This window comes from Schistocerca piceifrons, chromosome 5 (genome assembly GCF_021461385.2).
Source record: "Schistocerca piceifrons isolate TAMUIC-IGC-003096 chromosome 5, iqSchPice1.1, whole genome shotgun sequence".
Classification (NCBI taxonomy): domain Eukaryota; kingdom Metazoa; phylum Arthropoda; class Insecta; order Orthoptera; family Acrididae; genus Schistocerca; species Schistocerca piceifrons.
Window position 1 is genome coordinate 672,519,365 of NC_060142.1, and position 132,983 is coordinate 672,652,347.

The 132,983-nt window shown below is 40.3% G+C and overlaps 2 protein-coding genes across 2 annotated transcripts; both read right to left on the reverse strand.

Annotated features, from left to right (window-relative positions):
- Positions 1–750: 750 nt before the first annotated feature.
- LOC124797991 (28S ribosomal protein S11, mitochondrial) lies at positions 751–70,793 on the reverse strand. Its single transcript, XM_047261172.1, has 5 exons — positions 70,289–70,793; positions 41,998–42,131; positions 41,816–41,916; positions 39,287–39,352; positions 751–1,013 (listed from the first exon to the last, which is right to left on the reverse strand). Exons 1-5 carry the CDS (start codon positions 70,570–70,572, stop codon positions 906–908), a joined length of 693 nt encoding a protein of 230 aa, XP_047117128.1. The 5' UTR covers positions 70,573–70,793; the 3' UTR covers positions 751–905.
- A 27,296-nt stretch (positions 70,794–98,089) lies between these two features.
- Positions 98,090–114,399, reverse strand: LOC124799194 (elastin-like). Its single transcript, XM_047262728.1, has 3 exons — positions 114,360–114,399; positions 98,378–99,077; positions 98,090–98,333 (listed from the first exon to the last, which is right to left on the reverse strand). The coding sequence occupies exons 1-3, from the start codon at positions 114,397–114,399 to the stop codon at positions 98,090–98,092; spliced, it is 984 nt and encodes a 327-aa protein (XP_047118684.1).
- Between the last annotated feature and the right edge of the window lie 18,584 nt (positions 114,400–132,983).

Here is a 132,983-nt window from a genome sequence, read left to right on the forward strand (position 1 = left end):
AATGTAATTTACATTACTAAATTCGCACCGAAGAGGCTAATGCGCGAAATAAACAACTAAATTAACCGCAAGCGTGCTGGTATCTTCGTGCGAATTCGTCAAAGTAAATTTGCTGCCATCTTGAAAGGCAGTATATCGTGTCCACTGGGGAAAATCGTACCTCGTCTCCAGCACGACGTATAATTCCACAAAGAAATTTAATAAAAATATAGAACGTTGAAATTACAATATAATGGGTCTTCAACAACATATAGCAGCTTGAATCGACAGCCAAGTTAATACGCACAGGTTTATTCAACACCTATCCCCGATGTAGCACTGGCAGCCATGTTGCCTTCTTCACAGGAACTGTACCCAGAGTTCCAAGCGCGCGTTACGTGCCAGACTTGAACTGAGTTCTCCCTAAAATCGTCCGTGCCGAGAAAATGCAGCCTCTGACAAGTGCGGGACATTTGAATTTCGTTCCTGTGACGATAAATAGCAAAGCTAACCTCTTCTCGCGTGTTTAAACTGAATAATTAACTGGGGGCAGCCAGATATTGCTGATCGACGAGAAAACAGCATTTTCTCGCTATATTCCAATAAAATCGTCGTGATAAACAGATATTTCAGGTCCCTTGAATAAAAGAGCCAGAGTTTAATTCATGAAATTAATGACAAACCACTTCTCACTGCGTATAAGCGGTACAAAAAGGGCCCCTTTGTACTGAGATAAGACTGTTTTTTTTAAAAAAATAATGTCACAACAACTGTCATGAGGCACTATTCTGTTATTACAAAGTATTCTCTGCTTTTACACATTTAATTTCCTTTATCACCGTCAAAAAAATAGCATAGATAAACCATGAAAGTAAATCACAACACAAACATTTTCTGGAGTCTTTTACTATGACACAAACATGCAATCACAGTTTCTTTTGCTTCCGTGGTCGAGGTGGATTCCATGAGACTGGGGTGCTGTCTGTTATGGAGACGATATCCATTCCACCCATTTGCAGTCCTTTGATTGCTGCCTGAAATTAGAAGAAAATGTATTAATATCTTCTTTGAGCTGAAACTAACAGTCTAGTTAGAATAAAAAATACTGTTTTTGTAAAAAGTTGCTGATATAAACACAGACTATGGAAGACGGAAACATATCTGATTAAATTAACATGCTAGCTGACCTTTAAAATTCTGCAAAGGTTGAATGTTATGCTTTATTATGAACAGTTAGAGACCAAGTGAAGCAGACACTAAGCCCGGAGGTTTGTCCAAGATTCGAATTTCGATACAAAAAATGGTCCCAAGAAATGGCATGCTTTTCCTCACCGAGTCCAGTGACTAGTTCATGAAGTGGAGGTGACCTAAAGTTTAATGTGGAATCTGAACAACAGCTCAAGATGATATTCTCACATACACAATGACTTGAAAAAGTCATATACATGACAACAGATTAGCTTTAATTTCCCAATATGTTTCAATAAATGAATACTTTTCACAATTTTTACCAACATTCAGCCACAGAAAACGCAACAAAGTATTTCACAAATAGTTCAAGACAATCACAGAACACTAACCAGTTTGGACTTATATTTACTAATGACAACGAGAGAAAAATTTTAAAAAAGAATTTTCTATTAGGGAATAAAAAATTGGCCAAGATGACAAAAGGATTATTAAAATTAATCTGTTCAAAAAGGCAACCAAAACATACTTCATAAGCAATGTATACTATCAAAGATTACTTCAAGTAGGGGTTAATAACAAAAGAGACCAATTGCAACATCCTGTCACATTACAATACATGACCACAATGTAAAGCTTTTACCAAGAAAATCATGTGGATGGCAGTACTATCTTCCCATTTTCTGAGATCAACATTCCTCATCATGGAGGGATGCTGACTCATTTTCCCCACACAGAATGAAGAGACGACACAGAAACACGCATGGGACCGGAAGTCAGCTTTCTGAACAGACTGGAGCGAGTGGAAGGGCCACAGCAGCACGTTTGTTGTTGACGTGTCATCATCGGAGGGTGTCCAAAGCGTGTGCAGTACAGCAGTGCAAAATTGAGTTTTATAACATAAGTTGTTTTGGGCAAATTGTGTATGATCAAAAGAACACTTTGCAACAAGGATTGACTGAAAGACACAGAACACTCACTCAAGATGTTGGAGTTTGCTTTGTTTAGCCATCCTGATCAATTTTTTTTTAAATTTTTAAATAATTTCCAGAGAATGCTGGAATGGTTCCTCCAGCAAGGGCACGACTGAAGAAAATTTATTTACTCACATTTCCACATGCATAAATTCTCAAATACACAAGGGACTGTTTTTGTATGGACTGTTTTTGTATCAACCTGAGTAGGTAGCTCATTTGCATGAATAGCGATAACCAAGTATTTAAGTAGGAGACAAAAGTTATTGATTACATCTGATCTGACAAGATTCCAAGTATAAAACGGTTGTTCGTTCTCTTCCTCATTACTAAAACTGCAGCATTATTACAAAGGTGTGTGTGTGTGTGTGTGTGTGTGTGTGTGTGTGTGTGTGTGTGTGTGTGTTTTACATAATGCTTCTATTCTGCACATATATTCAACAAAATAAAAATAAAAAAGGACAATGCACCGAGATCACTGTAAGGATAGGTAGACAATAATCTTCCCAATAAATTTAATATAACTAAATTTTCTCATGCTGAGAAATTACAAACGATCCGTTTTACTTGGTAAAAGCTTTCTAAATCCAAGATCACACAAATGTATCTTTATTTACGAACAAACAATTGGTTTTGCAGACTTTACTATCATCTCCAAATCTATAACATAATGCTTTTATACGGGATATATCTCATACCATGAGTTGCGAAATGTATTCATTTTGAGTTAGACCTCACGCCAAATTGTCATGTAGATAAAATGTAGTACATTACATAAAGGTTTTTCATAAATAAAACATTTTAAGTCAAAAAGCACCTTGTGCACAGGGCCATGTCCATAAATGCAGTGCTCACAGAGGGTTGACGACTCAAAAACACAGTACACAATAAAATGCACAGTAGCACCATCTGTTAAAATTAGCCGGATAATTGAAGAAAGACCTTAGTGTGTATACGGTGCAACTAGTACTGCAAAGATGAACACATACAGTATGTTACAGCCACTATATGGCTCTTACAGCAGTACCATAAGATCAGAGTGTAAATTATTCTCTTCTTAGCATTTAAGATTAGGTACTTATGTGAGTGGCCTTTAAAAATAGTAATGACTATAAAACTATACTACACTTGCAACTGGAACATTTTTTTTTTTTTTTTTTTAATTCTCACAATCCCCTCACTCATTCTTATTACTGCCAGCACAACTGGTAAGTTTAGGTATTTAATACAGTATCTAGATAGTTACATGTGTCAAAACTGTAATTTCCAGACATGGGTTATACTGGCCCACGTATCTTATTTATCATTTATGAATATCTGCAATGTATAAAATAAAATAAAGGATATCAAATTTTCATGCAATTAGCTTGAAAAAAATTGGTCTACTGTAAACCACTGTCACATGATTCTTCACTTCACAATATCTTTAAATAGATAAAAGTAAGTTATGCAGATAAACTGAGTGCTTTTACAGACAGATTAGGAAATCTGCCACCTCACTTGGAAAAAGTGGAATACAAACTTTGCTTCAGTGTGGAGCTGACACTACCCTCGTCACTGTGGCTACTACATGCAATCATTTCTAAGCAATATTTTGCATCTGAAGCCACCAATGAAACTTGCAATAAATATGTTATGATAGGTAAAACAAATTTTTGACTGGGATAAATGTCAAAATTTTCTGCTTTTGGCAATCAATCCATCTATTCCTTATAAATTAATCGCATTATTGGAGGGAGGGGGGTGTTTTGCATGAGGAGACCAGACAGCGAGGTCATCGGTCTCATCAGATTAGGGAAGGATGGGGAAGGAAGTTGGCCATGCCCTTTGAAAGGAACCATCCTGGCATTTGCCTGGAGCGATTTAGGGAAATCACGGAAAACTTAAATCAGGATGGCTGGACGCAGGATTGAACCGTCGTCTTCCCGAATGCAATCGCATTATGGGCTTAGCATTCCTTAACAGTTTACACTAACGTCATTTCACGTCACTGCAATACCCATTAATTTCATTTCAGCAAATCTAACTAAACTACACACTGAAAGATTCCTGTTCTCTCTTCACTGCCAATTTTGATGGACACCAATATGAGAAGTGTCCACCCCTTGCCTTTATCGTGGCTTGGACTCTACTAGGGACATTTTCCAAGAAGAATGTGAATGTCAAAGAAGGACTAGCAGCCAATTCTTCCTCAAGAGCCAAAACCAGAGAAGATTGGATGCCGAAGTCAAGGGAGAAGTCGACATTCTAACTCGGCCCTAAGGAGTTCAGACTGGGAATCTGAGCAAGCCATTCGATTTCAGGAATTCTGTTGTCTAACAACCATTGCCTCACAGACGCTGCTTTATGACAGGGCACATTTTCAAGCTGATACAAATAATCTAGTCTCTGATATGTTCCCTTCTATATGCAGTATACAATACTGTAAAATGTGCTCATACCCTCCCACATTTACTGTTTTCTCAAGTGCAATAAGGAAACCATACCCTAACCATGAAAAACACCCACATTCTGTAACACCGCCTCCTTCGTACTGCAATGTTGCCACCACACATGTTGGCAAGTACTGTTCCATTGGCATTAGCCACACCAAAATCATTCCACTGGAAAGCCACAGGTCTAGCATGATTTGTCACTTCCAAACACTCATTTCCACTCAACTACTGTCCCATGGTGTGTCTCTACACCACTCAGAAATGATTACAGAAATGTGTGGCTTATGAAAAGCTGCTGGGCCGCTGTACCTTATTCTTTTTAAGCTTGACCATTGTACCCTATTCTTTCTAATTGTTTGATGGATCGTATCAGCCAGTACCTGAGGTCTCCCAGTCTTGATGTAACTGTGGTTGTTCCTTCACCTTTCCACTTCAACCATCAAATTATCAACGATCAACTTGGGCAGCTTTCAAAGAGTTGAAGTATCAATAATGGATCGGTTACCCAATGACTGCTCCACATTCAAACTTTCTAAGATCTCCTGACTGATCCATTCTGCTGCTATTGTTTCTCTATTGACTACCTAATACTCAATGTCTCCTTTTATACTGGTTTTCCACCTCCTGTGGCATCTAGTGGTCATCACTGGGGGGTGTCTGCATACTTATGATCAGCTAATGACCAGATCATACAACAAACATTTTCACGACTGGTTTTTTTAGCTGCTGTTAAATATTTTGTGTTGTATGGTCATGGTCAAAGAAACTTTTCCACAAAAGTTTCATGGACATGACCCGGAAGATTTCCCAGCAAGTAACAGTGTACTGTTTAACAGGAAATCCCAACTATGGTTATAGTGTTTCACATTTGGAAAGTATGGGCAGACAAGTCACACGAATGGGTAGAAAATTCTCAGAATGTAATGGGCATCAAAACCTGATCTCCGTATTTACAATATGATATCTATGAGTGTAGCCACCAAGCCAAAATCAAATTAATATTATATAAGAATCAAATATATCACCAGACATATTAATCTTACATGATTAAGGTTTCCAAGTTGTATTGGTCAATAAAATTTTGCAACCAAATGAGCAATTATACCTTATACACACACCAGTAAACCACCTGATTCTTTAAAAGAACCTGACTATGCGCTGCATTACTGGTTCCATCAAATCAACCTCATGGCACTGGTTACCTGTATTGAGTAAGATCCCACCACCTCACTTAAGGCAAAAATAAGCTCTACTGAGGGAGGCCAAGAAAATCTCTGCATCACCTTCTCCACCACCACACCAGGAATTCTGTCATCCGCCACAACAATGATTGCGATCAAGAAGACCAGCAAGTGTTACTGCAGGACAACTCATCGCGGATGGTTTTGATCTAAATGAAAGCTGGAAGCATGAATGGTCAATGAAAACATTGGGAACAGGAGCCCATCACCTTGATCCCACAAAGCAGCCAAACAGTTCTGACCTACCAAGGAACCTCTGGTGCCACCTCAACAGGTTAAGGACTGGATATGGTTGTTGTAGCTACTTCAGGTACAAATGGGACTAGATCAGTTCACCAATGTGTGAATCTAACCAAGAAGAGCAGACAATTGAACATCTAGTCCAACACTGTCCACTTCATTCATACCCTGGAATTCCCAATGACTTGTTAACTCTCACACCCAGCTTAAGTAATTGGTTGAAAAACACAGACTTCCAAGGTTTAATCTTGTCTTACACCATATGATTAAATAAATAAAATAAAATGTTTACATCATATCTCCTAAACTGTGTGTCATACAATGATATAATTTTACTCACAAATCCAAAGATACATGTGGTACTGTCTGCAAACTGTTTTGCGGAAAGTAAAGAAGTAATAAATTAAAACTTCGTGGCTGGTGCTGAAGTTCTGTTGAATGAACAGCAAAAATCTAGTGATCCGTCAACATTCATCCATGTTCTTGTGTGGAGTGTCGCAAGAACAATTTCATAATGGTTTGAAATTGCATGTCAAGTTTGTTGCAAGTTGCTAAGTGCTCTTGTTCTCGAATACTGGACGAATCAAGTCATGGTATTTGCACACCATCAGTTACACAGACTCAAAACAGTTACTGCGTCAAACTTTTAACCTAACCTATACCTCTTAATGAGAGATTGAGACAGCATTTTAAATTTTCAAATTTGGTCAATAATTACAAAAAATACTGAAAAACAATTTTTTGCTGCCCTGGAAGCCATTAGATAGGCAACCTGCAACTGGTTCCAATTTCAGGTGCTGCATAATGCACTGGAATATACTACATAGCCGGCCACGGTGGCCGAGTCGTTCTAGGTGCTCAGTCTGGAACCGCGCGACTGCTACGGTCGCAGGTTCGAATCCTGCCTCGGGCATGGATGTGTGTGATGTCCTTAGGTTGGTTAGGTTTAAGTCTAGGGGACTGATGACCTCTGATGTTAAGTCCCATAGTGCTTGGAGCCATTTGAACCATTTATACTAGATACTCTGCAATCTTGCCTTTGTGAGCCAGATATACAGTCATGCGCTCTGTACTACTGGAATAGAAAAAACAAACATGGTCACTCAACTAATATACTGCTTTGGACTTGGACGATTCAGATTTAATGAGATTGAGGCATTCATTAGGAACATCTTGTCCCTCCTCAAGGGCAGCAATCTATAAGCCTGGGAAAATCTCTGGGAGCACTGTGTTCTTGGCAGTTGGTTCAGAAATTTTCAATGGGATTCATACTCTGAAGAGATTGTTAACCATGGCATTTGAGTGATTCTATCGCTCGGTGCTCTCTCACCTGAGCTTTACAAGGATGTGTATGGGTGCCCAACAAATGAAGGAAGAACTTTTAAGTTAAACGTCCTCAAGAAGAAAATTTAGAATGTAATAACTCTTTTATACAGATATTACTATTTATATGAATGGTAAAAACACAGATTTACAGAATACATTTACTATGAGAGAGGGAAAACAAAGTGTGATTTGAAGGGAGTGAATAGGAGAATTAGAGGAATAAGGCATTCATGAAAGCTTTTGTGTAATTCAGGCCAAGAGGAAAGGAAGGGAAACTGTTGTGCCAACTTAGGGGAGTGTACCACTGGCTGAATGCAGAAAGAAGAAACATCTATAATGCTATAAGATAGACAACCATAACAGAACAGTACATTATTAGACTGGTTTTTTAGAATTAAATTAAATGAAATGGATAAGAATACGAAATGAAAACGATTGATTTATGCACTTGCATACCACATTAAGTATGAATAACTGAAAACTGATATCTGCAAATCATTGATTTTAAGAGAGGCTCAGTGACAAGGAAAATTTGTCAAAATAGTTTTTTTAAGTGATACAGAAAAAGAGCAGTGAATCAAGAACGTTTCAACAGGGCACCAAAAAAGCAATAAAATGCTAAAAGAAATAAAAGAGCATTTCTGAAAGTTTCTAGTTAAAACCCTCCAAATGAAAGTCATTAGTCCACAAGAGATAATAGGAAAGTTTATCATCTCATCTGAGGGGAAATGTTTGTATGAACAAAATTCTAAGGAATTTTGCAAAGATACAATTCGGTATCTTATAGGCTGTTCTGCAATAAATCCCATGCAATTAGACTATCATGAATCTTATGAATCTTAAAACTGATACAGACACTATCTGCAACAAGACTGCACTGCACTGCCAACTAATGAATACACATTACAGATAGAACTTTATCTCTCAAACACACCAATCTAAGAGAACAGTTCTTGTACAGAATTTGGTGGCTTTCAACCAATGGCATTAATATCACCGTCTAGGACTGTACTGACCAAACAATCTGTTTCTTTGTGACAAAGGCTTGGAAGCAAGAGGAACAAAAGATTAGAATCTTGTTATTTCAATACATGACACAGGAACTGAAAACTGAAGTAAAGGCTGTAGTCATGCCCTCGGAGACATGTGCTGGGCAAACCAAGAACACTCATTTTGCTGGTATTTTGATGGTGGCATTGCAGACCTTGTCATTAGAAATAATAGACCACGAACTTCTACTTTCAATGAAGCTGCATATGAATTATCCGAAAGAAACAAAAGTTGGACTTCCTTGTTCTCTTGGAATTCACTGCACCAGCATTTCACAAATTCTACCATGATCTAAGGAAAGCTGCTAACATCAGGGAAGTCTACTTTGATACTGTATTTACAAAAACAAACATGATAAAGAAGCACGACAATTTTGTTCTCAATGGCAAAAACCCTGTGTTCTGGTGCATCATTAATTTTAATTAGCTATTTCTTAGTAAATTCAGCGCCATTACACACAATATTTTCTCAGTAATTGCTGATGTTAAGCATCCTTCTTAAGGTTTATATTTTTTCTGTAATGTACATGTTAAGAAAAATAATACAGACCATGAAATTTATAAAGTGTGGTCTATAAATTGATCAAATAGTTTCCAACTACTTTTCCCTGGATGTTACAGTAATACATAACTTCTTTCCTTTGAATTGTTAAATAAAACAATTTTAAGTCTACAATGGCAATTTTGGCCTTTGGCAATTTTCAAAGGGACACTGCAGAAATGTTGCACCTTAGCACATAGCCTTATTTAAGAATGAGACACTTTCATCACGTAACACCTTCACAACTCTCATACTGCCGTCTCCACATGCATGTCTACTACTGTTTATGCTGTAGTCATATACATGCCATTTCATCCCCGACAACTTGAGTTGCAGTCCGTCAGTAAAAATATGCACCACTCCATTAGTTTGGACAAGGAGGAACAATGAGCAACAACTATTTCTTTGGTCAGAGGGATAAAATGTGCTACAATGACTTTCAGCACAATAACAGGACAGAGCAACAGTGTTTTGGAAGTGGCCCAAAGGAAGTCGGGCACGAAGAGGGACCAGCCAGCCCATCAACTTTCACCATGGTCCCAGAACATTTGGCAAGCTCAAGTGAGAATTTTAGAAGCTAGCTACAATTGAAGTGGTAGTGTCACCTTTGGAAATCAGTCACGGTCATGCATATCAAACCATTTCAGGGTGGTGGGTAAGACAGCTTACGGAAGAACTCAATGTCAAACACGGTGACATCTGCCAAAACTCGCTTGACTTAATTTCATCAGAGGTGGAGGTTCACTTTTGACACAGTTAGTCATCGGTGATGAAACTAGAGTGTCAGTGTGTGGAATGGACACAACCTGGATCACTGAAGCCTAACAAGATCCAGGACTTTGCCTTTGATGTCAAAGGTTATGCAACCTTTTTTTTGGGACACAGAGAGCATAAACGATAAGGAAACATCATCAAACGAAATTTCCAGGGTGTATTGTTTGGGAACAAGTTAATGGCAGCAATTCATAGCAAACAATGAGGTCTGTTGTTGCACCAAGTGTTGCTGCTGCATTGCGATGGCTGCCCACACACAGCTCACTATACCATTAAAACCATCAAGAAGGTGAGTTCTGAGGTGCTGAACTCCCTCCTTACCACCCAGAGTTCAATCCCTCCAACTTTCACTTGTTTGGGGCACTCAAGAATGCTTTGTGAAGTCACTAAGTTTCCTCACATGTGAAAGTGCAGAAAACAGTGCAAAAACGTTTTAGTGATCAAGTGTAAATCACCTTCTTGGTAGAAATACATAAGCTTGTGGACTGCTGGATTAAGAGCATTGAAGAGAAGACTGTGCTGAAAAATCACTTATAGGTTGAGACAATTTTATTTATATACACTGTATAATGAAAGGTGTACATATTTTTTTTACTCTCCCTTGTATTAAACAATATGTAAAGTCATTGCAACACGGTCAGCCTGCAAAGGTTGTGTAGATATTTGAGAGAACACTATATATCAAACGGGAAAGCGCTAGTAGATAGACACAATAAAAAACACAAACACACACACAAATTTCAAGCTTTCGCAACCCGAGGTTGCTTCATCAGGAAAGAGGGCAGGAGAGGGAAGGACGAAAGGATGTGGGTTTTAAGAAGGGAGAGGGTAAGGAGTCATTCTAATCCCGGGAGTGGAAAGACGTACCTTATGGGGGGGAAAAAGGACAGGTACACACACACACACACACACACACACACACACACACACACACACACACACACACACACATCCATCCGCACACAGACCACAGGCCTGTGTGTGCAAGTGTATACCTGTCCTTCCCCCCCCGCCCCCCCCCAATGAACCATGGACCTTGCCGTTGGTGGGGAGGCTTGCGTGCCTCAACAATACAGATAGCCGTACTGTAGGTGCAATCACAACGGAGGGGTATCTGTTGAGAGGCCAGACAAATGTGTGGTTCCTGAAGAGGGGCAGCAGCCTTTTCAGTAGTTGCAGGGGCAACAGTCCGGATGATTGACTGATCTGGCCTTGTAATAATAACCAAAACGGCCTTGCTGTGCTGGTACTGCGAACGGCTGAAAGCAAGGGGAAACTACAGCCGTAATTTTTCCCGAGGGCATGCAGCTTTACTGTATGATTAAATGATGATGGCGTCCTCTTGGGTAAAATATTCCAGAGGTAAAATAGTCCCCCATTCGGATCTCCGGGCGGGGACTACTCAAGAGGATGTCATTATCAGGAGAAAGAAAACTGGCATTCTACGGATCGGAGCGTGGAATGTCAGATCCCTTAATCGGGCAGGTAGGTTAGAAAATTTAAAAAGGGAAATGGATAGGTTAAAGTTAGATATAGTGGGAATAAGTGAAGTTCGGTGGCAGGAAGGACAAGACTTTTGGTCAGGTGACTACAAGGTTATAAACACAAAATCAAATAGGGGTAATGCAGGAGTAGGTTTAATAATGAATAGGAAAGTAGGAATGCGGGTAAGCTACTACAAACAGCACAGCGAACGCATTGTTGTGGTCAAGATAGATACGAAGCCCACACCTACTACAGTAGTACAAGTTTATATGCCAACTAGCTCTGCAGATGACGAAGAAACTGAAGAAATGTATGATGAAATAAAAGAAATTATTCAGATAGTGAAGGGAAACGAAAATTTAATAGTTATGGGTGACTGGAATTCATCAGTAGGAAAAGGGAGAGAAGGAAACGTAGTAGGTGAATATGGATTGGGGCTAACAAATGAAAGAGGAAGCCGCCTGGTAGAATTTTGTACAGAGCACAACATAATCATAGCTAACACTTGGTTTAAGAATCATGAAAGAAGGTTGTATACATGGAAGAACCGTGGAGATACTAAAAGGTATCAGATAGATTATATAATGGTAAGAGATTTAGGAACCAGGTTTTAAATTGTAAGACATTTCCAGGGGCAGATGTGGACTCTGACCACAATCTATTGGTTACGAGCTGTAGATTAAAACTGAAGAAACTGCAAAAAGGTGGGAATTTAAGGCAATGGGACCTGGATAAGCTGAAAGAACCAGAGGTTGTACAGAGTTTCAGGGAGAGCATAAGGGAACAATTGACAGGAATGGGGGAAAGAAATACAGTAGAAGAAGAATGGGTAGCTTTGAGGGATGAAGTAGTGAAGGCAGCAGAGGATCAAGTAGGTAAAAAGACGAGGGTTAGTAGAAATCCTTGGGTAACAGAAGAAATGTTGAATTTAATTGATGAAAGGAGAAAATATAAAAATGCAGTAAATGAAGCAGGCAAAAAGGAATACAAACGTCTCAAAAATGAGATCGACAGGAAATGCAAAATGGCTAAGCAGGGATGGCTAGAGGACAAATGTAAGGATGTAGATGCTTATCCCACTAGGGGTAAGATAGATACTGCCTACAGGAAAATTAAAGAGTCCTTTGGAGATAAGAGAACCACTTGTATGAATATCAAGAGCTCAGATGGAAACCCAGTTCTAAGCAAAGAAGGGAAAGCAGAAAGGTGGAATGAGTATATAGAGGGTCTATACAAGGGCGATGTACTTGAGGACAATATTATGAAAATGGGAGAGGTTGTAGATGAAGATGAAATGGGAGATACGATACTGCGTGAAGAGTTTGACAGAGCACTGAAAGACCTGTGTCGGAACTAGCCCCCGGAGTAGACAACATTCCATTGGAACTACTGACGACCTTGGGAGAGCCAGTCCTGTCAAAACTCTACCATCTGGTGAGTAAGATGTATGAAACAGGCGACATACCCTCAGACTTCAAGAAGAATATAATAATTCCAATCCCAAAGAAAGCAGGTGTTGACAGATGTGAAAATTACCGAACAATCAGTTTAATAAGCCACAGCTGCAAAATACTAACACGAATTCTTTACAGACGAATGGAAAAAAAACTAATAGAAGCTGACCTCGGGGAAGATCAGTTTGGATTCCGTAGAAACACTGGAACACGTGAGGCAATACTGACCTTACGACTTATCTTAGAAGAAAGATTAAGGAAAGGCAAACCTACGTTTCTAGCATTTGTAGACTTAGAGAAAGCTTTTGACAATGTTGACTGGAATACTCTCTTTCAAATTCTAAAGGTGGCAGGGGTAAAATACAGGGAGCGAAAGGCTATTTACAATTTGTACAGAAACCAGATGGCAGTTATAAAGAGTCGAGGGGCATGAAAGGGAAGCAGTGGTTGGGAAAGGAGTAAGACAGGGTTGTAGCCTCTCCCCGATGTTATTCAATCTGTATATTGAGCTAGCAGTAAAGGAAACAAAAGAAAAATTCGGAGTAGGTATTAAAATCCATGGAGAAGAAATAAAAACTTTGAGGTTCGCCAATGACATTGTAATTCTGTCAGAGACAGCAAAGGACTTGGAAGAGCAGTTGAATGGAATGGACAGTGTCTTGAAAGGAAAATATAAGATGAACATCAACAAAAGCAAAACGAGGATAATGGAATGTAGTCGAATTAAGTCGGGTGATGCTGAGAATATTAGACTAGGAAATGAGACACGTAAAGTAGTAAAGGAGTTTTGCTATTTGGGGAGCAAAATAACTGATGATGGTCGAAGTAGAGAGGATATAAAATGTAGACTGGCAATGGCAAGGAAAGCGTTTCTGAAGAAGACAAATTAGTTAACATCGAGTATAGATTTAAGTGTCAGCAAGTCATTTCTGAAAGTATTTGTATGGAGTGTAGCCACGTATGGAAGTGAAACATGGACGATAAATAGTTTGGACAAGACTAGAATAGAAGCTTTCGAAATGTGGTGCTACAGAAGAATGCTGAAGATTAGATGGGTAGATCACATAACTAATGAGGAAGTATTGAATAGGATTGGGGAGAAGAGAAATTTGTGGCACAACTTGACCAGAAGAAGGGATCGGTTGGTAGCACATGTTCTGAGGCATCAAGGGGTCACCAGTTTAGTATTGGAGGGCAGCGTGGAAGGTAAAAATCGTAGAGGGAGACCAAGAGATGAATACACTAAGCGGATTCAGAAGGATGTAGGTTGCAGTAGGTACTGGGAGATGATGAGGCTTGCACAGGATAGAGTAGCATGGAGAGCTGCATCAAACCAGTCTCAGGACTGAAGACCACCACCACAACAACAACAACAACAACAACAACAACAACAACAACAACAACAACAACAACGACGACGACGACGACGACGACGACGACGACGACGACGACGACGACGACGACGACGACGACGACGACGACGACGACGACGACGACGACGACGACGACGACGACGACGACGACGACGACGACGACGACGACGACGACGACGACGACGACGACGACGACGACGACGACGACGACGACGACGACGACGACGACGACGACGACGACGACGACGACGACGACGACGACGACGACGACGACGACGACGACGACGACGACGACGACGACGACGACGACGACGACGACGACGACGACGACGACGACGACGACGACGACGACGACGACGACGACGACGACGACAACAACAACAACAACAACAACAACAACAACAAGGTAAGTCTTTCTGCTCCCGGGATTGGAATGACTGCTTACCCTCTCCCTTAAAACCCACATCCTTTCGTCACTCCTTCTCCTTCCCTCTTTCCTAATGAAGCAACCTCAGGTTGCGAAAGCTTGAAATTTGTGTGTGTGTGTGTTTTTTATTGTGGCTATCTACCAGCGCTTTCCCGTTTGGTAAGTCAAAGCATCTTTGTTTTTTATATATACTTTCCCACGTGGAATTTTTCCCAGTGAAGCACAAAATTTTCACTATGTTCTACTAGAAAATTTCCAAAGGACAAAATTGTAATTTTGGACTTAATTAATTATTTTAACAGCTGAAAACAACAAGTGAGTTTATATCAGTTATATCAAAAATAATTTTTAAAGAAATTAAAACCACAATAATGCTTGTCATATTTGAAAGATCCCAAACAGCGTTCTTTGCAAATGAAATATTAGCACTTGAATTCAGAAGAAAAACATTGCAGAATTACAAAAGAAACAGCACACAGGGGTAAAAAGGTGATGCAATTACTTTTAAATCTGGACTGGACTGTACCCATATCCTGCTTCAGTTACACGATTTGCAAACGTTCAGAAAACTCTTGCCGACTTTCACATTAATAACACTATACACAAATAGTTAGAGGTATACATATTCCACCCCAGGTGACAACTCTCTCTCTCTCTCTCTCTCTCTCTCTCTCTCTCCCCCCCCCCCCCCCTCGTGTGTGTGTGTGTGTTAGAGAGAGAGAGAGAGAGAGAGAGAGAGAGAGAGAGAGAGAGAGAGAGAGAGAGAGAGAGAGAGTGGGGGGGGGGGGGGGGGGGGGGTTTGGTGGGTTACAGTAAGGGTATCTGGCCACCCCTTCAACTGTTCATGCCAAACAATGTTGAACCTGTAGAGATGGGGGACAAAGGCACAAGAAAAAGAAGGAGAAAAAGATGTAGTGTACCACATAAATGCAGGACACACACTCAAGTGTAAAAGATTAAATGAATGTCCAAAAAACCCTGCACAGATGAAGACCGTACGAGAAATAATACTACAATCAGGAACAATTTTAGAATCTCAACAGTTGGAGTGGAGGAACTATTAAAGGTTAGCATATTCATTAGTTCAACATAAAGTAGTGTACCATAAATTTCATGCAATATTTGTGTGTAAGGAACTACTAACTGTTACCAATGCCTTGGAATCCAGAGAGTAGCTGGCAAAATTTGGGTTAGAAATATCTGTCATCCTCCGTGAGCAAGTTATTCAACAAATAGTAATCTTCTAGGTGCTAATGCTGTTTTGGGATATGAAGGGAATGATCCTGTCATAATTTGACACATGTGCTGCAACGGTAAATAGTACAAGCTGCAGTGACATCTTGCGAGAAAAACTGAAATTTGATGTCTCAAAAATGACAAAAAGTTTTGCAATTTAAACTGAGAGTTCATACTCTACAATAATGTCCAGCCTCTCACAGCAAGTGCAACATTACACTGCTTCATCACTGCCAAAAAGGCTTTGATCTGGAATCTGTGGATTACCATATCTTCTGCTTTAGAAGCTGCTGTGTTATTGACAGTTTAGGTCAATCAGATGTCTAAGTCTAACAAGCAGAGCAAATGTGGCTTCCTAAGCAACTGGAAACCTTTGTGGATGGGATACACAAGCTGATTGAACAATACCAAAGCTACATCGCTGAGCAGTGAGCATAAGTGGAAACGTGATAGGTTGGCAGTTATATATTATATTCACCTCTCTGTGACACTAACTTGATAAGAAGTTGTCCAGCTGTATGGATGTGTAAGTAGCAGAGGGAGACTTTAGTGTAATTGTTGGAAATGTAAGGAAAGGAGTGCGGATAGAATATCGCAACACTATATAAGTGCTAAGTGGCCACTGTACGGCCACTATTTCTTTGCACCTACAAAAACATCCCTCCTATGCTACACTTCTCATGTCTCTCCCCTCCCCAGTCATTTGTTGTTTTACCACTCATCAACAATCAATACTGCCGTGGAAGAGAGTGCCTCGACCTTTCTGTAAGAAATGCCTGAAAGTTTGGTTCTCAACACCTGCAACAGCACAATAATGATATATTTAATACGCTGTGAAAACAGCAGATCAAAACAGGTTCTTTACGTCACGATAACATGACAATTCTCTAATACAGACTGTGCTGACCATCAATATTATGCAGCTGCTCTGAATGAATATATTTTAGTGCCTTACCAAATATCTAATCTATTTTTAAAGATACATTCTATTATGCAAAGCGAGAACACATTCGCACAGACATGGTGACAAGCTATAAAGCTTTCTTAGTAGGTGGTTCAGTGGTTAAGATACTGGACAAGTATTTGGGAGGAAGACAGTTCAAATCCCCATGGGCCCATATGGACTTAGTTTTTGTTTTTCCCACGTTGCTGTTGCTGTTGTGGTATTCAGTCCAGAGACTGGTTTGATGCAGCTCTCCATGCTACTCTATCCTGTGCAAGCTTCATCATCTCCCAGTACCTACTACAACTTTACATCCTTCTGAATCTGCTAAGTGTATTCATCTATTGGTCTCCCTCTACGATTTTTACCCTCCATGTAGCCCTCCAATACTAAATTGGTGATCCCATGATTCCTCAGAACATGACCTACCAACCGATCCCTTCTTCTAGTCAAGTTGTGCCACAAACTCCTCTTCCCCCCAATTCTATTCAATACCTCCTCATTAGTTATGTGATCTACCCATCTAATCTTCAGCATTCTTCTGTAGCACCACATCTCGAAAGCTTCTATTCTCTTCTTGTCCAAACTATTTATCGTCCATTTCTCACTTCCATACATGGCTACACTCCATACAAATACTTTCAGAAATGACTTCCTGACACTTAAATCTATACTCGATGTTAACAAATTTCTCTTCTTCATAAACACTTTCCTTGTCATTGCCAGTCTACATTTTATATCCTCATTTATACGTATTTTCCCATAAATATCTTATAATTAAAGCTGAAATGGTTATTTTTATGGGGTGTAGCCATCTCCCTTCCCCAATGCGAGCTTGTGCTCCATCTCTAATGATAGGACAAACCTTAAAATGTTCCCTCCTATTTTTTTGAACTTTTCTTTTTTAATTTATTTCTGAATGTAAATGTTATACGTCTAAGTGAACTGGTCACTGCTGCAACTAAAACATTATTTATTTAAATCTTTTGCTGTAAACTGCAAACCTCTGAAATACATGACAAACTGTACTGTATATTACTTTCCCCTCATTCAACTGATCTATGGGTGTATGGGAAGAATGACTGTAATTATAATTAGTCAAATCTTGTCTTCATGGCCACTATGTGGGTGATATATTGATACTTGTAGTATAGTCCTATGTTCTTAACTTAATACTGGTTGTTGAAGCATTTTGCAGGACAGTTGACGCCTATCTTCAAGTTTTCACTTTTTCCTCGACGCAGTCTTTTGAGTCAAACCAACTTATGACCATTCATGCTGCTCTCCAGGTGGGGACAAAAGCTACATGTAGGAGAATTTTAACCTGCTGGGGGAAAGGAACTGTTGATTCAGACATACAAATGATTAATTCTAGAACTAACTCCACATCTCCACTTCCTTGAGAGCTTAGAAGGATACGCCATCCCAAACATCTAGTACAAGTAAACATAGTGAGATGCAGTTCCTCAAAATTATAGTGGATAATGTGACAAATTTTCAGACATACTCAAGTCATCAGTGTTCGCAGCTGCTGAATTACATCACTGACATAAAAAAACTACACACTTTTCTTCTGTAATATTGGGAACTGCCATCTAAGAGCTTCGGGAAGATAATGCATGGAACTTGAGCAAATAAGGTAACAGCATTGCAAACTATAGTCTCACAGTTGGGAGAAGTAATACTACAAACACCTGTCCTAGTGTATAGGTGTAAGCAAACCTGTAACTTGGGTGCACTTCATGTGTGTACCTATGTATTTTGGGACTACAGTCTATATTTTTCTGCTGTAGCAATCTGACAATTTGTTCCTGAAGCTATTCAGACTTTAATACTGTCTGAGATCTACCCAGAAACTAACAGACGTTTCGGTCTATTGTGGTGGTGGGCAGGACTACTGCCGCCATCTTGGTGCCACAATGTTCCTACATTCAACAAGCATCCAGTGGTGGTAGCATGTGCTCTGTCTCTCCGCTACTTTCCTTTCTGTGATGCGTTAAAATGTGCACTGGTGTTGCTAATTGTGAGGCATGTTTGCGGTTATATTTTGTTGGCAAAAAACCGCACACTAGCTGAAATTTTTTCGCAAACTTTGTGATGTACACTGGACAGGAATAATGAGTGAAAGCCAAGTGAGGCAATGGGGCACCGATTATAAAAATGGCCCACACGTATGTTCACAATGAGGACCACAGTGATTAGGCCAAGCCTTGTGGCTAACTGGTGGCGAAAATCTAACACAAATTGCGTGAAAACTGTTCTTTCATGATTATGGAAATTTTGCATTACTATCTCTTCCCAGCAAGGAACACATGGATCATTACATAATGCTTCGATACTGATGCCAAATTGCATGCTGGTATAAACCAGTGGTTGCAATCATAGGCGGCAGATTTCTTCAGAGATGGTATTGAAAAACTTCTGCCAAGGTATAATACCATCTTGGAGTACTGTGGTAGGGAGGAGATGGTACAGGAGAAGACACCAGAGTAACAATAAAACCATAATGGATACAAAAAAAGATTAAGAAATGCAAGCAGCAGAAACAACAGCATGGCTATATATTGGTAACTTAAAGAGAACCACCACAACTGATACAGTAGTAAAATACCTCAACAAGAACAGAATACTGTGACAACTAGAATGTGAAGAACTGTGCACACTGGACGACAAAAAAGCTTTCAAAGTAGGCATTCCGTTTGAAGATCTACAAATCACAGAAGAACTAAAATTGTTGTCTGAAAACTTAAAAGTATGTCAATTTCGTTTTCCAAGAAGATCAATGGAAAAGGGAGCAGCAGAGCTAAACTAAACTAAGAAGAAAACCAGAAGAATAAGGGATAAAAGCAGTCTTGCAGAATACAGAGGGAATAAAAAGTGCTCTTAATCTAACACTAACAGACATTCCGCAAACCTCTGATTTTGCAATTCTAACAGATACCTTCCTAATAGACAAGTGGCAACAAAGATTTCTACAATTTTCACTTAATGGCAAAGAAGGGAGAAAGGGGACGACCCATGGGAGGAATCTCTATCCTACTGAAATCCTGGATGAACCCCGGCAAAAAAAAAATCATACTGCAAGAAAATAGTATGCTAGAAGAAGCATCAAACAAATATAATTGCAGCCTACTTCCAACCGCACACAAATGCAGTAGAAATAATTGACGAGATAATCACACTCACCAAACATGGCGACAGCAAACCCACCATTAATGCACGTGATCTCAACTGCAGAATAGACACGTATAGCTATAAAACAAGACCAGTCACTGAAACCTTAGAAGAAGATGGTTTCATTCTACTGAACAATAGACAAATACCTACATATATATGTCACAATGGTAAAAGCACCATTGATTTTGCATTAAAAAAGAGGAGAAATAAAAGGAAATATTCAACCAATATGGCAAGACTCCATCACTCCTATACGAAAGCACATTCCAATGAAGATAAAAATAATGTCACCGCACCACCAGCAAGAAAGACCCACCAAATCACACAAAGAAAAATAGATAACGAAAAAATAACAAACCAACAATAACACAAATAGAAACTTTAACAGAGGAAGGAAACCTTGTAAAAGCAACAGACCCTAAAAAATTCAATGATACAAACCAAACAACAAGGACAGCAAAAAGATGGTTCGATGCTGAATGCTATAGCAAAAGGAACACTGTTCTAAGAACACTCCACAGATTAAGAAACCAGCATGATGATGAAACATGCAAACTATATGCAGAAGAGAGGAAAATCTACAAAAAAACTAATAGAAGAGAAGGAAAAAGAATACATAGAGAGGCAAAAAGAGAAGTGGATGAAGCAGTTAAAGACCCATACATAGCAGCAAGACCATGAAGACTGGCTCATACACCAAATATAGACAGGAAGGAATGGAAAGACCACTTCAGTAAGATACTGAACAAACGAGGAATCCAAACACCCCCAAAGAAAGAGAAACAACATCAAGCAAAGGAAAGAGACAATGTATGGGAACCTCTAAATGAAGTAAATGTAAAAGAAGTAATAAAAACACTGAAGAAGAAGAAAGCAGCAGGACCAATTATATATATAATGAATAATGAACATACACAAGATGCGAGAGAGGCTCTCCAACACATATGGATCAAACTATTCAACAAATGCCTGGAACTTTGAAGAATTCCGACCCCACAGACACACTCGATAAAAGTTCTCTACAAAGGTAGAGGAAGCCCAATGGACACAAACAAGTACAGAGGCATAGCCCTAGTAAATAATCAGTTCAAGATGTTTTCAAAGATAATTACACAAAAAATCAAAGCCTGTGTGGACAGTCACCTCCCAGAACCACAAATGGGCTGCAGATATCTGGAAGACCAACACTTACGGCAGTCAGGCTGCTTCTAAACAACATCGACTACAAAAGAAACAAATGTTCTACACAGTGTTCATAGACTTTACCAAAGCCTTTGACCTACTGGAAACAGATCTCTTAGTCCGAAAACTGGACAACACAATGGGAGAAGATAGCGTATGGGCAAGAATAATCAAGTCAATCCTCAAATACAACTTAATCACAATATCAAACAAACTCTCTTTTTCGAACCTTATTTTGCAATCAAACTGAGTATTACAGGGCGACCCAATGAGCCCTTTGCTGTACATTCTTGCTACTGAAGAAGTACTGCGAATTGGAGAAAACGAAGATGATGTATACATATATGCATACACTGACGACATAACAGGAAAGAAGCTAAAATCATTGCGAAAATAGATAAATGGTGCAGAGAACACATACCCAAGAATGCAGAAATCAACATCAGAACACAAAAATAAAAAATCTCAAACTTTAAATACCTAGGGGTGACATTGCAAGCAACAGCCAAATGCTTCACAAAACATACAACAGAATGTGCAGCCCAAGCAATAATAGCAATACAGGACATCAAAAACATCCGCCTACTCAGTCTAGAAACGGCCTTGAAATTATTCAACGCAAAAATTTTGCCAATCCTGGCCTACGGGATGGACGTTATATGGGACCACCCGACAAAAAAAATCCAGAAACACTAGAAAAGGTAAAATCGACTTATCTAAAAAGAGCACTAGGACTCTCAAAGGCAATAAGATGTAGACTAGTGTATTGGCTAGAGAGAGAGATATTCCTAATCGAAGACTTCTAACTTCGATATACGATGCCACGTACCAAGGCTTCCAGAAATCAACTGAAGATCATGGAGGATAAACGAGAAAATTATGGCCAGAGTTCTATGGCAGTGAAGCAATGACGAACCGCTCATGGACAGCACCAAACTTCGAACTGCGACATGTCTTAACTAGATTATCTATTCACGGCTTTCATCACCTAATTTGCAAAAAGAAAAAATATCATGCCCCAACCACAACGTGTGTGTGAACTGTGCAGTAAAAGAGTGAAATCTAAAAATGAATATGCAAAAATGTAAAATGTTAAGCACAGTAACTGTATATGGTTATTTGGCTGCAGTTTTATTAAATAAATAGTGTTCTTCAGCAATGATTAAGTCCTGGTACAAAAGGACAAAATTTTTCGCTCTAGAACAGATGTACCGGGTGCTGGTTTGTATTGTTGCTGGTCCTGTTGGAAGAGATGAAGTCGAACGAAGTAATGTGAAAGAAGAGACCCCCAGCTTGAACCCAAACTCTTGGATGTTCTTGCATACTCAATGGTGTTCTTATTTTTCAAGTTTGATTTTTTCTTTGCGCTATGCTCTAGTTTGGGTTCATTAAAAAAAAATGAAATGTGTGTGTAATTTGGACTTTTTAAAGCTATTAAAGATGGCTGGTTAAGCAATTACTTTCAAACTGTTAAATTTGTTCTATTAACTTTAGTAATTCAATTTACAACAGCACTACGAACAAATTGTGTGTGGCAAGGAAGATGAGAAAAATATTTTCTTTTATATAAATATGCATTCTTTGATAGTCAAATATACTACGAAAACTTTCCACATTATTCTTAAAAACCTAAGTATGCACTGCTTTTGTTTCACGTTTTTTCTAAATAATTATTGAACTCATCCATAAGCTGATTGCCTCCTTTTGTAGGATAATTTTCAATTATTATTCATAGCCATTATTCACTAATTCTAGACTGTTGATGAAATCATTTTTATACCAATGCAAAGTATCTGTCTTAAAGAACCCTTCACACAAGTCCTGTCTTGTAAAGATAGAATAGTCTGGTTTTATTTGAAATAAATAATTTAAACCCACTACTGAATTTCTGGAATTTGATTACTACTTGAACCCCTTTAATCTTGTCATCTGCTGGTTTCACCTCATGATTCAGTGCAGCGCCCAATTTAACTTTTGAATCAGAAGACAAATTAGGATCAAAGACGACAAACAGATGCAGGAGGGATGCCATAAATGATTTTTCAAGTTTGTACAAAGCCACACGAAATATCACAATCGACAACTTGACGTTTATAAAACTTCGAAAGAATGTTTAAATCCCTGTATGGTGCTTCGGCTGCAGAAGGGGCAGACAAATATGTGTATTCCTGGAGCTACTTCCAAATCAAGTCACTATCATTCAACATTCCTGGAACTTGATGTCTCAAATGTGGCAAGTTTGTCCAACACAAAAAGATCCCTGTGGTGAAACTGATTTTTTGAAATCATCTATAGCAGGGATGATCCAAGTTCTATGTGACACTCACAGACTGAGTTCTATGTGACACTCAGTAGCGTTAAAAGAGATTTATGTTCATTGGTTACGTGGTGCAATGTCTACAGTAAGACCTCCACGGGCTGAAGGTTCTGGGTTCTAATCCCATTAAGTGCCTTGTTTATTAAATCTTTATAAAAAAGACCAATTATTTTTTAATCAATTAATTGGCTTAGATGTAATTTTTTATTTCTATTCCTACGTCAAATTTTAATATCATGCGAATTTTTTCACATGCTTCCATTTTTTCTTTATACCATTCTTTTTCCACTTGGAATTTTTGAGAACGTGAATTTAATTATATTTATCTATTATAATATTCAAATATTTAAAAATCTCTATTGGTTAAATAACAAATGACAAAATAATCTATTTATATTGACTGTGCTATAGTGTCAAAAATGTATTTTTCATTACAAGATTTACTTTTTTTCGGATGGTAATTTTCACACAAATGTTTAAAAACATTGCACTACGGACAAAATAAGAGAGATGGAGATTTAAATGAAAGAAGGAAAAATAAGAGTAAATGAAGAATCTGCTGTGATGATTAAAATGATGTGACAAAGGAGTAGAAATATAAAATTACATTTAAACCAATTAATTGAATGAAATTAATGCTCAAAGTAATTTCAATAAAAATTTTAGTGCCTGACAAGATTTGAACCCATGACATTTTCCACATCAAAGCTTTACCCTATCCATTACCCTACACAACCTGTCAATATGATGCTACTATTTAAATGTTATTGAGCGTCAAGCAAGATTCCAAAATATTTTTCATTGATCAACTAAAAAAGAGGGCCTACCAGAGAGAATGGCTGCAGGGGGTCCAGCTGGGACATTAGCCTACATCACAGTATAGACAGTTTCAAAAAGACAGTCCCACCACTGGGGATCTCTCCTTGTGTGAAAAAATAAGAGAGATCTGAACAGTAGCAAGTTAAATGACTGAAATATGAGTAAAATTAACACTACTGAATGAGTGAGTGAGTGAAATTTTCCTATTTTCTTTTCAAATGTATTTATGTGTAACATTTACAATTTCAAAAATACACCACCTGCTAAGTGAAGCACTTAGAAGATATGGCTTGTTGTCAATTACTTTCATATACATACACGAGATCAGCAGGTGCGCAAATAATTGGAGTTCTGTTTCTCTGTGGCAAGTAGACTGGCCACTAGAGTGTTTTAGTGATGGTTATGTTTAGTGTTGTTACTACAAAGCAGTGGGATATATAAATGGGCATGAACTGTATCAGATTTTGGAGAACCTCTGAGAAGGACACACATCTGGTAAAATCGTGTAATATCCAGACTTATGGGGCATTCATATGTGACAGTTGCCCTATGTTGGACTGGATGGGAACATGAAGGCAGGCATACATACCATCAAAGTCTCAATCGATCACATCTAACTACCACATGGGTAAATCACCATATTGTGTACCGAACACACCACAAATCCTTCTCATCTATGCCTGCCATCCTTGAACGAGTAATGGACGCCCTGCAACATTCCAGACCTTTAAATATGTCTGCTTGTGTCTGTATATGTGTGGATGGATGGATGTGTGTGTGTGTGTGTGTGTGTGTGTGTGTGTGTGTGTGTGTGTGTGTGTGTGTGTGTGCGTGCGCGCGCGCGCGTATATACCCGTCCTTTTTTCCCCCTAAGGTAAGTCTTTCCGCTCCCGGGATTGGAATGACTCCTTACCCTCTCCCTTAAAACCCACTTCCTTTCGTCTTTCCCTCTCCTTCCCTCTTTCCTGATGAGGCAACAGTTTGTTGCGAAAGCTTGAATTTTGTGTGTATGTATGTGTCTGTGTTTCTATCGACCTGCCAGCGCTTTCGTATGGTAAGTCACATCATCTTTGTTTTTAAATATATAGCATATTAATTAATTACAGATGTAGCTCAGACACGATTAAATAAATAAAAATGGTATGGGGAGACACTGGGGTGCGATTTCAGGGCATAACGGTGATTGAAGGAATTCTGAAGAAAGAGTAAGTCAAGGACATCTTGCTTCCTCATGTTGCCTCTCACACGACATCATAGTGCCTTTTTCAACAGGACACTGCTCCTCCATAGATGGCATGTGTGTCTATGAACTGTCTGTATGATAAGTGTGCTGTGGACAGCAAGATCTCAGCATCTGTCCCAATAAATCATGTGGGACCAGTTCAGATGTCAACACACATCTCAGTGCCATTCCTCAAGATATCAATGACCAGTTACAACAGTTTAACAACTTGCCTCTGAAGAGGATACAATGGCTCTTAAGTCCTACTCAACTGAACTGGTGCACGCATCCAGGCCAGAGAGCAGGTGCAATGTTATATGGGTAAATAGTCAATGAATGAATGAGGTACAGTTTAAGAACTGAGTACAATGTGTGGCTTTGGATACGATATGTGGTTATTTACAAGTATATCCAGCTTTGGTTTCAGAATACAGCTGTCTGACAGTTGGAAACAATGCAGAAAAAGGACATAAATCAATTAATTACGAATATTTAGAAGATTTACTCATTGTAATGTAGTTGTAGAGTTTTCTGAGTGCAAGAGAGATTCTTACTTGCAAAGGCTGCAAATGCAATAGGGGAAGTAGTGGGGTGAGAGATCTTTCACAGACAAAATACACCTGCCCTACAAAGATATTTGGTAATTTTAACACTAAGGTTCCGCTAAGCAAGAACTGTTTTAAACATCAACCATATTTACAAGATTAGGCATCCTCCGACTGCCACATATTCTTGTACCTAAAGGACTTTGTGGTTGCATAAACACTTACCAGAGCTTGATAAAGATTTCCAACTGGTGCAAAGATTGGCAATTTGCTTTAAATGTTCAGAAATTTAGAACTGTGCACTTCGCAAAACCCAAAAAACATCGTACATTATGACTACAATATCAATGGGCCACAATAGAAATCAGTCAACACACAGTATAATAAAACACTGACATCATGTGAAAGTCCATTAATAAAAGTCTTAAGACTCAGTATTAACTGTGAAATCTAACAATATCCTACCTCCTTGCATATAAACATTTAAGCAGTCATTCTTCTCACATCCCATACACAAATGGAAACTACAGAATACCTATAGGTGGTACAATGGGAAGAACCTTTGAGTAATGTAGTTCACAATGGTTTGCCGAGTATGAATATATTGTGTTCAGACTACAACTAGCATACTTGGCATCTGTCTGCAATAGCACATAATATGGGTTGCCAGATCATGGTCACAGTGGTAGTATGGAATACATACATAGTCACCATCATAGGATAGCTTGGATGGGCTATTATATAATAATAATAATAATAATAATAATAATAATAATAATAATAATACCCAATTTACCTGTCAGAAATCTGATAATAGAATAACATGCCAGTTGTAGCCTGCAAGATTTGATGATGATAGGCAAAGAAAGATAACACTACAGTGTATGTGCCATGAAAACAGTCCACATCAGACTATGTACAACACTGTAACGTCTAACACAATCAAAGGAGATAAAGATGACAGTTGTCCAGCACTGTAGATACCCTGTTCAGCATAGCAAATGACCCTTTTGTATCAATTCATTCCCTTATACATCACTGTGGCCGGTTAACATGTACTTATGTACTACAGCAAACTGTAAATATCACACTAAAATTAGGCCATTTCTCTGAATGGGAGCTGGAAATCACACAAATTGAGTCATCTCTCTTTGAAAGTGAACCAAAATTGCACTCAAATTATGCCACTTCTCTTTGGATGTGTGCTGGTATGCTAATAAAGCGGACAGGTTTTGTACCACGTTCTCCAATGATAACTAGAAAACATTGTAGAGGGCTGAAATGATGGTCAGCCGCATTATGATCAACTCTGGAAAGGGACACACGTGTGTTTTTGAGAGTGCTATGTACCTCACAGCACGAGGTCAGTATTTTTCTTTGAAACTGCATTTAAAGTATTGTTCAAGTGTAGAGCATGAGGAATTTCTTAGTCGCAAATGATTCAATGGCTCTGTGGGTGTGTGGTATGCAATACTGACTGGTAATTTAGGGGCCTGTGTTTGAATTCCGTTGCTACTTATACTTTTCTACTTCATTTTATTATATTCCTCGAATCACTAACAATTAATTATAAAATCTGATTACATTAAACAGTTCATAAATTCAACACAGTTAAGAATACTGTCTGTGCAAGTCAAAAGGAGGTAAAATGATAGTAAAAAAAAAGTGAGTACACAAGGAAATTTAGTACGAAAGTTTTTTTTTTTCATAGCAGGTACCAAAACAATGAAGGTGGCATTTTCCATTTTTGTTGAATTAATTTTATTTGTTCACGTCAAGTTCAGCCTTCTAGGCAATTCTAAAGCGATTGTGCGTTTCTGCAAGAGAAAATTATGCCTTACATATAGAAATGCCAGCCTCTCTCTAAATTTGTGTTTTTTTTATTCATTTTGGCTAAAAGTGCTGGTTTGACAGCTTGACATTTACGAAGCTAACAAGACAGCATTTGTGAACCAAAACGAAAAGGAAACAAATCTAAAGATGCTGACATTTAATTATGTAAGTCATATTGCAGAACTATATCATCACTTGGAGTGGCCTAGAAGGTCCAAACTAGCCGTGAACAAATTAAATCAATACAGCAAAAGTGGAAAATGACACATTTTAGTACGAAAGTGTTTCCAGTAGATGATTGGCTAAAGAGGCTCTTTACAAGTAGATCTTAGGAGGAAAAAGTATGATTTAAAGAGTCAGTCAGATCTTGTACAAATGTAAATCTAAAAACAAGTGTGGGTGGGACAAGGCTCACTGATTTGGAACAAACAGTGTTTAATAGTAGAAGGTAAAGGTCACTTTCAAGTTCCTGTAATATTTTGCCTGATGGTTATAGGAAAATGTAAATTACCCTAAAAATGTTTTCGCATAGATTACGAGGAAAATTTGAGATACAGACACAGGACATGAGCAGTTGCCTTACGATTACGAGCATGGACTCAAACTCAGGATTTGGTTGCCTGAGTTTAATTACCACTGGTTTCATAACTGTTTTCTTCTTTTCCTGTATTTCTCAGAATGTTAAACGCGTAATTATAATGTTTAGTTATACTTAAAACAGTTCAATAAATATATGCAAAATTAATATATTCAATATAGTTATAGTTATAATTACTACAGGCCCCAAAATGTCACAAAGCAATGGCAATGGTGAAATTCTGCAAGAGCCACCACTGAAAACCGTATTCCCGTAGGAACCAACTGTCACAATATGATAAACACATTTGTCAGACCCTGACCACTCTTCCCAGATGCTAATATTGTAACCTTTTATGTTGGCGAGGCATAACAACACTTCCTCTGAAAGGTCTTTGCCAACTGAACTTCATATAACACTGACCATAACACCGACCTTGCCAATTGCTCAAGAGTGTGCTACAATTTTTATCACTTATTTCTGGTACTGTTCAATACATCTTTCATCTAGTAGAATCACTGTTGCTAACTTCAGAAACATTTAATGTACATACTGTCATTAAAAATAGTTTTGTCTAACCTCTCTGAGGAACATCCAGTGCTACTTTCACTTCAGAAGACGTCTCCTAACAGCTGGTCTAATATTCTGTTAGCAGTGCATTTTACCAATTATGTACCAATGGAGAACTGTACCGAAGGCTTCCTTGAAAAGTGAAGAAATAAGCTATCAACACTGGTTCCCTGTTAATAATAAATAGAGGGAGCTCTAACACACAACCAGAAGATTTCTATACAGATGTTTGTCAGCTGATAATGAAGCAGTGTTATGTGAGTAAAACACATCTTACATAATCCTAAGACAGCAGTAGTAAAATTCCATGCATAATTTATGATTTTTCTTAAATTCTGGAAAATGTACCTTTTTTCACTTACACCACTGTAGCTCCAAATTCATACAGTAACTTCTGCTATATGGTGGGCCACCACTACTGTACAGTATAGCATATAATATGTTCTCCTTTAGGTACAGTCATCTTCACTATCAAGTGACATTAGTTGCTTTTCCGTTTTCAAGTATCTTTATATCTGCTACTTTTGTGTGAGTATAAAAAATGAATGGAGGTAGCAGAAAAGGAGAGAAGTAAAAAGACTGAGTGTGTTTGTGGAACAGAGGGATGTGTAGTGCTGGAATGGGAACATGGAAGGAGCTAGACAGGTGAGACAATGACTAATGAAGGTTGAGGCCAGGAGTAGGATATACTGCAGGAAGCATTCCAACCAATGCAATTCAGATAAGCTGGTGTTGGTGTGAAGGATTCAAATGGCATAGGCTGTGAAACAATCATTGAAATGACGACTCATGTTGGGCAGCAGTGGCCATTCGTGCGGACAGACAGATTGTTGGTTGTCATGCCCACGTAGAATGCAGTACAGTGGTTGCAGCTTAGCTTGTAGATCACACTACTTGACTGGTTTCACAAGTAGCCCTGCCTTTGATGGGATAAGTGATGTTTATGACTGGACTGGAGTAGGTGGTCCAGTCCGGTCACAATCACCACCTAGCCTATCAAAGGCAGGGCTCCCTGTGAAACCTGTCGTGTGATCTACAAGCTAAGCTGCAACCACTGTGCTGCATTCTACGTGGGCATTACAACCAACAACCTATCTGTCCGCACGAATAAACACTGATGAACTGTGGCAAAAATACAAGTGGACCACCCTGTTGCTGAGCACACCACCCAACACGACGTTCTTCATTTCAATGACTGCTTTACAGCCTATGCCGTCTGTATTCTCCTCACCAACAGCAGCTTTTCTAAATTGCACAGATGGGAATTCTCCCTGTAATATATCCTATGTTCCCATAACCCTCCTGGCCTCAACCTTCATTAGCCACTGTCCCATCTAGCTCCTTCCCTGTTCTCATTCCAGAACTACACAGCTCTGTTCCACCTACACATGCAGTCTTTTTACTTCTTTCCTTTTCCATTACGATCTCCCCCCACCCTCACTCTCCATCTAACGTCCTGGTTGCACCTAGCTGCTAGCTGTCCTAACATCTCCCCACCCATCCCTGCATGATCCCGCAGCAGCAATTTATTGCTCCTCATCCTTACCCTCCTACCCCTCTCCCTTCCCACCTCAGCCTCTTCCTTACCCGCACCCAATACAAAGTGGAACATGTACTCACTGTGTTTAAAAAATAAAACCAAGGAAATAGTTAAAATTAGAAGAAGACTAAATGACTAGCAAGTGCAACTTCAAGATAGGAAATGCAATTCCAAGATTTTGGAACTTTTATCTTCCCCCCTCAAAGAAGAAAGTGGGATTGGTTAAGAAAGGATGAAAAGGAGGGTCAGATCACTAAGATCGTAAGTTAGTGGGGATCTAACTGTTGTGAGGGCATGGAGAAACACAGAAGTGAAGAAGAGGATGTCAAAGAGTGGAAGTCCATGGGGTCAACTTCAGTTCACAGACAAACTTTTGCCAGAATACCCCTTCTAAAACAGGTTTGAGGTGATGTCCTCCACTGACTTTGAGAAAAAATCCACTGTGCTTTGCCCCTCTGACTGAAGCAATCCCCTCGCCTTTGTCAAGTTCTGGGCAGCCACGGAGCAGGGAAGTGCTAATAGTTATAAGTTGCTAAAAACCTTAAAATTCGCTGAAGTAGTGTGGCACAGCTTGCATAAAAGACATGATCTATTAAAATAACAACATCAAAGTGTCATTTTTATAATTTTATTACTCTGCACCTAGTTTCAAACTAACCATCATCTGGTGGAACTTTAATGTTGACATGAGCATTAAATTTGATGTTAACTTTATATTCCAGACATTTCTTGGTAAAAAGTATGCTCTCAATGTATTTTTCCGATTTCAGTCTAAGCCCTTGGTACGTCAATATTGCACTTCTACCTCGGTCAAGCATAGCCCATAAAATCTTTTTAAAATTGTACAGCATAAATGACATTTCCTTTTTAACTCTAAATGCTTAGAATATCAACCTATAAAAGATTACATTTGTTTCAACATAAAAGTTCTGAGAGACTGACAGGTTAGTTTCAAATTAGTCACACAGTAATGAAATAAAAACTTTTAACATGATGGTATGTGTATTTTATGTGGAAATGTAGCTAAAAACATTAGGCATATGATGACCCCTTTAACTGTGAAAGAAATGAGTCAAAGCAAATCCCCCTAGAAAGGACGAGACCAACGCAGAAGCAATGAACTTGTTTCTGGAAACTAGTGGCTTGCTAAATTTCATTTATAGATTATCTGCACTTGCAGCATTGTGCCGGAGACTGACTATACTAGGGAGCAGCAAAAAGCAGCTGCTGGAAGGGATAGATCAGTTCTCCCAAACTTCGTCTTCCCCCATTTGTGACCAACAATGAGAAACCTTTGACAAAGTCTGGCATAGTCTCTAACTGTAAGATCACATTGCTGCCAACATCACTTCTGCCACAAGTACCATCAACTTAGCACAGAGTACTAAATGGACACCTATCGTTAATAGGATATATGTGGCAATACTGCACTTCATTCATACTGCTGCTGGCACAGCTTTGCACCTTTGTTGCTCCCACTCTCCAGCATTCGTTTTGCATTGCGTGGAAGTGTACACAGCAGTAACTTCAATTGGGCAGTACTGCTTATTTTGTTTGCATAAAATGTCTTCAAGATCCTAAAGACAATGCCAGAAGAGATGAAATCCTATCAGCACTACAAATCGCAACAGCAAAGTTGTGTGCTGTTTCACTATGACCCGTACAGAGAATAGTTGCAGAAGCATGGACAATGGAAATTTGTGATCAAGAAATGGTGTTTCAATCACCAAGAAAGGATATTAGAGGAAGAAGAACTTTACTGCATCAGAATTTTACGACTGTGGCAAATACCCAACAAGGAAAATGGTAGCATATCTTTTAAATGACAAGACTGCTTTCACAGAGGTCACCACTCCAGTGGAAGAATTCTAAAAGTCTTAGGGATTCAGGTACAGAAAGTGCACCAGTGGAAGACACAGTCTGATGGAAGGATCTGATATTGTAGCATCTAGGGCTATTTTTCTGGGAAAAATGTACATCATGAAATAAAATCATCACCCTTATCACACTTGTTCTGATGAGACTTGGCTCAATCAAAAACATGCCAGAAAGCTCATCTGGCAGTTTTTTTGAAAGGCAATGGTTGGTTAAAAGTACTGGCTGGCAAAGGAAAAAGGCTTATTGTCTGTCATGCAGGATCTTTCTGAATATGATTTAATTGTAAGTGCAAAGCTAATACAAGGTGTGATCAAAGAGTCACGAGAATCTTTTAATGTCACGGGCTCTGTGCATCTGATTTTCAAAACTTTTTTTTATCTTATTGGTACAAATGGTCTTGATGTATGTTTACATTTTAAGCCATTTTGAATATTTAGTTTATTGTTTATAGTCAGAAAGGTTATAAGTGTGAGTACTCAGCAAATTTTTTACTTACAGAAATTTTGCTTGAAAAATGGAATAAAGTGCAGCAGTGCATATGAAATTTTGACTGTGGTATCTGGCAAATCTACTTTGAGTATGACACAGAGTTTATGAGCAGTATAAACATTTCGAAGAGGATCAAAGAAGACAAAGGCGAAGACGATGAGCATCCTGGACTATCTAGCACATCAATTACTGACAAAAATGTGGTAGGAGTAAAGAAAATGGTTCTGAAAGAACGCAGAATCTCAATCAGAGGGGTTGCTATGATGTAAAGTTTGTACCAAAATTGTTGAATTTTGACCAAAAACAATGATGCGTAGACATCACTCAGAAACTGCTGAATGAAGTTTACTAAGATTGAGAACTTCTAGGGAAGTGAAACATGGTACATGGGTATGACACTGAAACCAAGGCCCAATCAAACCCTACGGTAACTGCCTGAATAGCCAAGAACGAAAAAAAAATTTAACAAGTTTGCTCACCAGTGAAGATTCCTCTCACTGTTTGCTTTCGATTACAATCTCACAGTGCATCATAAGTTCCTGCCTTAATGTCATTTAGTTAATAATTAATACAATCTGAAAGTTGTGCACTGTTTGTGTGAAGCAATTTGATGAAAATGACCAGAATTGTGGCCAAACTACACATGGAAATTGCATCACGATAATGCTCCTGCTCGCACCTCACCTCTTATCTCTGAGACTGTGAGAACCATGAAAGCGCACAGTTTTGCCAGTATTGATGATGTAAAAAACAGAAAATCCAATGATCATCAAGAAGCGTAGAATAATTATTTGTTTAAACGATGGGTTTTAAGTTTATTACGTGGTTCAGAAGAGGATTGCATGATCATCATGGATAGCAGCAGTTATCATTCAAGACAAAAAAGTTCACTGAAAGCATTGTCATTGCTACAAACTATTTTTAGACAAGTGAGTTTCAGAACAAGACAATTAAACAACAATAATTTGCATTACACGTTACACTTTTTGTTCCTCACACATTCCAAACCTGTGAACACCTCTCTCTCTCTCTCTCTCTCTCTCTCTCTCTCTCTCTCTCTCTCTCTCACACACACACACACACACACACACACACACACACGCACACACACACCCTCCCCCAAATTTATCAATACAAGGCACAACAGTCACCAAACACTACGACCTGTGCTGGCACATTTGTTGATGTTACTTGCGGAATTCGTAAGTCCCATTTTTTCTGCTTTGTGCCCATGTTAAAGATAACTTGTGAAGTTAAGGAATGCTTGAATATCCACATAAACAAAACAGAAATACCTTTACAATTTAAGAGATGAGCAGTAATAATGTATTTGGCTGTAATGAACCTTCTAAATCACGAGACATTAATATGACGAGTCTGCTCTTACACTAAAGTATTATTTGAACATTTTCTTGACATCTGCTTATAAATAAAAGAGAAATTAATAATTAACACTTTATGTAAAGATGTGTGGTATTAAAATATTGCTAGTTAACTGTCAATGAATTTAAAACAAAACCCAAGTCCTCACATCTCCTAGAATGCAGTCTCACTTACATTTTTGGAACTGAGATGGTTGAAACTAAGTGGAAAGTAGGAAAATTTTCCAAAATGTGTGGAATGTATAGATATATTTCACTCCTCAGCAGTTGGAGTGTTTATAGCAACAAGGTGTAAGACTATGTCTCCTGAGATACAAAATGAATAAAATTGTCAACTCTTACAGAAAAAGAGAAGCTCAGGGGAGACTTACTGCACAACATGAGAAGGTAAGTCTTTTCCTCCCATCCCATGTGGTAAGTCTCCCATGAACTGCAGTTCTGTTGACTTTCCTGTAGTCTACTCCTTTTCCTAGACTTCTCCAGTCCTTTTCGTTCACCCCTCTTCCTTCCCCTTCAACAATTTTGCAGAACGAGCCACTGGCTCCGAAAGCTTGCCAATTACAACCGTCTTGTGTGTGTGTGTGTGTTTTTTTTGCCACTGCTTGGTGAGTAGATGTTTTTATCTTTTCAATTTAATTATTTTGTCAATTACAGTTTATATTGAATGCACTTTCCCTAGATCGCAGTTGTGGAGAATCTCTTTTACAGCACATAGTACCTTACAGGAAATACCACCCTTATAGAGAGAAAATCTAGCCCCACACAGCTTTTTGCATACAGGTGAATAATAGATTTCACTTTCCTAGATACTATACCTAGTCTTATTCATGGTTCACAATGCAGAATAGAACTACCGCAAGTGAGAATGCTAAGGGTTTGGTTGAATAAAAGCTCAGGACTCAGTTCATTCCTTCAAATGATCAAAAGTTGTGATCTGTGAACAGGCAACACATTTCTGCATTTGTGATAATTTGGTCTCGCAACTACCCATCGCAGCTGCCAGAGGAATTGGGTTAAGAAAAAAAAAAAAAAAAACCATTTTCCTGTCACACGCCAGTACCTGGCTGCAAGTCTTCAACTATATCTCTTGCTTCTTTTCACTATACCTTTGAGGACTGTAGATGGATGCAACCTCCTCTTCGTTCCGAAGTACGTAACTGTTGCTCCTATCTGTTTATCTTTAGTCAACTGCAGTACCCTTAGCTGGTGATTGGACAACCCGCTGTTGCTGGCACTGATATACAGCCAACTTGTTCCATAGCTCATCACTTCCTCCCATCTCCCACAAAACTCAAAGAGGCCTTCAGCTGTGGGCTTTCTTTTCAGCAGACATAGCTGTACTCGAGGACACAACAAATCAGAATTCTGTCTGTTAGATGTAGAGTCTCCCACGAATCTAAAGATAGTGTCCACAGCAAAGAGAAAGAATCCGTACAGTCAAAGAATAGTGGTAAGCTTTTGGAGCTCCTCAGGTTTAGATATTTGAAAGTAATGTAAGATGAACATGTAAATCAGTGGCAAGGAAGCCAATGGAAAATTATTCCTTCAGGATTTTGGAATACTTATCAAGTAGCATGACACCAGAAATCAATTAAATTCAGCGACATGCAACACAGCCTATTTGAAAGCTTAACAGTGACGCTCAGGAATGTGAAATGGGAATGTCATAGATATTTATTCAAACACCATGATCTTACCTTCAAATACTGTTTAGGTCTACATAGCAGCTCATTTCAAATATGACTACACTCCATCACATTATCATTAATTTGCATCTGTAGTTATGTTATGTTTCCTTGAGGTCTTCATAACGAAAACGTATTTGGGAGGAGAGGTGAAGGGTTGGATGGCAGGGTTCACTTCTATCAGTGGTGCTAATTTATTATGGTATTTCACTTTTATTGTTATTAATTGCTTTAATCATTCTGATATAAACTTGAAGATGATACAGATGACAGGTGCACCCCATCTTTTTCACTGTTGAAACAACTTAAAGGCCGAATTTGAACACCCATAACCACATTCATCATCACTGACATTCAAGTACCCATAATTTCACTTCTAAATGAAGTTTGCAGATGAACACAGAAGAAGCAGATTTGGCCAGTGGTACATTTACTCTATAAAATTTCAACCAGCAAATTTGATGAAATTTCCTACACCATTAATTCCAGACTCAGTACTACATAAGAACTAAAACAGAATTTATTTGGAAACAATTTGCATGTAGCATGCACCCGCACAATAATACACTGCACCTGACAAGAGAAATATGGTCCAAACCCATACTAACCACACTTGTTTATATGACTGCATCATCTTCACAAACTTAGTTCACTTTTGGTTTCCTGCAAGGAGGATCACTTTTAATACTACAGAGTGCGAAAGTGGCAACTGAGATGGGTAGGCCAGTTCTCCCACCACTTATCTTTCCTCAGTTCCTGAGTGCCAATGAGAAGCTTATGGCTTAGTCCTGCTCCATCCACAACTCACACTACCGCCTCAGTGTCATTTTTGCCACTGGTGTCACGCAGGTGATGTCATAAGAAGCAACAGCTATCAAACAAACACTTACTGCTAACAGTGTTTATGTGACAATAATGTGCTCTGTTCATGCTGTAGCGAGGCTTTGCAACTTCCTTGCTACCCACTCTCCAGCATTTGCTGTTATCTGAGCTGCATGAAATTTATGTATGCAAAGAGGGCAGTGATTTTCATTGGGTAGTACTGCTGCTTATGCTTGCAAGTTAAAAAGATGACAATTCAAAGCCACACAGAGACAAAAATGATATAAAAATTTCTTCATGGTCCTAAAGACAATGCCAAAAGGGACGAAATCTTATCGGCACCACAGACCGCAACAGCAAAGGCATGTGCTGTTTCACTACAAACTGTACAGAGAATAGTTGCAGAAGCACGGACAAAGAAAACCTGTGGTCAAGAAATGAAGTTTCAATCTCTGAGAAAAGATATTAGTGGAAGAAAAATTGTCACTGATTCGGGGCGATTTCTGGAAAGATGTTCTTTGTCGTTCTGCATCAGAATTTTATCACTGTGGTGAGTAGCTTAAAAGACAAATGGTAACATATGTTTTAAATGACAAGACTGCTTTCACAGGGGCCACCATTTCAATGGAAGAATTCTGAAATCTTTGGGATTTAGATACAGAAAATGAAATGATGGAAGATCCCGAGGGAGATATCCAGTATTTTAGCACCTAGGGCTACTTTTCCAAGAAAACTGTGCATCAGACAGGGGAAGGCAGGGGGGAATCGTTAGTCTATTATATATCTTTGGGAAACCTGACTCAATCAAAATTGCACCAGGAAGCACATCTGGTAGGATTTGAAAGGCAATGGTAGGTTGAAAGCACCGACTGGCAAAGGAAGTAGGCTTATTCTGTCTCATGCAGGATTGTCCAAGTATGGTTTTATCAAAAGCACAAAACTAATATTGACATCCCATAAATCCACTGATCATGAAAAAATGAATAGTGATGTACGTAAAACACTGTTTTTAGAGTCATTACTTACTTTAGAAGAGGGTTGTGCGAGTGTCATGATTAAAGTATTTTCATTCAACAAAAAGGAGAAAATTCCTAATTCAAGTACAAATAAGGAAGAACTGCATATTGGCTAGAAGAGAAAAGTATTTCTGGCTGCACCAAAAGTGGAGATGTTGCAGGAATTTGGGCACTAGAAGCATCCTTATAATCAATATTATTGAGAGCGCTTAGCAGCATAAAAGGGACTCATAGTTGTGTCTGCTCCCTTGCCACTGTTAATTAAATCCCATAGAAAATGTGACAGCCCTAGTGAACAGAGAGGTAGTGCAAAGGGAATGCACATTAAGACTGAAAGATGTGCAGGAGTTATTTCAGGAAGCAATCGATTTTGCAATGGAAGACAGAATTACGTGTGTACACCATGCTGAAGATCTGCAAGAAAATGACTTTCTAAAGGAAGGCATCCAAGAAAGTTCAGTGAATGCATTGCCACTGCTCCAGATGAGTCATCAAACAGTTAAGTCTTCAGAACAAAATCTTCAAATAGCTCTAACTGCAGTAAATGTTGTAATTGTTTGTCCTTCCCCTCCCTAAAGCTGTGACTACTGTTCCCCCTCTCCACTCAATTTTGTAGTCTTCCCTTTTCTCCTTGCCCCAAAGTCATAAATATGAAATGGAACAACTGCCAAGCATACACTGCCTGAGCTAGCACGTTTGCCGGTTTTACTTGCAGGAACAGAAGATTCACATTTTCTGCTTCGTACTGCGGTTAAAACTTAAATGCAAAGTTAAGTAATGATCAAATGTTTACATACTCAAAACAAAGATAACTGTATAATTTAACAGCAATAATGTATTTGTCTGTAACATACCTTCTAAAACACGCAAGAATACATTAATATGGAGAGGCCGCTGTTTCTTTACAGCATTTTCAAATGCATGGTTTCACAGCTATAATAAATTATTTAAAGTTAAGACACTGACCATGTCCGATTCTAAAATCATTATTGCAATGTGCTACCTACCAATCTCAGGTGTATCATATCATTTACAAGGTAGTGCCATGTAATGAAGTGATCATAGACAGCATTGTCTGATGGCACAGTTTGCTGAAATCTGCTTGACACATATGGGACGGAGGCTTTTAACTTGTGCCGACTGAGGTGTGCAATGAGAACACAAATGGGGGCAGCAGGCAGAAAAGGTGGAGAATTGGCCTTCTACAACTTACCCCTTCAGCTGCCACTTTTGTAGCTTCCTACTATAATAACCAAACACTCAAGTGTAAGAAAGAGGGCAGCCTACTTACTATATGCTGAAACGATACCAGAGCATGAACACACAAGTTAGCATGATCTACTCATCATATTGTGTATGAATGTGGGGAGTGAGGCTATTGCTAGAAACAGGAAGTAGAAGAAGAAGGAAAGAGGGGGGGGGGGGGGGGGTGTTCCAAACCAGAGATCTGGGACACAAAGAAAGGTGCAGCAAATGATTAAGGCATTCTAAGTTGACAAACAGGACACGCACGCACGCACGCACGCACGCACAACACACTGAAGCAGTTGTATAAAACGGTACTCACCATTCTACCAGGACCCAGCCCTCGAACTCTAACACGAACTGTCTTATATCCATATTCCAAAGCTTTCTGAAAAATAAGAAACAAACATTAATAATTACCAACGAACTACCTACTGTAGTAAAATAAGTTACGCATAGAGAATGTATGTGTGTGTGTGTGTGTGTGTGTGTGTGTGTGTGTGTGTGTGTGTGTGTGTGTGTGGAGAGGGGGGGGGGGGGGGGGGGGAGACAACCAACTGCATTCCTCATTCCTGTATTAGCTGTTACATGAACTACCACCCACAGGATAAGCGCGAGCATGGAAATTACCTGCTTGGAGGGTGAAAAACTGTCTCAACTGAATTTTCCATTTGATGTAATTGTGCATGTTGTGGTTGCCAAGAGCCATAAAACATAGATCTGATCAAGAGAGCAGGGGCAATATCATGGTGTAATTATGTAAGCAAAGATTTTCTGATACTTCCTGGTACAGTTTTCAATCTGATGCAACTACTCAGGGTCTTATTAGATTTAAAAATCTGAATTTTTTAAATACAGGGTAGTGTAGTTAAAAGCAGCCCGGCTCTCCTATGATTCCGAATGCAATATTACCTACAACAAGGGACAGTTTTATGCAATAATCAATTGTTAGCATTCTTCTGTCAGCATTTCAATTTATTTCATTAGTGAAGTTAGACATTTCTCTTTGCGGTCTGCAAAATGACTCTCTCAATACAAGAAAGAGTTGAAATTGTGGCCGCATATATGGAAACAAGTTTCATTACGGAAACTCGCAAAATTTTCGGGGTCAAGTATCCAGATCGACCAGCAGCAAAGAGAGCCATAGAGAGGATGTACAGAAATTGGTGCACCTGTGGATCTGTGCAAAACTTAAAACAAAGAATTCCTTCAGTTCATACATCAAAAGTTACTGCAAACGTTTGCCAAAGAATTATTCAGAGCCCAAAGAAATCTACATGTAAATTGGCCCAACATGCACAAAGTCTTAATTTGGAGCCTTATCGTGTGGCAGTTGTGTAGCAATTACAAAGGATGACAGTCAAACTAGTACATTACTGCATAAAGCGTTTGAATAACATCATCAACAATGATTTACTACGTCCTTTGAATTACATTATGAGTGACGAAGCAAGGTTTCATCTTTCCAGTCAGTACTGGGCAGTGGAGGACACCAGTTGACACTGTGTGCCAGCAACCACTCCATGATGAAAACAACTGCATTTGGTGGGGTGTAACAAGAACACGCCTCATTGGACAGATATTTTTTTGACTCTACCCTCAACACGCTTGCATATATGGAAGTTTCAGAAACATTTTGTGCTCAACTCAATATGAAAGACAATATTGCTTCTTTCAGCACGAAGGGGACAACATGTCACATGTCGAAGGAATCCCTGGAACACATTCACAGTGTCTTCACTGAGGAACGAACTGTCAGCAATTATTTGTGGTCACCACATTTGCCAGAAATAACAAGCGATTTTTTCCTGTGAGAGCACATTATGAGCAAAGTCTATGAAAAAAATCTATACCCCATACAGAAAACTGAAAGACAACATCAGCCATGAAGTTACAGCCATCAATATCCAAACTTTACACCAGGTGTGCCTGAATATGCTTAGCCGTGCACATCTGCGTATTGATGCTGCAGGGGGCTACTTTCAGCATCTTCTACAAATGTATTTTAAACTGTAAATAAATGGTAAGTCCATTCCAGCTCTTCATTTCTGTAATTTCACTGCATTTACTTTATACTTACATGGGCTACTTTTAACTGCACCATAGTGTAACTTGTGTGCTGAATTGAACTAAATGTAATTTTCCCCCTGCAATTAACAGTAAATACAGAGAAACTCAAAGCAGCCATGAACAGCTAACTAAATTTCTACACAACAACACGGAGCATCACAAATACTATTTTAAGTTTCAGTAAGGGAGAGTGGAAGGTTGGTTGGGTTGACTTGGGTGAGGGGACCAAATAGCGATGTCATTGGTACTATTGGATTAGGAAAGGATAGGGAAGAAGTCGGCGATACCCTTTGAAGGAACCATTCTGGTATTTGTCTCAAGAGATTTCGGAAATCCCAGGAAATCTAAATCAGGATGGACAGACACAGGTTTGAGCCATTGTCCTCCCAAATGTGAATCCAGTGTGCTTATCATTTCACCAACTTGCTTGATGCAGCATCAAATCATCAGCAAGGACTGTAGAGTCTTCTGAGTAAAGTTCTTCTGGGCAGCAGCAGTAAGGTTTATTAGAATACAAGGTCCTATGACAGATTTATGGAAACAATTTATCTAAACTGCTTTTTGAGCTGCAGCTGATATCTCTTCTGAATTGCAGAGTCAGAATTTTCACCTGCCTTCAAATGTAGTGGGAGTGGATGCACATTAAGTAATTTACTTACTAGAGAACTTCGTAAATTCTTTTTTCCCATTCACAATTAAAAAACAAAGGGTTTTGGGGTACGTAATATCCATCTTCTTTGTCACGTAAGTAGTTGATGCACCAAATAATGACAATGCTTACCATGCTTAAACTGATAGCTGTGGCCTGAGCAGCTACATTAGTCCCTTTGCGTGTATTCTTGAAGCCTTCAACTCCACAAGACCGCATCAGCTTAACCACACCTGAAAGTTATTTCAAAACAGTGCATTTAAGTTAAGCAATATGACTTCAAATCAGAAGACAAAATTATGAAATTAATTTACCTTTATGATCAGTTACACTTATTATTGTATTATTTGGGGAGACTTTTATGTTAAATATAGGTAGTTCCTCAAAGGGGGTACCATTAAATAACTGTTTTGATGTAGTCTCATCTGGGAACAGTCCGTCTCCAGCTCTGCAACACACAGAATTTTGCATTTCTACAATATAGTTACAAACCTTACAAGTTAATAACAGCAATGGAGATAAAAAAAAAATAAAATAAAATAAAAATAAAAATAAAAAAAATCAGGAAATGGAAGTCCAGGCTGGAGTAGAAATAAAATGAAAGTGATGGATTGTTATTCACCACATTTAAGAGGCTTTGTGTGACATAAGCACAATAAAAGGATTCAAAAATATTTGAGCTTTCGGACAATGCCCCTCCTTCCAAGTAGAAACATGTGAGCGCGCGCACGCACACGCGCGCGCGCGGCACACACACACGCGCGCACGCACACGCGCGCGCGCGCCACACACACACACACACACACACACACACACACACACACGCACACACACACACACACACACACACACACACACACACACACAGAGAGAGAGAGAGAGAGAGAGAGAGAGAGAGAGAGAGAGAGAGAGAGAGTGAGAGAGAGAGAGAGAGGGGGGGGGGCAGAACTCCAAAAAATATGGCCACTGTCTTCTAACACTAAGGCCTGACTCCCAACTCTGTCTCATTCCAAATCCAATCATGCTGGGCTTATCTAAGACCTTCTCTCCTTCTCCCAGATCCTACAAGTAGAACCAACTCAGATTACTCCCTCACCCAACAGTAATCCTCCGCTACTATCCCCAAATCACTCCATTAACTTTCCAGAATTTTCTAATTTTGAATGTTGCCTCACTACCATTTGCCAATTCCCTCAACATGGAAACCAACCTTACATCTGCAGAAAGAACTGCAATCCAGCAATTTAAAGACAAAACTGTTGGGCATAAGCAACCAGATGCAGTGGCCACATATGTGGGAGTTGTGGTTCTGTGTGTGTTTACTGCCCTGGAAGAACTAACTGAAAGCTTACGGTCTGCGATTCAATACTGCCCTCTGTGTTTTAAGTAGCAATTTATCATTTCAGTACTGTTGCAAGGTATCTAGTAGTAAGTTTACAAATGAAAACATCACAAAGCAATAGTACCTTACAAGTATATTTCAACACTCAAAATAGGCAGTCCAGTCCTCATAAGGGTCGAGTTGATTTACTGTAGATGTTAGGTAAATTACATATGTCTGTGAAACTGACAACCAAGTCTTACAGAGACCTGAAGCAGGAGTAAAAAAATGAAAGTAAGAAAACTTTGGCTTTATCACAGCAGTCAGGACTCTTAATGGCTTGAGACATCAGATGATGATCTGTTGCTTAGGGCACAATAACAGGGTCCTTAGCACCATGTAGAATTATCAGGCTTTTATAATGTGGTAACTAATGCTTCAAATGTTTGAGGAAAAGATGCAATATTTATGTCCCTGCCACCTAGTGAAAAGTTGAATCTTGAACATGTATGAGCACTTTCACAATAAGCAAACATAATTTCTACTTTGGTAGCTTTATCTTTTAACTGTTCAACAATATTTTTACGTATCAAATAACTCATCAACTCATTTCATTATGTTCTCCCATGTTTCCAATCTCATCAAATTGCTTTTGTGCTGGGGTATGAACTGAAGAAACTAATTTTCAACAGGTGATCATCGTTCTGGAAGTCTCTCTACAGCTGGTTCTAATGTCAGTTGTCGCACAAAATGATGACCCAGAAATTTCAAATTCGATTGTCCTTAATCAAAACTTTCCCAGTGTGGTGCATGGCTACAAAAAAGAATATAGAGGAACAAGATCATGTCTGAAGCATTTTCACCTGATTCTTGTAACCCTTTTTTGAAAGAATTATGGATGATGTGTATGTTACACGAATCAGCTCTTTTCTTCCTAAAAGGACTGGAGACTCATTCATCTGACAATTTGTGGTTTGTTAACACTGGGCCCATCACAAACTATCATCGCTAGCTTTCAACAAGAAAGCTGGGAATTATCTGACATTTAATTTAATTTTGAGAGTATCACTAGCAGTGGCTCTACCAATGAAGAAAGTTTGGAATCAACCAGGAATTAACTACAGTTTGAAACTCTTCTTCTTCTTCAAAAAAAAAAAAAAAAAAAAAAAAAAAAAAAAAAATTTGCTGCATTCACAATTTCATCAAAACGAAGAGAGGAATGTGCCCCTACAATATCATCCACAAACTGTTTTTACAGCATGGAGCTAAAGCATCAAATACTAAGTATCTTACCTTTGTCCCTGAAAGGGTGAACTCAGAGGGAAGACTTCCAAGAAACATTGCTTCAAAGGTTTCTTTGCAGTCTTCACAAGCTGGCTGAACAGCAAAGTTCCCTCCACCCACCATTTTCAATCACCAGATTAACTCTGCCCTTAAAAGTTGGTCTAACAGAATAAGGTTAATTTATGATGTAGCTCAAAGTGATGAAATTACATCACCACTGTTATATCCAGCACTGGCTGGAGATAAGTGTAATTGTGAAGAACTCAGTTTCACTTTACACAGTTCTTTGTGCTTCCAGGTAAAAACATGCTACTCTAAAGCACTAAAGCTGGTAGTAACTACTGTCTACTTCATAAAAAAAGTATATGACAACTGGCAGACAAGCTTTATTTACAGTTTTAGACAAATTTGGAAAAACGAGGTAGCTCTTAAAACAAACCCTGCCAGACACCATATGAAAAGCAAAGTTTTTCTTTTTCCCCTTTTTTTTTAGAAATCTCTGAATCCTATGCAATAAAGACATGAGTCAGGAAAAGAGGAGGATTATCCCTAATCCTCATTAATATAGTTCTGGAGAAAATGACAAAACCTGGCAAAAAAAATCTGAATACACTTTTGAAAAAAACAAACAACATGGTAATCATGTGTTCAAGTATTGCCAATGACACTGTCCTTTAGTGAGAAAATCAGAAGCCTGGGCAAAGAATGTTGGCAGGTCTTGCATGAAATCACTGGAAAAACAAGTCTCAAAATCCCAAAGGAAAGGAAGGGATATACCAACATTAAACGGACAGATGAATTCAAATACTTTGGAGAATGGATCCAACTCTATGGACTGGGTAAAGAGGCAGTCAAAGGAACAGACAGGAAATTAGACCTTCATTACACACTAATACAGAACAGCTACAGCAAAGGAGTGACATTCTCCATGGCCAAAATCGGGCACTATAATTCAGTTATGAAACCAGAGGCATTCTACACTCCAGTGTCTCCATTAAAAGAAGAAGAAGCAGAGCCAACAGCATAAAATTGTTTGAGAGAAACCAATAAAAACGAGATCCATACATTACATTTCCAAGGAGGAGAGAAAAAAGTCTATGTGGACCATAGCTGGTCAAATTTGGAAGCAAGACGAAGAAATGTGACTTTACAGACCAAAATTAAAAAATACAGACTAAAATTGACCATTTTCTACCCCTGTATATACCATAAATTCAACTTGCTGCATGTCTGGACTTCTTTTAGTCACTTTCTACCTCTGTATATACCATAAATTCAACTTGCTGCATGTCTGGACTTCTTTTAGTGTGACTATAGTACTTATTTTTCCAATTCCTTTTTTGCATACCATTTCCTCTTGCTTATAGTCTGGTCTGGTAATTCTTTGCACAGGTACTTTGGGAATGGACTTGTGAGGGCAATGTCTTAGATTTCCTAGTAACTAAGAAATCGGAGCTTTTTGAATTACTAAACATACAGAAGGGTAAGTGTTACAACAAATATAATGAAAGGTCAGGAACTGCCCCCCCCCTTTTCCCATAGCAGGAATCACGGTGGGAAGGGGGGATAAAAATGATACATGCAGAATGTCTGAACAGCCAATATCAAATATTCAGCTTTCAGGACAAGGATGTGGAGGAAAAGATGCTAAGACTCAAAATCATTGTAGAAAAGCCTTAGACTAATACGTGATAAGCAAGGATGTGTGACATGGCAAATAATCATGGTGTTCAAAAGCTGGCTTAGAACATTTCAACAAAAGCAAGGACTGTTTCATCACATATTTAAACTAAGTTAAAGTCTGGTTGACAATCAGAATCTGAATGAAGACAAAGTAAGCATAAGGAGAGCAATGGTAGAGCATTCAATGACTTCAAAAGCACAATTTTGCTAACCAATCCTGCCCCCCCCCCCCCCCCAAAAAGAGCATTTTGGTTGTTTGAAAAACCATAAGCACTCATTTAGTGACCACACAACAAAACTACTGAATTCATGCTACCAACATTGTTTTTACTGAGGAATATTGTAACATGGTTTCACCTTTCAAACAGTTGCACCAATGTCAAAATGGCACATGTTGAGAAAACTGATCATGGAACAGAAAAAACAACTAAAATTGCTCAACAGAGGATACGAGACTGGACCAGAAGAGAGATGTGTGAGATTCTATAAAGATTATGTGCAAGAACTTGCTCCCCTTCAGCAACATTTTATGGTACATCTACATGGATACTCTGCAAATCACATTTAAGTGCCTGGCAGAGGGTTCATCAAACCACCTTCATCCCTGAAGCAACAAAGAGCACTAACTGATTGGGAAAAGTGCTGGCAATCCTGTTTTCAAGGACTGTCAGCCACATGTACATAATTAAAGACCTATACTGCTGGCATCAATCTGTCGTACAGTAACAAAAGGTTTTCTGATCTCGTGTCACGATTCCTTTTAGGACAAAAATCTCTTTATTAAATTCAATGGGTGTGTCGCAAGCAGAAATCTTTTGAAAAGAGCTTGCTCTGTTTGTCCATAAAATCCATAAAGCAGTAACTAAGGGCATCCTGGTTTACACTGACTGACAGTTCTGCACTGTCATTTAACAAACAAATTTTGAGCTTCCCAAGTATTAGACTAGATTTGTGAATGAATTCAGGACTCCTTACAAGACAGAACTCAATGTGTTGTTCTCGTTCTCTGTTATCAGTCAGCAGACTGGTTTGATGCAGCTCTCCAAGCTGGCACTATCCACTTCATTTATGTGCAACTACTGCAACCTACATCCATTCAAACTGGTTTATTGTCAAGTCAAGTTCCCCTATACAACTTTTACCCCCTTACACTGCCCTCCATATTATCAATTAGACAATTATATCTCATAAGCCATTACTTCTTTTTGTCGGGTTGTGCCTTAAATTTCTTTTTTTCTCCTATTCAATTCAGAACCACCTCATTAATTATTTAAACTGCCCATTTTATCTTCAACACACTTCCATAGAACTACATTTCGAAAGCTTCTACTCCCTTTTTTACAACCCCACTTATCACTTGCAGTCTGGGCTATACTCCAGACACATATCTTCAGAACAGACATCTCGGCACTTAAATTCATATTTAACTATCAAACACAGCAATGCTTCACAGTTGCTAAATATGTATGGGAACTGGATATACATCCTAAACCAGGGTATTCCGAAGGATAGTTATCAGGACACACATTTCAGCTCCTCATTGCGACTTCACCCACTTGGAAAGTATGGAACTCGAAATAACAAAAAATCATACAGAACATGAATGAAAAAAGCTCCTTTGTTTTCAAATTTGGTTTTTATTATTTTAAGGTTTATTTTTTTTTTCACAGCACGATTACAAAACATCTCAATAGACAATATTTTTCCTTTTTGTGGATGTTGTGTGGTAACAGTATGAACTGGTTTTTGAACTACTGGCCCACAGGCAACATACAACTGACCATGCGAAAAACACTCTGATAGCTTAAACTTAATGGGTGAATCAGTTGAGATCATTTGTATATGTGGCACGAGAGACCTTTCAAGCGCCTGGATTTGTGAGGACAGTACTTCAAGACACTATTTCACATAATTTTAAGCTGAGAGCAGGTAGCATTTAAACGTTTCGGACGATACAGAGTGCATACTAGTATTCTGATCATAAACTGATAAGCCATAAACACAATTTTTTTGAAACGATTTTCTGTTAAAACTGACTGCAAGGAAGAAAACAAAACTGCACATTATCACAGGACAGCACAAAAATTTCTTCTTTGTAGAGGGTTTTAACAGAAAATTTGTATCTAGTTATTTTAAAAAATGTAAAACCAAACCCCTCCAAATGTTTATTAGAGTATTGCGTAAAAATATGAAGTAAATTCGTTAAGGACTGAGATTTTTATTAACATTTCCCTCTCATATATTAGCAAATATTTTACCGAATTCCACTATCTCAAAAATGATTTCCCTGTTGTTACGAGTCTGTAATTTAAATTTTCTCTAATTTTGTTATCAACAGTTATTTTACTGCCCAAATAGCAAAATCCGTCATCTACTTTTAGTGACATTTCCTAATCTAATTACCTCAAAATCGTCTGATTTAATTTGACTTCATTCTGTTACTCTGGTTTTGTTTTTGTTCATGTTCATCTTACTACCTCTTTACATAATATTATCCAATCCCTTCAAACTAAACTTCCAAGAACTTCAAAGTTTTTATTTCTCCTCACTCCATTTCCTTTGCAAATCAATTCTATCTCACTCTTTCTCAACTACTCCTTCCCTTTCATGTCCTTTGGCTCTTACGAGGAGACTTCAGAAATTAAGTTACAAATTATTATGTATGGCACACCAAGAAAATTTTATTGAACGTTGCACTACACTTCACAGCGACAAGGACACACTACACTATTTTCCAGCATAGTCACCACTTATCAGTAAAGGATCGGAATGATTTACCAATCTTCCAATTCCTTGACAACAGAAATCCTCTCCTTTAAGATCTGCTGCATGAATGTCATCATAGGAAAATCTTTGATTGTTGAGAATCAGTTCCTTAGTTGCCTGGACATTGTCATCTGTAGTCGATGTATATGGCCTCTCTATCACCACCACCCAAATCTGCGAGGCCTTAGTCTAGTTGTCGGTACTATTTCCCTACAGCTGGACCAAACATTGCATCTGACATAATTTCACAATGAATGTGTGCAATTTAATCATTTTGCTTGCAAGAATCATACCGACCCATGTACTTCAACTTCGGAGTGTTTCCAGCTGCTGCACCACTTCAATCGCACAATGCAACACACCTGTTAACAATAACATTGCAGAATTATGTCTGCAAGAAACCAAGAAAAAGCGTTCTTTCTGACAATGTGCAACTTACTTTCTGAAGTACCCTCATAATTGCAATAGGGTTTCCATACAAGTACTGAATAATCGCATTGCCATACTGAAACTCATCTCAAATGCTGTTACAATTGAAGGTAGGCCATAAGAGTCAGCTGCTAACAGTGCACAAAAATAATTGAAGGTAATCACCTGGGAAGACAATGTTGTATCCCAACCACAATAGCCAACAGTTTTTTTACAGAACTCAAGATGAATAAGAAATTGTTCATCCTGCAATTGTGTAGTTTTGACTTGCTCTTCAAATATTTCTTAAATTTATTCATTTATGCATGTATTACTACAAACTCTGCCAATGAGGACGACCCTTGGAGCAGAATAACGCACTAAGAAAATTAAGAGAACTGAAACACTACATATTTAAAATGGCCATAAATAACTACTATCTTGGAAAAATTGAATGGGGTTCACTGAAACAATGTTATACTATCTAACTACTGTCTACTTAGCTTTTTATTTCTTTCAGTACCCACCCGGTTAGTTGAGAGCACTAATGTGCTGCTTCCTGGACTCTGGTAGGCGCGCCGGCCTCTGATCAAATCTGCCCGGTGGATTAACAACAAGGGTTGGTGTGCCAGCCAGCATGGATGTGGTTTTTACGCAGTTTTCCACATCCCCTGGGTCAATACCAGGCTGGGCCCACGTCCCGCCTCAGTTACACAACTCGCAAACATTTGAAAACTTTTGCACTATTCCATATCTTACACTAGATGCACACAGCTGGGGTACACTATTTCCATCCCGGGGGTATGGGGTGGTGACAGGAAGGACATCCAGCCACCCTCTGACACTAACATCGCCAAATCAATACTAACAAGGCCGACCCTGCGTTGTAGTGGGACAAAGGCCCAAAGGAAATGAATGAACGATTTATTTCTTCCAGTCAAGCTGCGTCATCAAGCACTTTCCCCTCTTTTTTAGTTACTCTTCTTACCCATCTAATATTCAATTTTTCTTCTGGAAGACCACATTTCAAAAGCTTTTATTCTCTAGCCTTTACTCTAGCATACATATTTCACTTCCATATAAGGCTACATTCCAGAAAATACCTTCAGGAAGGACTTCCTAACATATAAAATTTTTATTAGATGTTAATAAATCCTCTTTCTCAGATTGCTTTGCCAGCTACCACCAGTCTGCATGAACAGTGATATTGCTACACAGCTGGCAAAAGCATTCTATTTTCAGTATCATTTCCTAACCTAATTTGCTCAAAGAAATTTAATTACTATATATTACCTTACTTTTACTTCTGTTTATGTTCATCTTATAGCAGTCTTCCAAAACATTATCCATTCCATTCAGCTCATCATCCAACTCTTCCTGTCTCTGGCAGAATTACAATGTCACTCAAATTTCAAACTTTTTATTTCTTCGCCTTCATTTCCTTTACTGCTTGCTCTACATACAGATTAAATAATTCTGTCTCGCTCTCTTCTTCATTACTGCCTGCCTTACTGTTTCAAAGTTCTCCGTCCGCGGAGCATTTTACAGTGATATATGAATATAAACACGTATCCTTCGATTCTTTTAACTGTTGCCTAGTTTCTGAAGAAGTTTTGGACAGCTCTTTTTATTTGATGTCTAATAATCTCAAAATTTTGAAGAGTATTCCAATCAACATTTTCACATTATTTTTCTAATCTATAATTACTATAATGCATGGAAAACTTTAATCCATCAAGTTACAGACACACGAAGTATGAAGGTTTATTTTTTACCACTGTCTCAAAGGACAAACAATTCCTATGATAATAGTGTGTCCATAATTACCCATAGGAATGCAAAAGATTAACAAGTAAGGTATAGAGTCTAAATTAACTATCACAACACCTCTAGAACAATGCCTGAAAAAACAAATTTTCAGTCCAAAATCTTGTAGCTGCAGATGATGACAAGGTTTTGCCAGAGGTTTTGTCATCGTGTCTGCCAGCATTTGGCCTGAAGTCATGTGCAACACAGCTACTTGAGGTGACTATTTTTTCCTCTTATAAAGTGGTGTCTTGTGTGTTCATGTTTAGTTCGACTCTTTTAGCCACTAGCCTCAAGACACATCAATAGTTGGTTTGTTGCCACATGGTAGTTTGATAGGATCCTTCTTAGAGTTCAGAGATATTTCAGTCTTCACTTCTGAAGCCAAAGGAGACTGACATGCTGAGGCCAGGGCTATACATCCTGTCTTAGTTGTGGGTAGCACTACTGTCATCTGTTTCTTATTCTACCAGGATATCACTGCTTACTGAAGTATAAAATTGATATCCAATTCTCGACTATCTGTTTTCAGAATCTCTGGCTCAGCCTGCATCACAGTAAGCTATTATGTGGCAGTCCTCTGCTTAAAGAAAGAATAGCTTTATATACTTTTTAGATATCTAAATACCCTTTTGACTATCTGCCAATACAGATGCCTTGATTATTACAAAAACGGATGAAAATTCTACTGCTTAAGCTAGGCCCAATCTTGAACAGACATACTTCCCACAGCTTCACGACCAGCATATGCTCTTACTAGCTTCTTCCTCTTGCTCTGTTTTTGGACTCTCACCATGAGTGAGCTCCTGCTTGTCCTCCAGTGATGTAGATAGTGGGTCAAGCTCTTCCACATTGATCTATCAATAAATTGCTCCACATGGTTAAGTTTGGTCTATCCACCTTCTTCGCAGTTCCTAATAATTCATATACCTAAACAGTCACTATACAGTGACAAAGATAATTGTACTCAGCGTATAGCAAAGATGCTGAGTCACAGAGAGGCACAACAAAAAGAGCATCACACAATTAGCTTTTGGCTAACAAGGTCTTTGTCAAAATTAGACAACAGACACATTCATGCAAACACAACTCCCCCCCCCCCCCCCCCCACACACACACACACACACACACACACACACACACACACACACACACAGAGTCACTGGCAGCTGGATTTTACATTGTTTGGTTTAAACAGTGAAAACATTTTTCTGTCATTATCTATTACAGATAACTTGCCTATAATCTACATAAACAGCAACTGTTAATATGCCTGAACTCTGATTTTTGTAAAAAGACAAGGGTCAGCTACTGACCTTTCCAGGTATAGATTCAATAGTGTACTGTCTACTTTCAAATCTTTGTCTTTGTAACTGAATCTACTTCTGGAGCTTCACATAAATCTCTCTAAGTAAGTCACCTTGCAAGAAAACCATGACATCATCTAGGTGGTTGTTGTCAAGATGATGATCAGCTGCCATAACAAATAAATGTCTTAATGAGTTATATCTTGCAACTGATGCATGTGTTTCATCATAGTCCAGGCCTTGCTTCTGAGCACAAAACCTTTTATTATTAGCTGTGCTTTATAGTGCATAATATGGGCTTCCAAATCTTTCTTAGTCGTAAAGACTTATTTCACATTTGTACATTTATCAGAAGGTAAAATAACAGACAGAAACATGTGGTTCTCTTAATGAGATTGTAAATCTTCGCCCTCAACAAGTTTTAAGCATTGGATGACATCATCAATCTTCCAGTGACAAAGGATCGAAGTCAACTGACTGATACTTTATGAAGTCTTGCAGCTTCTTTGGCTATGGAATTCTTGGCAAGAGCTTTGGAAAGATCTTTGATGTGCAGCATAATTTACACTGCATATTGTCATACCCGTAATACAAAAGTATAGATTCGAATTCCACCAAACACAGCACACATTAGTTTCTGACGCATTGAAATCAAGATTGAAATGTCCTTTTGTAAGCCAATCGTAGCTCATGTCACGTAATCTCTCAAGCCAGTGACTCCAGATATTCAGAGCTTAGGATACGTGATGTAGTCGGCCAATAGCAAAATCACCATTAAGCAATGTGAACACACACACAGGAAAAGTTAACGGTTTAAATTGATGTACATAATGTAGCTGCAAGAAAAGGTAAGGTTTCACACATAATATTGGTCTTTTTATGTGTGTTACACTTTAAAATACATCACACAAATGTGCCAGTGAAATTTTACTCAATGACATTAATATCTGTGTGTGCTTTTCAAAGCACCATTCACAATATTTTTCTGCAACCTGTTAGAAATAAGATTCCTTTCAGCCGCCAGAAAAAGGCATTACTGAGCCTGGGCAGCTACAATGACACAGAAAGCCCGTATGTTCGTATTAAGAAACCTTACATGAGATCATAAAAGGAATAGAACATCAGAGGATACTGGAGCATCAGAATTTCATAAACATACTAAAATGCATAATTCAGCTTAAAGTGCACATTTGTACGTCCAATTCACACTGAAGTTGGCCTAACCTGATATTAAGTTTTTCTGTGTGCTTTTAGGGATGCAAATTTTCTTGAAGTACGAGTACTGTATTATCTCATATTTGGCTACTATGGCATAACGCCATATGTGCCAGAAGATGAAAATGTGCACTTGAAATTCAATAACCAGTTGAAACTGGCCAACAGTGTGGAATGAAACACTGTTTCCAATAAATTGACTGCCTCTGTGGTCAATTTACTGCCTCTGTGGGAAAGATTAATGAAAGCCACATTTATTTAGCAAACTGATACAAAAAAACTTCATTGTTCTGCAAGGCAATTAATGCTTGACTGCCAAAAACATTGAAGTAAAATAAAATCAGAAAAACTAACAGCATATTTTAGCCTTCCATAATTAAGTGAATGTGTTTTAATTAACTTGTTAGCTCCCAGTCACAGAATTTCATTTTATTTTCACTTGACATGAGAACTGTATTTGAGGAAGAAACAGCAAAAATCACTAAATTTACACACAGCTCACGTAGAATGACCTCCAGACTACAACTGAGACTGCTCTGTGCACGTGCGAGTCTGGCAACTTGAGCACGCCAGAAAAATTTTTCTGGGTAGCACCTAGCTCCTTGTTACTACCGTTGATACAGCTAACAGCCACACTTCAAGTAGCCGGAGGCAGGAAAAGGTACTGCCCGTATGCATCTCAACAGCACATGAGCCCACTGGCAACAGCTCACATGAACTTAATGCAAACAGCTGTGACGTCATACTCATCGGCAGTAATTTACTGTTAAGAGGTACTCCATAGTCTTTGTCCTAATGTCTTTAACACATTCTGCTGTTTATCACTTCTTACCAGTTAAAATGACAAAATCTTAATGGCAGTCTAAAACAGTAAACAATTCCAGGAATCCTAAAAAATTCTCAGGTTTTTCCCAGTTTTCTCCTGGAGGACAAAATTCCCAGGTTTCCCCCGGTTGTTCCAGAGCATATACGCCCTGACGTATCATTCTGTTTGTATATCTTTCTTGCTCTTACTTCAACAATTTTTTGCCACATAACTGTACTTGTTGCTGGGATGTGTTTTGAACATATCATCACATCACATTCTTTTCAGGTAGACTAGCATAGTCGCGTCACTGGTTGATGGCTTATTATAAGCACTGTTTATTTCTCTCAGCAAATTATTTTTATGGAGTCTCATGTGATTGTCAAATTTGTATTTTCCAAGCTCATAATTTTAAGTTTACATTAGTCTGGTAGCCTGCAAATAGAATACACCCAATCTATTATTCTTTAGGTTCAAAGCTTAAGTCACTTAATTTTCGCAATGCGGGCACTACCTTTGAAACAGATTCTTCTACTGATGAACATTTTTCAAGTCCCTTTATCAGCAGCGCTTTTAGCAACACTTTGTTGTAGACTCACTTTGACTTGATCCATGCTACTCGAGTTTTAGAGGTATCTTGCAAATGAACATATATCAACAGATAGAGTATAATTTTGGCTCTCGATGTGCAGATCTTAGCTAGGTCAGTTATTTTGCCATCGACACAATCCCATAATGGTTCATGTCCTACATATGTTCACATAACGAACTGCCACATGCTATAGTTTTCTCTTCCCATCAGTTTTTCCATTTGGAAGCAAGGAATTGGTATCTAGACAAACCATTGAATTAGCAACTATGTCATTCCAAACTGCCATCTGCACCTTTCTTTTTTTTTAATTTTATATAGGATGTATTATGCCAACGTATGCAGCCTGGGCCTATAACCTGTTGGCAAAGTAGTTTGTGGGCAGTATCTTACTAACTACAAGATTTATTATACACACATTAACAAAATAAAAACAGTCACTAAACCTTCTGTACAGTTCAATAAATAGAATAAAAACAGTGTATCCATAGTTAACTATAGCACAGCAAAAGGCTAGTTAATAACGTATTTACTTGAATCTAAGCCACATTTTTTTTCCGGTTTTTGTAATATAAAAAACTGCCTGCGGCTTAGAATCGAGTGCAAAGTAAGCAGAAGTTCTGAAAAATGTTGGTAGGTGCCGCCACAACTAACTTCTGCCATCTAATACATGTAGTGCTACACAGGCATGCTTTGCAGGCACAAAGATAAATACTGGCACCAAGACCTCTGCATCATTTAAAAAAAATAAAAAAATAAAAAAAGAGGGTAGAAGATGAGCTTTTTTTTCTCCGTCCCGAGTTTCAACCACTGCACTTTCATACATTAGCCAACAAAGTAAATAGAAATTCCATTTTGTCCGTCTTTGAATGTAGCAGCCTTTCAAATATTTGTAGCAATGAAAATAAATTTCTTTACACAAAAATACCAAAAATGCACAAGGCTTTAGGATTGCTGCATTAGTTGATACGCTGGGGCTCATTAAGATTTCACGTAGTGGCACCTATTGCTTTGTGGAATTTTGTAAAGAGCTTGTTGGTGTTAGTGAACCATAATGAAGCGCTTTCATTATAGTGCCAAATTCAAGAGGGGAGTTATTTCTTTTGCGGAACAAAGTTCTAAACGTGCTGCAGGTCTGCGATACAGGATTGATGAGAGCAACATCAGACGATGGCGACTGCAGAGAGACAAATCATTTGGCTGTTCAAGTAGCAGGAATGCATTTAGAGGGCCAAAGTGTGGCCGATACCATGCACTAGAAGTGATTTTAAATGAATTTATTAATGACTAGTGTCAGAAATTCCTGCCTGTGAACGCCGAAATTTTAAAAATTAAGGCACATGAAATTGCTAGAGGGCAAAAAATCAAATTTTAAGGCTAGTCACAGCTGGATAGATCTGTTTATGAAGCGCTGGGGTTTTTCACTTCGTAGGCGAACTTCAGTTGCACAGAAGCTGCTGAAAAATTATGAAAAAAAAAAAACTTCTGGAATTTCAGCACTTCATAATTGGGTGGCGCACAGAAAAGCAATACCGTCTGGGTCAGATAGGAAATTCTGACCAACTACTGCATATTTTGACATGCCACTAAATTATACAGTTGACGGCAAAGGAAAGGAAGACATAAGTGTTCTTAAATCGCAGTACTTCCAGGCGGGATGACGTCAAGTCTGCAACCACTTGGCGTCTGTTTGAATAAACCATTTAAGGACAAGCTTAAACGCACATATACAGACTGGCTTTTGAAAAGCAAAAGACAACTGACACCAACAGGATGTGTAAAACATGCAAGTTTGTCGCAAGTGTGCCAATATATTTATGATGCATGGAAGTGTGTTCCAAATCAGACTGTGCAACAAGCATTTAAAAAATGTTCTATATCCAATGCACTAGATGGTACAGAGGACGAGGCTCTGTATGAAGAAATGAGCAGCAAAGAATTGAGCGATAGTGATTCAGAATCATGACCGATATTTTAAATATTTCGTATAAGATGTATTACAAACCTAATAAAATTTTGTTTTAAATTTCAGAATTTAATTTCTAAGTTATTTTCATTCTCATTTTATAAGTGTTGCTACTCTGCATTGCACAGGATAGAAAAGCGTGGAGAGCTGCAGCAAACCAGTCTACAGACTGAAGACAACAACACACACTGTACTTGAAGTCATCACTAAAAATCTACTACGAAAATCCAACTGGCAAGAGAGTTTGGGCCATGTATGTCAATTTGGCCAACTCTACGTTCTGAATTTTTTCCTACCTGTGACAAGAGATGGTTGCTAATACAAACTTGTATGAATCGTGAATCACATGTAGTATTCTCTTCACCATAGGAATAACACGAATGGAAACATTATGCCATGTATTCTTTCATTTTTGCTGCTATGTCATTTAAATCCTGTCTGCCTAATAAACTATATAACTAGAGAGACAACAGCAAACACGGAAGACTATATATATCATGTCATGTTTATATTCGTATTATTCTTATGCTGAATAGTGATACAGTCAGAAATGAAGCACAGCAACTGACTAGATTTTTAAATCTAAGATGACCAATTTCTGTGCAGAATGTAATGTACTAAAGAGGCGTCAGCAAAGATTTTCAAATGGAGAAAAATTTTCACTAAACTCTCGTTCAGAACATCATCTATCATATGCAGTCTATTATTTGGTTCTTGTTGATCATTATCAAAGAAAGCAGCAGTGTATCAACAAATAGCAGTCTCTTGCCATTGTTTCGCAAATGAGACAATTCCTCTCTTTTTTTATTGTAAGCGGCAGTAGCACGCACAAAAGCAAGCCATGCCGCGAGTGGCTCCAGGTCGTGAACACTCATTATCAGAATGCGACAAACAATTCATGACACAGTACAATAATGCATTTTCAGCTTAGAGTGACATAAGTGCCGTTCTCTTTGTTGTAGGTGTTTATCAGATCAACGCAAAATAAGCAATTGATTCAAACTAGACAAAGCATGTGAAAAAGGAAGAGTACCCGTATAAATACGAACGGGAGCGCCTGACGCATAGCAATGGCTACCTGGTAAAGCTTAACTGCTAAGCTTATGACTTGAACCAAACTACTGTAGCTGTATCTTCATCCATTCGACCTAAATTGTCTTTCATGTTACAATGGACCAACTTCGTTTCGATTTGGAGGTGCTGTCTAGAACTTTTCTCTCCTCTTGAATTTCAAGTCTCAAATTTCAGATGCGGCTTAGATTCAGGAAATTTTTACCCCTTGATTTCAAGTCATGTTTCGGGTGCGGCTTAGATTCGAGTAAATACGGTAAGTGGGGCACAGATTGTAAATTCTGACAAAGTTCTTTTATGATGTTTGCAAAGGGACCAAATTTATTTGGAGTTATTTTAGTATTTGTGCTGTGGTTGCAGCAGTTTCTCAGTTCATCTGCAACTGTCTAGTGTTTGTTGCTTCGTAGTCAACTTTTATGCCACTGTACCTAAACGGACATGCAATAGTCAAAAGTCTTCTAAATCTATTTCAACCAAATTTGTGCTGTAATTATATGATGTGGAGTTTTTAGCACAATACAAGTCCCCAAACAAATGTTTAATCTAATAATTATCTCCACTGAACTAATGACGAAAAGTTTGCCTGACTGACAATCTAATATTAATCCCAAGCAGTTGGGTTTAATTAAGTAATAAAGGAAGATTACCTTATAAGATACAATTTACATGAAGGACTGGCAAACAGGTGTTCTACAATGTTTATTCAACTACTTTTTAATTAATGCCACAATATTGTTACTGAGACACCTAGGCACAATCTACAGCAAACAGGAGGAATGCAGCAGTAGCAACTGCCAAAACTCTGGCCATGAATCCTGACCAGTAAGTAATTTTTTTCCCTCTTCTTTTTGTAGGAACTACTAAGTTGCCTAGAATTCACCTGTTTTCTTATTCCATTACAGATATTCCAATCCTCTTGTGTGCCAAGAGTGAGACAAGTAAAAATCTCTTCACTCCCTTGAAAAAATTCTGGACAGAGAGCATAATGCTAAGTGATATAAAAGTGTTTCCATCTTATTACAATTTATTGCTAGGGATTAAATTTTAAGAAAAATTAAAAATTAAGTGTTATTCTAAGACAGACATGCAAAAGCAGTACAGCTTGACACTGCCAGTAATAATCACTAGCTTGTGGAAACACTATTAAGCAACATTTGTATATTCATATAAGCAAGGGTTTTACTCCCAAGCCTTGAACTATAACAACACATTTTTTTCAGCCGACTCACCATTAACGCATATGGTGAGAAAAAGCAGTGCTTGTTCACAACACTTAAAAAATTATATGATTGATGAGAGCTAGTTGGGTGTAAATGGGCAATTAGAAAGGGGGGGGGCGGGGGGGGGGATCAAGATTTTCAGAATCAGTATCTAGTGTGACAGTACCAACATTCTATTCACGTCAGGCAACTGTAACAGGCGATTTCGATTTTCTTTGTTGCAGAGTTGTTCTACACTCATGGCCCCAGTTGTTTGTGGGATTAAACCAGGCTCTTTCAGAAACACTTCACTTCAGACAGAAGCCTTTAATCTATGAAAACAATGTTCATTTTAAAAGATCTATATGTAAAATACCACAATCTCAATGACTTATTATGATAAAGTAAAATATGTTTTCCTTGTTGCAAAAGTTTTCTTGTGAAGAGTGAACTTTATACAGGGAAAAGTTAATAACATGCTGATAAGAGGGGATGGGGATACTTGTAAATACAATCACAAAGAGCCTTAAACAAAATGGAAAGTACTGTAAAGAAACAGAATATCAGAATTTCTACTTACCAGGTCAGAGCAAGAAGATCAATACACACAAAGGCAAAAGATTCACAAGCTTTTGCACATGAGGTTCCTTCATCTGAAAAATAAAAATAAAAGAATAAGAACCTCTAAATGGTTTAGGTAGGTAGATTGGGCAGGGGTTTGTGCAAAGACAGGGAATGAATATCAGATTCTGAATGCCGAGTCTTTTATTCTTGTATGTTTTTCTTCATGCATTGATCTGCTCCCACCTGGTAGGCAGACACATTAAATACAAAGAATTTTACAGTATTTTGTATGCAACGTCTGTTTGAAAAATGGAAAAATAGCTAGATGACCAGTAAGTAAAAATACAAGGAGAGCCTGGAAAGTAATGCAATTTTTTCCCTAATGCTCCAATTGATCTATGCATACGTGGATCGGGTGAGTTGAAAGCCTGGCCAGACAGAACACAGCTAGACCGTGTGACCTTCAGCCATGACATCCAGCCTGTGTCACTGAAATCCTGTATTGTGCCAGTCACAGAGTGCTGCCACCAGTCTGTGGTGGCTGCTGCTGGTACCAAGTTGTCTCAGTGTACAAATCTGCTGCCAGCTGCAGCAGCTATGTGCACCGGCTGGTACCTGGTACATTTAATTACTGTGTGGCAAAAGCAGTGGGAGGCAGCACTGTTATACGTACTACAAATGCAAGCTGCAATGAATTTCGGCCATTCCAACAGAGTGACAGTTGATGCAGTGAAAGCAGTCACTACTGGCAGCTGCTCTTGCTTGTGGAGTGCCCTTGCCACTATACATCCTGGCCACCCACTACCACCTGAGCCAAACTCTCAGGTTGATTTTCGTCTGGTCAGGCCTTAAGTGGGAGCTCTGACCTCTTATCGCTCTAAGAGTGCCAGGATATCTGTTTCCGTGAACCTCCTGATAGTACATGCGTCATACTGTGTGACGAAGTCAAAACTTGAAAGAAGGAATGTAATCAAATACTGTGCTAAATTCAAGAAGTCTAACAACACGATTCATCAATTCTATGGGAGTCCGCTTTGTTATACTTGCAAGCTTCTGGGTTGTTTCAGTCATGCTATGGTTTATTATCAACCAGCAAGTGACGAAACTGCCTTTTTTATCATGCTTATAAAATTTTGAAAACCTGCCACTGAATTAGTGTCAGAGGATACCAGATGCACACTACTATATGGCTATGCTTTAACCCTCTAACCGGAACATCTTTTACTCGGCTGGTAAGATGGAACATCGGTCTGCTAGACCGCTAGGACATTTAAAGTGTATTTTTCTCTATTTTTATGACTTTTCCGCACTTCTACGTTGCTTCTCTCTCTCTTTAAGGTGTAATTAAACATAATAATAGGTTTTTGAACCATAATATTTGTTAAAATACCAGTAAATTCAAGTTTATTACTAGGAAAAACTTTAATTTGCAGTGTTTTGTTGTTTACACATTACTCCTTTAGAAATACTTTTTTTTTACATTATTATAGTTACAACACAAAGAAAATGAATACTAAAATGTAATGCAAAGAAAAAATTTAACTTTTATTTTTAATTGCACAAGTCTTGCACACTTTTCGTGAACACTCCAAGCACGTTGGTTCTTCGCAAGAAATACACTTGTAGGCAGTTTTCCTCTTTTTTTGATATGGACAAAATCGACAGGTTTTTCTTTTACCAAGTGTGTCCGTCGGACACTCATCAACTCGAACAACAAATTTATTCCGTTGGCTAACGATTTGCTTTTCTTTTGCTGCCTCTTCTTCTAAAGATGAAATAATACTTTGTAGCTCTTGAGGCAGATTGGAGATTGCCAGTCGGGATTTTACGAAATCGTAGACCAAATATAGAGAAACTCTTTTCAGGAAATCAAAACGTGATACGGTTTTCTTCTCTCCAAAAAGTCCATAAAGTATACTTGCGTTTGATCCAGCCATGGCCACCATGTGGTAAAAAATAGCCAACGGCCACCTTCTTGTTTTGCGATTAGTAGAATAAACACTGCACTTCATATCTAGCGTGTCTATTCCACTTTTTGTGGCGTTATAAAAAGATATGATTTCAGGTTTATCATTTGAAACGTCAGTGTAATTGGAATGATGCATTGACGAAAGAAGTAGGACTGCCTTATTCCTTTTTGGGACATAAGAAAGCAGAGTCATTTCTTTCGTAAAGCCATAAAGGCTGGACCCAATTTCACGATCGCTTCTTGCTTGAAATTCTGCTGGTATCTGGGGTCTGTTTCTTTTTAGTGTCCCAACTAATGTCAAATTGTGAGCTAGTAGCTCCTGGGCAAGTTCCACAGAACAAAACCAATTGTCGCAACTAATATTTCTGTTTGTGCCATACAGCCCTTTAGATAGGCGGATTACAGACTGCGTGGGAATGCTCTTTTTCTTTTCTGCTGTAGAAAGTGTGGCTCCATCACAGCCTTTGCCGGAGTAGATGTAGGCATTGTAAATATATGCATTGTGTGCATCTGCCAGACCCATGACCTTAATGCCATATTTAGCCGGTTTATTCGGCATATATATACGAAATTTAACCCTCCCTCTGAAAGGCACCAAAGTTTCATCAACTGTCAAATGCGCTCCAGGGCTATAAATTTGTTGGCAGTTCCAAATAAACTTATTAAATATGTCTGTAATGGCAGCAGCTGGGTCATATTTTTCCCTCTGTTCCCTCGTGCTCGAGTCATCGAATCTAAATGCCCTAAGCAATATTCCTAATCGCTTTTCTGTTATTATTGATCGAAAAATTGGCCTCCCCAAGACCGAAGTGGAAAACAGCGAGGTCATAGGCTCCCTCGCAGATTTGAATATGCTGCAAAGAACTGTGACTCCAATCACAGCGTTCACTTCCTGCACAGTAGTGTCTCTGTAAGCTACACTTTCTTTTAGTTCAATAACAGAACGAATTTTGGCCAACTTTTCATTAGTATGCTTTACAATCGTCTCAATCATGTCGTTAGTAAACAAAAGGCGCCACACTTCACCTGGGAGTGGGTTTTTCCCCACGGTAAGAGCAGGCCCTTGTATCTTTGATAGCCGTACCTTTATTATATTGGATGCTGCTGTTCGCGTCTTAGAGCGAACAGGAGTTGATGACCATGTGAAACACTTGTTTCTTCCGTAGTAAGAAACTGGAAGACGACTCTCATCTAGAGTGTCATCAGAACGCGTAGATGAGCTAGCAACATCAGCAGGCTTCTGTGGAGTGATTAGTCTGCTTCCACCAGAAGTTATGTCAGACTGTGGTTGCTCTCCAGTTTCTTCGCGAACTGCGGTATTTTCGACTTCAAATATTTCTCGAATAGTTTCATCATCGCGATCATCATCATTGGGAGAGTCATCGTCATTATCTGTTTCATTGCGAGGATCTTGGATAGTAAGGTCCTCATCTGGAATGCATGATTCATCTGAATCCACTTCCGAGTCTGATTCTTCAAGGTAATTTTGAGAGCGTGCAAGGGCTACAATTCTTTTCGACCGATTTGAAACATATTTCGGACCTTCCATTGTAAACCTGCAAGGAAAAAGGGAAAAATGAGTTTTTAACGAAATTTAATGGGGATAATTCTATCGCTGTAATAAGTTTGCGCGGTAAATTGGAGAATGTGTGTGAAAAACAGAAAGAGGAAAAATTAAAACGTTAAATACGAGTTGTTACACTTTTTTCTCGTTCTTCTATGAACACAAAAATATTAAGCATCGTGTGGTGGCAAAAATTTCAATCAAATAGATGAAATGTTGCTACACAGAAAACAGAAGAGTTCAAAGAGTGGAACATCGGTCATACAGACCGACAAATGCGTGATACTTTTAGGAACACCGGTCTGGGAGACCGGCAAAAATTTGACACTTTTAGGAACACCCGGTCTGTCAGACCGGGAGGGGAATGCATTTTTTCGGAACACGGTCTCACAGACCGACAATACGTAACAAAAATTCTACTTACTTGAAAACAATGCATGCGCCGACAATACGTTGTTGGCCAGCTGCGGTTCGGGACCCGACTGAAGATTACTGGGCTTCTCCCCACCCTCACGAACAATGCAGCGCCGTTAGCATTGTTAATGTCAACTATGGCGGTATCTCAGACCGATGTTCCGTTCAAAGGGTTAATGGCTTAACAGCGAGATCCCCAACAGTGGGATCAACATTTGAAACCTTTTATACAATGATGCAGGTTAAGATCCCTGGTATCTCACTACAGCCATTCACACTGATGGCCTTCATTTGCGAGTAACTGACAATTCTTTTTAAGTTCTGCATGGGGCACAGTAGCGTTAAAATAGTAGTATTACATAGACTTGTGTAATGTATGTGGTAAGGGCTCCACACACAGGAGTTTGTGGGTTCAAATCTCATCTGATGCATTAAATCTTAATTTTTAAATATTTATCCACATGACTGACCATTATTTGTATTCAATTGACTGGTTTAAATGTAATTTTTATTTCTAATCACTGTATGAACTTTTTCATGTCTCTTCATTTTTTCTTCATGTCATTCTTTTTCCACTCATTTTTTTGCAAATGTGAATTTAATTATATTTATCTATTTTAATACTCAATATTATGAAAAGGATAGATTGCTACTCACCACAAAGCGAAAATGTTGAGTTGCAGATTGGCACAACAAAAAGACTGTCAAACAAGTAAGCTTTCAGCCTAGAAGGTACACACAAAACCACTCTTTGGCTCCCAAGACAGAGACAGAAGAGCGCGTGTGTGTGTGTGTTCTAATCTGGAAGGAGGCATTTTAGGCCAAAAGCTTACTTGTCTGGTAGCCGTCTTGCTGTGCCTATCTGCAACTCAACATCTTCACTGCATGTAGTTAACAATCTATTGGAAAATCCAGGATGGATGGCTATCTGAGACTCAGCATCTCCGCTATGTGGTGAGTAGCAACTTTCCTTATCATAACCTTGTCATTCATCCATCCTTGACTTTCCATTATTGTAATACTCAATCGTTTGAAATACCAATGTGCCAGTTAAAAAACAAAAGATGAGATAATATATTTATAGTGACTGTGCTGTGACACAAATATGTCTTATTTGTTATGAGAGTTAATTTTTTTGCATAGTAATCATTATGCCAACATTCATAACAGCCTAAATTCCTATTGCACTATGAACAAAATAATGCATAAGGTGGTTTAAACAAAAGAAGGGGTTACAAGTAAAACAAAATTCACGCAAAGTAAGGACCAGAAATAATGAAAAGAATAATATGAACAAAAATAGGACGACAATATGAAAGAAATCAAATCAAAATTAATATATAAAACTAATCAAAATCATAAAAAGATTTCAAGAGGAAAAAGAATGACAGGATGAAAAATGAGAACAAATGAAGATGATTAAAATGATGTGAACAGAAATAAGCAATTACATTTAAAACCATAAAGTGAATAATAATAATAATAATGATGATGAAAGTCATTCATTCATTTAAAAATGAAATTTAATGCACCTGACAATATTCAAGCCCGCAATCCCCTGCAAAAGAAGCCCTTATTCTATCCATTACACCACAGAACTAGTCTATGTAATACTGCATTTTTAATGCAATTAAGCATCACACAATTTTTTTTCCCCAATTGATTACTTGCAAATGAGTGCCTACCTGGGTGTAGTGTGTAATACGTGGTTACTTAAGCCACATAACCATATAGATGGTTTCATGAAGTTGATCCCACCATTGGGGAAGTCTCCTTGTGAGAACAGTAGTTGTCCACCCACAAAACATTGGCAGATTTCTATTAAAAACCCTCACTGCAATCTTTTTCTACTCTCCCAACTTATTTTATATTTGTTACAGCTTGAGACATTAACTATGAATTACTACCACTATAGCTGTTAACACGCACAGTTTCACCTTAAAACCTCTTGTACGCACATTGCCATTGTAGCATATTCCAAGTCAAAACATATATATGGAAGAAAGTGGTGTGCAAGAGGGCATGCAATATAATAACCGACCTGCAACTTTGTCCCACATTTAATGTTTGTGCGATACTATAAACCTCCATCAGAGTGAACAGTCACAACCAAATTATGTTGATGTACAGGTTTAATTGCTCCACCTATTTGTATTTTCCATTCTAACAACTGAGATTCCAAACTCTGGAGATGAGAACTGGTGCTCTTAACACATACTATGCTCTAACAGCCTATCTAATCAATTTATACCACTCTTTTCACACCTGTATTCATGATTCTCCTCTGCAGATATTCTGACACCTGTTTTGTATTTATGTACAGCATTTGACACGTGTGTGTGTGTGTGTGTGTGTGTGTGTGTGTGTGTGTGTGAAAAAAGTACTTTCATTCCAAGGAGCCTTATTTTTTGCGGTTAACATACATACCTGTCTGGACTGTTGGAAGAGCAAGGCAATGCAGAATTACCATAAATTTGTCTTTCATTATTCTGGGCCTCTCTCCAACATTTGAATACGAGCTTGTTTAAACAAAAAAGTATGTAGGGAGGACAAGTAATTGATTCTGGATTGTCTGTAGCAAACATCCTAGAATCAACCTAAACTCCTTGTTCCCACGCCTTCCAAATAAATAAAAGTTATTTGTCTTAGCCAGTGTGCAATCTCACCTGGCACTTTTATTTCAAACTCTCTCTCTCTCTCCCACACACACACACACACACACACACACAGATGCACAGAGCAGTAACACACACACAGATGCACAGAGCAGTAAAAGACTAAAATTATTAGCATGTTCAGCTTGCTTCAACCAATGTATTCATACAGTCGATTGGTGCATTTGGATGACAGTTCCAAATTTTATTCGATTACTGTAGCTCATTATCACAACTGCAGATTCTAGTTTTTTTTTTTAAGAATCTCATTGTATTCTCGCCTTTTCCTGTGCACAGAGTTTACATGCCGTAAGATTTAATGGAACTATCTTCCCCAAACAACCTACACGCCTTACACACTCATTTTATCTGGGTCAAAGATTTAGATCCTAAAATATTGAGATCTGAGATTTTATTCTGTGTATTAGCTGCATTTCAGCTGTCCCTCGTGTGATGTTTGGTATGAAACACACCAATTTGTATCAGAAGCACCACCATTCTGGCCTCTAGACAGGTCAATTGAGACCAACTATCATGTTATCCTCATCCAATGGCGTGATTCGGGTGTGGTATACAGAGGCTTTGGTGTCAGCACACTGCTCTCTTGGTCACTGTCACCTTAACAGACCTTGGATGCCCAACTTGTCATTCAAACAGATCCTCAACTGACATCACAAGGGTGAGTGGGCCCCATTCCAATGCTCATATCAATGAAAAATCGCTGGCAGTAACCGGAATTGAACCATGGGGCTCTGCATGGAAGTCGGCCACGACGACCACTCTGCTACGGAGGTGGACACTTTGTATACAGTAAGGTTGGTATTAGTTATCAAGTTCCCAGATAATAACACTGTCGTCAGCCCAAAGGTCAGTTTGAACACAATATTGCCTTACTAAGGATGGTCGTATTGGAGGTGATATGCTGCTGCCTTCTTCCGACCTTCGAAGTAACTTACCCAGCCAGTTATAGAGGACCTGCTGTTTAATGTGGACTCTGACCTAGGATGCAACTTAGCATTTTCATATTAACAGAAATTGCCTTGAGATGAGAGAGATGATATGTGACAGTCAAAAATCCTAAGGTTCATTGGGTATCAAACGAGAGATCGTTGAATCTGCAGGCTTGTGCTTCAGCATTGAGCCACCAAACAGGTAAAGTCAATATCAAAGGACACAGGTATGATCCTTGTCCATTCCTAGGATTTTTTGCATTTCACTTAACACTTCTTTCATCTCTGGCACTGCTTATTAATGTGGAAAATGCCAAGCTGCACTATGGTTGGGAGTCACTCCCCCCCTTAACTGGTTGGGTTGGTGGAATACAATGTCGAACCACCTCTAATAGGACCAAACCCAGTAAAACAACACAGTTTTTAAGCCAACATCTGGATTGACATTTCTCTTTGTGTTAATAGATCGAATTGATCCTATCCCCTTCCTTTAATGACAGAATGTTTGAATGCCTGCACAAAGCAGTAAAGGAAACTATTGGCATGATTCAGCTTGTTTTAACCAGAGGATGGTCATGCAGTCGATTGGTGTCATTTAGCTGCTTACATTTGCTGACTGGTACCAAGATCTGAAGTTAAAAGCAATTTAAGCTTTCCTATGTTGTGTCTGGTGAACAATGTAAGCCATCAACGTATTCTTTGAAGTGTGACATGAATGATGTAAATGGCATCTGGGATGTTTTTGAACATCTCAGTTGTAGATGTCAATATTATGTTTTGTTTACAAATGGTTCACATGGCTCTGAGCCCTATGGGACTCAACAGCTGAGGTCAGAAGTCCCCTAGAACTTAGAACTACTTAAACCTAACTAACCTAAGGACATCACACACATCCATGTCCGAGGCAGGATTCGAACCTGCGACCGTAGCAGTCGCGCAGTTCCGAACTGAAGCGCCTAGAACTGCTCGGCCACCGTGGCCGGCTGTTTTGTTTACAATACATAGTTTATTTCCTGTGCATGCTGGCTTACATTGTGTTGTTTAATAGGCCTATATAGGTCTTGTGGAGATGGTGATCCGCTGCGGTGAACAATGTTTCTGATTTTGTGTGTACCAGACCTACACGTACTTTCGTTAATAAAACAGTGAAGACGGACTGAACCGTAGCATAACTGAAGAGCTAGGTCAGATGGGAAAGTGATGGTTTGGTTTTGATCTGGTGATGCACACAAATTTCTCTTGACATCCTTTTTTATACATATTTCACAATACACAATGAAACCCCTCATTTCTCATAGAGGCCTGATACTGTTAAGTTATGGATATGTTTGAAGGCATTTTGACAGAGTAAAATCCCTTACCCGATAGAGGTCCTGTTAATCTGCAAATTTTATTTCAGAGGCAGCTGCACTTCATTAACTAATCTCAAAATGTTTTCATCACCACTGTTCCAAAACTCTCACAGGTGAAGGGGAGATCAAAATATGACCATTCTACTTGTTACTTAGAGCAGAAACTGTTTCATTTACACTATGTTTTGCTTTTATAATATATAGCTATGGCTTAGTCTACTCAAAAAAGGTGCATCACTTATCCAGAGTGACAAGGTACAAACATTTCTTCTCTATGTCACTCAAGTAATGGCTGAATAAGAAAAATTACACACACACACACACACACACACACACACACACACACACACACACACACCTGTCAAGGTGTGGAGTCTGGATACTGTTTTGTGTGCTGGTAAGGGAATTGGTATAATATTGTTAAGATGTTTTTAAGTTAAATCATGGGAGATCAATGTATTTAATTAAATCATTGGATGATGTAGGTGGATCTATATTTACTAATAATCAAACATGTGACTATTATTGATCAATCTACCTTCTCCCACAACAAATTAAATTAAAAAACTGTACCTCAATAGTTGGGCATTAAATATATATCGCTCACAGTGTTAGTGTGATTTTGACATCCAAGGCTTCTTGAAAATTACCATAATGTAATATCACAAAGAAATTGTCATCTTCTAAACAAACCAGCACTTCAGGCTACAGACAGATCAGTCACCCCACAACTAAAATTTTAGGAAAAAGGTGGTAGAAAACACACTATCACACACTGGGCAGTTTTTGTATTGCACGAACAATCTGCTAATTTGGTACCATGGAGTGTGGGTACATTCATTTCCATACAGTTAAACTATATATCTAATGGCAGCAACCTATAACAAATATGGGTGATTAGTGTCTTCTAATTATAGTACTGGGAAATTAATACTATTAAATTACTCCACCCTCCTCCTCATTCACCCACAGTGACACTCTTATAAAGGGACATTTACCTGTGAATCACTTCATTTTCATTATAACAAACCACAAAAATAATGATTAAAACTTCACTCTAGTGGAAATTAGGATCTGCTAACACAGTTATTTTCATTCCTATACTTTCTAAGGATAGTGCTTCAGGGCTAGGTCCAGCACACAACGAAGTTTACAGACCATTGATGCAGACCTATTTACAAATAAATGTTACATTACACAACTGATGAGATGATTTATGAATCTGTTAGTGTTCTTTCATACGTCAATAATTACGGTAACAAGAGTTCATATTTGATGCTTATTCGGATGCACTGAAATGTACATGTAATGACGAAAATACCGCCCCCCCCCCCCCCCAAAAAAAACCTCAATCATAAAATTTAGCAGCAACCTGACGAAAACGCAATCCCAGCAAAAGTAACTCATTTCACTTGCATCATCGTTTACAACCCGGCTCTACAATTAGATTCTAGTTAGAGATTACGTTTTATGCAGTCTCCAGTGTAAATATCTAAAAGGCAATTGCATCAACCATCGGCCTAACTCTCATACTTTTCCCAACAAAATATACTAGGCCATAAAACAGCTCTATTGTTTACAAAATATGTTAATTCTATAAATTAGGAATAACAAAACTAAATAATTTGTGTAATAGCTCATATTATAACTTTATCCACGTAAAAGGGCGGACGCCATTTTGAACAAGTTCTGAAATACAATTCCATACGAGAACTTACCTTTTTATGAGTGTGTCGATGTCAACAGTTTTCTCTCCCTCTGTACCTTCATCTTTTGCTGGCATTGAAGCCAACATTTCACGACGGTCTTCCACTTTTGAGAGGAACGAACTCATGTATATAGTTCTACAATGCTGTACGGGCAAATATGTTCCCCAGACCAGGGAACTTTTGATTTTCTGTTGGTCTACAAACGAACAGGGCTCTGCTTTTATATTAATCAAGCGCAAAGCTTGATTTTGAACAGAACCTAACGATTTTAATGCTAAAAATTTAAGAAGCATTCTTCAGTAACTCTATAATTTACGAACTAGTCTCAACCAAACCCCGACTCTACCTCCTCCTTCCATCAATAGCCAAAAGAGAAACCTTCTTCACTGTGGAAGTAGCTTCCTGTGTTTACTGACACAGTTTGACCAAACGTTGAAAATAAATTAACGGCCTTTTTCCTTAATTTACATTACATTACAAATTTAATCTTCACACAACTGTGTCTAAAAATTTCTTCTCGCTCTTACTTCACACACAGCAACTTTATCAGTTTATTAATTCGACAAGTATTAATGTTGGATTCCCATTCGCGTGTTGGCAGAGTTCTGATACAGTTAATCAAGTTACCGACTTTACGCTATAATTCCATGTTTTCATATGGTTTGTGCAGTTTGGAGACACTATTTGGTGACACGAGCGTTCATTTTCATTACAGTAAAAAATACTAAACAATATTATTGTTAACCAGTATCGTGTGGGCAAGAGTTGTGTTGACTAACTTCCGTAGCGGACAGTATGAGTATCAGTATATAGTCATGAATCATGATAAGTTTCATCAATGTCTAAACAATCAAATCCCGGGAGAAAGTCAGAACGTATAGTATTTTTGTTGGAGTGTAGTTATTAATCGTTCGTAACGGAAAAAAGTAGTGGTGCTAATTGCTTACATGTCACATTGGTCCGTTGTTGTGAGAAATCAAAAAGTCCTTTTAATTTCTGTTCGGCAGAAGACGGAAAAGAAAAACGTTTTAACTTGATTTGTTGGAAAATGAGTTGTTAATGGCTTCCATGGAATTATTTCGGAATGCTGTTTCGCCGGCTGGTATACACAGAGTGAAATCGAAAGCATTTGCGGTGTTGATTGATGGTGTTCATACTGACATAGTGCTGATAGACTACATGTAAGATCAATGTGAAACATTACCCAGTAGTGATAGAATCATTCCTTCACGTGAATATAGCAAAGCGATGCGTAGCATTGCTTTGCCCAGATTTAATTCTTCTTGCATCATTTCTCCCCAATACTCTTCTGTCATTGCGATATGATGATACTGATGTTACAGAACGTCAGAAAAGCATTGTTATGAGTCATTCCTTGTAAAGTGACCCAGTATTCGATGCCTGCCTATCATCTTTCTCTAGGTTTTGAAGAAATTTTTTAGAAAATAGGCTGTTTAAGAGAGTTTAAACTTCGGTTAAATGGGGAATACAGAAGCGTCCGATCGTTTTCATAAGGCATGCTGTTTTCAAAACTGGAAAAAGATGACACTCTCAAGTTTGTCAAACCATTGCTCCTGACGTATTGGAACTATGATATTTAAAGTTTTAATCCTGAGAGAACGCGGGAATAACCCAAATGAACGTCAGTAATGCCTGTTGCACAATCTCTCTTCAAACTTGCTGAAAAATTTTTGTTGCTACAAATATCGTGCCTATTTTAACAAAGTGCATTCCAAACTTTCCTGCAAGTGCATTCACTATGCTATGGACCTCTAAAGTTATTAAAAATATTGGATGTACCAAATATTGTCAATATTTGTTACCATGTATTTTAAAATTGCCAGTGTTACCACTCATTTTATAATCTGCTTACACCATTGAAGAGTTGGCATTTAAGCCCATCAGAAACACCTGTTTTCATTCTGATGGCAACTCAGTTAAGGTGCAAAAGAATTTTTTAGAACACTGTCCTTGGAAAAACACAGTGATTGTTATATTATATTAAAATTATCTCAATAAAATGGTCTAGATAGCAATTAAGTTTTATATATTTCACTTGGTGACTGGTTATGGTCTCTTGTAAGAGTGTCCTCAGACTTTTATTTTATTTATTTATTTATGTTAAAAGCTCTTTGTGACAGCAGCATCTGGTGACATGGAACACACACACTCTGAAAAGGTGTGTGGAACATTTACACGTGATACTGACTTTTTATCGAAATAGTTTTAAGGTGTGGAAACTTCATTTACAGTGTTATTAGGCTATACACATAAGCAGGCAAATTACTGATGAGGTTGGAGTTTAGTCATGTAAACATATTTGTTTGTTGCTTTAGCACATCAACACAACATATTATTAATCTGATGTAGTGTTTCATCAGTTGATACAAATTGGTGATGCACTCGTGCACCTGAAGCTATACATCCATTTTCTAAGAGCTTTTTCCTGATATTCATTTTCTTTTTCAGTGATTTCCGTTCTGATAAAAATAAATTGTCACATACAGTATGTTATCTTTGTAATATGCAGTAGTCTAGTGGTAATGCTGCTTGAAACCTGACAGCTCGTGGGATTGTATCCCAGTTGGACCGTAAATTTTTTTTAAAATCTGCTCTTAACCTAGACTTCACTTGTGAACAATATGAAGATTTGGCAGGAGCAACATGTGGTTCAGGTTCCATGTTAAATTTTAGGTCCTCTTTCCCGTTACGGTTACTGCAGGGTAGGTTAGTGACACCGAAATGGCGTCCAGTATGCTGCATATACTGTTGCGTAATGACTGAATATGATTCACCAAATTTTGAAAATTTGACTTGGTTCATTTCTGTTTTGGTAAGCAACAAACACTTTTTTTTTTTTTTTTTTTTTTTGCATTAACAATTACTTCAGCTTCTGAACTTCATGTTCCACATAACTGAATGGAAACAGTTATTTTCGCCTGGACCCATTGGTCTATATTCGTGAGTTAAAAAAACATAACATTCTGCCTTGTGTTTCCTGGGAGCTTTTTTCTGTGGTATGATTCATGGTATTTGGCCCAACTCGCTCATTCGTTGCTGCTTGCAAGTGATTGACAGTGATTTTTGGAGGAATGGTGGATTTGTATACCTTTGATTCTTCTCAGTTTGTGTTGGTCTGTCCTTTAAGGTCATACTAAAGGAAGCTCGTCAGACTATATTATAAGCGCTCTCTCTCTCTCTCTCTCTCTCTCTCTCTCTCTCTCTCTCTCTCTCTCTCTCTCTCTCTCTCTCTCTCTGAGGATGATGTAACCAAACTGTGCAAAATTTGATCTGTGTGTGTGTGTGTGTGTGTGTGTGTGTGTGTGTGTGTGTGTGTGTGTGAGAGAGAGAGAGAGAGAGAGAGAGAGAGAGAGAGAGATGAACTTGGGAGTTAGGGAAATAATCATGACAGTTTTTCCACCATCTTGTGAGTACAGTAATTTTTGGGAAAGAAGGTAGTTATCAGTTCTTCTAAGCTTGAAGTTATTAATATGTAAGCATGCCATAAAAAATATTTGCACCTTATTTGTGCAAACTGGGTATCAAAGTGCTATCAGTTTTTTGCTAGGAAAGTTTGGTTTGGAGAAGGTAAAATAATGTTGACGTTACTAGACGTACTGTTAAATGGTCACACTATTGCATTCAGTTTCTGTAATTTTGTATGTACGCTAATCTTTTTTAAATTTTAATTGTATCTGACTAAAACCTGAAATTTTTAGAACATTGGAAATAAAGGATAGAATTAATTTAAAAAGGATAATAGGTAATCATTCAACAATAGATGAGTGTGTGTACAGAGGTACTTAAAATACTGTAGTTGAGTCGACAAAAGGTGACCCTCCCAACAGCTTGCATTGTTGTTGCTAGCTGTCAGCTGCAAGGCACGATTGGCTGAATGTGAAGATGGTCATGTGTAGAGTTGCAACAATGGAGAGGTATTGGTGTAATAACATATTTAGACTTGCATTGCAGGATTTTTTAAGGGAGATATGAAGCACCCTTGTGAAGCCCACTGCAACTGTCAGTGATCAATATGTTGCACACATAGTGGAAAAGGCAACATTAGAAATAACCTTTTTTTTTTTTTAAATGAACACACAGCTGTGTTATTGTATTGGTGTTTATTTAATTACGACCCAGTTTTCTGCCTTTTATGCCATTTTCAAGTATTGAACTTACGTCATTAATGTATATTGCAGGTCATCAAGCTCGAAATTGGTCATAAAGAAAGAAAAATATTTATTGTCAATTTTGAGCTTGAGGTTCTGCAATATGTGTTAAGGACATAAGGTCAATCACTTGAAAATGGCATAAAAGGCTGAAATCAGGGTCATAATTAAGCAGTAATACAGTCAAATGGTGGTGTGTTTAAAAATTATTGTATGATTGTTGCTATCAAAAACTGTTTACAGAAATGACATTGTTTATTTACCAGGGAGCTTCAAGGGGGTGTGTGTGTGTGTGTGTGTGTGTGTGGGGGGGGGGGGGGGGTCACGCAAGAGTGTATTATGAGAAATTTTTTTTTTTTTTTTTTTTTTTTTTTTGGGCGGGCTAGGAGTGTTTTGAACATAGCTCTGCCCATTTTTAAACTGTGATCATATTTCTCACCAGACTATTCAGGCCCCGGGATGGTTTTTGGTGGTCTACATCTCCAACTACACTATTCAAACCCCCGTGAGGCGCATGGCAGAGGGTATGTCCTATTGTACCAGTTATTAAGATTTCATCCTGTTCCATTCACGCATGGAGCACAGGTCGAATGATAGTTTGAATGCCTCTATGCTCGCAGTAATTACTATAATCTTATCCTCATGATCCATATGTGGGCAATACATAGACATTGTAGAATATTCCTAGAGTAATCATTTAGTTGGTTCTTGAAATTTGATTGATCCACTTTTTCAGGATAATTTACATCTATCTTCAAGAGTCTTCCATTTCAGTTCCTTCAGTATCTCTGTGAAATTCTCCCACGGGCTACACAAACCTGTGACCAGCGCACACTTTTAAATTTCTGAAAATTTTGTGCAAGTTACCATTTATTGCGCCATGTTGAAATATTATGAAGATCTGATGGAATATTTATGATATTTATGCAGCTTCTTTCAGACAGTACTTCATTATAGATAACTGCGTTATCTGCAAAAAGCCTGATTTTACTATTAATATTGTCTGCAAGGTCATTATACAGGGCGAGTCACTAACTGTTGACACCTAGAATAACTCCGAAAGTACGATAGGAGCAGAAAAGTTTGTGGGACATAAGTTTTTTGCTAGGTGGGGTCGCTTCAGAGATATGAAGGTCAACTTTGTTGTTTCAAATGGGGTGCTATAGTTTGGTACTTATTTTCTGATAGTGGTTGTCGAGACGAATCCAATGATGTGTAACAATAACACCTTTGAAGGTCACAAAGGTGGCATCAGCGTCCATTTACAGAAGGTGTTCGAAGTGATGATCATTGGTATTAACGCAGTGCTGCTATCTTCTTATTTACATCCACTTCTACATGGTAACTCTGCTATTCACAATAAAGTGCCTGGCTGAGGGTTCAGTGAACCACCTTCAAGCTGTCTCTCTACTGTTCCACTCTCGAATAGCGCACAGGAAAAACGAGCACTTAAATTTTTCTGTGTGAGCCCTGATTTCTCTTATTTTATCATGATGATCATATCTCCCTATGTAGGTGGGTGCCAACAGAATGTTTTCGCAGGTGGAGGAGAAAACTGGTGACTGAAATTTAATGAGAAGATAATGTCGCAATGAAAAACGCCTTTGTTTTAATTATTACCACTCCAATTCATGTATCATGGCTGTGGCACTATCTCCCCTACTTCGCGATAATACAAAACAAGCTACCCTTCTTTGTACTTTTTCAATGTCATCCGTCAGTCCCATCTGATGCAGATCCCACACCGCACAGCAATACTCCAGAATAGGGTGGACAAGTGTGGTGTAAGCAGTCTCTTTAGTAGACCTGTTGCACCTTCTTGGCAGTTTTTCGTTGGCTCTACCCACAATAATATCTGTGTGATCATTCCAATTTAAGGTATTTGTAATTGTAATCCCTAAGCATTTAGTTGAATTTACAGCCTTCAGATTTGTGTGACTTATCGCATAATTGAAATTCAGCAGATTTATTTTAGTACTCATGTGAATAACTTCACACTTTCCTTTATTCACGGTCAAATGTCACTTTTCACACCATACAGATATGTATCTAAATCATTTTGCAATTTGTTTTGGTCATCTGATGACTTTACGAGATGGGAAATGACAATGTCATCTGCAAACAATCTAAGGTGGCTTCTAAGATTGTCTCCTATATCATTAATATAGATCAGGAACAATAGAGGGCCTATAACACTTCCTTCGGGAATGCCGGATATTACTTCTGTTTTACTCGATGACTTTACATCTATTACAAGGAACTGTGACCTTCCTGACAGGAAATCACGAATTCAGTTGCACAACTGAGGCAATATTCCATAGGTACGCAGTTTGGTTAGAAGACGCTTGTGAGGAACGGTGTCGAAAGCCTTCTGGAAATCTAAAAATATGGAATCCATTTGACATCCCCTGTTGATAGCACTTATTACTTCATGAGTATAAAGAGCTAGCTGTGTTTTGCAAGAACGATATTTTCTGAATCCGTGCTGACTACGTGTCAGTAAATAATTTTCTTCGAGGTACTTCATAACATTTGAATACATTATATGTTCCAAAACCCTACTGCAAATAGACGTTAGTGATATGGGCCTCTAATTCAACGGATTACTCCTACTTCCCTTTTTGGTTATTGGTGTGACTTGAGCAATTTTCCAATCTTTAGGTATGGATCTTTCTGTGAGCGAGCAATTGTATATAATTGTAAGTATGGGCTTTTTTAAATAGATATACTTTGTGTTTCTTTTTGATGGATTGAGTGGTTTCTCATATATTGTGCAAATAGTAAATATTCGCTGAATACGGCGTATCCATCTAACGTGCCACTGACATGTAAACATATTTCAATGGTTTTGCAATAAAACACTAACAAGAACGGTAAGACTAATATCATCGAATCAAGCAAATTTGTATGATGTATTCTTTCGAAGAACAAATTGATGTATGATAAATTGAGAACAGCTGGGTCTTTAATGCATCGGAAACATATCCGGCAAAGGAAACTTACTAACAAGGAAATGGAAGTTGGTACTCTTGCCACTGTTGTTCGAGATCCCTGTGTTAGTTCACGTCAAATCACAAGGGAATCTGATATGAGCCAGAGTAGTGTTGTTCGTGTTCTGCATCGCCATAAATATCATCCTTACCATATCAGTCTCCACCGAGAGTTAACTGGTATGGATTGTATGTGTCGCATTGAATTCTGCTGATGGGCTCAACTTCAGATTCAGAGGGATGACACAGTTATTAATTTTATTTTATTTGCTGACTAGGCAACATTCACAAACCATGAAAATGTTAATTTACATAACTTGCATTATTGGGCAACTGAAAAGCCATGTTGGCTGTGGCTAGTTGTACACCAACCACCTTGGTCGGTGAATGTATGGTGTGGGATTCTGGAGGACAGAATTATAGGTCTCTATTTCATTGAAGGAAATCTTAATGGTAGGAAATACACCACATTCCTGCAAGAAACATTAAGTCTGTTATTGAAAGAAATACCTTTAGGAACATGGAACAGAATGTAGTATCTACATGATGGCTGTGCGACACATTTTTTGCTGATGGCTAGAAATGAGTTGCAGAGACAATTCCCAGATCGTTGGATTGGATGCGGAGGAGATGTGTCGTGGTCGGCTCGTTTGACAGATTTGATGCCTCTGGATTTTTTCTTGTGGGGATTTGTAAAAACATTGTTTATAAAGGCGTTCCAACCACACCTGAAGATATGGGAGAGAAAATTGCTTCAATAAGTGCCGCAGTGATAAGGTATAACATTCAGTCCATGATAAGAAGATTGAAGCACTGCATTGATACCAATGGTCATCACTTCAGATACTTTCTGTAAATGGATGTTCATGCCACCTTTGTGACCTTCATTGACCTTCAAAGACCTTACTGTTACACATAATTGGATTCGTCTCCATAGCTACTATCAGAATATAAGTACCAAACTATAGCATCCCATTAAAAAAATAAAAAAAAAAAAAGTTTACTTTCACATCTCCAAAGTGAGCCCATCCAGCAACAAAAAACCCACATCATATTTTGGCCCTTATTGTCCCATGCAAATTTTGTCCCACAAACTTTTCAGCTCCTATCATACTTTCGGAGTTATTCTTGGTGGCAATAGTTAGTGACTCACCCTGTATACGATATGAACAGCAAAGGTCCTTAACTACATCTGACGATGACTCTCCACCCGAGATAACATGCTGTGTCCTCCCTACCTAAAAGTCCTCAATCCAATCTCAAATTTCACTTGATACCCTGTATGATCATTCTTTTGACATAAAGCATGATTATACTTTTGACATAAAGCATACGTGCGGTACAGAGTCAAATGCTTTTCGATGCAGAAGAAATACGGCATCTACCAGGTGGCCTTGATCTAAAGCTTTCAGAATGTCATGTGAGGAAAAAGCTTTCAGTATGTCATGAGAAAAGTGCGAGTTGGGTTTCACATGATCGACATTTTCAAAATCTATGCTGGTTGGTATTGCGAAGGTCATTCTGTTCAAGATACCTCATTATATTTGAGCTGAGAATATGTTCTAAGATTCTACAACTAATCGACGCCAAGGGTATTGGGCGGTAGTTTTGTGGATCATTTTTACTACCTGTCTTGTATGGGTATGACCTGGGCCTTTTTATGAGGACTGGGCACAGTTTTTAGGAACATGTGAGAATGGAGTTAAGCATTTCAGCATTTGGTATGCTGCCCTCAATTTCAGTTCCTGTCTCATTCACTAGGGACTGGACACTAACTTCGGTGCCACTTACAGCCTTTACACACAACCAGATTTTTTTTGGGTTCTGTGAAAGATCACTTGACAATATTCTGCTACACTAGTAATTGAAGACATCCATGCATTGCTCACTAGTCAACCAAATGCATTTCATTTAGCATCTTTCTATCTACAGCCCTATGCTTTTTTTCACACCTATTATGCAGTAATCTCTGTTTCTTTCAAGTTCTACTGGGTGCATATCTACCCAGTGCATGGTCAACTATTATTTTAAACTTGAGCTAGAATTCCTGTATGTGCTCCTGCCATGTGCTGAAAGTTTAAAGTTCCTCTTTGAGATATGATGCTACTGATTTTTTATCTGGTTTACTGAACATATATTTTCTGCTTGTTTTAGTTGTCGTTTGTCCTTTGTACTTTGGTGATCATTGTTGCCCCAATTGCGCCGTGGTCACTGATACCAGTTTCATTGTGGACATCCTGAAAGAGGTCAGATCTATTTGTTGCCGTTAGATTTTCCTAACTATCTGTTGTTGGTAGTTTTCAGAGAAGGCGTTTAATAAAGTTTCACAGGATGCCTTATCATGCTCACCACTAACAAAACTGTAATTTTCCCAATTAATTGTTGGATGATTAAAGTATACACTGATGATTACAGTATGTTTGGGGAACTTACAAGTGAACTGAAGTTTTCTCTGTAGTTTTCGTGTACATCAGGAGATGAATCTTGGTGGCCAAAACAAGGATCCGATAATCATTTTATGCTCAACCCAGATACTGGGTCTTGCCCACTCTCACATGCAGCTTGGGTATCTGCCTTGGTGGATTTGAGTTTCTTGTCTACTGCAACAAATTTCCCATTTGTCTTTCCTTTTGATATACGCTTAAACTATCCCCAAAAATCTCACTGCTATCAATTTCAGGTTTCAGTCAGCTTCTCTTCAAACTCTGGCACTTTATTGTGAATGCTTTGGCAGCTTACCATCAGAATTTTAATATTCTTACACGATTATTTCAAACTTACATTGATGCTTCTGCGTTTCCTACAGCCCTCACTATCTGAATTGGATGGAGAGTCACCTAATCTAAAAAAGAAACCTTGTGTGCACCCCACACACAGTCAGTTATCTGAGTAGCAGCCTCTGATGTGTAGTGCAGACCTATTTAGGGGAGCCCAACAACACCTAACCCTGTGACGCAAGTTCAGGAAGTCACAGCCTAGCTTGTCACAGAACCTTCGAAGTCTCTGGTTCAGTCCTTCCCATGGGTTTGGAACCGAAGGGCCACGATCAGTTCTGGGACAGTGTTGCAAATTGTGAGCTTCATTGAAACTCCACATGCAAGGCTGGTCTTCTCAGCCTTCTCTGTCAGTCACTGGAATGACCCAAACGTGACTGTGGAGCCCAGACGACAGCTGTCATTTGTTCCAACGTGCGTCACACTCTGCAGTTGGTTGCACCCTCTTCCCTCAGTGGCTGCCAGAATAGCCTCTTCAACATGCTGAATGAGGCCCCTGGGCATACACACCGCGCGTACCTTGTGTTCTTTCCTGTCCCTTTCTGCATTTTCCATAAGGGGGCTGAACGTTTGAACTGCCGACAATTAATAGACCCTGCCACTTTTGTGTTTACTTCCTCCTGACACTGGACAAAACAGGTGGAGTCAGTCCCACTGGCTCAGTTTCAGTGAAAGACAGCACCTCGAACTTGTTGGTCAGGGGGATCAATACAACACCTTGAGTCCTCCCCGATCCCCGTCCACGCTGTGCAGGACACCTAGATCTACCATTGACAGGTCACTTGCAGTCAAGTGGACAGGTAATGACAGATGCTGTACTTTCTGCAGAGGAGACAGGATCCACAGGAGATGATAGTACTTGAAGTACCTCTAGTATAGGTATCACAGGTACATGACTCTTGGGAGTTCTTCCAACTCACTGATTCACAGCAGCTGCAAAGCGTTTCGCAGTAGTCGGGGTGATTTTCAGCAGCTTACGAACATTGACCAACTCGTCTTGTGTTTGAGAAGAGCATTCACAGTAGGGCTGTAGTTTGGATGGTGCAATGTATTACAAAGTAGTGAACAAAGACCCTCAACTTCAACCTACTGATTATCTTTTAATCTGTTGAGCTAAACCGTTGCCAGTTCCCTATAAGAACTGAAGCAAATACACAAAAATGAGATCTCTATTAATGCAACACAAAAACCTGTGGTAAAAATTACTAGCTTCCTAAAACATTTTGATGTTAATTATAGTTGTTAGCAAACTGGAAAACAGTTAATTTACGATAAATGCAGATAATACGTAGGGCTACTCTTCTTTAAGGGAACACTATATGTAACACAGTATGTTAGTTGCTACAAAATATGGTAGCTTCTGAAAATTCTCGAAAACATGTTTATTTGTGTTGATACACAATGAAATTCACTGGTGATGTATTCTTTGGTTGAATAGTAAATCACAAACACCGATTTGCAACAAAATAAATTACGTATCCAAAACACTCGTACTGGTAACTTACGAAAATATGGTTTTGTAAGTGCCTGGAAATTCTGATACTAACTTTTTTCCCCCACGGTATTGTACAATGAAACAAGAAAGACTGTTTATAACGACGACAGATCTACTCTTCTGAAAAATGGCTTAGAGCCCTTCTGTTTAGGCCTATAATTAACAACAGTACTAATTATCGCGGCACTCGCAAATGTTCAAAATTTCACAATATATCACAGTACAAATGAGTATTGATAAAATCAATGAAAGGTTATGCAGAAGTAATGCAAACAGTAAAATTGCGAATCTAGACCTTTAAATCCGTACACCACACCTGTCTTGGTCCTGGACTGGAGTGGGTATTTGTTGGGTGTGGTGAGTAAAGGGGAAAGGGGTTGGAAGTGGGATGAGTCTGAAATAGTTGCTTGAAGGGAGGAAGGTGTGCATGCAGGATGGGAATACAGGAGGAATGGGCAGCAGGAGTACAGACTAAGCAAGTGACACCCTTGTACTGGAGCTGGTTAGGTGCAGCACACATTAAGGATGATGTGGAGGTATTTATTCAAAGTTTGCAGGTCTCACAAAGGCCTTCACAGACAGGCACAACCTCCAGAATCCTAGTCTGCAAACAGCTCCCTGTGCAGTGTCCTCACACACTCCTAATCCTCCAATCATCTCCAAGAATCTGCTGGAAAGGAGCACCCTCTCGTCATTCATTATCACCCTGGATGGGAACAACTGAACCAGATTCTTTGCCAGGGCTTTGTTCATCTATCATCATTTCCAGAAATGAGGGACATCCTACCCAAGATCCTTCCCTTCCTTCCTAAGGGGTATTACATGGCCCACCCAACCTACGCAACATCCTAATTCATCCCTGTGCAACTTCCTACTCCCAGCCTTTACTGCAGGGGTCTTATCCCTGTGGAAGATCCAGGTGCCACATCTGTCCGATTTCCCAACTTTGCACATTCTACTGCACTCCTGTTATAGGCTTATCCTAGGGCCAACTGTGAATGCAGCCATGTCATAGAACAGCTGTGCTGCAGTTATTGTACAACCCTTTATGTGGACATGACTATCAACCAGCTGAATGAATGCCCACTACCAAATTTCACTAAGAACAAAGTTGACTACCTGGTGGAACAACACAATGCAGAGCAATAAAATGCTTTAGTTCAATGTCTGCTTCACAACCCATGCTATCTGGAGCCTTCCCTGTGGTACCAACTGTTTTTAATTATGTATGTGGGAGTTATCCTAGCTACACATATATTGCTCCTGTAATCCTCCTGGCCTCAGTCTTTGCTAATGGCATAGTCCATGCCAATTCAGGCAGGCTAGGAAAAAATCTTACCTTCATAGTCTTGGATGTTATTGAATTTAGCATATGTTAAAATGAAGGACTAAGTAAGGAACACACATTTTTTTTGTTTTCTCCAAAAAAATTTCTGCTCAGAGATACGGCCCTCCAAAGAAGACAACGTGCATACCATTTTGAAGGTGCGAATTTATTTTAAAACACTGTATCTCTGGAACAGTTGTAGATCTTTTTTTTTTTTTTTAACGAAAATTGCTTTATGATTACAAAGAAATCCTCCATTTGGACTTATCTGTCAAAATTCTTTTACTACAGTGTTCCGAACTTTTTTATAATTTATGGAAAAAAAAATTTCAAAAATGCCAATCCATAAAATTGTTATTTTTTTCTGTTGATTAGTACCATATAGTTCTGCATTCCCTGAAAAGGAGAGCTTCCATTTTTAGGTTGAACAGGTTTTATAAACAACTGAACTTTTTGGCATACATAAAACCTGTTTTATTACCACATTATCACATAACAGGCTCATAAAAATCAAAACCTAACATTATTTAACATAATTTTAGTTTTGAAAGATGAGTAAGAGACTCAGTTTTCAAGTACTTTAAATGGTTCCAAAATGTATGTGAAAGATCCAAAGACTTAAAGGTTTCAATTTATACAACTCCTGTGCACTTTGTTTTGTTCTGAAATTAGCCAGTCAATGAACTAAAAGTGTGTTTCACTGCTTCAGTATCTTTGATATAGAGTGATGCCTTCCTTTTGAACCAGTAGGAACTGGATCACTTGCAGTCTTCAAAACATTGTGAACAGGAAGTGAGCACTGATAGCATTGTTGCTGTCCAGCTGGAAACCTATATCCAGCAGTTAGTCCATGTGGTAGCATAAAGTTCACTATGATTTCGTTTAACTCATAACTGTTGTCTATAATCTCTGCAATCCACCAGTCACAGTCATAGACAAACACCTCCCTTCTCAGATTGTGAATCTGAATGTTATCCTGCTGTTTCTGAGGTGTTGGCTGGACGAATGAAATTTCTTCTTTCTTGCTCTTTAAAGTGTGGCAATATGAGTTCGCCCATCACTTCGAGTCCAAAAATGTCTCTGCTGAATTCCTTTCACAGTAGTAGTTTGGACCATTCTTCCTTTTTCTGCTCATGGATTTCTTCTATTTCCTCTTTGAACAAAAGACTGAGGGCTGTGAATGTGTAAAATTTCATGACTCTCGTATAATCCTCTGCATTCTGAATTGCAGCTGTATTTTGTCTAGGAAGAGTGTTTCATAGCATGGTGCTTCAGCAGGCCTCGTACACCATCACAAGGCCCCTTCCCATGACCAGTAGGACTGTATACCCAGTCAGTTGGCACAAGTGACTTACTCAGTTCAAATAGCTGGTCGCATTCCTGAAACAAACAAGTCTTTCGCTTTATGTCACAGGCTATTCATGACTTCACATGCCCAATGTAGGTGTCATGTCACGTGCTCCAGTAAGTTCTTCAAAGTTACCACACACAGTTCAAAATTCGTGCAGTGCACACATAAGCAGACATCTCTAGGTGGGTGTGGAACTACCTACTTAGGTCATAGTGCATAAAATTTTGATCTTCCAATATGTGAAGTTGTATAGTTGCTCTTATAAATTGCAAAAGTTTCTTTAATATTGTGAGTCATGTACCTCTTCACTTTCACAACTTTTTAACCTCCAAATGTTACAGCTATGGTGTCTTTTTTGTTGACACTCAGGTGAGAACAGTCCCATTTATCTTCCAGATAAAATAACTGCACTGTTTGAACTTGAGCTACTTCTACAGGATGACCATAATAGGGATCTGGTCTTATAAAGATTCCTTTTACAGACCTCAGATTTCTTGATTTGTCTACCATGTACTTTGATACTGATGGATCATGGTTGAAAATTATTTTCTTTGAAAATATCACATACATACATACATATATACATTAATCCTTGTTTCATAGCTCATGAATGTATGACATTTCGTAATGATGTGGAACATATCACTTTAACATAAGTTTACTTTACACAAAATAATTAATTCATTGTTTTATGTTTTTACATTTACTGCTTCATATCTAGGAATTCATCTATTGAGTAGAAGGAGTAAATGTTGGTTGGCTGTCTGTCAGACTTTTAATACTATTTGGCAAATGACCAAAGATTTTTGTGGCAGCATAATTTATACCTTTCTGTGACAAAGTGAGATATAATCCGGAATAGTGAAGATCATCCTTTCTTCTAGTGTTGTAGCTATGCTCTTTGCTGTTATTTTTGAATTGGGATGGGTTATTAATGACAAATTTCATAAGTGAATATATGTATTGCGAAGGTACTGTGAATATCCTGAGTTCCTTAAATAAAGGTCTGCAAGGTGATCTTGGGTGGGCTCCAGCTAGTATTCTGATAACACGCTTTTGTGCAATTAATGCTTTCTCTCATAATGACTAATTGCCCCAAAATATTGTGTCATACGAAAGCAGTGAATGAAAATAGGTATAGTAGGCTAATTTACTGATGTGTTTATCACCAAAATTTGCAATAACCCTAATAGCATAAGTAGCTGAACCTAACCATTTCAGCAGTGTCTTCCAGTTCAATTTGTCATCAATGCACACACCCAGTAATTTTGAATATTCTGCCTTAGCAACAGACTTCTGTTCATAGTCTATATTTATCAGTACATATAATAGTTAAAACTTGCACCTTTTCACTGTAGGATGCACGATATTGAACAGCTGAGTTGATATTTGTGATAAATTCCTGGCAAGAGGTGGAAGAGTGCTTTGGTTCATTTTCTTCTGAAGATGGAATTTGTACTTTGAAGAGTGTGGTCAATTTGATGTAGGGTATTCATCCATAGCTTTAGTAATTTCTCTGCACTTTCTTGATGCATAAAGCTTATGACTCGACTTCACTGAACAGTTTTTTAACAGGACTAACACCTACCTCTGTAGTTGAATGATTCAAGGTATTTAATTCTTCCTCTGTTGATGCAAAATCTGCATCATCTGCACCATGGGAGGCTTCAGCTTGTTCAGATACTATCATTGTTGTTGTTCTGTCAAAATATTTAGGACACAAAAAGTCAAAGCTCTCCTTTACAGAGAATATAGTACTACTTGGTACTAATCAACAGAAAAAAATCTAACTTTTCTGAATTGGCATTAAAAAAAACCTGTAAATTATAAAAAAAAAATTCAAAAGGTGACAGTAAAAGAACTTTGACAAATATGTCCAAATGGAGGATACCATTGTAATCATAAAGCAATTATATTTAAAATAAAAAAGCTCTAACAAAATATCTAGAACTGGTACAGAGATACAGCATTTTAAATTTTTTTTCCCAAATTCGCATCTTCAGAATGGTGTTCACAGTGTCATCTTTGGAAGCCTGTATCTCGGGCCAGGAATTTTTTTGGAGAAAACAAAAAAAAAAAAAAAAAAAAAAAAAAAAAAAAAAAAAAAAAAAAAAAATACATGTTTCTTACTTACTCCTGAATTTTAACATGTGCTAAATTCAATAACATTCGAGACTATGAAGGGAACCCCCCCTGCCTGAAGTGATATGGATTGTGCCTAACCCACTGTCCCCACACCCTCTACACAACAGTTTCCTCTTTCTGTCATGTCACCCCATCTTAAATCCATGCCTCCACGTCATCCTTACTTTGTGCTAGATCTCTCTCCGGTACCTGCATGTCATTTGCTTAGCTCATATACCTACCAACGCCTTTCCACAATCCTAACCTGCTCACTTAGTGCCTCCTTCCAAGCCAGGTGTGTGTGTGTGTGTGTGTAAACAAGAAAATGAAAAGGTGTATTACAGATGCTGAAATAATCGGGCAATAGTGAGACTTCTTCAAATAAATAAACTGAAGTTATTCCATGTAATAATTCTCATACCAACATGTCCACCTTTAAGAGATAAAAAATCTTCATGTAGAAGTACAGAAACAAGTAGCAAATCCCACTATAAATGCCGAAGAAAGATTCTTGGTTGAAACTTCACTTATGGTGACAGAAATTAGAGGTCTTTTGTTAGTAGAATTAGCTCAGAACAGCATGCTTGTCCTGAACAGATATTCCCATACGAAAATGCACAGGAAAAAGCACATGACAAGGACCAAGTCTAACTAAAAGTGAAATTTGCTGTATTTTATCAAATAATAAAGAAATTGCACCATATATGACTGCCTTAAACCACTTTTTGAATTACATGTGGTAATAGGCTTGTAAAATGCAGAGGAAGAATAAGCACAAAGCTAGAAAGGAAAAGACTCATCTGGGTCATAAGACGAATAGAGTATGTAAATTTTGTTAAAAATACAGATATGGTTACCTAGCTATTCTGTTGCATGCTGCCGGTTGTAACAGCACAGATAAAGATGAGAAGTCAGCACAGTGACTCATGAATGGGATGTGGGCAGCACATGATACTCAGCCATAATTTTCTTTCTTTCACAAATGAAGTTAACTGGAATTTTGTTTAAGCTGAGGTATTAGGCCCCGCCCTTACCATGATGTTGGAAATTGCAACATATACTCAAAAAACAGTAAAATATTTATGAGAACCAAGATCATAATATTGAGCGATTCTCCTTTGCTACCTATTGTATCCTACCACCAGATTGGCTATGACTAATGATAACAAACTGCCAACAGCAACATCCAATGGAAGAGTCGGGTACACTGTAAGTGTACTTCAGGCCTCAAATGGAGCAAAGCAGTATCACAGGTGGCCTCCACACATCTTCCCTACTGATCCCTGCAACTTCTGAAGGAAGTATCGTCAGACAATAATTATAAAGTCTGGGAGTCAAAACAGCCTTAAAAGTAAACTTCATGAGCTTACACAAATAAAGTGTCTATTAAATAAATATATTTTCTGGGTCCTTCTTTGAGCAAAATATGGTTGTTTTTTTTCTCTCTTTATTCATACAGTTCTCACTTATGTTAAATTGTCATCAGTGGGTTACCCATTAATTTACGTAACAGCACATTCTTATCAGTTGTATGTCTTCAGCAATGCTTCTGTGTTTTAATATTAACAGTTTGTAATCTGCCATTTTGTTGTTTGTGGTAGAGGTATTCAGCAGATAATAAAATAAGCAAAACTCAGTGATAGTGGTGTGACATAAGTGATACATATATGGGTAGAGAGGGAAACACAAGAACTTGTTTTTATTAAGCCAGAACCCTCAAAACTTATTTTTTTTAATTTATTTATTTTTTTTATTACAGCCGATATGAAGCACTTGGTGATCTTTCGTAAAGATAATCACCTAAATGTAAATAATCTGTTCACTTCAATCAAACGTGACAAGTTTTCTTCCATTGGCCAAAATGTTCTCCAGCGAGTCATTGTTTCTAAGAGAAAACTCAAGGCCGCATGGCCCCTTCTGCAGTACTCACCCGTGAAAACAATTGTAATTTATTTCAAACTAAGTCTGTGCATTTGACATGTAAATTCTGTCATTTTTATGGACCATATGTTTCTTATGGAAATGAAAAACTTGAGAATGATCAATTTCACTGCACATCTTGCAGGCTTACAAAACCCGTTTTCTGCACTCTACAAGGAGTTATCATCAGCTGCACGAAATCTCCAATTGCAAACAAAATCAGAACATTGCCCATCTTTCAAGCTCACGTAACTGATTGCCACTGTGGTTGCCAATTGACAAACGTTTTTGCGGTAATGGCCACTCTCATTGGTTCTGCTGCTTTGCAGAGGATTGATTCTTCTCATTGTTGCACTTTTAGAAATATTCTTTGATTTAGCTTTCGTTTGGTATTCAGATTTTTTTTTTTGTAATTTGTAACAATATAGTTAGCATTGGATTTAGATGCAGTTTTCCCTCATTTCAAGTATGTATTATGCCATCACATAGGTCCTCTTAGGTAATGGAAAGTGATATCATTGTTTATATATAGAATAAACATTCCATTTTTCTTAATGATTACCAGCATTTCTAATTCCATTTAATTTGTTTCTTAGCAAACAATGTATACTGTAAACAGATTTTTGGTGTAATTTGCTCATGACTTACTGCTCTGCTGCATCACTGACGAGACTAAAAAATTGCAAACTAATATCAATCTCTAATATTCACAAATTTCTGGACCCAATTTGACAGTTAGTCTAACTCATTTATTAAGCTGACACCAAAGTCTTATTCACTTCAATCTACTTCTCTCCGGTATTTGAAAGTGCCACCAGGTAGACCTCTCACATTTATTTACATCCTAACATTGGAAAAAGTTTCCATAATCATCATATAGTGCTTTAGAGCAGTCCAGAAACGCTGTGCAATGTACAAGTGGACCTGCATGTCCTCCTCAGTAAATCGTCTCTTCTTTACTTAGGGAAATCCACTCATCCCTAAATGGTACACAAATGCAATGCTTGCATATGCAGCTCTTACCAAAATGCACTGAATGCCTACCACAGTATCTTTAATGAGAAATCACAACTGTGCTGTGGCTGGTTATTGTGCCACACTTGTACTGTACTGGTCTGTAAAACAGTTTTAAATTAAAATCCAAGTTACAGAATTTACCATGGAAGCTTGCCCTTACAGGCGGTATAGTCTGGAAAGCTTGTAATGGTACTGCAGGATAGGTTGTGCTGAGAAATAATTATTAAGAAAAAAAGTGAATGTATTGTACCATTTCCAATTTAATTAGCATTGAAGTTAGCCAATGAGGTTGTTGCACATGCAGATTCAACCAGTCTGCCAGAGAAAGTGTCAACAAATGTGTTCTTCATTTGGTTTCCTCATACCAAACAAACATAGCTTTTGCTCACCTGGGTTAACTTTATCACTTCTGAAAAAGGCACATTTTAGTTGGTAATGAGCATTTCAACAAGCATTAGCTCACGGACCCACTTAATGAATACCAAAACACAAAGGGCAGCGAAAACAAGCAGGAAGATTTACATGTTCAGCAGACTAGACAGATAATAGTGTCATACCTAAATGAGAAACTTGAAGCTTTTCCCTCTGGTCAGTAGCATGTAGACAAGCTATGGCTCAAGTGTAAAAGAATAGTTCACTATACCCTGGATGGATAGGTTCCCAGTAGAACAATTCATAATGGGAGAGGTACTCCATGGTATACAATCACCATAGAGGAACTTCTAAAGAAACACAGACTACTGCATAATAGGTATGAAACAAAGTATGGTGCTATAGATAGAAAGATACTGAATGAAAAACATTTGGCAGTGAAGAGAGCAATGTGTGAAGCATCCAGTGACTACCATCACGGATTGTTGTCAAATGATCTTTCACAAAACCCAAAGAAATTCTGGTCATATGTAAAGGCTGTCAGTGGCACCAAATTTAGTGTCCAGTCACTTGCGGACGGGACTGGAACTGCTATTAAGAGTAGCAAAGCAAAGCAAAGGCTGAAATCTTAATCCTCTTTCTAAATATTCCTCTACAAAGGAAAACCCAGGAGTTTTGCCCCAGCTTAATTCTCGTACCACTGAAAAGAGGAGTGAAACAAATAGTGTCTGTGGCATTGAGAAACAGCTGAAACTGTTAAAATTGAACAAAGCTCCAGGGTCCAATGGAATTCGTATTAAATTCTGTACCCAATTCACAGTTGAGTTAGCCACTCTGTTAACTATGGTCTATCATAGATCCCTCAAACAAAAAACTTTGCGCAGTAGTTGTAAGAAAGCTCAGTTCATGTATGTCTACAAGAAGATTAGCAGAAACTACCATCCAATTCCTTGACATCCATTTTTGTTTTAGAAACTTGGAACATATTTTGAGCTCCAACGTAATCAAGTATCTCAAAAAGAATGACCTCCTCCCAGCCAATGAGCATGGATTTCGGTGCATGTTGTGTGTTAATGATTTTGTGGACAATATTGATAGTAGCTAAGACTTTTTGCAGGTGGTGGAGTTGTCTACAGTGATGTACATTTGAATGAAGCTGTGCAAATAATCAGTCAGACCTTGATAAGATTTCAAAGCCGTGCAATGGCTGGCAGCTTGTTTTAACCCTAAGAGTACTAACGTATATTAGGTTACAAGGAGCACCAGCCAAGGGCAAATTTTGCCTGTGTTACAATAAGCTGTAAATCCTATTAATATGTATTTATTTTAAGTAATTGTGTTTCCAATGTGAAACCAGTTTAACAGGAAATAATGACAACATAACTAAAAACAGAATTTTTTGAACATGTATGGTGAATATAACAACAACAGTGGAGATATATTGGACAGTGAAAGTTTGTATAAACTAGAAACATAAAGTCTGTACTCGAATAGTCAGGCTTTCCAGAGCTTCTATGCATCTTTGATCTACGTACTGAATAATACAGTTTTCTCCTTGAAGGAAAGTTTCAAAAACAGAAACAAAACACTTGCACAAGTATAGGTTATGGTACGTTGAAAACTTTCGAAAAACAATCTTCACTTGGAGAGAATACTGTCATTTACAGAAGAAATTTACCTGTACATGTTAACTTGTTTTTCGTGATGTTGCCTCTGGTGCTCTGGTTATTTGCATTCTTCAAGCATATTTAGCATCTTGCTTTCCTAGTTAGTTCCTCATATGCAGAAATTTTGGTTACCTCTAGTTTCTTTCCAAGGGTATCTCCCATTGCGCAAAAAATAGGTGGCCAGAGTCCTTTTAAGTCCTTGGACCACTCTTCTACATATGGTTTCAAAAGTTCAAAGCCTAATTCTTGGATATACAGTTTTCTAGTGTTTGATTTACCTTCATTCTTTTAGCCACATTCATCTTGAACAGTATGTATGAGTTTACTGCAGCTGTATCAAATAGGCTGTAGATCATTGGAAGTGGCCAACTTAGAGTATGTCCTGGTCATTTGATCTATGGCATCCACTCCTCCCTTAGTGGACTTATATTATGGTTTAATATGGGTTTACTTTTTGGTGTATCAATGTCTGCTCCCGCTTCACAATGTTATGCATCAACAGATTTTTTTTAGTTTTCCTTTGTGATGTAAGAGACAATTGTTATTTAGGCTTCTTAATAGACTTATCTGTGAATGCAAATTTGGAGGAAAGTGGCTCTCTGTCTACTCCCATCCTAAGTTCTTGCATTGTGTGTTTTCTGTTGGATTTGAGTGTCCCAAACATCGTAAGTTTGTAATCTTTGTACCGTATGTCCAATTCCACAGAAGTGTAGAAACAGTCAGTTGTGATATTGTAGCCTGTATTCTTTATTGGCTCCACCAGTCTCTTCACAATCTCAAGAGGACCTCATTCACAGGCAGATCTACATTTCCAGTATGCACTTCCATCTTTACTATGTATCGTTCAGTTATACTTCTAAGATTTCTACCAAGTATACCATATTTTCCAGGTTTGTCTTTAAGGAAAACTGTAAAAGGACGACAACATTTGTAAAGACGTAGTATTTCATCAATTGTATTATGAGGTCCACTTCTGAAGTACCTTGGGAATACTCCATTCAATTCTTCAAATAATTCACACAGTGGTGAAAATTTGTTTCTTATATGTCTTTCTGCCCTGATGCCTTTAACATCAAAGCAAAGAATTTTCAGTAGCTGATATGCTCTTGGCTTACACATAGTTCCTCTTTATTTGGCTCTTCCCAACAAATTTAATCATAAGTTAGCTAAAGAAATATTGGTGTCCTGGTTAGTTCCCATTAGAATTAAAATTCTTATCAAAGCATATACACTCATGCTCATAAATTAAGGATAATTGCAGAATGCGGTGCCACACAACATGGCACTACACAAAACTGGCGCTAACAGCATAGGCACATAGGGAACACAAACGACATGGATCTGTAAGTCCACGGTATTTGTGATAAGTTGAGAAAACCGTCCCGAAACACGTGTTCTACAAAACTCCACTGTTTCCCCGACATCAATATGGGATATGATCACTATGCACATGTACATAGGCCGCACAACGGATTGGCATACTCTGGATCAGGTGGTCGAGCAGCTGCTGGATTATAGCCTCCCATTCTTGCACCAGTGCCTGTCAGAGCTCCTGAAGTGTCCTAGGGGTTTGAAGATGTGCAGCGATACGTTGACAGAGAGCATCCCAGATGTGCTCGATGAGGTTTAGGTCTGGAGAACAGGCAGGCCACTCCATTCGCCTGATATCTTCTGTTTCAAGGTACTCCTCCACGATGGCAGCTCGGTGAGGACCTGCGTTATCATCCATCAGGAGGAAGGTGGGACCCATTGCGCCCTTGAAAAGGCAGACATACTGGTGCAAAATGATGTCCTGCTACACCTGACCTGTTACAGTTCCTCTGTCAAAGACATGCAGGGGTGTACGTGCTCCAATCATAATCCCACCCCACACCAGCAAACCACGACCTCCATACAGGTCCCTTTCAAGGACATTAAGGGGTGGTGTCTAGTTCCTGGTTCACGTCAGATGAAAACCCAGCGAGAATCACTGTTCAGACTATACCTGGATGCGTCCATGAACATAACCTGGGACCACTCTTTCAATGACCATGTAGTGAGTTCTTGACACTAGGCTTTACGTGCTCTCCTGTGACCAGGGATCAGTGGAATGCACCTTGCAGGTCTCCAGGCGAATAAACCATGTCTGTTCAGTTGTCTGCAGACTATGTGTCTGGAGACATCTGTTCCATTGGCTGCGGTAAGGTCCCGAGCAAGGCTACCTGCAGTACTCCGTGGCCGTCTGCAGGCACTGATGGTGAGATATCGGTCTTCTTGTGGTGTTTTACACTGTGGATTTCCCATACTGTAGCACCTGGACACATTTCCTGGTCAGCTGGAATCGTTGCCATAATCTTGAGATCACATTTTGTGGCACACAGAAGGCCCGTGCGACGACATGCTGTGTTTGAACAGTCTCCAGTCACCCTAGTATTCTACCCCTCATAACGTCATCAATATGTGTTCTTTGAGCCATTTTCAGCGCACATTCACCATTAGCACGTCTGAAAATGTCTGCACACTTACTCGCTGCACCTTACTCTGACACACACCTCTGCGTATGTGGACTGCTGCCAGTGCCACCGTGCAACCGCATGGTCATACCCCAAGGTGATTTAAACCCGAAAACTGCCCACCAGAGCATTGTTTCACCATGTATCAGCATTATCCTTAATTTATGAGCATGAGTGTATTTCAGAAATGCTAGCAGGGGGTAATTGTTTTCTTTCAGCTTCTTCATTTGCATGGTCAACAATTTGTGTACTATTTCAGGAGTGAAAAATTTCTTGAATGACTCACGTATACTTGTTACTTTCCCAGCAGTAGTTATTCCCTGATGTTCACAGACTGTGTTGGCAAAATCCCTTTTACAATGCCTTGGGGCTTCTGCAAGATACACTCTACCAGAACTTCTAACATATTTGTTTGTAGCATTACCTACATGGCTTGTTTCTTCTTCATCTTTCACTACTTCATTATTCGCTTCTATGTCCGTGTGATCCAACTCAAAATTACTGAAATCGGATAATTCATAGCCAGGTAAAAGTTCTGCAAGAAGTTCTGCATCGTTGAAGCCTCTAAACTCATTTCAGAAAATCTACTTTACAAGGAAAATGTTTGCTCCGTCGTGACAAATTGCTAATAACAATATTTGCTTTGTAAATAAAAAATGCCTTCTCTTGCTGCACTGTATTTTTTTCCTCTCCCAGATGCTCTTCACCTTTTTTTTTCACTTTAAGGCGTCATAAGTGGGACACTTTTCTCTTGTTACGTATTATTTGTCGATTATAAAACAGTTCACCTCTCGCTTTTTATGTAAATACGTGGTTACTTGCAACAGTTCTTTGTGTTTTTAGTTGGCATCTTCATTTCTTCTCATCCGGTCACATGCTGGAGGTTGCTCTAGTACTCTATTTACGAAACATAAGCATGCTTTTATGTTACAAACATTTTTCTTCCCACTTTTCATTTTGTTTGTTCTAGATGTTCTGGTGCACTGTCAGTCTTCTGTCGCCAACATAGAGATTTGATCAACTTTGAACTTCAAAATATAACTACTTTTAGTTCATTGTGTATCCCATGTTGTTTGGTTAAATCTCAAAGATGATACCTTAAAGTGAAAAAAGACAAAAGACCCCTGGGGGAATAAAACACAGTGCAGCAGGAGAAGGCATTTTTTTATTTACAAAGCAAATATTTCTGTGCTTGCTGCGAAGAATGGCCACACAAACAAATTAGTTGCTAATACTAATGGGTAGTAATCAACAATGAAAGTGAGACTCAACAATTACTCTCAACAAGACGCTGTAAAACTCACATTTGAGATTGCCAACTGAAATTTAATAAAAGAAAAATGTAAAGGCAATTTTTGTCCATGCTTGGCAAAATGTGCCTTTTTACGGGCAGTTTTGGCCCGTGCTTGGTGGTTGTAGGGTTAAATGTTCAAAAACATTAAACTGTGCACGTTACGATATGAAAAATCCTCCAAATAATATTATTAGTGAGTCACAGCTGGAATCTGGAAAATCATATAAATACTTGGGTGTAACAGTTAGTAGGGATGTGAGGTGGAACAATGAAATAGGCTCAGCTGTGGGTAAAGCAGACAGCAGACCTTGGTGTATTGGTAGAAAACTAGGAAAATGCAATCAGTCTACAAAGGAGATAGTTTACAAATCATTCATTTGACCCATTCTAGTGTATTGGTCAAGTGTGTGGGACCCATACCAAATCGGGCTAGCAGGGGAAACTGGAGAGAAGCGCAGCGCAAATGGTCAGAGGTTTGTTTGACCCATGGGAGTGTCTTACAGAGTTGCTGAAGAAACTGCACTGGCAGATTCTTGAAGAGAAACTTAAATTATCCCAAGAAAGCCTACTTACGAAGTTTCAAGAACCAGCTTTAAATCCTGAATCTAGGAATATACCTATGTATCTCTTGTGTAGGGATCATGTGAACAAGATTATTTTAATTGAAAGTGCACACAGACATTTAACAATGATTCTTTCCATGCTCCATACACAAATGGAATGGCAAGAAATCCAAACACAGTTCTTAGGTAGGGACCCGCCGTTTTGTAATGAATGTCTTGAATTAGCCTAACATAGTGATTATAAGAGATGAAATATAAAGCTCTTTGTGATGTGGCAAACTTTACCTCATTCAGAATAACAAAATAACTGATTGCTAATCGTGTATGGACTGCTGCCATAGCAGGAAACAACCAGAGAATAAGCTTAGGCACTGTTTTCTTTTCAGCTCTCTCATGTTGTGGTGCTGATTGTAGAATATTGCAGGTGAAAATGTAACTTCTTGGGATTTATATTTGCTGTATGCTTTGAGTGTCTAAACAGCATGTATAATTCATGTAAAATAATTCTTGATGTTACTACTTAGTAAACGCAGAAAATTGAGATGCTATTCAATCCTATGCAACCATCTTCATTTCAGCATAACAAATACACCCTACATCCATTTAAACCAGCTTACTATATTCATACCTTGATTTTACTCTACCCCCTTTCCTCAGTAACCAAACTAATTATTCCTTGATGCCTCGGCATGTGTCCTATCAACCTATCCCTTCATTAGTTAACATATTTTGATGTGATTATAACTGCTTATATAGATGCCTGTGACTGGATTATGTTTTAGAATTGCTTAGATGCTGGAGCAGCTGACCACAAATTTTTAAACAATTTTCTTATTTGTGGTTGATTTCTGTTTTGTGAAATAGTATGTCTGAGTGACCCCAAATAAAGTTCAGAACACATCTCCCTTTTTGAACATTTTGGTTTGCTTCAGACTTAATATCATTTTGTTAGTATTACATTTGTGAATCTTCTGTGATGATACTTACATAGCCTTAATTTCAGCAGACACAAGATTAAATGTTGAGGTAAAAGAAACATATTTCGTTCATTGATCAATTTGCAATAGCAGCCACAGTAAGCACTGCTCTACTGAGACAAACAGGGAATGTCAAATGTTTGAAGTTTTTGTGGTATGCAAATGTTTAACAATTAGTTTGTTGACTGTAAATTGTATTGTTTACATGTGTAAGAATGTGATTTTACTTGGTTGTCATGGATTGGTTTGTAGCTGAATTTATGTCTTGTCTGAAAAATATGTAGACAGAAACAAGATTAATAGAATTAAAATGACTAAAAAAATTTTGTTTCAGAAACAAGCTCTTCGTCGTATTGACACAGTACAAGAAGTTGGGATCATTCATTACTGTATGTAAGGAGGCATCTCGGACAATTAATGGTGTAGCAGATGTTTACCATGTTCGGTGAGTGGTGATACTACTCATTTTATTTCTGTGTTACTGGCAGCAACTTGAGAATCCATAGCTAGCAAAGAGTTGAAAAAGTAAAGGACACTATGCAGTTTAGCATCTGTATCTTACGTTGGCCTTTTTGGAGCATAATATTTTAGTTTCGCGTTTCACACACAACTTTGTATACTGACAGTATGAATTGATCAAATTTCCAGTGCAGAATGCTGGCAGTTCTGCAAGTCGTGGTTGTCTGCAGTGCTTAAAGTGAAAGCAGAAAATGAGCACTGAATATGTAGAAAAACCAGATGAGAGCACCAGTTGCTTCTCTAATTCTCTTCCATACTGAAAAGTCAAACACTGACTTAATTTTAATCACAACAGGAATTTACTTTTATGCTAAAGTTTCAAATGACATTTGTCATATTTTCCCCTTCAATGCAGTGTGACATTAATGCAAAGAGAAAACCTGTAGAAGTGTAAAAAGATTGAAATCCATTATTTACTTTGGAGAATAACCTTTCATTGTTAACCTGTTGACTTCTGTTGGTGGGTTAACTGGTCATTATCCTCTTTTCCCCACGTGCTATTGACAAGTTTAAGTGCAGCCCCTGGGTTCTCCTTTAGCAATTAGACAAGTTCACTTGGCTCTCCAAGCCCTCTGAGTGATGACGATTAGAATAATCACACCTCTGATCAGATGCATGCTCGCTGTTGACAAGTTTAAGTGTACAGTAGATTTTCTGGCTCTTATCTCTGTAGCATTTCATAATTCAGATTGCTAAATTGTGTTTGAGTAGTTTGTCTATTGTGTTCTCATTTTGTCACTTTCAATTTAAATTTACATCTTACTGTTCAACATGATTGACATTGTAGTCTTGGACGTATGAAAAGTGTAAGGGCGCCCTTCCCCCTGCGCCCACGTACTCGGGCGCCCTTCCCCCTGCGCCCACGTACTCGGGCGCCCTTCCCCCTGCGCCCACGTACTCGGGCGCCCTTCCCCCTGCGCCCACGTACTCGGGCGCCCTTCCCCCTGCGCCCACGTGCTCGGGCGCCCTTCCCCCTGCGCCCACGTACTCGGGCGCCCTCCCCCTGCGCCCACGTACTCGGGCGCCCTTACCCCTGCGCCCACGTACTCGGGCGCCCTTACCCCTGCGCCCACGTACTCGGGCGCCCTTCCCCCTGCGCCCACGTGCTCGGGCGCCCTTCCCCCTGCGCCCACGTGCTCGGGCGCCCTTCCCCCTGCGCCCACGTGCTCGGGCGCCCTTCCCCCTGCGCCCACGTGCTCGGGCGCCCTTCCCCCTGCGCCCACGTACTCGGGCGCCCTTACCCCACTGCCCACGCACTCGGGCGCCCTTACCCCACTGCCCACGCACTCGGGCGCCCTTCCCCCTGCGCCCACGTGCTCGGGCGCCCTTCCCCCTGCGCCCACGTGCTCGGGCGCCCTTCCCCCTGCGCCCACGTGCTCGGGCGCCCTTCCCCCTGCGCCCACGTACTCGGGCGCCCTTACCCCACTGCCCACGCACTCGGGCGCCCTTACCCCACTGCCCACGCACTCGGGCGCCCTTACCCCACTGCCCACGCACTCGGGCGCCCTTACCCCTCTGCCCACGCACTCGGGCGCCATTACCCTTGTTCCCGCATTCTCGGGCGCCCTTACCCCTGTGCCCGCGTACTCGGGCGCCCTTACACCTGTGCCCGCGTACTCGGGCGCCCTTATCCCCGTGCCCACGTACTCGGGCCCCCGTCCCCCTCTGCCCACGTATTCGGGCCTTTTGGTCACCACGCCGCCCTCAACCACCTGCTTAGTTTTTCTTTTCCCACAGTACTGCTTTCCTGACAATAAGTGTAATGCACACACACGCACCCCCTCCACACACTTAACCCCCCCCCCCCCCCACACACACACACACACACACACACACACACACACACACACACACACACACACACACAGCCAGGGGGTCCACAACTCTTTTGTGGATACGTGCGTAGCGAGCACGGGACCCCGAGCTAATGTGGCCTTCTGTCCTTTCCGGGCTGCATACCTTCCCTTTCCGCATCTTTCTCCATCCCCCATCTTCGCCCCTCCTCCCCTCACCTCTGGCTCTTTCCTTCCCTTTCTCCCCATCTGGGAGTATGGTTTGTGCCTACGTCCGGAGACGGACGCTCGTAAATGTAACGCATTCTTCGCCTTCTTTGCTTGTATGTCTTCTTCCTTTCTTTGTCCTTCCCTTTCCTTACCTCTTCTCTTTACCATTTTCTCCGCTGCGGCGTTTGAGACCTCTCTTCTTTCCTTTCCCTTTCTCTTTCTTCCTCCCTGTGCGTGTCTGAAGGCCGACCCACGCATTTTTGTGCGTAGCCGGTGACGGGGTAACGCGTAATTCCCCGCCCCGGGTAGACAGGTAGGACACGTACGTACCCCCTGGTAACGGCCAAGCCCAGGGAGGGGTGATTACCCGAGCTGATACCTTCCGAAAGTGCCGATTGGTCCCTCCGTCCGTTTGTCGGGAGGTGTGACCTGAGGTGTGAACAATCACCTAAGGCAGGAGTGGCCTCAGAGAGGGCCCCCACAAGGGAGGAGCGCGCCATCGGAGACGCCGGTAATCATGGGGGATTCTTCCGCAATTGTTTCCTCACCTTCCACTATGTCTGCTCACAAGCGTAAGTTCACTGAGTCTCAGCCACAGACAGTTCTTCCATCGTTACCACAGTTCCTTGTTGTTTCTCGGTCCGACGAAGGTCACGACTTCTCCACGGTCAACCCTTTCATTATTCAGAAAGGTGTCGACGCAAATGCAGGTCCTGTATAGTCTTGTTCCAGATTACGGAATGGCACCTTGTTGTTAGAAACAGTCAGTGCCCTCCAGGCACAAAAATTGCTGCGTACTTCACTGCTCCACACCTTCCCTGTCCGGGTTGAAGCGCACCGCGCTTTAAATTGCTCGCGTGGAGTCGTATATACACGCTCCCTCGATGGATTGTCTGATGAAGAAATTCAGCACTACTTGTCTGACCAGGGCGTAACGGCTGTTCATAGAGTTATGAAAAGGGTTGACACGAACATCATTCCAACCCGTGCTGTCTTCTTGACATTTGACAAAGTTCAACTTCCATCGAAAATCAAAGCAGGCTATGAGATAAATTCTGTTCGCCCTTACGTCCCAAACCCTATGCATTGCTATCGGTGTCAGCGGCTCAATCACACCAGCCAGTCCTGTTCCAATCCGGCCAAATGTGTTACGTGTGGCAAGGATGCCCATGAGGGTGCTTGTCCACCTCCATCCCCTCGCTGCATCAACTGTATGGGTGACCACGCTGCTTCCTCTCGAGATTGGCCCATTTTTAAGGATGAAAAGCTCATCCAGGAAATCAGAGTGAAGGAAAAGGTGTCGACCTTTGCTGCTCGAAAATTATTCGCTAGTCGACAACCCACCGTGCCTCAGACAGGAAAATACAGCACTGTCCTTGCTTTTCCTCGGCCAACAAAGGAGGCGGCCACGCAGACTTGCGACCTCACCTTTAGTGCCACGATCGTCAGATCGGCCAGCGCAAAGATCATCCGTTCAACCTCACCACTTTCACCAGCCCACTCTATGGCTCACCCTTCATGGTTCTGCCGATCAACCAGCCAATCGCTGGTGGCAGGAGCTGCTCCTGAACAACCTATGGATCAGGATCTTCTGAATTCGGCTGAATGCCATTCCATGCTGTCGGTCGCAAGCTCTGAGCAGTCGTTGAGTTGACGGCGCCCTTGGTCGCATTCCTCCATTTTTTGTTCACCCTATGTCTATTGTCCACTGGAATGTCCGCGGCATTCGAGCCAATCGGGATGAATTGTCTGTCCTCTTACGATCCCACTCGCCAGTCATCTTCTGTCTTCAGGAAACAAAGCTGCGTCCCCATGACCGCTTTGTTCTCCCTCATTTTCAGTCCGTTCGATATGATCTCCCCTCTGTTGAAGGCACTCCAGCCCATGGAGGACTCATGATTCTTCTCCATGATACTCTCCATTATCACCCAATCCACTTAAACACTTCCTTCCAAGCTGTCGCCATCCGTCTTTCCCTTTCTGGATACACATTCTCTCTTTGTACTGTATACATTCCATCATCCACACCAATGGCATGAGCTGATCTCCTTCATCTTCTTGGTCAGCTTCCACCCCCCTATTTCCCCCCTGCGGGTCCGGGGATTAGAATAGGCCCGCGGTATTCCTGCCTGTCGTAAGAGGCGACTAAAAGGAGTCCATCCCCCTCACGGGGGTAGTTCGCGCCTGCGTCCGGAGACGGACGGTTCCACGACCTATCATCGTGGTCCTTTTGGTTTTTTCACTTCTCGTTTCTTCCTTCCTTTTGTTGGTTCCTTTCTTTGCTCTTCTCCACCTCACTGTCTTCCTTACTCTTTCCCTTGCCTTCTCCTTGCCTTCTCATTGCCTTTTTCTCCTTGCCTTCTCATTGCCTTTTTCTCCTTGCCTTCTCATTGCCTTCTTCTCCTTGCCTTCTCATTGCCTTCTTCCCCTTGCCTTCTCATTGCCTTCTTCTCCTTGCCTTCTCTGGTCTCCGCCTCGGCGTTTGAGACAGTCTGTCCTCTTTCTCCCTCTCTCTCTTCTTTTTCCTCTTCTTCCTTCCTCCCTGTGCATGCCTGAAGGCCGACCCACGCGTTCGCACGCGTAGCCGGTGACGGGGTAACACGTAAGTCCCCGCCCTGGGTAGACATGTAAGGCACGCGCGTACCCCCTGGTAAAGGCCAGGCCCGGGGAGGGGTGATTGCCTGAGCTGATACCTTCTGACCATGCCGATTGGTCCCTCCGTCTGTTTCTCGGGAGGTGTGACCTGAGGTGTGAACATTCACCTAAGGCGGGAGTGCCCTCTGAGAGGGTCCCCACAAGGAAGGAGCGCGCCATCGGAGACGCTGGCAATCATGGGGGATTCCTCCGCAATGGATTCTACTCCATCTCTTTCGACTTCGACCCAAAAACGGAAACGTGACCAGCCAACAGTGACAAAAGTACTACCGCCTGCCCCACAGTTCCTCGTAGTTTCTCGAACTGAGGACGGAAAGGATTTTTCCTCTGTCAACCCTTTCGTTATTCAGAAGGGCGTAGATGCCATAGCCGGATCTGTCAAATCCTGTACCAGGTTGCGTAACGGCACCTTATTACTAGAAACTGAGAATGCCTTTCAGGCACAAAAACTGCTTCGGGCCACCCTCCTGTACACGTTCCCTGTCCGGGTGGAGGCCCACCGAACTTTGAATTCGTCCCGAGGTGTGGTCTATACTGGCTCCCTCGACGGATTGACTGACGAGGAGCTTCAATCATTCCTCGCTGAGCAGGGCGTGACGGCTGTCCATAGGGTACCGACCCGGACAATTTTCTTGACCTTCGATAGTGTTAAGCTGCCATCGCGCATCAAGGCGGGCTACGAGGTTATTTCTGTTCGCCCCTATATCCCGACACCTACGCGCTGCTACCAGTGTCAGCGTTTCAATCACACTCGACAGTCTTGTTCCAATGCGGCTAAATGTGTCACCTGTGGCAGGGATGCCCATGAGGGTGACTGTCCACCTCCGTCTCCTCGTTGTGTGAACTGTCAGGGTGACCATGCCGCATCCTCCCGCGACTGTCCTGTCTATAAGGAAGAACGCTGTATCCAGGAAATTCGGGTCAAAGAGAAAGTGTCCACCTCGGCTGCTCGCAAGCTATTGGCTAGTAGGAAGCCCACGCTGCTCCCAGCGGGGAAATACAGTACTGTCCTCGCCTCTCCTCGGACTACCCGGGAGGTAGCAACCCAGACATGCGATCTGACCTTCAGCACCACGGTCGTCCGTTCGGCCAGTGCTAAGATCGCGCGGTCGACGTCTCCTCTTCCTCCCATCACCCCACAGCCACGAGCACCTTCTTCAGCTTCTGCTAAGACGAAGACACCGAAGTCAGATGCACGGGCCTTCAAGAAGGAACCATCCCGTGCAGACTTCCTCCGTACCTCGACCTCCCAGCCTTCGACCGGTACTTCCACTACACGTCCTTCCAAAAAGGCGCATAGGAAGCACAGTTCTCCTTCCCCGCCACGGCGCATTTCTTCTCTTGCGCCACCCAGTGGCTGCCGCCCCAGGCCGTCATCCGTTTCGCCTGGCCGCACCGCTGGTCGCCGTACATCTGGCCGTTCACTGGCGGAGGAAGCTCCCCCTCCCGGCCATCCTCCCGAGATGGCCGATGACCCTATAGACCCAATGGACGATGACTGTCCGCCTACTGATAGCGGCGGCAGTGCTCGCTCGAAGCCAGGCCCTAAGCGGCCTTCGAGGTGACCACTTCTCTCATCTTTCTTTTCTTACGATGGCACTTATTCACTGGAATATTCGCAGCATTCGCTCCAACCGAGAGGACTTGAAGTTGCTGCTCCGCTTGCACCATCCGCTTGTCGTAGCCCTCCAGGAAACGAAGCTACGCCCATGCGATCAAATTGCCTTGGCACACTACACCTCTGTGCGTTTTGACCTACCCCCTGTGGTAGGTATCCCAGCTCATGGAGGGGTTATGTTGCTGGTCCGGGATGATATTTACTACGATCCCATCACGTTGCGCACCGGCCTGCAGGCAGTTGCCATCCGCATTACTCTCCCCACTTTTACGTTTTCCTTTTGTACCGTTTACACTCCGTCGTCATCTGCCGTTACCAGGGCAGACGTGATGCAACTTATTGCTCAGCTACCTGCACCATTTTTGTTAACTGGAGACTTCAATGCCCACCATCCCCTTTGGGGCTCTCCAGCATCCTGCCCGAGGGGCTCCTTGTTAGCAGACCTTTTCAAGCAGCTCGATCTTGTCTGCCTCAATACTGGCGCCCCTACTTTTCTTTCGGACACATCTCACACCTATTCCCATTTAGACCTCTCTATATGTACTCCCCAACTTGCACGCCGGTTTGAGTGGTATGCACTTTCTGATACATATTCGAGCGACCACTTCCCGTGTGTTATCCATCTCCTGCAGCATACCCCCTCTCCGTGCTTCTCTAATTGGACCATCTCCAAGGCAGACTGGGGGCTCTTCTCTTCCAGGGCGACCTTTCAGGATCAAACCTTTACAAGCTGCGATCGTCAGGTCGCACACCTCACGGAAGTCATTCTCGCTGCTGCTGAATATTCCATCCCTCACCCTCCTTCTTCTCCACGTCGCGTACCGGTCCCCTGGTGGACCGCAGCATGTAGAGACGCTTTACGTGCTCGTCGACGTGCTTTACGCACTTTTAAACGCCACCCTACAGTGGCGAATTGTATCAATTATAAACGATTACGTGCTCAGTGTCGTCGTATTATCAAAGAAAGCAAGAAAGCCAGCTGGGCTGCTTTCACAAGCACCTTCAACAGTTTTACTCCTTCTTCTGTTGTCTGGGGTAGCCTGCGCCGGCTATCTGGCACTAAGGTCGCGAATGACGTCCTTGTGGCCCCTGAGGCTGTCTCCAATGCCTTCGGCCGCTTTTTCGCAGAGGTTTCGAGCTCCGCTCATTACCACCCTGCCTTCCTCCCCCGCAAACAGGCAGAGGAGGCTAGGCCACCTAACTTCCGCTCCTCGAATTGTGAAAGTTATAATGCCCCATTCACCATGCGGGAACTCGAAAACGCACTTGGCCGATCACGGTCCTCTGCTCCAGGGCCAGATTCTATTCATATTCAGATGCTGAAGAACCTTTCTCCTGCGGGTAAAGGTTTTCTTCTTCGTACATACAATCGCATCTGGATTGAGGGACATGTTCCCGCATGCTGGCGCGAGTCTATTGTTGTACCGATTCCTAAGCCGGGGAAGGACAAGCACTTGCCTTCCAGTTATCGACCTATCTCGCTTACCAGCTGTGTCTGTAAAGTGATGGAGCGAATGGTTAACTCTCGATTGGTTTGGCTGCTCGAGTCTCGACGCCTACTTACCAATGTACAATGTGGATTTCGTAGGCGCCGCTCTGCTGTTGACCATCTGGTTACCTTGTCGACCTTCATTATGAATAACTTCTTGCGGAAGCGCCCGACCGCGGCTGTGTTCTTTGATTTGGAGAAGGCTTACGACACCTGTTGGAAGGCGGGCATCCTCCGCACCATGCATACATGGGGCCTTCGCGGTCGCCTCCCTCTTTTTATTCGTTCCTTTTTAATGGATCGACAGTTCAGGGTACGTGTGGGTTCTGTCCTGTCCGACACCTTTCGCCAGGAGAATGGGGTGCCACAGGGCTCAGTTTTGAGCGTCGCTCTCTTCGCCATCGCGATCAATCCAATAATGGATTGCCTCCCAGCTGATGTATCAGGCTCCCTTTTCGTGGACGATTTTACCATCTATTGCAGCGCGCAGTGTACACGTGTCCTGGAGCGCTGTCTTCAGCGTTCTCTTGACCGTCTTTACTCCTGGAGTGTCGCCAATGGCTTCCGTTTTTCTGCCGAGAAGACGGTCTGTATTAACTTCTGGCGATACAAAGAGTTTCTCCCACCGTCCTTAAGACTCGGTCCCGTTGCTCTCCCAATCGTGGAGACAACCAAATTTTTAGGCCTTACATTTGACAGGAAACTTAGCTGGTCTCCACATGTGTCATATTTGGCCGCCCGTTGTACCCGTTCTTTAAATGTCCTCCGTGTTCTCAGTGGTCTGTCGTGGGGAGCGGATCGAACCGTCCTACTTCGTCTATATCGGTCGATCGTCCGCTCCAAGCTGGATTATGGGAGCTTCGTATACTCCTCTGCACGGCCATCCATCTTACGCCGCCTCAACTCCATACAACATTGGGGTTTACGACTTGCGATTGGAGCATTTTATACCAGTCCCGTAGAGAGTCTTCATGCTGACGCTGGCGAATTGCCACTCACCTACCGGCGCGATATACTGCTTTGTCGGTATGCCTGTCGGCTACTGTCAATGCCCGACCATCCGTCTTATCGTTCCTTTTTTGACGACTCTCTTGACCGTCAATACGGGTTGTATGTCTCTGCCCTGCTACCCCCTGGCGTTCGCTTTCGTCGCCTCCTTCAACACCTTACTTTTTCCCTCCCTGCAACCTTTCGAGTGGGCGAGAGCCGCACGCCACCTTGGCTCCAGGCTCAGGTCCGCGTTCACCTTGACCTCAGCTCGCTCCCAAAAGAGGTCACCCCCGATTCGGTCTACCACTCCCGTTTTTTGGAACTTCGTTCGAAGTTCATCGACATGACTTTCATTTATACAGATGGCTCTAAGACCAATGACGGGGTCGGGTGTTCCTTTATTGTCGAGGCACAAAGTTTCAAATACCGGCTCCATGGCCATTGTTCGGTCTTCACAGCTGAGCTCTTTGCCCTCTACCAGGCTGTTCTTTACATCTGCCGCCACCGACATTCTGCTTATGTCATCTGCTCAGATTCCCTGAGCGCCATCCAGAGCCTCAGTGATCCGTACCCGGTTCACCCTTTCGTACACTGGATCCAACGCTCTCTTCAGCAGCTGGTGGACGTCGGTTCTCCAGTTAGCTTTATGTGGGTTCCGGGCCATGTCGGTATCCCTGGGAACGAAGCTGCAGATGCCGCGGCCAAGGCTGCGGTCCTCCAGCCTCGAACAGCTTCTTGTTGCGTCCCTTCGTCCGATTTTAGCAGGGTGATTTGTCGGCGCATCTTATCTCTGTGGCATGCCGATTGGGCTGCACTTACCGACAACAAGCTTCGGGCCTTAAAACCTCTTCCCGTGGCTTGGACGTCCTCCTCACGCCCTTCTCGGCGGGAGGAGGTCGTTTTAGCCCGGTTAAGAATTGGACACTGCCGGTTCAGCCATCGCCATCTGCTGACGGCTGCGCCGGCGCCGTTCTGCCCATGTGGGCACTTGCTGACGGTTAGACACATTTTAATGTCCTGTCCAGATCTTAACACACTGCGCCTCGATCTTAACCTGCCAAATACTTTCGATGCCATTTTAGCGGATGACCCACGAGCAGCTGCTCGTGTTCTTCGTTTTATCAATTTGACACACCTCGCTAAGGACATTTGATGATGCTGTTTTTTAATCCTATGCCTGTCAGTCTGTCTTTTATCGTGTTTTCCCTTTTAGTTGTTGTGGTCAACTTGTGCCTCGCGGTGCATTCTTAGAGTAGTCAGGGCGCTAATGACCATTGAAAACCCTATTTGCTGGTTGGGGACTTCAATGCCCACCACCCGCTTTGGGGATCTCCACATCCTTGTCCACATGGCTCACTATTGCTAGACGTCTTCCACCAAGCGGATCTAGTTTGCCTCAACACTGGGGTCCCTACATTTTTGTCTGCCTCCACGACAACTTTATCTCATTTGGACCTTGCGGTTGGTACTGTTCTGCTAGCTCGGCGCTTCGAATGGTTCGCCCTTGATGATACGCACTCGAGTGACCACTTTCCATGTGTCCTTAGACTGCAGCCTCAACTGCCATATATGCGCCCGCGACGCTGGAAGTTTGCCCAAGCCGATTGGACACTTTTTTCGTCTCTAGCGACATTCGATGACCGTCACTTTCCTAGCGTCGACGATGAGGTCACTCATATTTCAGACGTTATTCTTACAACTGCGGAACGTTCAATACCACGCACCTCCGAATTGCCCCGGCGCCCCCCAGTTCCGTGGTGGAATGAGGCATGCCGTGACGCAATATGTGAGCAGCGACGTGCTCTTCGCGTTTTCCGCCACCATCCTACTTTGGCCAACTGTATCCGCTATAAGCAGTTCTGTGCGCGATGCCGTCGTGTCATCCGCGATAGCAAGAAGGCAAGCTGGAAATTCTTTATTAGCTCAATTAACACCTTCACTCCCTCCTCGGAAGTTTGGAGTCGGCTTCGACGGTTCTCAGGCGCGCCTAGTTTCTCCCCGGTCTCCGGGCTCACTGTCGCGCATAATACATTAGTGGACCCCGTCGCAATTTCTAACTCATTGGGTCAGCACCTTGCTGAGATTTCGAGCTCTTCAAATTACCCGCCAGCGTTTCTTCGGAAGAAACGTGCAGCGGAAGTGCAACATCTTGCTTTCTCCTCTCAAAATCGTAAAAGCTACAATACTGTTTTCTCCATGCGGGAACTCCAACATGCACTCTCTTCTTCTCGCTCCTCTGCCCCAGGACCGGATGGTATCCACGTCCAAATGTTGCTGCATTTATCAACACATAGTCTGCATTACCTCCTTCGCCTTTATAATCGAATTTGGACCGACAGTGCTTTTCCCAGACGATGGCGGGAAGCTATCGTCGTTCCTGTTCCGAAACCTGGAAAGGACAAACATCTCCCGTCTAGCTATCGCCCCATTTCTCTCACGAGTAGTGTCTGTAAGGTTTTGGAGCATATGGTGAATTACCGTTTAGCTTGGTGGCTGGAATCCCGCAGTCTTTTAACACCTGCCCAAAGCGGATTCCGAAAGCATCATTCTGCAGTTGCCCATCTTGTTGCTCTCTCCACTTACATCATGAACAATTTTCTCCGGAAACGCCAAACAGTAGCAATATTTTTTGATCTGGAGAGAGCACACGATACCTGTTGGAGGACAGGCATCCTCCGCACACTATTCTCTTGGGGCTTTCGAGGTCGGCTGCCCCATTTTCTTCTCGAATTTTTGGCAGAGCGCATATTTAGGGTGCGGGTGAACACTACTCTCTCCCGTACTTTCTCCCAAGAAAACGGGGTACCCCAGGGCTCCGTGCTGAGTGTTGTACTGTTTGCCATTGCCATAAATCCAATTATGGATTGTCTCCTTCCTGATGTCTCGGGGTCCCTCTTTGTTGACGATTTTGCGATCTACTACAGCTCTCAACGGACCAGCCTTCTTGAACGACGTCTTCAAGGATGTCTCGATCGCCTCCACTCTTGGAGCGTTGAAACCGGCTTCCGTTTTTCTCCCAGTAAGACCGTTTGTGTTAATTCTTGGCGACGTAAGGAGTTTCTTCCACCCTCCTTACATCTAGGACCTGTCAACCTTCCGTTTTCGGACGTCGCTAAATTCTTGGGTCTTATGTTTGACAGAAAACTGTGCTGTTCCTCCCACATTTCCTATCTTTCGGCTCGCTGTCTGCGATCCCTCAACACCCTCCGTTTCCTGAATGGTACCTCCTGGGGAGCAGACCGAGTGGTCCTTCTCCGCCTTTATCGCGCCTTAGTGCGCTCGAAATTGGACTATGGAAGCATAGTCTACTCCTCTGCTCGGCCGTCTATTCTTCGGCGTCTCGATTCTATCCACCACCATGGATTACGTTTAGTGTCTGGAGCTTTTTACACCAGCCCTGTGGAAAGCCTTTATGCTGAGACTGCTGAACCTCCGCTGTCCAATCGGCGAGCAGTCCTTCTGAGCCGTTATGCTAGCCATCTGTCTTCCATGCCTGCTAATCCAGCCCATGACATTTTTTTCGGTGCCTCCTTTGATGTAGGGTACGCAGGCCGCCCCTCCTCCCTACTACCACCGGGAGTCCACTTCCGTAAACTGCTCCGTTCTCTTTCCTTCTGCTTTCCTAAAACCTTCTTGACAACTTGGGGTACAGCACCGCCTTGGCTCCGTCCCCGGATCTGCCTGCTCCGTGACCTTTGTCGATTTCCCAAGGATGGTACCCCTTCACTTGTTTATCGTCGGGCATTTGCTGCTCTATGTGCACAAATGAAGGAAGCCACATTTATTTACACCGATGGCTCGAAAACATCGTTAGGTGTAGGGAGTGCCTATATTGTTGGCGACACCCCAAATCACTTTCGGCTCCCTGACCAGTGTTCGGTTTATACTGCGGAGCTTTACGCTGTTCTCCAGGCTGTCCACTACATCCGCCGCCATCAGCGGATACAGTACGTTATCTGCTCAAATTCTCTCAGCTCTCTCCTCAGTCTCCAAGCTCTTTACCCTGTGCACCCTCTGGTCCACTGGGTTCAGGACTGTCTGCACTTGCTCTACCTGGGGGGCGTCTCAGTGGCGTTCCTCTTGCTCCCGGGACACGTTGGTATCTGTGGAAATGAGGCGGCCGATATAGCAGCCAAGGCTGCAGTCTCTCTTCTTCGGCCAGCTATTCAATCGATTCCCTTCGCCGATCTACGGAGCGTTTTATGTCGTCGTGTTGTTCTTTTATGGCACGCACATTGGTCGACACTTCCCCATAATAAATTGCGGGACGTGAAAGCTCTTCCTTGTGCTTGGACCTCTTCCTCCCGAACGCGTCGTCGGGAGGAGGTTATTTTAACTAGACTCCGGATAGGGCATTGTCTCTTTAGCCATCGACATCTTTTAAGCGGCGATCCTCCCCCACTCTGTCCCCACTGCTCTCAGCTGTGGATGGTAAGACACCTTTTAATTGAGTGCCCCTATTTTAATCCGTTACGCTCCCGTCTACAGCTGTCGCCTGATATATCATCGATTTTAGCAGATGACACGCACTCAGCCGATCGCGTTCTCGAGTTTATTGGTGCCAGTGAAATGACGTCAGTCATTTGAAGCTTTTTTTGGGGACAACCAACCCCTTCTGTAGAGGATATTTAAGCCTTCCTTCTGTTTTTAGTTTCTCCAATTTTATGACTTTTGTTACCATTGCTGCTGGCTTCCATTTTCGGTTTTTTACTGTTTCTTAAGTCCCGGACCGGGCGCTAATGACCATAGCAGTTTTGAGCCCTAAAAAAACACACACACACACACACACACACACACACACACACGTCGTCGTCGTCCCCCCCTCACACACCTACTTGTATCCCCCACCCCCGAGGTAGCCGTTTAGTAACAATCATACACTGCCACAGTTGGCAACTTGCCTACCATTAGCATGGTTAAAATTATAATATAAAGGAATATGTAAAGGTATGAAATCATATATCGGTGAAGCATATTTGGAAATATAAAGGTGTAAACCAAGATCCAGCATCCCCACTCTGGTATTAGAGACACACAACTACTGACCAAATTTGCAGAACCGTTGGAAATAAAGACACCTAGCTCTCATGGTATTGCGCATGTGCAGTAGTACTGTGCTCAGGTGACTTGTAGGTTCACACAATCATTCTCATGTGTGTAGAATGTTCCTGAAATCATTGACACATTTTGTGAACAGTGAAATGGTATATTGTGTTGCTGCAGACAAACCAACAGGAGCATACAATTTGACAGTAAGTTGCTGTATCATTCACTGGTGACAGGCAGTGGCACGCGTATCATGAGCCCCATTTCATACTGTGTAAACATCCTCAACAAGAAATTAAACCGAGCAAGGTGGCGCAGTGGTTAGACACTGGACTCGCATTCAGGAGAACGACGGTTCAATCCCGCGTCCGGCCATCCGGATTTAGGTTTTCCGTGATTTCCCTAAATCACTCCAGGCCAATGCCGGGATGGTTCCTCTGAAAGGGCACGGCCGACTTCCTTCCCCATCCTTCCCTAATCCGATGAGACCGATGACCACGCTGTCTGGTCTCCTTCCCCAAACCAACCAACCAACCAACCAAGAAATTAATTCCACCATCTGCCTAATGGGTGCTGATTAATGAGTGACATGCTTTGTCTTATGTCACTTAGACATGCTTGTACCATTGCCATCAGCCTATAACTGTGCATACTTCAACTTTCCAGTCTAGATGACATTTTTCAATATTTGGAACATCCGATGGCTGTGTTTGTGTGCCCTTGCTAGTGTTTGTCTGAGAAGAGTTAACTATGTGGAGCAGTTGTTTCTTTACCTTAGAATGAGGTGGTGACACTAGATGGTATGACTGCTGACCTGTTGTTTACTGCTCCATAGCCCATCCCTTTGCTGTTGTAAACTGTGGTAATAAATAACATCATGTTCTTGATATGCTGTTGCACATGGTAGATGAAGCTAATGGTGGTATCTACCTCAATTCAGGTTCTCGGGATTTCCTTCAGCATGGAGGACATGAAAAACCAAGTGATTACACACACCCTCTGTCACAGTGTGGCACAGAAAAGAGAGAGAGATACTCTGCCATAAAAATCTGTGCCCACCTAGCCAGTGATGTAAAGAATTAATCAGTGTATACAGGGTGTCCCATTTATCTTGACCAACCTAAATAACTGTTTGTCCAGATGCAAATTACAAAATGTTTCAAGCAAATGTTCTTTAGCTTTCAGGGGGACATCAATCAGCATGATTGCCTTCATTGTAGCTTTGTTTTTTTTACAAAGATATGAACAGCAGTATGACTTTTTTAAATGGCACACTGTATTTTTTATTTGGTAATTAATTTCATCTCCTTAAGACCGATTCAAAGATGTATCACAGTGCACCATTCACTTAAAGACGACGTTATTAATTACATAACACAGCATTGACGTTGATGCTCCCAGCACTTAGTGCAGGTACTCGGGGTAATGGAACACATCCACATGCTGACATTGACAGAGGACAAATGTAAACATAAGTAGAATGCAGACCTGTCATTCTGTCAACCATCGTCAATTGAAGAGCTGTATGAGTAGAATGTACACCAATGAAGAGAAGGTAGAAATGCTGCTCATCTATGGGGAATGTAAGTTAGCAGAACAGTAATTGCAATACTGTTTTCTTATGTACATGTACACTTGGTACAGTAGTTTAATCCTTTTAAATACTATTGTGTAGAGTAGGCATACAGTAAAGGCTGTCGTTCCTACAAACTGCATCAATGTAATGTTTCTTTTATTGTTGTTGTTGAAGGTAGGAGAAATGCTACGCAGGCAGCGGAACTGCACAGAGAGCGATATCCTGACAAGAACCCACCTTCCTGATGGATGTTTTCTCGTCTTGTTGCGACGTTTCAGGAAACGGGAAGTTTCGACCCACGACAACTCAATTGTCGTAGCACTCTCACAGACGAAGCTGCCGATGTTACTATTCTCATTTCCACAGCTATGAATCCACATGTGAGCGCACGACAGCTTGAACACGAGATTAGCAATCCTAAAACCAGTGTACATCGTATTCTTACATCCTTGCCATTTACACCTACATCAAGAATTGCATGGCTACGATTTCCAGAATTATGTACAGTTCTGTCAGTGGGCAGAGTGGCAAATCCTCGCCAACCCGAACTTCTTCTTCTCCAATGTTCAATTTACCGATGAATGTTCCTTCTCAAACAAAGGAACATGCATTATTGTTCCAGCGATAACCCACGATGGCTTAGACAGGTGGAACATCAGCGTCAATGGAGATTTAACATCCGGTGTGTGATGCTTGGTACTACAATTATTGGTCCTTATTTCTTCAATGGTAGTCTAAACAGCACAGAGTATGCCAACTTCCTCATACGAATTCTTCCTCCTCTTCTGGATGAAATGCTGCTAAGAACCAGAATGCTTGTGTGGTATCAACATGATTGGTGTCCAGGACATGATGCCTGGCATGCATGTTGTGTTCTGAACCGAAGGTATCATGCCAGATGGATTGGTCAAGGAGGAACAGCTGCTTGGCCTGCTAGGTATCCTGATTTAAATCCTCTGGACTTTTTTGTTTGGGGATGCATTAAAGATGTTGTCTAACGCGACATTCCAATAAATTCAGAGGACATGCACGAATGTATTGTGCTTGCTTGTAATTATCTTCAGCCAGGCAACACTGGAAGCAGTAAATAATTCTTTCATTCAATGAGTGCACCAGTGTATCGGTGTCTGGGGTCATCACTTTGAGTACCTTTGAATGTTCTACTCTTGGGCAATGATACAGGAGAGTCAAAGTCAATTTTGTGTTATGTTTTTACTTGGTTCTCATTTGTTTTCTTACAACTCCAGCAAGTGGACGAGTTTGTGATCCTGGGCTCAAAGTCAGTGTTGTGTTTTGTAATTAATAAGGTTGTGTTTCAGTAAATGGTACACTGTAATACATTTTTGAATAGGTCTTTAGGAGAGGAAATGAATTACCAAATAAAAAATACAGTGTGCCATTTAAAAAAGTCATACCGCTCTTCCCATCTTTGTAAAAAACAAAGCTACAATGAAGACAATCATGCTGATTGATGTCCCCCTGAGGGCTAAAGACCATTTGCTTGAAACGTTTTGTAATTTGCATCTGGACAAACAGTTATTTAGGGTGGTCAAGATAAATGGGACACCCTGTATAATAAAAGTTGGTTTGTGTGTGTGTGTGTGTGTGTGTGTGTGTGAGATACCAAAATTCTGCAAGTGAATTTCACTGACCCCAGAGGGTTATATGGTGTGGTAATGATGCATTCCCCATCCTTGAAGGAGGTTTTATTTTGGAACTATGGGGTTAGTTATCAAGAAGCTATGTGTGTTTAAAGAGGGCATTTGTTCGCAGTGACGTAATAAGTCTTAGTGTGGCTTTCCTGTGCATGCTGCTACAACTCGACCACACGCTCCTGGAGCTCCACGGGGTTATATGATATGGTAGCCCCTACATCCCCTGTCCATGATAAGGTTTGGTTTGGAATTGCAAGGGTTGGGTTTGAAGATATAGGTATCAAAAGAGGGCATCACGCCAGATGACTTCTTATGAGAAGACAGTGAAGTAGCTTGAAGTCAAGTGCCGAAGTGGCCGAGACTGGCCAGAATGTTCGTTCTAGTACATTGGAGAATGTTCAGAAATGTCATAGAACCTTCCAAAAGATTGTAGAATGTTGTAGATCTCCGAGGTAATCTGGAAGTAATAGGAACTGCATTATTTACATGTAATGGACATTTTTGGCAAATGTTTCCAATTATTCTAAAATCAACTCCAGCAGATGAAATGCGTGTTTGAAGAAATCATTTTGTTGGTATCTAGTGAGGGATGTAGAGTTAAGAACAAACATGAGAGTTCAACTTCCCAATGATGAAGTAGTGAAACATTTTGTTGAAAAACTCTTAAAAATTAGTGGAGGCATCCACCTAACTGATCATGTAAGTAGCCAGATTGAGCTTGTAAATAATTTAAATAACATTGTCAACAGAAAAAATGAATTATTAGATAAAGTTATTGTGAACATTGTTCAAAATTACTCAAGTTGGTTATTCGAAAGAGCGATTTTAGCAGCAAGAAATTAAGTAGTTAACGATATTAATTTAAAAATTCAAAACAAGAAATGGTTGTGAACAGTTATCAAACAATATAATTAGAATGAAAATAATATCAAGTAAAGATAAAGAAAAAACAGCATTTCTAAAATATTCTTGAATGTTATTTATTTTAGAAGATTCTGGAAAGTTTCCAATTTTTGTAAAAAAATGTTCTTGAATGTTTTGGAGTGTTCTCAGTGTTGTATAAAGAAGAGAAGTGATTGGCAGAGTACTTAATTTCAGATTAGGGTTGTGATGAATACTTCAGTAGATTTGAAGACTGGGGAGTATTTTTGAGCATTCGAAAGTACCCTTTAGCATGGCATTCTAACATTTTTATGATTTTTTTGAGTGTTCTCGAGTGATTTCGAATGTTTGCAGAAAACGAATAAAAATAAAAACTGTGTGGAGTGGGCATTTTTTAGCTAGTACATATAATAAAATTAGATTCAGCCACAAATTAAAATCATATCTGCTTCACGATTCCTCCTACCCCAGACAAGAATTTTTAAATATAGAGGGTGAGTCAGGGCGGAAGTTACATGTTTTGAGGGGTGATGTTGTTGTTGTGGTCTTCAGTCCTGAGACTGATTTGATGCAGCTCTCCATGCTACTCTATCCTGTGCAAGCTTTTTCATCTCCCAGTACCTACTGCAACCTACATCTTTCTGAATCTGCTTAGTGTATTCATCTCTTGGTCTCCCTCTACGATTTTTAACCTCCATGCTGCCCTCCAATACTAAATTGGTGATCCCTTGATGCCTCAGAACATGTCCTACCAACCGATCCCTTCTTCTGGTCAAGTTGTGCCACAAACTTCTCTTCTCCCCAATCCTATTCAATACTTCCTCATTAGTTATGTGATCTACCCATCTAATCTTCAGCATTCTTCTGTAGCACCACATTTTGAAAGCTTCTATTCTCTTCTTGTCCAAACTATTTATCGTCCATGTTTCACTTCCATACATGGCTACACTCCATACAAATACTTTCAGAAAGGACTTCCTGACATTTAAATCTATACTCGATGTTATCAAATTTCTCCTCTTCAGAAACGCTTTCCTTGCCGTTGCCAGTCTGCATTTTATATCCTCTCTACTTCGACCATCATCAGTTATTTTGCTCCCTAAATAGCAAAACTCCTTTACTACTTTAAGTGTCTCATTTCCTAATCTAATTCCCTCAGCATCACCCGACTTAATTAGACTACATTCCATTATCCTTGTTTTGCTTTTGTTGATGTTCATCTTATATCCTCCTTTCAAGACACTGTCCATTCCATTCAACTGCTCTTCCAAGTCCTTTGCTGTCTCTGACAGAATTACAATGTCATCGGCCAACCTCAAAGTTTTTATTTCTTCTTCATGAATTTTAATAACTACTCCGAATTTTTCTTTTGTTTCCTTTACTGCTTGCTCAATATACAGATTGAATAACATCGGGGAAAGGCTACAACCCTGTCTCACTCCTTTCCCAACCACTGCTTCCCTTTCATGTCCCTCGACTCTTATAACTGCCATCTGGTTTCTGTACAAATTGTAAATAGCCTTTCGCTCCCTGTATTTCACCCCTGCCACCTTCAGAATGTGAAAGAGAGTATTCCAGTTAACGTTGTCAAAAGCTTTCTCTAAGTCTGCAAATGCTAGAAACGTAGGTTTGCCTTTTCTTAATCTTTCTTCTAAGATAAGTCGTAAGGTCAGTATTGCCTCACGTGTTCCAGTGTTTCTACGGAATCCAAACTGATCTTCCCCGAGGTTGGCTTCTACTAGTTTTTCCATTCGTCTGTAAAGAATTCGCGTTAGTATTTTGCAGCTGTGACTTATTAAACTGATAGTTCGGTAATTTTCACATCTGTCAACACCTGCTTTCTTTGGGATTGGAATTATTATATTCTTCTTGAAGTCTGAGGGTATTAGTGATTCTGAACAAAAAAACTTCATATGGACATATCCCCTATTCTGAGTGGTTTCAGAGATAGAACACGTTTAATATCACTTTTGTACGTTTTTCGTGAATAACTTGCAAACTGCACCCTCCGGTGAAAATGTATCGCAGCACAAAATTAAACTATATTAAATTTCTTACAAAAAAGGTCCTGTTCATTTTTTTTTCTCTAGAACTAATGGTTTGAATATAATAGAGGGAAACATTCCACGTGGGAAAAATATATCTAAAAAGAAAGATGATGAAACTTACCAAACAAAAGCGCTGGCAGGTCGATAGACACACAAACAAACACAAACATACACACAAAATTCTAGCTTTCGCAACCAATGGTTGCCTCGTCAGGAAAGAGGGAAGGAGAAGGAAAGACAAAAGGATATGGGTTTTAAGGGAGAGGGTAAGGAGTCATTCCAATCCCGGGAGCGGAAAGACTTACCTTAGGGGGAAAAAAGGACAGGTATACACTCGCACACACACACATATCCATCCACACATACACAGACACAAGCAGACATTTGTAAAGGCAAAGAGTTTGGGCATTTTTTGGGCAGAGATGTCAGTCGGGGCGGATGTACAGAGGCAAAGATGAAGTTGAAAGACAGGTGAGGTATGAGCGGCGGCAAATTGACATTAGAAATTAGCGGAGATTGAGGCCTGGCGGATAGCGAGAAGAAAGGATATGCTGAAGGGCAAGTTCCCATCTCCGGAGTTCTGACAGGTTGGTGTTAGTGGGAAGTATCCAGATAACCCGGACGGTGTAACACTGTGCCAAGATGTGCTGACCGTGCACCAAGGCATGTTTAGCCACAGGGTGATCCTCATTACCAACAAACACTGTCTGCCTGTGTCCATTCATGCGAATGGACAGTTTGTTGCTGGTCATTCCCACATAGAACGCTTCACAGTGTAGGCAGGTCAGTTGGTAAATCACGTGGGTGCTTTCACACGTGGCTCTGCCTTTGATCGTGTACACCTTCCGGGTTACAGGACTGGAATAGGTGGTGGTGGGAGGGTGCATGGGACAGGTTTTGCACCGGGGGCGGTTACAGGGGTAGGAGCCAGAGGGTAGGGAAGGTGGTTTGGGGATTTCATAGGGATGAACTAAGAGGTTGCGAAGGTTAGGTGGACGGCGGAAAGACACTCTTGGTGGAGTGGGGAGGATTTCATGAAGGATGGATCTCATTTCAGGGCAGGATTTGAGGAAGTCGTATCCCTGCTGGAGAGCCACATTCAGAATCTGATCCAGTCCCGGAAAGTATCCTGTCACAAGTGGGGCACTTTTGGGGTTCTTCTGTGGAAGGTTCCGGGTTTGAGGAGATGAGGATGTGGCTCTGGTTATTTGCTTCTGTACCAGGTCGGGAGGGTAGTTACGGGATGCAAAAGCTGTTTTCAGGTTGTTGGTGTAATGGTTCAAGGATTCCGGACTGGAGCAGATTCGTTTGCCACGAAGACCTAGGCTGTAGGGAAGGGACCGTTTGATGTGGAATGGGTGGCAGCTGTCATAATGGAGGTACTGTTGCTTGTTGGTGGGTTTAATGTGGACGGACGTGTGAAGCTGGCCATTGGACAGGTGGAGGTCAACGTCAAGGAAAGTGGCATGGGATTTGGAGTAGGACCAGGTGAATCTGATGGAACCAAAGGAGTTGAGGTTGGAGAGGAAATTCTGGAGTTCTTCTTCACTGTGAGTCCAGATCACGAAAATGTCATCAATAAATCTGTACCAAACTTCGGGTTGGCAGGCCTGGGTAACCAGGAAGGCTTCCTCTAAGCGACCCATGAATAGGTTGGCATACGAGGGGGCCATCCTGGTACCCATGGCTGTTCCCTTTAATTGTTGGTATGTCTGGCCTTCAAAAGTGAAGAAGTTGTGGGTCAGGATGAAGCTGGCTAAGGTAATGAGGAAAGAGGTTTTAGGTAGGGCGGCAGGTGATCGGCGTGAAAGGAAGTGCTCCATCGCAGCGAGGCCCTGGACATGCGGAATATTTGTGTATAAGGAAGTGGCATCAATGGTTACAAGGATGGTTTCCGGGGGTAACAGACTGGGTAGGGATTCCAGGCGTTTGAGAAAGTGGTTGGTGTCTTTGATGTAAGATGGGAGACTGCATGTAATGGGTTGAAGGTGTTGATCTACGTAGGCGGCGATGCGTTCGGTGGGGGCTTGGTAACCAGCTACAATGGGACGGCCGGGATGATTGGGTTTGTGAATTTTGGGAAGAAGGTCCAACACCCCGCACCCCTACCTCTACCTTCTTCCCAAAATTCACAAACCCAATCATCCCGGCCGTCCCATTGTAGCTGGTTACCAAGCCCCCACCGAACGCATCTCTGCCTACGTAGATCAACACCTTCAACCCATTACATGCAGTCTCCCATCAAAGACACCAACCACTTTCTCAAACGCCTGGAATCCCTACCCAGTCTGTTACCCCCGGAAACCATCCTTGTAACCATTGATGCCACTTCCTTATACACAAATATTCCGCATGTCCAGGGCCTCGCTGCGATGGAGCACTTCCTTTCACGCCGATCACCTGCCGCCCTACCTAAAACCTCTTTCCTCATTACCTTAGCCAGCTTCATCCTGACCCACAACTTCTTCACTTTTGAAGGCCAGACATACCAACAATTAAAGGGAACAGCCATGGGTACCAGGATGGCCCCCTCGTATGCCAACCTATTCATGGGTCGCTTAGAGGAAGCCTTCCTGGTTACCCAGGCCTGCCAACCCGAAGTTTGGTACAGATTTATTGATGACATTTTCGTGATCTGGACTCACAGTGAAGAAGAACTCCAGAATTTCCTCTCCAACCTCAACTCCTTTGGTTCCATCAGATTCACCTGGTCCTACTCCAAATCCCATGCCACTTTCCTTGACGTTGACCTCCACCTGTCCAATGGCCAGCTTCACACGTCCGTCCACATTAAACCCACCAACAAGCAACAGTACCTCCATTATGACAGCTGCCACCCATTCCACATCAAACGGTCCCTTCCCTACAGCCTAGGTCTTCGTGGCAAACGAATCTGCTCCAGTCCGGAATCCTTGAACCATTACACCAACAACCTGAAAACAGCTTTTGCATCCCGTAACTACCCTCCCGACCTGGTACAGAAGCAAATAACCAGAGCCACATCCTCATCTCCTCAAACCCGGAACCTTCCACAGAAGAACCCCAAAAGTGCCCCACTTGTGACAGGATACTTTCCGGGACTGGATCAGATTCTGAATGTGGCTCTCCAGCAGGGATACGACTTCCTCAAATCCTGCCCTGAAATGAGATCCATCCTTCATGAAATCCTCCCCACTCCACCAAGAGTGTCTTTCCGCCGTCCACCTAACCTTCGCAACCTCTTAGTTCATCCCTATGAAATCCCCAAACCACCTTCCCTACCCTCTGGCTCCTACCCCTGTAACCGCCCCCGGTGCAAAACCTGTCCCATGCACCCTCCCACCACCACCTATTCCAGTCCTGTAACCCGGAAGGTGTACACGATCAAAGGCAGAGCCACGTGTGAAAGCACCCACGTGATTTACCAACTGACCTGCCTACACTGTGAAGCGTTCTATGTGGGAATGACCAGCAACAAACTGTCCATTCGCATGAATGGACACAGGCAGACAGTGTTTGTTGGTAATGAGGATCACCCTGTGGCTAAACATGCCTTGGTGCACGGTCAGCACATCTTGGCACAGTGTTACACCGTCCGGGTTATCTGGATACTTCCCACTAACACCAACCTGTCAGAACTCCGGAGATGGGAACTTGCCCTTCAGCATATCCTTTCTTCTCGCTATCCGCCAGGCCTCAATCTCCGCTAATTTCTAATGTCAATTTGCCGCCGCTCATACCTCACCTGTCTTTCAACTTCATCTTTGCCTCTGTACATCCGCCCCGACTGACATCTCTGCCCAAAAAATGCCCAAACTCTTTGCCTTTACAAATGTCTGCTTGTGTCTGTGTATGTGTGGATGGATATGTGTGTGTGTGCGAGTGTATACCTGTCCTTTTTTCCCCCTAAGGTAAGTCTTTCCGCTCCCGGGATTGGAATGACTCCTTACCCTCTCCCTTAAAACCCATATCCTTTTGTCTTTCCTTCTCCTTCCCTCTTTCCTGACGAGGCAACCATTGGTTGCGAAAGCTAGAATTTTGTGTGTATGTTTGTGTTTGTTTGTGTGTCTATCGACCTGCCAGCGCTTTTGTTTGGTAAGTTTCATCATCTTTCTTTTTAGAACTAATGGTTTGTGTGAAGAGAGTGCGAGAATTTTGGAAAACTCACTTGACGCACATGTACTGTAGCTTGTAGTTTTTGTAGGCCAATTTGAGACAGCAAGTTGAGACGATCAGTTTGATACGGGACACTTGTGGTCTATAAAGTCGGGAAACTACCTCAAATTGGCCTACGAAAACTACGTAAGCTACAGCGCATGCACGTGGAGCGAGTTTTTCAACATTTTTGCGCTCTCTTTGCACAAACCATTCGTTCTAAAGAAAAAATGAATAGTACCTTTTTTATAGGAAATTTAATATACAGAAGTTTAATTTTTTACGATGACATGTTTTCGTTGGATGGTGTGGTTTTTGAGTTATTCAAGAAAAACATACAAAAGTGATATTAAATGTGTTCTATTTCGGAAACCATTCAGAATAGGGCATACGTCCATATGAAGTTTTTTGTTCAAAATCACTAATACTATCACCCCTCAAAGCATCTACCTTTTCTCCTGACTCATCCTGTATATATCTGTGTGTGTGTGTGTGTGTGTGTGTATTATTTTCCTACATAATCTCCCTGTATTTCAACCCACCTTGTCCAGTGTTTCACACGTTTTTTGATTCTATTGGAAAAAGTTTTGTGGTTGCACCTGTAGCCAAATTTGCACCGCTTCAACGACTTCTGCATCAGTTGTGATTCATCTTCCCCTGAACGCTTCCTTCAATGGTCCAAACATAGCGAAATCACTCGGCGCCAGGTCTGGTCTGTACTGTGTGCTGTGTGGCTAGTGTTCCAGCAGTTCGAATCTTAACTCCATGATTGTTCCACCCATACATTTGGCAGAATGTGGTCGAGCGTTATCTTGCTGCAAGGTGACACATTTTTGCAGTTTTCTGTGTCATTTGAATCTGATTGCAGGTCTCAGTTTAGTTCGCAACACATCACAATAGTTCTCACTGTTCACAGTTTTGCCATACAGGATGAAATTAATGGCCAACACATCTTCATGTCCCAGAATAGTGTTAGCATTATCTTACCGATTGATGGTTGATGTTTAAATTTGTTAATTTCTGGCGATGATGGGCGTTTCCAAACCATGCTCGCAGCCTTACTTTCCGGTTTGTGATGATGCTCCCACATTTCATCTACAGTAACGATTTGCTGTAAAAATCCATCTCCCTCGCAGTAATAACAGACCAAATGTTTTTGAGAGAAGTCCATCCTTTGCGCCTTACCCTGTGCTGACAGTTCATTTGGTACCCACCTTGCACACTCTTTGAGAAAATTTAGACAGTCATGTAAAGTTGAATATGCTGAATCATGACTGATATGTAAAGTATTGGCAATTTCGTCCACTGTGATTTGCCTGTTTTCCATCACCATACCCTCAGTGATTACCAAATTTTCCTCCAATATTGACATCAGTGACCTGCCCGATCTTTCCCCAATATATAGAGAAGTTCTTCCCTTTTTATAGCTTGCTTTGTGATAAACAGCTGTCACCACACTGTGCTTGCATTTGACGAATAATTTCTGCAGGTTTAACACTTTCCACGGACAAAATGCGAATCACTGCACTCATTTCCTCCTTGGTGCAGATCGACAGTGGAGCCGCCATGTTTCACCATCTGCTACAGTATGATGACTAACACGGGAATAAGAATGACATGTTGTATAGAATTGTTGCAGATGATAATACTTCAGCCCCGGATACTAGTAGTGTTACCAAGCGCTGCTTTACTTTCCGACTTCCCCTTGTATGTATATCTAGTGTACTTGGGTATAAATCACTACATGGAGATAAAGGGGTTGCTGAATACATATTTTTCACTGAGAAAATAAACTGTAATTGCGGACCATTTTAACAAAACGCAACAAATGCCATTTACAAAATTTTACAGGGGGGAGAGTTTTTTTAGTTGTATTCAGTATTGACGATTCAAAGAATATAATACTGGTTATCCACGTAGATAGGGATTGAGGAAAGAATAATTGAAATTCATCACTACCATCCTATATTTAGAAAAAAAAAGTTTCAACTTTCAAATTTTTTCAGATCTACACATATACACTTTTTGTGCATGTTTCTTATTTATTTTATTATGCCAGGTGTTCCCCCCATGAACCATGGACCTTGCCATTGGTGGGGAGGCTTGCGTGCCTCAGCGATACAGATGGCCGTACCGTAGGTGCAACCACAACGGAGGGGTATCTGTTGAGAGGCCAGACAAACATGTGGTTCCTGAAGAGGGGCAGCAGCCTTTTCAGTAGTTGCAGGGAGCAACAGTCTGGATGATTGACTGATCTGGCCTTGTAACATTAACCAAAACGGCCTTGCTGTGCTGGTACTGTGAACGGCTGAAAGCAAGGGGAAACTACAGCCGTAATTTTTCCCGAGGACATGCAGCTTTACTGTATGATTAAATGATGATGGCGTCCTCTTGGGTAAAATATTCCGGAGGTAAAATAGTCCCCCATTCGGATCTCCGAGCGGGGACTACTCAAGAGGATGTCGTTATCAGGAGAAAGAAAACTGGCGTTCTACGGATCGGAGCGTGGAATGTCAGATCCCTTAATCGGGCAGGTAGGTTAGAAAATTTAAAAAGGGAAATGGATAGGTTAAAGTCAGATACAGTGGGAATTGGTGAAGTTCGGTGGCAGGAGGAACAAGACTTTTGGTCAGGTGATTACAGGGTTATAAATACAAAATCAAATAGAGGTAATGCAGGAGTACGTTTAATAATGAATAAAAAAATAGGAGTGCGGGTTAGCTACTACAAACAGCATAGTGAAGGCATTATTGTGGCCAAGATAGACACAAAGCCCATGCCTACTACAGTAGTACAAGTTTATATGCCAACTAGCTCTGCAGATGATGAAGAAATTGATGAAATGTATGACAAGATAAGAGAAATCATTCAGGTAGTGAAGGGAGACGAAAATTTAATAGTCATGGGTGACTGGAATTCGTCAGTAGGAAAAGGGAGAGAAGGAAACATAGTAGGTGAATATGGATTGGGGGGAAGAAATGAAAGAGGAAGCCGCCTTGTAGAATTTTGCACAGAGCATAACTTAATCATAGCTAACACTTGGTTCAAGAATCATAAAAGAAGGTTGTATACCTGGAAGAATCCTGGAGATACTAAAAGGTATCAGATAGATTACATAATGGTAAGACAGAGATTTAGGAACCAGGTTTTAAATTGTAAGACATTTCCAGGGGCAGATATGGATTCTGACCACAATCTCTTGGTTATGAACTGCAGATTGAAACTGAAGAAACTGCAAAAAGGTGGGAATTTAAGGAGAATGGGACCTGGATAAACTGAAAGAACGAGAGGTTGTAGAGAGTTTCAGGGAGAGCATAAGGGAACAATTGACAGGAATGGGGAAAAGAAATACAGTAGAAGAAGAATGGGTAGCTCTGAGGGATGAAGTAGTGAAAGCAGCAGACGATCAAGTAGGTAAAAAGACGAGGGCTAATAGAAATCCTTGGGTAACAGAAGAAATATTGAATTTAATTGATGAAAGGAGAAAATATAAAAATGCAGTAAATGAGGCAGGCAAAAAGGAATACAAACGTCTCAAAAATGAGATGGACAGGAAGTGCAAAATGGCTAAGCGGGGATGGCTAAAGGACAAATGTAAGGATGTAGAGGCTTGTCTCACTAGGGGTAAGATAGATACTGCCTACAGGAAAATTAAAGAGATCTTTGGAGAGAAGAGAACCACTTGTATGAATATCAAGAACTCAGATGGCAACCCAGTTCTAAGCAAAGAAGGGAAGGCAGAAAGGTGGAAGGAGTATATAGAGGGTTTATACAAGGGCGATGTACTTGAGGACAATATTATGGAAATGGAAGAGGATGTAGATGAAGATGAAATGGGAGATACGATACTGCGTGAAGAGTTTGACAGAGCACTGAAAGACCTGAGTCGAAACAAGGCTCCGGGAGTAGACAACATTCCATTAGAACTACTGACTGCCTTGGGAGAGCCAGTCCTGACAAAACTCTACCATCTGGCGAGCAAGATGTATGAGACAGGTGAAATACCCTCAGACTTCAAGAAGAATATAATTATTCCAATCCCAAAGAAAGCAGGTGTTGACAGATGTGAAAATTACCGATCTATCAGTTTAATAAGTCACAGCTGCAAAATACTAACCCGAATTCTTTACAGACGAATGGAAAAACTGGTAGAAGCGGACCTCGGGGAAGATCAGTTTGGATTCCGTAGAAATGTTGGAACCTTACGACTTATCTTAGAAGAAAGATTAAGAAAAGGCAAACCTACGTTTTTAGCATTTGTAGACTTAGAGAAAGCTTTTGACAATGTTAACTGGAATACTCTCTTTCACATTCTAAAGGTGGCAGGGGTAAAATACAGGGAGCGAAAAGCTATTTACAATTTGTACAGAAACCAGATGGCAGTTATAAGAGTCGAGGGGCATGAAAGGGAAGCAGTGGTTGGGAAAGGAGTGAGACAGGGTTGTAGCCTCTCCCCGATGTTATTCAATCTGTATATTGAGCAAGCAGTAAAGGAAACAAAAGAAAAATTCGGAGTAGTTATTAAAATTCATGGAGAAGAAGTAAAAACTTTGAGGTTCGCTGATGACATTGTAATTCTGTCAGAGACAGCAAAGGACTTGGAAGAGCAGTTGAATGGAATGGACAGTGTCTTGAAAGGAGGATATAAGATGAACATCAACAGAAGCAAAACGAGGATAATGGAATGTAGTCAAATTAAATCGGGTGATGCTGAGGGAATTAGATTAGGAAATGAGACACTTAAAGTAGTAAAGGAGTTTTGCTATTTAGGGAGTAAAATAACTGATGATGGTCGAAGTAGAGAGGATATAAAATGTAGACTGGCAATGGCAAGGAAATCGTTTCTGAAGAAGAGAAATTTGTTAACGTCGAGTATAGATTTAAGTGTCAGGAAGTCCTTTCTGAAAGTATTTGTATGGAGTGTCGCTATGTATGGAAGTGAAACATGGACGATAACTAGTATGGACAAGAAGAGAATAGAAGCTTTCGAAATGTGGTGCTACAGAAGAATGCTGAAGATAAGGTGGGTAGATCACATAACTAATGAGGAGGTATTGAATAGAATTGGGGAGAAGAGAAGTTTGTGGCACAACTTGACTAGAAGAAGGGATCGGTTGGTAGGACATGTTCTGAGGCATCAAGGGATCACAAATTTAGCATTGGAGGGCAGCGTGGAGGGTAAGAATCATAGAGGGAGACCAAGAGATGAATACACTAAGCAGATTCAGAAGGATGTAGGTTGCAGTAGGTACTGGGAGATGAAGAAGCTTGCACAGGATAGGGTAGCATGGAGAGCTGCATCAAACCAGTCTCAGGACTGAAGACCACAACAACAACACCAACAACATGCCAGGTGTTATAAATGTACATTCTAAGCATTTAAATTCAGTGGGTATATTACTTTTTGTAGACAGTATCAGCGTAGGAAGTTTACAATGTATATATATATATTTTTTTAAGTCACATGAACAAAAGTTTCACAGTAACAAAATCTGTTTCACACATCATAAAACTCACAGTGAGAAGCTTAAATGACAGCTAAAGCAATAGTACGTATTTTAACACAATTTTTAGGTTTAATACTGTGTGAAGCCCAGAACAATACTGAAACATGGTATTCTTTGATTTAAAAGTTCTTTATAATATAGAATTTTGTCTTCAGTATTATTGGCATTCCCTTGTACAACGTAGAACTCTTTACTTTCCTGTGAATCATTTTAAAAAAAAGACACCAATTTCTTCACGTCATTAGATTTATTTTTACTTCTCTGATGGCAGTTGAGGTGCTTCAAACATTATTGGAGCACATCAACATCTACCAGTGAAGCAAAATAAGTATTTTGAAAAAGGTGTATTGTCCTGGTCATCCGTCTTTCTACATAATGCAGTACTCTGCCTCAAATACCTTAAAAAGTAGTTTGGCTTTCATTACACATTTGGAAATTGATTTCTTATTGTGACTATACCAATCTTTATCCAAAACTTTAACCTCCCCAATTTTCCTTACATGTCTTAATTTCTGAGGGCAGAGCGATTGTTTCATGTTTTCTTAGTTATTTTTCAGTAAGGTCAAAAACACTGTCAGGAGGGAAATAGCTACACCCACATATTGAGAAATAATGCTCAGTACCTTTAAATACCTTTGTAACTCATAGGCATTGCCATCTTTGTGTAGTATTTGTTTTGGTAGTCAAAAGAATAAAATAATAATCTGAGACTAAGATTATCTGCACCTTCTTTCATTATATCTTGCTCTAAAGGCTCGGTACCACACCTACACTTATTGTCATAATACTATACAGGATATCAAGTGAAAATTGTGACTGGATTGAGGGCTTTTTGGTAGGGAGGGTACAGCATGTTATCTTGGATGGAGAGTCATCGTCCGGTGTAGAAGTAACATCGGGGTGTGCCCCAAGAAAGTGTGTTGGGATCCTTGCTGTTCATGTTGTATATTAATGACCTTGAAGATCATATTAAGAAGAAAATCGGGCTTTTTGCAGATGATGCAGTTATCTAAAATGAAGTCTGTCTGAAAGAAGCTGAATAAATATTCATATAATAGAGGGAAACATTCCACGTGGAAAAAATATATCTAAAAACAAAGATGATGTGACTTACCAAATGAAAGCGCTGGCACGTCGATAGACACACAAACATACACACAAAATTCTAGCTTTCGCAACAAACGGTTGCTTCGTCAGGAAAGAGGGAAGGAGAGGGAAAGACGAAAGGATGTGGGTTTTAAGGGAGAGGGTAAGGAGTCATTCCAATCCCGGGAGCGGAAAGACTTACCTTAGGGGGAAAAAAGGACAGGTATACACTCTCTCTCGCGCGCGCGCGCGCGCGCGCGCCCACACACACACACACACACACACACACACACACACACACACACACACATATAAAGACACAAGCAGACATATTCAAAGGCAAAGGATATTCAGTCAGATCATGATAATATTTCAACGTGGTGCAGTGAATGGCAACTTGACATAAATGTTCAGAAATGTAAAAGTGTGTACTTAAAAAAAAAAAAGAAAAAACAGTATCTTATGACTATAATATCAATGAGTCACAGATGAAATTGGTGTAACACTTTGTAGAGGTATGAAAAGGAATGATCACATAGGCTCAGATATGGATAAAGCAGCTGGTAAACTTTGGTTTATTGGTGGAATACTGGTGAAGTGCAGTCAGTCTACAAAGGGGATTTCTTACAAGTCATTTATGCAACCCATTCTAGAATACTGGCCAATTGTGTTGGACCTGTACCAGGTAGGACTAACAGGGGATATTGAACGTACACAGAGAAGGGCGTCACGAATGGTCACAGGTTTGTTTGACGCTTGGGAGAGAGTTACAGTGATGATGAAGAAACTAAACTGGTGGACTCTTGAGAATAGACGTTAACCATCCTGAGTAAGTTTACTAACAAAGTTTCAAGTAACTGCTTTAAATGATGACTCTAGGAATATATTACAACCCCCTACATATCGCTTACACAGGGATCAGAATAATTACAGCATGCAAAGAGGCAGTCAATCAATCATTCTTTCTGTGCTCCATACATGAATGGAATGGGAAGAAATCCTAATAACTGGTACAATGGGACATACCCTCTGTGATGCACTTTGTGATGGTTTGCAGAATGTGGGTGTAGATGTAGAGGTAAAGAATTTAAATAGTCTCTCTCAGAAGATGCAATTTCATTTTCCCCCCATTCTGAGTCAGTCTCAAGCTATATCTGGTTAACTGCTTTGTGTGCTTTCCTTTGTATTTTAAGATCATACAGTTATCCAGCTAGTGCTGTCTGGAATAAAATACTTCTCCAATAAACACTTTGGGATAAGGGTTGGTCCCACCAGCAGTCAAAACAGACTGTTTCAGTGATGTTTTTATTTTCATGTAAAATATTGAAAAATCTTTTTGCTTTTGTGTTATGCAACCTATAATTGGTTCTTATATTATTTTTGATTAGAGATCTACTTTTAACTCTACAACAAAGTAAACAATCTGAGCAACTATCAGGATTTCCAAAGCCCAGGTGGAAAAAATTGTAGAATAACTTTTTATAGCTCAAAAGAGAGTGGCCCAACAACTCTTGTTTAGTTTGAGAAGTTTTGTAGCTTTCATGCATTTTTAAGATTTAAGTCTGCTAAAGATACAAATGCTAAACGTTATTTATAGACTAATAAGATGATCTGCATTTATACTTAAGTGTGTCCTTCTTAATTAATTGTGCTCTTCTTCATCTATTTTCTGCAGCTTGTGAGCTCGTCCACATCTATTTTCCTTAGGTAGTACACCCTCCAGCTTGTATCTTTTGGCAGTACACCTGGGATTGTCACCAGACACTCCTGGAAAAATAAGTATGAAATAAATGTAACCTGTTCAGTTATTTGCATTCTACAAACTTTTAATTCAGACTATAAATAAAATCAGACTTATCTGTCACTTTTCTGAAAGTTGGGGCACGTAGAGGAATATCTCAGCCTCCTCCTTTTATGTAGTATCAGATTGACACATACCTTTGTTTACTTTCATCGCCTTCCTTCCTTCTGTGTCTTCTATGCAAAATCTCTCTCATGTATCATAGTAATAAATCCTCCTGTTCAGCTTCTGTCTTACTTGCATACAGGATGTCTCCAAAATTACCAAGATCATTGAAACACCAACATCCTGCTTTACAATAATTATTTTTTTCTTTTTTTTCCAGTATGGGCACAGTCTATATTCAGATCTTCATTTGAGTGTGTAGTCGTGCACTTCTTACTCTTTTGCCATTGACGACTCTTGCTTTTTCTTCCACTTTTTGCTTCCTGATCTGTTTAAGAACATTCTGAATCTTTTGACATCCTAATAATGTTCCAGCATGAGTGTTCCAGTTTCCAAAACAGTGGTTGAACAAGAAAAAAGAATCATGCAGGACAATATGCATTGTTGTGTAACAGTCATTTAAGCTGTATGATGCTGTGTGATTACCTGGCAGTTATTGCAGATGAGCGTAAAGGCTATTAAATTTAACTTTTAAATTTTAAATTTTATGTTCAAAGTTTCAACCATACATTATACAAGAAGGATTAGTTTAGTTTTGTGGAATCTTGAAAAATGGAGATGTCTACTTATGTGAAAATTTGCTGCATTCAAGCACCTTTTACAATGGCAAATATTAAGTTTTGTCAAATTTTCTATTATCCATTGTGTGAGGCTCATATTAAAGTACCAAAATACGTTAAAAATGCATTTTGAAAGAAAAATGGGATTTTTGAGTTTTGCGAAAACGGTCCTTGAAATTAAAGCTGACTTGGTCCACATCACAGCAAGAGATTGCAGTATATACACAAATAACTAAACTAAACTTAGCTCGCAGGTGAAGAGTCTCTTGCATTGGGCATGCACAACCTGACCGTGTACAAATTGATTGATACTGCACATCTTTCCCATCTGGTACTCAACTGTCTTGCCTATTTCCAGACATCTATCTTCTGAGTCTCCAGATGTGTTCCTTTGTACACAGATGCTGAAACCATGTGATTCAAATCAGTGCTGTGCAGTAATATATGCTTGTCACATATTACACAGCCAGCACTAAACTGGCAGTCGCAGTTAAAATTTTGCATCGATCATAAATATTTGCAAGCACTGGTTTTACACAAACATATAACTGCTTGAGCAGGCTGTAGATCCACAGTGTTCATCAATTAGGTGATATGCCATTAAAATTGTCAAGCAGTAAAGATTCATAATGAAATTACTTTTAGAGGGAAGATGAGAAACAAGAGGTTTCCGCAAATCATCAAGATGGAAGCTATTGTCTCGGTTGGCCAGTTTCAGTTGTATTTCAACTGCTTTGGCAACAGAATCCCAGTAAGATGAGGCTATGGACAATATCATAACTTTTTTGTAAACCATGAAATGCCCAATGGAAATAGAATCTTCAGCTTCGATAGGTTTGTTATGCTGTAGAATTGTACCCAATTTTTTGGCATGTGGGTAAAAAAAAGTGTTCTAGATTGGAAGGGAAAACTTAAATATTTGGTTCTCCCACAATATCTGCCAAAATAGAAATCTGTTTTAAACATTCAGAAAAACATAGAGTACACTGCTTTCAAAAAAGAAAGCATAAGATATTCTTTACATAAATGTGAAGTTATTGTGGCATGTTGAGGACATCAATTCCAAACTTCAGAAGATTGATCGTACCAAAATGAAAATAGTTGACATGAATGCACAGTGCTGCCTGTGGTGTATTTAACCTTGGTGTAAAGTCATCCCTGATATTAACTTTAACCTTTAAATGCTTCTGATGTTAACTCATGATACGTGTAATATGTAGCTTTGTTGCCTCCACTGGTGTTACATTTAGAGATTTTGCTGTTCCAAAGGGATTAGTTTAATTGGAACACAATGCTTAATTAAATTTGAGAGCTTATTTCTTTTTGTGTCCTTGATTTCCTTTGTTTTCTGACGTGCATATATATTCACTGAGCGTGTCCATTTCAGTTTTACAGTTATTTTTAAGTGGTTGACAGTTTTTGTGTGGTTTCATGTGGTTTGTGCATGATTTGCCCCACTTTAAAAACTTAAAAGTTGAGGAAGATCACTAACTTTCTTGCCACACTGTGCAGATTTTATAAATTGCTAATTACTTAACGTCCTATGGACCAAGTTAAATCAAAGATGATCACTTTGAATACTGTAGGCAGTAATTTTCATAAGAAGTGCCAAATATACTTTAATATGGAGTAAAGAACTCCATACACATTGTGGCATACCTTTCAGGTATTTCTTTAAGGTTACTGTACGGATTCTCTCTCGGACTTTTTTTTCACCAGTTTTTTTTTTTTTTTTTTTTTTTTTTTTTTTTTTTTTTTTTTTAAGCAAGTAGTAAGTAGTAAAGTAAAGTAGGCCTGCTGTGGTGCACAAACCAACCTTCAGGTTGTGAACAGCATACTTTGAAAATGTTTTGCAAGACCCTCCACGCAGTTAACCTCCACAACTATTTCTCAGTCCAGCCATGAGTCCATAAAAAGTGGTGTGGGCAATGTGTAGTAAAACTGTTCATTTCTGCCCTCTCAAGTTTGCAAAATTAAAATTAATTCTTCCCTGGGTTACTGTTGTCAATCAGCACTTAAAATGGTCTCCTACCTGCCCTGTGCCGTACTCTTGCAGACTTACAGGGAGCATAAGAAAATTCATGTGACTGATTTTTTATGTGCCAAAGTTTTTATTTTTTCAAACGACGGTATTGTCCCATTCAAAATAGTTCCCTTCTGCAGGTATTCACCGGTGGAGTGTTGTTACCGGTCTTGGTAGCAGTGCAGAAAGGCTTAAGCTGGCAGGACCTTTATAACTTGTTGATCACATTCTTTTGAATGTTCTCCATAGTCCAGAAATGATGTCTCTATGAGACATTTTTCCATTGTGAGAAAAGAAAAAAGTCACAAGGACTCAGATCAGTTGAACTGGAGGAGAGGGAGGGGGGGGGGGGGAGCCTGTGGAACAACAGGAATGTATTTTGAGGTCAAAAATTCAGTAATTGAAGTGGCTCTGT

Bases quoted from the DNA above. Each gene is read 5' to 3' on its own strand.
- LOC124797991 (XM_047261172.1), bottom strand. From the start codon at position 70,572: ATGCTTCTTAAATTTTTAGCATTAAAATCGTTAGGTTCTGTTCAAAAT. The intron at 42,132-70,288 runs GTAAGTTCTCGT...TGTGTGTTGCAG, and splicing joins ATCGACACACTCATAAAAAG to AGCTGGAGACGGACTGTTCC. The intron at 1,014-39,286 runs GTGAGTACCGTT...TTCTAATTTCAG, and splicing joins GGCTGGGTCCTGGTAGAATG to GCAGCAATCAAAGGACTGCA.
- LOC124799194 (XM_047262728.1), bottom strand. From the start codon at position 114,399: ATGGGGAATGCATCATTACCACACCATATAACCCTCTGGG. The intron at 99,078-114,359 runs GTCAGTGAAATT...ACTTATTGTCAG, and splicing joins ACACCATATAACCCTCTGGG to GAAAGCAGTACTGTGGGAAA. The intron at 98,334-98,377 runs GTACGTGGGCGC...ACGTGGGCGCAG, and splicing joins GCAGGGGTAAGGGCGCCCGA to GGGGAGGGCGCCCGAGTACG.